General features: G+C 40.8%; 1 protein-coding gene across 2 annotated transcripts; it reads right to left on the bottom strand.

Moving 5' to 3' along the window:
• Nucleotides 1-44,124: 44,124 nt before the first annotated feature.
• Nucleotides 44,125-113,733, bottom strand: LOC126272579 (luciferin sulfotransferase-like). Of its 2 annotated transcripts, XM_049975504.1 has the most exons (7): nucleotides 113,617-113,733; nucleotides 109,971-110,173; nucleotides 109,785-109,884; nucleotides 78,847-78,985; nucleotides 70,753-70,873; nucleotides 46,395-46,489; nucleotides 44,125-44,846 (listed from the first exon to the last, which is right to left on the bottom strand). In XM_049975504.1, the coding sequence occupies exons 1-7, from the start codon at nucleotides 113,619-113,621 to the stop codon at nucleotides 44,583-44,585; spliced, it is 927 nt and encodes a 308-aa protein (XP_049831461.1). In that variant the 5' UTR covers nucleotides 113,622-113,733; the 3' UTR covers nucleotides 44,125-44,582. The 2 variants fall into 2 exon arrangements, with proteins under 2 accessions (XP_049831461.1, XP_049831462.1); XM_049975505.1 differs by lacking the exon at nucleotides 113,617-113,733 and having other exon boundaries at nucleotides 109,785-109,828; nucleotides 109,971-110,022.
• Between the last annotated feature and the right edge of the window lie 30,446 nt (nucleotides 113,734-144,179).

Here is a 144,179-nt window from a genome sequence, read left to right as displayed (position 1 = left end):
GAAAAAGCTTGCACAGGATAGAGCAGCATGGAGAGTCGCATTATACCAGTCTCTGGACTGAAGACCACAGCACAACAACAACAACAACAACACAAGGTTTCGAACCCAGAACTGCTTCTTTCAATGCAGATGTGCTGACCACTATGCCATATCGGCCCAGTCGTCACCACAAGCCCATGAGCTACCCTAGCATACCTCCTGTCAGACAAAGATTCTCAATTTGTCGTTACATTAGTGATGTGGAGTCCCTGCTCATTAGCTCATTACTCATAGCATCTCAATGAATCCCGTATGAGCCCGAGTTTGCTGCGCATCTGCACTGGTGCGATCATCAATATGACTTTATATGTATATATACATTTATATTCTTTCAGGCATGTCTGAAGAAGAGACAGCATTTGATTTTGCATCCAGTATGTATCAAGGCACGAAGGAATTAAAAGACATGCACCTGTGTGTGTGTGTGTGTGTGTGTGTGTGTGTGTGTGTGTGTTGTGTTTCATCGAGCTCAGATTAGGTGCATATGGTGGCCAAGATAACAACATGATTTCACTATCACGCTTCTCAAATCACTGTAGCACGGCTGTCACCGGGAAAGTTGCCGGGCGAGACACCAAACACGACGGGACGTCGGAGGGTACACAATAAATTTCACGTAATGGGCAGGTGTCTTCGTTTTTGTCGCAGTTTCCATGGAATCCCTGACGATGTCCATGGTGCAGCACATGTTTCGAGCAGCCTTTCGATTAGATGAAATTATATGCCCACAGACAACCAATTTGATATAACATCATTCATCCGAACAGATGAGTCGTTTCCACTTGTCCACGGTGCAGTCACCCACTGCGGTGGTGAAGTCAGCGGCGCTGCGCAGTACCTGTGTCAGCACCAGCATTGGACTCCGTCATATCTGATACAGACCGTATCCTATGATACTTTACGAAATCGGCAAGCATTCAACATGGATCATGACGTCAAACACTTTGCCGCCAAATCGTGGATTAACCGTACTTCAACCACTTTCCGCAAACGAGTTTCGACTGTATCGGGCCAACAGCCGAAAAGCTTTGCCTTTTCCTGGATGATTGTTTCCAGGTGGCATGTTTACAGTCATTTGTGTAAATCCTTTATGTCAGTGAAATACCGGATTATACTCGCTATTATATTTTTCCCAATGTCTATGTTCTACTCGTAGTCTAGTCAAGGAAAGAAAAGTATCGGAAAAATTCTTGTAGTCGCAAATTATATTCACAATGCTAGGACTGAGTGTCGTGAATAACTTACTAAGGTTCCACAGCGCTGGAATGAGCGCGGGGTTGAGATTGGGTTTAAAATTCCCTTTTTAATGTTTATATCCAATAAAACGGAAACCATGGCTCCAGGCTGAAATGTTTCTCAGTCGAAAATTAAACTACATTTAATTTTCCAGCTAGAAGGTGCTATTGATTTTCTCTCTAGGACACTTAGTTCCCGCGTTCACTAGAGGGAAAAATTATAATTACTAAATACATTGTTCTATGGTATAATATTAATGTTTATGTTTAGAAGAAGTGGATTAGAAATAAATATCAAATATGTGTATAACATCTAATAGCAGTATTTGCCGTACCAAGGGACAAATTTTGTCCAGTGGTGTAACTGGGTGGAGGGATAAACGAGTTTGGGAGAAGTTTGAGTCAAGGTAGGTCACCGAAATATCTTCATGCATTTCTTTATGTAAGTTATGGACTAGGACGTTACAACACAGTAGGTGTGAACATTCCGTAATTATTCTATAATGTTCCACTGGTTAATCATATTCTGAAGGCGCTTTACTGTTTGTACACAAGCGCGCTCGTGGAATGCTCTTTTTAGGCTCACTCTTGTTTGTTTGAGGCATATTACTTTCAGTAATTCATAGTTCCCACCATGTATATCCCTTCTTTCAGTGCATTAATCTTCCTGACAACATTATAAAATTTCTGCACGTTACAGGCATTAAACCGCACAGTGCGTGATGGAGTGTTCATTATTCCAATATTATCGATTGTTTAGCTTATTTGATATAATTATTTTGAGAGGGCAAAATGACTTTCTATAGGCGTCTGCGTGCTTTCACATGTCCACCTATTTTTCTTGATTCCTAAACTAAATATAATCGTTTCACAGTCTTCTTCGAATACAGACTTTCCAACAGCGTTTCGCGACAACTACTTTTTATTTCTTCCAAGGACTGTCATTTCTTTTCCACGAGAATTATGTTACACTTTCGTAATGTTTAGTACAGGCCATTTCGACACCAGCTGCGTTCCATGTATACTATTCTGTCTGATAACACCGAAAATACAGGAAAATAAACAGATTTTGCCTTCTTTGATACTATTTCCTTTATCGCAGCCCTTTCACTAGCCTAACTCTATCACTCACTTTCCCTAATACTCAATTTACTTGATAGCACCATTTAATACATCTGAAATAGAACCATTAACAACATGTACGATGTGTCGTGCGCAAAATGTTCACCATTGATTTTCTAAACGGATGTTTTCGGGTTCTTTCTGTTTATTATACGCCTTATTTTACAATTAATCACATTAAAGACAAATCTTGTTTGAGTATTTCTGCATTTCCATACGATTGTCCAACCATGACGGCAACATCGTGAGCTGATGGTATTGCTGATCCTACCTGGTAACTCTTGAGCCCATTGGAAGCTCGATTACGCTCCAGTGGCGCAAGCCTTATGTTACTTTAGTTTCTGTGGCTTACTCTCAGTCTAGTGGAATGTAATGGGTTATATTTGTCATATCAACTACTCACATACTTCTGATGACTGTATGATTCTCTCTTTGCTATCGGCGGAAGATTTAGTACACAAAACAGGTTAGAACACTTTTGCGGATACAACGAAACAAACATGCCAAATTTAAACAGACGCAAAATCCCCAAGGTTGGTGATCTTTTACAGAAGCTCGAAATTTTGGGCGGACTTCAATGCTAGATGCTTATAACAGTTTCCACGACGAAACTTTGTCTCGAAACTTGGCAGAAAATCATTGCTTAAATTCAGTGCAAAAATTAAGTTCGAAGGGTGGTGATATGTAAGGTGTCAGGCAAATCCAACACCTTATATGAAAACACTGACATGATAAGCAAATCCAGTAGTATGTCACATAGCTCCGAATAAATTGTGACATTAAATTAACCAAAGTAACACGAGTAACGAGTGAGCAAATGGAATACCACAGACTAACACAAGAATGCTTAAATGCATGTCGTACCTTCCCACCGTGAGGCAGACGTAGTTCCGAGGGGAGAAACGAGGACAGAAGCCGAGAGCAGAACCGTGGGGAGGGGCTGGGCACCCACGCCACGAGCCTACCTGTACAACTATACAACCCCCACGTTTTAGCGTCAGGCTTTTTCGCGTCTCAGGTATGTCAAGGACACTCCCCAGCCCATGTTAAAAGATAGAGCCCTCCAGAAGAGCAGTATAGATCTCACGATAACGCTAATAGGACCACACTAGCTGCAGGTTTTAGCGTGAGACCTTTTAGCGTCTCTGTTACGTTGCAAACTTTAAAAAACATCGCCCCACCACGAAAAGTATAACGTTTCCCATTGGATAGACAGAATTTTTGTAGGCGGAGCGTAAGGTTAACATTGAGACGCCGATTGGTCAGATGAAAACACAGCCAGATAGCTTTTTTAAACTAACTTCGGTAAATTGTAGTAAGGAGAAGTTCAAGAGTTGGTTCCGAGACGGCGAGCTGGACGGCTGCTGCGCCGGCCGCTGTCGCCCTGACGCTGCTTAAACACCGACAAGGTAATGAACGCACGCGATGCCGCATTTTTGATCGCATAAGGCTTCACTCAGAACTGCAGAAGTCTCATCTGCTACACCCCCTTTTTGCGTAATACTAGTGTCGATCGTTAATTAAAACTCATGGTGTTCACATTTGCCACTTGAAAAACAGATCTGAAACGCGATGATTTTCTATTTTATAGTTATTGAGAAGCCACATCAGCCACTGTAATTTACGACATGTTAGATAAGTAATTAAAGATAATTGAGGGTCACTGTAGACCATTTTGATAGTTTTCTCTTTTGTGAAACTCAATTTAAACCTAGATTATAGATGTGATAAGGCATAGGTCATCGTTCGATCGATTGTAGAACTTGGAAACCCATTTAGGGAATATTCGTTCACATTTTTGTTGAACGCTGTTGGTTTTTACCATCCTGTATTAAAACATTTCTTTTATCAATAGTGCAATATATAAACGATTTTTTTGTGTGATTAGAATAAATTTCCAATGGTAAACTTAACTGCTTTTTCGACGTTATTTTACCAGCTAACTAAAAATAGGAAAGTCTTGAACCCTTTCCACTATATTTAGTTAGAATTAAGATTCTTTTACAGGGAGTGCAGTGGAGCTGACGCTGAGATCATTTAGTATTTGGTTATATCATCGCTAGTCTCACTGAACTCTTCTGAATTCTACATGTCATGTGTGGTCTGGCGTCTCCTTACCAGCAACAGGTCCCAGGTTCAAACTAGTTCCCTAAAAAACACGCTCAGAGCGTCGTTGCGCGAAAGTGGTTGGGAGACACGATATAGTACAATCAGACACCACCATGAATGTTTAGAGATGTCCTTAGGTTAGTTGGGTTTAAGTAGTTCTAGGTTCTAGGGTACTAATGACCTAAGATGTTGAGTCCCATAGTGCTGAGAGCCATTTGAACCATTTGTGATTTCCTGTCAGATAGGTCACAGTTCGTAATAATTGACAGAAAGTCATCGAGTACAACAGAAGTGATTTCTGGCGTTCCCCAAGGTAGTGATGTAGGCCCTTTGCTGTTTCTTACCTTTATAAACGATTTGGGAGACAATCTGAGCAGCCATCTTCGGTTGTTTGCAGAAGACGCTGTCGTTTATCGACTTATAAAGTCATCAGGAGATCAAAACAAACAGCAAAACGACTTATAAAACATATCTGAATGAAGCGAAAAGTGGCAGTTGACCCTAAATGACGAAAAGTGTGACATCATCCACATGAGTACTAAAAGGAACTCGTTAAAAATCGGGTACACGATAAATCAGTCAAATCTAAAAATCGTAAATTTAACTAAATATCTAACTATTACAATTACGAAAAAAATTAAATTGGAAGGAACATAAAGACAATGTTGTGTGGAAGGCTAACCAAAGACTGAATTTTATTATCAGGACACTTATAAAATGTTACAGACCTACTAAGGAGACTGCCTACACTACGCTTGTCCGTCCTCTTTTGGAATACTGCTGCGCGATGTGGGATCCTTACCAGATAGGACTGACGGAGTACATCGAAAAAGAAAGGCAGCTCGTTTTGTATTATCGCGAAATATGGGAGAGAGTGTCACAGAAACGATACAATCATAGGGCTGGACATAATTAAAATAAAGGCGGTTTTCGTTGAGCCGGAATCTTCTCACGAAATTCAAATCAATAAAATTTCTCCTCTGAATGCAAAATTTTCTGTTGACACCGACATACCTAGGGAGAAATGATCACCACGACAAAATAAGGGTAATCAGAGCTCGTACGGGATGCTATAGGTGTTCATTCTTTCCACGCGCTATACGAGATTACGAAAATAGAAAATTGTGAAGGTGGTTCGATGATCCCTCTGCCAGGCACTTAAATGTGATTTACTCAGGATCCATGTAGATGTAGACGTATCGAAGGCCTCTTCGAAATCTGGAAAAACGGGCTCTACCAGTCCAGCTGCACCTATTGTTAGTAAGACGTCGCGCACGATTACAGCAAGTCATGTTTCGCACGAATAGATTTCGAATAGTTTTTCCTCAATGGGTACCTATTCTTTGGGAGAAACTCGATTACTGCCAGGAACTCGATAATATTTGAGCTCACAACCTACTCTTCTACCCTGGAAGGGACGGACTATATTTATATTGACCAATATCTCTGCATCCGATGTTTTAACCTTTTGGTTCACACGACTGACTAAGCTTTTTTCCAGACACGCTATGGCATTTCGCTGCGCTAGAGATTCTGGGTATCATGAGTTCGGATAAGAGCTTATTGTGCAGCGTTTCCACTGTAATGTGCAAACTGAACTCTGGCTGGGCGTGGAGATCTCTTCGCTTTGTCTTGTTTTCAATACCAGGATGCTAAAACCGTACATTTCTGAGTTTGTTCGGCAGTGTGGCAGTCACGCGGTATTGTCCGCATGAGGAAATTCAATATCTAAAGCGATGTCTAATATTTCTGCTCTGTGTCTGCGGTCTTCAGCCACAGTACCTGGCTGACCCATGACATTCTGAACGCAATGTTTGAAAACATTCACTGAAGTTACATGTTACCATAAATTTTGAGGATTTTTGTGATAATGCTAGGACCCAGGCTTGAAAATTACTTTAGGTTTCAAGCATGGTTGTTCTTGCGGACACACGAATTTCGCTGAATTTTTTGTAATGAATGTGCAGTGGTAATATTTTCCTCGGGATTTTCCAAATAGTATTACTAAATTAAGGTAAATCTTTTCCGTCCTTTATTACCTTACTTCGTGTCAACCACTCGTGATAGAAGTTTACATCTTTCATCTTTAACCACAATTGTTGTTATTTTCCAAAATATGAACAGAATTTCCTCATTGAGCTGACAGTGACGTCTACCTGTCCAAGAAAACGCAAGTATTTTGCTAACGCACTTGATGACTTTTAACCTTTGGTAATCGTCGCTCCACTATGGTATATCAGACGTAATTAATTTTCGGGATATCAGATATTCTAAACATGTAATTGTCTTCAGTACTACCCAGAGTGTCGCAGGATACGTAATAACACATGATACTTTTAACGCTGTATCCGTAATAACTCAAATGACACAAACTCCAATGGATCAGCGTACTTACGTAGTGGTATTAGCAATGATAATCCGGTCCCACATACTTAACATACATAGTGTGTTTCAAAAATTCGAAGCAGATTTCGTTGTCGTTCCTTCCCATTAACCCTACCGGACAATCAAAATTTCCTATCTTCAACTCTTTCAAACATCTGTTACTACAGTGCAGTTCATGTTGTGTGTCTGTATGAGAGAGACAGTGAGTGAGTGTGTGTGTCTGGGTATGTGTCCGCGTGTCTGTCTGTTTGTGTGTCTGTCACAAAGGATGAACGAGAACGGAAATCAGTGAAAAGCATTTGTACGTTGCACATCGTATGTAGTAATGACAAACAAGGTATAAGGAAAGTTGCCAGACTTGGATAGCTCAACTAAAAATCCCCTAACACAAAAGAACTACAATTTCTGAAATCAAAGGTGAAGATGCCCTAGGTCAGGTTATTCGATAACAGGCCAGTTTCGGACAGATATCGTTCTTCTAGGTGGGTAAGTGAGTGTCACTGACCCTACATATGTTTTGGCTCTCCAGTACCTACCTGAAAAACGAGTCTCACAGTTGCGTAATCTACTATGTCTACTGAATAAATCACGTACAGAATGAGATTTTCACTCTGCAGCGGAGTGCGCGCTGATATGAAATTTCCTGGCAGATTAAAACTGTGTGCCCTACCGAGACTCGAAATAGGGACTTTTGCCTTTCGCGGGAAAGTGCTCTACCACCTGAGCTTTATTTCTGCCACTACCTCGTCTTCTACTTTCCAATCTTTACAGAAGCTCTCCTGCGAACCTTGCTGAACTCGCGCTCCTGAAAGAAGTGCAAAGTGAAAATTCCAATCCCAAGAAACAACATTCGTTTACTCCATTCAGTGCCTCATTTTCCAATATGCTTCCGTCATCATCGCCTTTTTTAATCTACCACTACCGTTGTTTTAGTTTTAATGATGTTTAAGACACTACTCATTCTGTTGAATAACACTTCCAAGCCGTCACCGTCTCTGAAAGGTTTAAATATCATAAGTAAACCTTGCTGTTATAGTTTCTTGTCTCTCATCTTCGTCTTCTAGCCAGCCTCTCGCATATTTCCTTTAATGATCTCTCAATTAACAGATTGATTAACATCGGGGGATAGCCTGCAACTCTGTTTCACTCCCTTTTCAAGTAGTGCATTCCATTCATGACCTACGACTTTTATAGCTGCTTACTTCATTCTGTACGAGATTTAAATAATCTTTTCCTCTGTTACATTTACGGCTGATACCTCTAGAATGCCAGAGAGAGTATTCTAGACAACGATTTCTCTGGTTCCACAAATGCTTTACGATGCTCAAATTTTTATTGTAAGACTAATCGTAGCGTCTGTATTGCCTCATGTGCTCCTATACTTTTCAAGAAACTGTCTTCATTGTAATTGGGATTTTAGCACAGTCCTCAAAGTATGAAAGTATTTACCATGTCTGACATTTCTTGCACTCCAGAAGGGGCACCTTCTCCATTCGTAGCTCATCCGCCCCACAGAATTCGGAGGGGATTTGTTTCCAAGTAAGATCTTTCAGCTTCTTCGCACGGTGTCAAATGTCCCATCTCACCTAATTCCTCTTCCCACTGTATAGTGTTGTCGTGAAGTTCATATAACTTAAATTTACCTTTTTACAGCGCTTCTACAAACACCTTTTCAGTTTTGCCACCTTTGTTTACTACTGACTTGCAATTCGATCTATTGGTATTCATATAGGTGCTTCAATTATCTCTAAACATCTCTTAAAATTTCCTAGGATTTCTACTAAGTCTCGTCTTTTCGCATAGCTTTATCCTGGGTTGTCTTTTTTGTTTCCTCTCTCAAACATGTCATTCCCCTTTCTTTACCTGCTTCAATGAACTATTCGTAAATCAACAGCAGTGAACCGTCGCTCTCTTTGTTGACGCGGTGTGTGTGTGTGTGTGTGTGTGTGTGTGTGTGTGTGTGTGTGTGTGTGTGTGTGTGATGGGGGGGGGGGGGGGGTCGGAGGAATAGATTAGATTACAGATTACGTGCATATATTTTTGAGTATATTTAGACTGAAATTTTAAATTGACCAATTCTCTCCAGTATCTGCTGTGTACAGATATACGTGTTGAGAAAAAGAAATCCTTTATTTCAAGTACCTCCCCTTGTAAAGCTGATTTAAGTTAAAAATAATTTAAACTTCTATTACTTCCTTTTGTAAAGACACAGTGAACCGTCATATACTTTTATCGGTATTTTTGTTCATTTAATTTTGTTACACATTTAAATTATCAAACTCTTCTGATCTAATGACACTACTATGAAACTAACGACTGTCGCGTACATCTATAGTCTAAATCTCTAGCGTCAAGAATCGTTCTGATTATGGAAGTGATGATGGATATGTTACCGATGATGGTGCCACTACAAGGGAGTTACTAAATACAGTTTACCGTAAATTCTTCACGAAAGAAGACAAGGTAAAATTCCTGAATTCGAAACCAGAACATATGTTAGCATGAGTGACGTAAATGTAGATATCTTAGGTTTTGCAAAACAACTCAAATCACTTAAGAAAGGCAATTCTTCCGGTCCAGGTGGTATACCAGTCAGGTTCCTTTCAGAGAATGCAGACACAATAGCGCCTTTCTTAGCAATCATATACAACCGCTCAGTTGACGAAAGGTCTGTTCCTAAGGACTGGGAAGTAGAACAGGTCACACCAATATTCAGGAAAGGAAATAGGAGTAACTCATTGAATTACAGACCCATATCACTGACCTCAACTTACTGTACGATTTTGGAGAATATAATTTACTCGAACATTATGAATAAAAAAAGTGGCTCTGAACACTATGGGACTTAACATCTGTGGACATCAGTCCCCTAGAACTTAGAACTACTTAAACCTAACTAACCTAAGGACATCACACACATCCATGCCCGAGGCAGGATTCGAACCTGCGATCGTAGCGTCTACAACCGCTCGGCCACCACGGCCAGCTGTCCTTCAGTTAGATAGTGTCATAGGCCCTCTGCTGTTCCTGATTTACATAAAAGATCTAGGTTATAACCTGAGCAGCCTCCTTAGATTGTTTGCTGATGGCGCTGTAATTTCCCATCTAGTAAAATCATCAGACCATCAGTTCCAATTACAAAATGATCTAGAGAGAATATCTGTATTGTGCTAAAAGTGGCGATTGGTACTAAACAAAGAAATGTGCGAGATCATCCACGTGTGTACTAAAAGAAATCCAATACATTTTGGGTATACGATAATCCGCACAAATATAAGTGCTGTCAATTCAATTAAATACGCAGGAATTACAATTACGAGCAACTTAAATTGGGAAGAGCACATAGATAATATTGTGGGGAAGGCGAAACAAAGACTGCGCTATGTTGGCAGAACACTTAGAAGATGCGACAAACCCACTAACTAGACAACTTGTCCATCCTCTGCTGGAATATTGCTGCGCGGTGTGGGATCCTTACCAGGTGGGTTGACGGAGACATCGAAAAAATGAAAAAAGGGCACCTCGTTTCATGTTATCGCGAAATAGCGGTGAGAGTGTCACTGATATGATACGCGAGTTGGGGTGGGAGTCACTGAAACAAAGGCGGTTTCCTTAGCACCGAGATCTGTTTACGAAATTTCAATCAACAACTTTCTCTTCCAAGCGCGAAAATATTTTTGTTGACACCCACCTACGTAGGGAGAAATAATCATCAAAATGAAATAAGAGAAATCAGAGCTCGAGCGGAAAGATTTAGGTGATTCTTGTTTCACACGCTCCATTCGAAAGTGGAATGGTAGAGAAGTAGTATGAAAAATGTTCGATGAGCCTTGTGCCAGGAACATAAGTGTGAATTGCAGAGTAGCCATGAAGCTGTAGAAGTAGATGGTAGTATTCCTACTCTGAGACGTAACATGCTTTATATTTTCGGTATTGGTAGGTTACTGACATTCCTGCCAGTGATTGCAGTTCATGTAAAAAGCTTCAGTTGACTCGTAATGACTACGCATTAACATTGCAGCTGTATCACTTCAGCGGTCCACATATATATCGGACATTACTACTATAACATGCTTTATCCTGCTGTTCGTTAGCAGTCGTTTTAGGCTTAATTTCGTCGATGGTTATTTGCAAATGTTTTTAATGTTTCAGCACTACGAATGACAGAATTTTAAAATTTCGGTAATTATCGTATGCTACCACCAATAGTTGATGACTGTTTTATGAAAATCTCTGCCATCGTACTGGTGAACTAAAAGAAGATCATATGAGAAATGGCTCTACTGGTGCGTCTCGGACGTCCATTCCAACGACCAACAGAAAATTTAATACTCACGAAAGAGTTGACATTTCACTTTTTTTTCCTCTTCAGACAGTATAATTAGAACTTTCAAGAGTCAACTTAAAAAAGCAATACAGTTTGTCATTGTGCTGCGTCATATCGGTATTAGCTATTTCTCCTCAACAGGCGCAGCCAAGAAACAGTCTTTAAATAAATGCTTTATAATTACGAAAATGCAATCTCTTATATGGCACAGTCATCAAAATGCCTAATTTGACGCGCTCCAGCTTCTCTTGCTCCAAAATATCGTGTTGAAACACCTTTTTCAATTCCTCGTAAGTGAAGCATTCAATGAGATGCCTCTTTCCGAAGATTTGGGCAAATGAAACTGACTTTATGACCTGCTGATCAGGACGGAAATCTATCCGGGAACTTTCAGAGCAACACTTTTGGATGCAGACTGTTCAATATGTCTGTGAACAGTGCATACTTCTGTACCGAAATTTTTTTTTCTAGTGTTGACCTCTTCGACGGTCTGATTAACTGTACCTACTAGCACAACTAGCAGTACATTGACAGTTGGCAGTAGATTACTGCTCATGCTGCAGAGTCTCTCTCATGACTGACATAATTTCTCCTCTTCCATCCACGTTACTTTCTTACTGCCTACGTTGTTTATCCTTAAAGAATTCTGCACTTGATGTCTGCCTTTATTTATTTAAACGGGACCACACAAGTGCTTCCACCTAATCATTCAAGTATACAGGAATGGTCCATTCTTAAATCACATCACAACTAAGCAACACCTGCTATACCTTCTTCATGAACTGTGATACGTAGTTTCCTTCCTCTTTCCAATCTTTAATTACATCAACATCTCCGAAGACAAGTGCCATGCTCCACTTCCATGAACCCCTCTCCCCTACCTCCCCTAAATCCCCAGAAGTCAGCTCTGAGATACATTGTTTCCGTCCCCACACTGGCCCACCCATAACCCCCAGTGTCAACGAGCGGCTTCCATGCATGCTTCATTTCCAAATGGACTAAGCTACGTATTGCACGTACAAATATCCAATCCCTGCCAGTTCATCTCGACGAATTCCGTCATGTATTTCAAGAAATAGAGAATCATGTAATTCCATTGCTGGACACCTCACTCAGACCAAGAATTCCGAAATTATCGTAAAATCTAGACGGTTACCTCTTTCTAAATAAAAACGTAATTGCGGAGGGGGTGCAGCAGAGGCGTGCATATACTCTAATTTATCACCTATGGTTTTACAAATCCTTTAATAATGAAGATGAACAAGTGGAATATATGTTCATAGAGATCAAAACGCTTAACAGAAAGCGGCTGATAAGTGTCTTCCTACGAACTTCGTAATGTAGGCGGGATTGCCAGCTTCAAAACTGTTCTTTTAACTCTCGTATCGACATTTGAGCATATAAATATGCCTGGTAACGTCTTCTTCGTCTTCTACGTGATCAGGCCCAGTGGACTGCACACTGCTACAAGTTTCCTCCTCCATTGTATTCTGTCAGTAGCTGCTATCCTCCATCTGTCCACATCTGTTAATGCTAGGTTTAACTCTTCATTGAGGCCATCCCTCCAACGCTTCTTGGGTCTCCCTGGGGTTCTCTCTGCTGTAGGTGTGAAATACAGGAAAATCCGAGGCCATTTCTGATCTTCCATCCGGGCCACATGACCGCCCCACTGCATTCGTTTGGCCTTGACAGTTCCTTCAATGCTGGGGTGCTGGTAAAATTCCTCATGCTCTTGGTTATTTCCCTGTGTCTGCATCCCAAATCGGCTCGAAGATCTCCCGAAGCACTTTTCTCTCAAAAACGAGGAGCTTATAGAAGACCTGTCTCCGGATATTCCATGTCCCACAGCCATATAGAACAACATGCTGGGTCAGGGTTTTCTACAGTCGGTTCTTGAACTGTCTGGAGAGATATCTGGACCGAGGCAGTTGTGCTAGGCTGTGGTAAGATCGGTTTCATGCCTGGTGACAGAGGTATAAATTTTCTATGCAATTGGATGTACAACTCAGCTTGCTCCGACCCTTCATACGAACAGTAGATATATTTGCAAAGAAATCATCAAACGGAGTATTTCGTAAATCTCGAATATCTGCACCGGGAATGTCCTTCCATTACATAATTTTCATGACGCACTACCTAGAATGTGCCAGAAAGGAACCGCAACGGACTACATACCGAGACATCTGAACTAGCAACTGGAGGCGCAGGAAATACCTTAGGCCTCTAGTCCGTTCTCGGACATAAACGAAGAACTTCATGGGTTAACTAATAAATTAATCAACTGTATGGCAAATATGCCTCCTTAAAGAACGGAAAAGCAAGAAGGAAACCAGCAGCTTGGGTAAAATACTAAAACAGCTCACTAATGTTAGAGACGCTGCATATCTGGTCTAAAAATAGCGCTCCGGCCCTGCAAATCATATTACACACAATCAGAAGCGGAACCTAACCGGTTAAGTTGTGATAAATGCAAAACGCAGATCTGCCCATACATTCAACGACAACAGAAATAGGCCACCTGTCCTACGGGAAAACCAGCGTGCAATTGCTACCGACGTAAAAACTGCAGTTGATCGCTTTGTCGCAGCTTTTGAACGGAACTAGTACTTCTGAATACTTGCAAATACAATTGAATCGTAAACGAACAGAGACTCGTTCATAACTTCATGGAGGAAAAAACTCAATTCTATCTAAATCATATCAGATGAGTGTCTTCAGCACGCCATGGCTGATTACCGAAAGATTACTGCATACCATAACAGATATTTTTAACCACTCATTAACCAAAACTGTTACCCTAAGGCGTGGAGAAAAGGGAATGGTTAACCATTACCTGCTACAACACCCTCTGATTACCGACCTATCTACATTCATCCTGCATTGTCCAAGGCCTGCACTGTCCACAGCCACCTAGCAGAATATCTAACTACAAATGACCTACTAGATGAATACCAGTTAGAATTCCGTAAACACTGCAGCATAACATCTGCCGGAAACTTACCCTTATCAAGTAAAGGTCTGGTGAGTGACAGCTGCCACCCATCACTATTTCTAATGTTATTCTAACAACGATGAAACAAAGTAAGCTATATACATCTACATCTACATCTACATCCATACTCCGCAAGACACCTGACGGTGTGTGGCGGTGGGTACCCTGAGTACCTCTATCGGTTCTCCCTTGTGTTACAGTCTCGTATTGTTCGTGGAAAGAAGGATTGTCGATATGCTTCTGTGTGGGCTCTAATCTCTCTGATTTTATCCTCATGGTCTCTTCGTGAGATATACGTAGGAGGGAGCACTATACTGCTTGACTCTTCGGTGAAGGTATGTTCTCGAAACTTTGACAAAAGCCCGTACCGAGCTACTGAGCGTCTCTCCTGCAGAGTCTTCCACTGGAGTTTAACTCTGAATCTCAGGCTGGCATCTGCTTTACCGACGATCAACTTTATATGATCATTCCATTTAAATCACTCCTAATGCGTACTCCCAGATAATTTACGGAATTAACTGCTTCCAGTTGCTGACCTGCTAGTTTGTAGGTAAATGATAAGGGATCTACCTTTCTATGTATTCGCAGCACATTACACTTGTCTACACTGAGATTCATTTGCCATTCCCTGCACCATGCGTCAATTCGCTGCAGATCATCCTGCATTTCAGTACAATTTTTCATTGTTACAACCTCTCGATACACCATAACATAATCTGCAAAAAGCCTAAGTGGCCTTCCGATGTCATCCATGACGTCATTTATGTATATTGTGAATAGAAACGGTCCTATGACACTCCCCTGCGGCACACCTGAAATCACTCTTACTTCGTAAGACTTCTCTCAATTGAGAATGACATGCTGCGTTCTGTTATCTAGGAACTCTTCAATCCAATCACACAATTGGTCTGATAGTCCATATACTCTTACTTTGTTCATTAAACGACTGTGGGGAACTGTAACGAACGCCTTGCGGAAGTCAAGAAACACGGCATCTACCTGTGAACCCGTGTCTATGGCTCTCTGAGTCTCGTGGACGAACAGCGCGAGCTGGGTTTCACACGACCGTCTTTTTCGAAACCCATGCTGATTCCTACAGAGTAGATTTCTAGTCTCCAGAAAAGTCATAATACTCGAACAAAATACGTGTTTCAAAATTCTACAGCTGATCGTAGTTAGAGATGTAGGCTATAGCTCTGCACATCTGTTCGACATCCCTTCTTGAAAGCGAAGATGACCTGTGCCCTTTTCCAATCCTTTGGAACGCTACGCTCTTCTAGAGACCTACGGTAACCCGCTGCAAGAAGGGGGGGCAAGTTTTAGTTGTTTCTCTATCCCTCTGTCGTCTGTTTCGATATCTAACATTTTTTCATCCGTGCGACAATCTAGAGATGGAACAACAGTTCAGTCTTCCTCTGTGAAACAGCTTTGGAAAAAGACATTTAGTATTTCGGCCTTTAGTCTGTCATCCTCTGTTTCAGTACCATTTTGGTCACAGTGTGTCTGGACATTTTGTTTTGATCTACCTACCGCTTTGACATAAGACCAAAATTCCTTACGATTTTCTGCGAAGTCAGTACATAGAACTTTACTTTCGAATTCACTGAACGCCTGTAGCATAGCCCTCCTCACACTATATTTCGCTTCGCGTAATTATTTTTTTTTTTGTGTGCAAGGCTTTGGCTATGTTTATGTTTGCTGTGAAGTTCCCTTTGATTCCGCAGCAGTTTTATAACGCAGTTGTTGTACCACGGTGGCTCTTTTCCATCTCTCACGATCTTGCTTGGCACATACTCATCTAACGCATATTGAGCGATGGTTCTGAACTTTGTCCACTGATCCTCAACACTATCTGTACTTGAGAAAAAACTTTTGTGTTGAGCCGTCAGGTACTCTGAAATCTGCTTTTTGTCACTTTTGCTAAACAGAAAAATCTTCCTTCCGTTTTTAATATTTCTATTTATGGCTGAAATCATCGATGCAGTAACCGCTTTATGACCCCTGATTCCCTGTGCTGCGTTAACTGTTTCAAACATTTCGGGTCTGTTTGTCACCAGAGGGTCTAATATGTTATCGCCACGAGTCGGTTCTCTATTTAACTGTCACTTATTAGTTTATGTGGTATATAGCTCTCTATACATGCTGCGGGAATTAGATTAGGAAATGAGACACTTAAAGTAGTAAATGAGTTTTTCTATTTGGGGAGAAAAATAACTAATGATGGTCGAAGTAGAAAGGATATGAAATGTAGAGTGGCATTGGGAAGGAAAGCGTTTCCGAAGAAGAGAAATTTGTTAACATCGAGTATAGATTTAAGTGTCAGGAAGTATTTGTATGGAGTGTGGCCGTTTATGGAAGCGAAACGTGAACGATAAATAGTTTAAACAAGAAGAGAATAGAGGCTTTCGAAATGTGGTGCTACAGAAGAATACGGAAAATCAGATGGGTAGATCACGTAACTAATGAGGTGCTATTGAATAGAATCGGAGGGAAGAGAAATTTGTGGCACATCTTGACTAGAAGCAGGTATCGGTTGGTATGGCATATTCTGAGGCATCAAGGGATCACCGATTTAGTATTGGAGGGGAGTGTGGAGGGTAATAATCGTAGAGGGAGACCAAGAGATGAATAAACTAAACAGATTCAGAAAGATGTAGGTTGCAGTAAGTACTGGGAGATGAAGAAGTTTGCACAGGATAGAGTAGTATGGAGAGCTGCATGAAACCAGTCTCAGGGCTGAAGACCACAACAACATAGCTCTCAATTGCAATCAATACTGTCTCTTCGAAAGCATTCCACAACTTTTCTACACTTACATGATATGAAGGAGTGAAGACTGTCTCTTAAAAGGCGTTATTAGCATTTTTATCAGCTTTTTTAAATAGATATACTTTGCGTTTATTTTTTATGGTTGTAGGTTTTACGGTATTCAGCCTAGCAGAAACTGCCTTGTGATCGCTAATCCCTGTATTCGTCACAATACTCACTATTTGGCCAGGATAATTTGTTGGTAAAAGGTTAAGTATGCTCTCGCAACAATTTACGCTTCAAGTGAGTTAATGAACTAATTGTTCAAAATAATTTTCTGGGAAAAAACACGTCTACGTGCCAATTATCTCTGTAGATGATGAAGGCTTTGAAGAAATGTATGATAAGATGGAAGAAATTATTTTCATAGTTAAAGAGAAGAAAATTTAATTATGAGTGGACAGGAATCCCATAGTAGGAAAAGATGGAGAAGGAAAAATATAACATAAACATGGGATGGGGCAAAGGAAGGAAACAGGAAGCCGAGTGATAGAATTTTGCAACGATCGTTGTTTAATCGTCGTTAACATTGGGCTTAAGAACCATGAAAGAAGGAAGTGTCAGTGGAAGAGACCTGGAGACGCTAGAAACTTTCAAACTGATTTTATAATGGTTTAGACAGAGAGTTAGGAAAATGATTTTAAATTGTGAGACATTTCCAGTGTCAGATGTGGCCTCTGACCAAAATGTATTGGTGAAGAACCCCAGATGAAAACTGAAGGAACTGGGAAAAGGTGGGGAAACTAAGAAAATGGTACCTGATTAAACTGAAAGAACAAGATGTTGTTGCAAATTTCGGAGGTAGCCTTGGCGAACGGTTGACTAGAACAGGGGAAAGGAATACGGTGGAAGACAAGTGGGTAGCTTTAAGAGTTGAAATAGTGAAGACAGCAAAGGTTCAAGTAGGTAATTGATAAAGCTCAGTAGAAATTCTTAGATAAGACTAAATTTAATTGACGAAAGGATAGAATTTAAAAGTGCAGCAAATAAAGCAAGTGAAATGGTATAATATCGTTTAACTCAGGAAACGGACAGAAAGTGTTAAACTACTAAGCAGGAATGGTTAGAAGACAAATGTGAGGATTTAGGAGCATATTTTACTGGGGGAATCATAGACAACTCCTATCGGATAATTAATAACACCTTTGGGGAAAATAAAAAACAATATTAGAAAAAGGTAAGTGGACGTAGAGGCAGATGAGAGGGACGAGTCTGGGAGAAGAGTCTGACTAAGCTCTGAAAGATCTAGGTAGAAACAAGGCCCAAGGAATAGATATACGTCTACATCTACGTCATTACTTTACTTTCACAGTAAAGTGCCTGGAAGAGGGTTCAATGAACCTCCTTCAAGCTGTCTCTCTACCGTTCCACTCGCGATCGGCGCGCGGGATAAACGACCACTTACATTTTTTTGTGCTAGCCCTGATTTGTCTTATTTTTATCGTAATGATCTTTCTCCCTATGTAGGTGGGTGTCAACTGAATATTTTTGCAGTCGGAGGAGAAAACTGGTGATTGAAATTTCATGAGAAGATCCGCAGCAACGAAAAACACCTTTGTTTTAATGACTGCCACTCCAATCCACGTATCATGTCCTTAGGGCTATTTCCACCATTTCGAAATAATACAAAACGAGCTGCCCTTCTTTGAAATTTTTCGATGCCATCCGTGAGTCACACCTGAGCTGATCCCACACCGCACATCAGTATTCCAGTATAGGGCGGATAAGCGTGGTGTAAGTAGTCTCTTTAGTAGACATGTTGCACTATTGAAGTGTTCCGCCGATGTGAGTATTTTTTCTTCCCACAACACTCAGTTTAGGTTATTTGTAATTGTAATCCCTAAGTATTTAGTTGATTTTACATCCCTGATATTTACAGCCCTGGTACTTGTGTGACTTATCGCGTAATCGAAATTTAGCGTATTTCTTTTAGTACTCATATGAATAACTTCACACTTCTCTTTATTCAGGGTCAATTGCAACTTTTGCCGCCATATAGATATCGTATTTAAATCAGTTTGCAATTAGTTTTGTCTTTACAAGACGGTAAATGACAACATAATGTGCAAGCAATCTAAGAGGGCTACTCCAATTGTCTTCTATGTCGTTAATATAGATCGGGAACAATGGAGGTCCTATAACAGTTCCCAAGGGAATGCCGGATATTACTTCTGTTTTACTCGATTACTTTCTGTCTGTTTCTACGAACCATTCTGACAGGAAATCACGAATCCAGTCTTACAACTGAGGCGATATTTCATAGGGAAGCAGTTTGTTTAGAAGACACTTGTGAGGAACGGTGTCGAAAGTCTTCTGGAAATCTAAAAAATATTCAATCAATTTGACATCCCCTAACGACAGCACTCAGTACTTCTTGAGTATAATGAGCTACTTGTGTTTCACAATAACGATATTTTCTAAATACGTGCTGAATGTGTGTCAATAAATCGTTTTCTTCGAAGTAATTCATAAGGTTCGAACGCAGTATATGTTCCAAAACCATACCGCAAATGGACGTTAGTGATAGGGGCCTGTAATTCAGCAAATTACTCCTGTTACTCTTTCTGGGTATTGGTGTGACTTCAGCAATTTTCCAGTTTTTAGATGCGGGTTTTCATGTGCACTTGTTCTTCACAGGAATTCAGGAATATTCCCTTCGTCTTCTTTGGTGAAGGTGAATCGGAAAACCATGTTTAATAAATCTGATTTAGTGGCTTCGTCATCAGTGCCTTCACAGTCATTATCGCCCCATGAAGGTATTGATTGCTTCATGCCAATTCTGTGCTTAATATATAACCATAACCATTTTGGACTTTCTGCCAGATTCTGAGTTTCATTGTAGAAATTATTATAAGCATCAGGCATTGAAGTACCCGCTATCTTTCAAACTTCTAAAAACTTTGCCAGTCGTCAAAATTTTACGTTCTTTTAAGTTTTGCATGCAACAGGTCAGGTGACCCGTTTTGTGTATCATGGCGATCCAGAACCATCACTCATTTATTTATGTGGTATATATCCCACAATTGAAACGTCCCCTTACATAAATTATACAGGAATGTGCTTAAACTGACAAACAATATTTTTTTAGCACAACGCAATCTGACTTTCAATAATCCCTACAAAAGAATGGCCCTGACTAAATTAACCTATACGTTTCACAAATCACTTACCTAACAAAAATCTTCGTTACTCGAACTACTGCAATAAAGCGAGCGCCACTACTGCCAGCTAAATAAAAAATTCAAACTACTGATAGCACTAACTACTGATAGGCATAGTTAGCAAATGAAAGATTTTGATAGAGAACAAACAATGTATTTACCTCAATAGTATTCAATAGTCATAATGTATATAGCAGTTCATGACATCCAGTCTTACTAATTTGAAAACTCTGCCATCTCTCTCCCCACATCCACCACTGCTGGCGGCTCACCTCCAACTGCGCAATGCTACATGGTGTTAACAGCCAGCTGCCCAATCCTACAATGGCGAGTATTACAACAAAGGCAACCAGCCACTGACTGCACACAGCACAGCCAGTGCTTTTCATCAGAGCGCTACGTGGCGTTACCAATATATAAATCCTAGCAGCCTATTTACATAGTCCCCATGCTCCCCCCAAAAAAATTTTACAAATTGTTTTGGACAGTGGCCAATACAGATTTGAATTTTTTTTTCATAATTACAATAACAAAGAAATCAAATGCACACACTTATTGATACAATGTTGGCCAAAAGCTAAAATTTTCTCACAGTCCATAAAGGCACTTCTGATCATTCATCACAGTGAAATTGCAGTGTTTTTCTCAAAGTCTGAGCAGTAAAAGAAAATGCACAGGGAAGTAGTGGATTTCCATGCACTCTTGAAGAAGTAGTGTGGTCCTTCCAACGCAAAGACAGTGCTGACTGTTGACATGCATTCAGGTAATGGGCCAGAGAGCAAACCCACAGCAGAGTCAGTCGAAGTATTGAAGAATATTGGTAGGTAGGTTATCACAGAGCAGACCAACTGAAGTCCAGGTAGAGATTACGGTATTGGTGGGCCACCAGAGAAGCAGACCCACTGCAGACACACTGTAATCCTTGTAGAGATGGCCAGCAGCCATCTGTTGCGACTGTGCAGGTGCACAATCAGCATCGAAGTGTCTTGCGGAGAATACAGCAAGTCCATAAACCACCACTTGTGCACTCACAATTTTATTTAAAATGTCCTTAGGACCAGCAATGCTGTTATCCAGTCCCATGCTGAATTATTAACACACATGCAAACACTATCAGTCCCTACTTCTCACATATTGTCCATATACTATGACCAACAGAAATGTGTGCTGTGTAATGTAACTTACAAGTTGCTTAATTTGATGAACTGGTGTCAATTACAATTTTATAACATAAGAATACAATAACAAAGGTACAAAATACATCATTAAAGAACATAACAATACAGATAACATTTGTAGTAATAGGGGCTTTAGAAAAGAATCAAACTAACATATACATAAGTGTTACAGGAATTATGACATAAGTAAATACATAAAAGATCAGAATAACTTTTGAAACATGAACATCACACATGAGCATTAAAACAGAATGAGTTATGTCTAAACATCTTTACAAAAGTAAATAACAAATTATCAGAAAAATTCTACAATGTAACTCCCATCACATAAACACATAAAGACAGGAAGAACACAAATATACGAGAGTACACAAACACATAGCGTAATAACAGAAAGAGAAAGGACAGGGTTTGTTTTACTGCAGTATCTTGCTAACAAAACTTTCTTTACTTCTTGGAGATCTCCCTTCGTTCTTCATTATTAGAAAAAGTGCTAGCTATACCTGCATTCTGTACTTTTTCCATATTACTTCACCATGCATTTCTTCCAATTCAGCGCAACTAAATCTCTTATATAGTCTACCCCTCTTAAGCTAACTTAAATCTACTGAGCTCAGATGCTAAACTAAGGAGCGAGGCAATGTAGCAGCGCAAAACAATTAACAGAAACAGCTATGATAAAAAAATGAAAATAGGCAAAGCAAGCAGCAGTAAATGTAATAACTTATATCTAAACATGACAAAGCTCAAGCAGAAAAAATAATACAGTAAAATGGTCATGTTTAATACCTATGTCACATCTTAACACTAGAGTGATGCATCACCTTGACTTACTCTTGCAGATAAGTTTCCAAATTGTTAAAAAATTATTTTAGCAATGCCTGTGAAGGCAAATGTCTATTTGTGCTCTCTTTTCTACGAAAATACATCATAAAATTATTATTTACTCTGTCTGTAGACAGAAAATAGTGATATTAGTATATCTATAAAATTTTATTTTAAGCAATGCTGCAGTGCAGCTAGAAGCTCGGCATTAAACAAAATGAGTAAATAAATACATAAGGCAAGCCATATTGCATTTCTCTCAACTAGCAAGACAATAGATGTGAAATGTTTCTCATCGTTTCATTAGGCATTTTTGTAAATATCATAAATTAAGAGCTCCACAGTATAATCACATGTTTTCAAGTTTGAGCGTGTCGTATTTGCGATGTTTTCTACAAAGGAATCTCAATAGCGAGGATAATGGACTCTTTTCTTTTCTCTCCACCTGTGCCTCTAACAGGCACACACTAATGGCTTTTTTCAAGGAGTCTGTCACGCAGCTGGGTGCCCACGACGCATTACGTGCATGTGGTACTTAACTTTCTTACCGAAATATTTACTACACCAGTTTCTTCTACAGTGGCAGTCTCATATAAAAAATTTCACAGGTCAAGAATTTGCGTTACGAATCTGTAGAAACAAAATCCTATTGATATAACAGTGACCAAAAATGTTTCGTCGGCATTGTAATACATTCAAGCATTTACATACATTTCATAACTCTTAAAGTACGATTCTTGGTTTCCAACATCCTCTTACACAAATCAGACTCCCTAACCACTACTCATTATTCCTTGCTTTATTACACATATACATATTCTTCGACACTTCTTCAATATTTTATCTTAATAAATATGTAGCATAATCTAATTCCTCATATAGCAACAGTTTATTGATCATAAACATACCTCAACAGCAAAATACACATCATCGTCGTAATAATATCATAACACCTCAGTCAAATCTCAAAATCGACATAGCTTCCTCCAATAATTTCAAAACCTAAAAAAAATTCTCTGCTCATGTCAAAAGTTTCATCTGCCTCAAACGTACTTTAAATATCATGATCCCGTACCAAATACATCATTCAAAGCTCTTATAGTATCACAATGGTTCCGAAAAATATGAACATTTCACAAAGTACAGACAAAATGCAATTTCATAAGTGTGAAGTTATCCTACCATGTAATTACATAAACATCTGTCACTGATGTAGTAAAATAAATATTGGTCTCTCTCAGTTAAATGATCAGATAGCTGTGTAATTTATGTGTTAGAGAAATACGGTACTGATGTGTAAAGTTGTCTAAGCAAATACCACATTAGCTAGCGCTCCTTGTGCTTGCCATACACATGGTACACAAAGTAAGCGTGTAGCCCCCCCTGAGGATTAATGTAATTACACCATCAGGTGTTAGAGATTACAGCAATGGAATGAAATTTGTCAGGAAAAACTTTCTATAATTAAAAAATCTTGAAAAATAAATGGTTTAAGTACAAAATTAATCTCTCAAATGCGTGTCATGTAGCGTTAAATGTGGGTCGTGCTGTAAGATAATACTGTGGAAGTGTCGTACTTATCGTCCTCTGTAAGCAAAGTTCTGCTGAAGTCCGCTCATCACAAACGAAAGTGAAATGCTTTGCGTATAGATATCGTAGTTATTACGTACCTTATCATGATCAAGAAAGTACTATAATGTAACGTATTGTTGTGCTACAGAAAGGCTGTCTCATTGTAGCTATACTACAAAAATTACTACTAAAACATGTTTTCCTTTGCAGAGGTGTTCAGAAAAAGTGTGCACTTATAAAACAGATATTGTGCAGAAATGAAACAGAAACAGTGCAAAAGCAATAATATAAATTATATCACTCATTAGTAGCGTCGTGGTATAATCGTGTAGCTGTCAAATAAACTAATCACTGTGTCGTCTGGTGTCTCTCAGAAAGTACTTTAAATCCAGAATGTATTTTCAAGTAAACCAAAATGTTGCATTGAAATCTCAATAGCAGTACCTGTATATGTTCTAAGTATGTGAGCCTTATGCTCTTTACGTAATCGTGCAACTAACAACGAAGAATGTACAAATAACAACACTGTGTCGTCTGTTCACTATAACAATGCACGCGTAAATACTGTCTAAATATGTTCCCTATGTTCTAGACTGGATAGTTAACTTCAAAACATTGTTTCATGTTAACAGTTTCTCAGTGTGACAAATTGTTGTAGTATCGTGAAGTGAAAAATTTTATGCCAAAGACAAAGTTAAACAGCATATTACCTTTCAATAAACGGTTTTACATGTGAAGTGTGATGCAAGCTTTTACCCTTTCTAGTGCGCAGAGTTTCAGCTTCAAAGCAATTATTATGCTGCGTACGTCGGTAAGGAATGCTAAAATTTTTCTCAAGGTTTGCATCAAAGTTATTTTTCTCTGAGCCAGCCGGCGCACGTGGCTGCCTGCGGTGCGAGTCATTGTCTGTCTCTTTGTTGGCGCGGGCCCTTATTGGGATTAGGAGACTTAACTTCTACAAATTCACCTTGTCGAGAGAGCCCTGCTCTGTTTGAATCTCGCCAGTTCTGATGCAATTCAAGTCTGTCGTTACGATTATAACGACTGTCGTCATGTCGGAAGATTCCATAGTTTCTGTCTTGTCGGTCACATGGTGCAGAATTTCTCCCGGAATCGTAACTGCGCGCTGGACCGTTGCGTATGAAGTTATTCTGTCTACCCAGATAATATTTATTTTGGTTCCCATATTGTCTGTTTCTCTGATTGTCTCTGTGATAGTCATTAATGAGGATAGGTGATATTTCAGTGTAATTATTACTACTCTGCCAACAGTTGTCATATGGGTGGTGTCTGTTTCGGTCACGATTTACGTTGTAAGAATAGCTTTCTCATGTCCAGGTATTATTTCTGTCATAGCGGAATTCTGAGGGATGTGACTTGTAATTTCTGTGTTCCTGTTTTCGCGTTCCGCGATTGTCAGTGTCAATTTCTAATTCTTGTAAGAGCCCCTGAAGAGCTTCAAAGTCGTCTTTGCAACGTCCTGCCAAAATAATATGTCGTAAATGTTCAGGTAATTTGATTAAGCAAATGCGGATGAGTTCTGAGTGGCTGTATGTGTTTGACGGGTACTGATTCTTGTGCACCATGTCTTCGAAATATTTCGCAAGACTGGAAAATTCAGATTGTTCGAATTGTTTCATCATTATGATGGTATGTTTTACTCGGTCTTGTGTAGCTTGAGACCAATATGCTGAGAGGAAGGCATGATAAAATTCCCCTTCGCTGTGACAATCGTGAATGACCGATCGCATTCTTTCAGCTGGTTCATTCTCTAAGTAGCCACACATGAATTCTAATCTGTGCTCTAAAGACCAGTTGGGAGGAAAACAATGAGGAAATTGGTGAAGCCACGCTTGTGGATGAATGTCGTTGCCAGAATTGTTAAATGTTTTGTATTTACGTGTAGTAATGAACAGCTTATAGGCAAAATCATCGTGTCGGCGAGTAGCATATAGGTCAAAGTTACGTTTTGTCTGCCGTTCCATCTCAGAATTCGGTACACCTTGCCAATATCATTCATAACTTCCGAAATGCGCTGTGTTATTATTTTGTGGCTTTTCCGTATTTCCAAGTCCGTCTTCCTGTGTTGGAGCGCGAGTGTCCTCTGAAATATGTAATTTTTGTATGACTTGTGCCAAATGATCTTGTAGTTCCCGGATTTCTTTTTTGTATTGCGTATTAATTTGATTCTGATTTTGTTTGACTTTCTTAATTTGTTCATTCTCTTCTGTGTCAGTTATGGCTACAGGTCTTGTGTCATTCAGATCATCATCTACCTTTGCAGATAAGTTAATGAACTGGTCCGAAAGTTCGGCTAATTTCTCCGATAATGTACTTATTTGATCTGTGTGTTTTTCTGAACCAAATTTCAGAGTGTCCATTTGTATTGAAATCGTATGTACTGTGTCCTGTAAGTTTCTCTGAGTTTTTGCAAGTTCCGTAACCAAATCGGTACATGCAACTGAGTCAATTTTAGCTTGCAAGGTCTCATGATTTTCATGAACAATAGTTTGCAGTTCTTTTATGGCTGCTTCGTGATTCTGTAATGTATTTTCATGCCACGAAAAAATAGGTTGAAAATGCTCACAAATTTGTGTTTTTACGTCATTACAGACTTTTGGACATTTCGGTTCGATTTTATGTAACTGAGTAGTTAAATCTTCATGTGTTTGTTCAAGCATATGTTCCACTGACTGTAAATTTTGAAGCTTTTGTTCCATTGTGTCTAACTTTTGAAGCTTTTGTTCCATTGCGTCTAACTTTTGAAGATTTTGTCCCATTAGTTTCTGATTTTGTTCCATTTGTTGCATTAATTGCAATAATATTGTATTAGTGTCTGGAATCTGTTTCTCTATGCTTTTTGGCAGTGCATTTCCACCGGCAATATTCACATTTTGACAAGCAAAATGTGTCTTGACTCATTTGAGAAAACGATGAGGACCCAAAACCTTAGTCTACAGTATTTGCAATATTGTGTTCTGTCATTCCTGAGGCGAGCTGTTGTCGACCGATCGATCGATAATGGTTCCCTGTTCACTACTTGTTTCATTGTCTACACCATTATTTGCCGCCCGCTCCATTTCCCTATGCACAGTTACCAAATTACTACTTCGAATGTCTGTTAATTCACTACACAGTGGTGTTGATAAGCTACGCTCGTCGTCACTATTATTTCTCAGTTTACTATGGAGCCTAGTGTTACGTTTTTCACACTCCATTATTGTTACAATATTTCACAAGATAACACAGAAAAGCACAATTTGAAGAGCAAAAGTAAGAGAACACATTAACATAGCACTGAAAATAATAGCTAGTTATTTGCTAGCGCAGCTGCCAAATACTTGGTGCAAATCTACATGCATGCCACAACTGTTTTACTGTACAACAATGAAAGACTGTAACTACAAAGGAGATTCTCTCTACAATTACGCACTAGCAGTAAACAATATCTACACCAATTACACAAACTACAAGAAAAAATCCGAACATTCCAGTGAGTATCCTCGGCTAAGTGTCGACATATGAAATGTGCCCTTAGAACAGTTATACAAGACTGTGCATAAACTGACACACAATATTTTTTTAGCACAATGCATCCGACTTTCAATAATCCTTACAAAAGAATGGCCCTGACTAGATTAACCTATACCTTTCACAAATCACTTACTTCACAAAAATCTTCGTTACTCGAACTACTGCAATACAGCGAGCGCCACTACTGCCAGCTAAATAAAAGATTTAAACTACTGAAGGCACTAACTACTGATAGGCATAGTTAGCAAATGAAAGATTTTGATAGAGAACAAACTGTATTTACCTCAATAGTGTTCAATAGTCATAATGTACATAGCAGTTCATGACATCCAGTCTTACTAATTTCAAAACTCTGCCATCTCTCTCCCCACATCTACCACTGCTGGCAGCTCACCTCCAACTGCGCAGTGCTACGCGGTGTTAGCAGCCAGCTGCCCAACACTACAATGGCGAGTATTACAACAAAGCCAACATGCCACTGACTGCACACAGCACAGCCAGTGCTTTTCATCAGAGCGCTACGTGGCGTTACCAATATAAAAATCCTAAACAGCCTACTTATACAATTGCCATCGATTCTATCTCCTTGAAATCATTCAACATCTTTTCTACTCATACTTGATCAGAACGGAAGGAGTGTAGACTGTCTCTTAAAACGGCGTTAAGAGCATTTTATCAGCTTTTTTAAATAAATGTACTTTACTTTTTTATGGTTGTTGGTGTCACGGTATTCAGCCTACCAGAAACTGCCTTGAGATCTCTAATCCATGTAACAGTAATGATACTCCCTATTTATCCAGGATTATTTGTGTCTAAGAGGTCAAGTATGCTTTCGCAACCATTTACGCTTTGAGTGGGCTTATGTACCAATTGTTCAAAATTATTTTCTGAGATAGTATTCATTACAGTTTCGGATGACGTTTTATGCCTGCCGCCGGCCTTAAAGGTATAATTTTTCCAGCAAATCGAGGGAGGATTGGAGTCCCCATCTACTATAATTGTATGAATTACGTCCAATTTGAAACTAGACTCAAGTTTTCTTTGAATTTTACAACTACCTTACTGCGTTTCACCCGGCTCCTCTTAGACGGACGCTATTTCTGCGGTTTCCGGAGACCCTCTAACCTTAAAAACCATCCAGTCCGTTCCACACAGCCCCCGCTGCCCATATACACGCATCCTGTGTGTAGTGGACTCCTGACGTATTAACCTATTAAGCTTAACCCGGAAACCCGCCACCCGATGGCGCAAGTCAAGGAATCTGCAGCCTGCATGGTCGCAGAACCGCCTGAGCCTCTGATTCAGACCCTCCTCTCGGCTCACACCAAAGGAATAAAGTCGGTTCTATCGATGACGCGGCAGATGGTGAGCTGCGCCTTAATCTCGCAAGGAAGACTGGCAGTCATTACCATTTCCACTAGCCGCACGAAACCAGAGAGAATCTCCTCCACTCCAAAACGACTCACTTCATTGGTACCGACATATGCCACCACCTGCAGTTGGTAGCACCCTGTGCTCTTCATGGCATCCGGAACCACCCTTTCCACATCCGAAATGTCTCCCCCTCGCTATTAAAACGGATTGCATATTGCCTTCCTTCCTCTCCGTGGCCACCATGTTCCTAAGAGGCCCCATTATGCTTCCAACATTGGTGCCCCCAACTACCAGCAAACCCACCCTCTGTGAATGCCCAGATCTTGCTGGCGGAGTAGCTTCCTCTGGAACAGTGTGGACTACTGAATCCGGCTCAGAGACTTCCTCAGACATAGATAACGCCAGAAACGTGATCGTCAAACAAACCGGGGAGGCTCTAGAGTCGGCCTTTGGAAAGTCTTTCACTGCCTGCCAGACTCTGGAATGATCTCCCACTCGATCACATGTGAAGGGTTAATCTCAATGCAGGCAGGACCCGGAACAGCCACAGCAGTGGACCGATCGAGGGACACGTGAGACCTGCTCGACGTCCCTTGCATCCCCGCGTCCAACCCCCCACAGTGGTGCCCCATGGCAGCAGGTTCAAGCTGTGTGACGGAAGTCAACACCGCTGGGAGTTGGTGATATTCCGTCAGAACTACTCATAGCCTTGGAAGAACCAGCCATGACAGAACTCTTCTGTTTGGTATGCAAGATGTATGAGACACAATAAATAATCTCTGACTTCAACAACAATCTAGTAATTCCAATTTCAAAGAAAGCATTTGCTGACAGGTGTGAAAATGACTGAACCATCAGTTTACTAAGCCGTAAGTGCAAAATACATAACACTACTCCATTACAGAAGATTGGAAAAACTGGTAGAAGCAGACCTTAGGGAAGATCAGTTTGGGTTCCTGTGGAATGGAGGATCACGCGAAGCATTACTGATGGTGCGACAAATATTGGAAGGTAGATTAAGGAAACGAAAAACAACATTTGTAACATTCATAGACTTGGAGAAAGCTTTTGACAATATTGACTGCAATACTCATTTGAGATTCTGAAGGTAGCAGGGTAGAATTTAGGGAGCGAAATGTTATTTACAACTTGTACGGAAACCAGATGACAGTTATAAGAGTCGAGTGACCTGAAAGGGAGTGAGACAGGTTTTTAGACTACCCCGACGCTATACAATATGAACATTAAACAAGCAGTAAAGGAAACCAAAGAAAATATTACGTTTAGGAATTAAAGTTCAGGAAGAAAAATATTTGCGAAAAGTAGGAGGTTAGCCGACGACTCTGTAATTCTGTCAGTATATTACTTGTAAGAGCAGTTGATTGGAAATGACAATGTCTATAAAAGTTTATATTATATGAACATCAGCAAGAGCAAAACAAGGATAGCGGATTGTACCTCAATTTAATGAAGTCTTGATAAGGAACTCCGATTAGGAAACGTTTGTGGTGGATGAAGTTTGCTTCTTGAGGCAGCAAAATAATAGATTTCGGCCGAAGTAGAGATGAAATACAATGTAGACTGGCAACGGCAAGGAAACTTTTTCCGAAGAAGATAAATTTGTTAACACCGAATATAGATTTAAGTGTTAGGAAGTCTTTTCTGAAGAAATTTGTGTCGAGTGAAGTCATGAAGACAGTGAAACTTGGACGGTAAAGAGTTTAGATAAAAGAGAGTAGAAGCTTTCGAAATGTGGTGCTACAGAAGAATGCTGAAGATTGCTCGAGTGTTAGTGGTCCGTACCAGGTCGGATTGAAGGAAGGCGTCGTATCAGTTCAGAGGAGGGATGCTAGATTTGTTACCGGTAGCTTCTCACAACACAAGTGCTGCGGAGATGCTTTGGGAACTCAAATGGGAATCACTGGAGGAAAGGTGAAGTTCTTTTCATAAATCTGTTTCGAACATTTAGAGAACCGGCATTGGAAGCTGATTGTGGAATGATTCTACTGCCGCCAACGTACACTGCGTCTAAGGGCCCCGAAGATAAGATAAGAGGAATTAGGGCTCATTCGGAAGCACACAAACTGTCGTTTTTCCCTCGCTCTATTTGCAAGTATAAGAGGAAAAGCCGGCCGGAGTGGCCGAGCGGTTCTAGGCACAACAGTCGGAACAGCGTGACCGCTGTGGTCGCACGTTCGAATCCTGCCTCGGACAGGGAAGTGTGTGATGTCCTTAGGTTGGTTAGGTTTAAGTAGTTCTAAGTTCTAGGGGACTGATGACTTCAGAAGTTAAGTCCCATAGTACTCGGAGACATTTGAACCATTTTTTCAACAGGAAAGGAAATGACAAGTTGTGGTACAGGGTACCTTCCTCTAGGCACGGTACGGTGGCTTGCGGAGTGCATACGTAGATGTATATATAGATGTATATTAGATGGGCTGTTTAAGTAACTAACGAGGAAATACTAAATTCAATAGGGGAGAAGAGACACCTGTTTCATAACCTGGCCAAAAGAAGGAATCGGTTGATAGGACACATTCTGAGACGTCAAAGGATCACCAATTAATATTGGAGGTAAGTGTGGGGGGTAAATTTGTAATGGGAGACCAAGAGATGAATAAAGTGAGCTGATTAAGAGAGATGTAGCTTGCAGTAGTTACTCGAAGATGAAAAAGCTCGCACAGGCAGATTACCATGGAGAGGCGCATCAAACCAGTCTTCCGACTGAAGATCACAACAAGTACCCCAGCCCCATGAGGCACTGGACAGTGCACACGACGTCACATAAAGATTCTTGAGACTGATGAATGGATGGTAGCCTATTCGTTTGTATATTTTGTGAATACTGATTAGAGGAGTGCTAATGTTATCTGGAAGAAGTCTGATATTGAAGCATAATATGTATTACAGAAAGGTGAGTACTGCCTGTGACTGTAATGCTTTGGTGAAGAGTTTTCTAATTAGAAAGTTGAGATAATGGGATACCATGATATAGTGTTTTGTGTTTTGTTTGTTGTCAGCCATCTCTTATGCTTGTCAGCCTTACGAGCGTTCCGTAACAGAAAAAAATGAAATGTGTGTGAAATCTTATTGGACTTAACTGCTAAGGTCATCAGTCCCTAAGCTTACACACTACTTAACCTAAATTATCCTAAGGACAAATACTCAAACCCATGCCCGAGGGAGGACATGAACCTCCGCCGGACCATGCGCACAGTTCATGACTGCAGCGCCTAAGACCGCTCGGCTAATCCCGCGCGGCTCCGTAACAGACATGCGAGATGTAAACTTACCAATCGTTTGTAGGATTCAAGAACTTTAAAGATGAGGGAGTATTTGTTAGGGAGAGGAAAACCTGTCATGATAATAATGGAATACATCCGAAAAAAATGGTTCAAATGGCACTGAGTACTATGGGACTTAACCTCTGAGGTCATCAGTCTCCTAGAACTTAGACCTACTTAAACCTAACTAACCTAAGGACATCACAGACTTCCATGCCCGATGCAGGATTCGATCCTGCTACCGCAGCAGCAGCGCGGTTCCGGACTGAACGTCCAAGAACTGCTCGGCCACAGCGGCCGGCTGACATATATCCGCAAATGCTGCCAGCGCAGTTGTTAGCAGTAGGGTGTGCCAATAATTAAAGCATGCTCCGCTATGTAGAGAGGATTGCAGGAAGCATTAACGAATTCACCAGAAACTCATCATAAATCACACATGATGTATATTAATTATATGTCCACGAAGGACTAACGATTTCTGTTTTATTACATTGTCGTTGTGTTCCAATAGCCGTCAGAAATAAGGCAACTCCAAAATTTGTTTCAAATTCCATGAACACTAATAAGGTCAAGTTTACTCACTAATTACTTTATTTCAGACTGAAACTCCTGGTACACGTAGGCTCCCATGACAAATATAACAAAAAAAATTACATGTATTGTTACTGTAATTACTGATCTGTTTGTTCATTTGTTAAAAGTCCCAGGAGAGTGAGCTTGCAAAGAAACCATTGAGTGCGAGATCATAAAAAGCCAATGATGTATACGGCATTAGACGCCCTACGTAATGTCTATTGCGTAATCACAATACTGGCTGGGAGGAGAACAAGGAGGTATCCAATGGTGCAATGGTGAGCCCAGCATGAGGCTACGGAGGGTAGTGAAACTGTTTAGTCGAGTAGTAACACACAACAGCGTTACTGTGTTGGTGATGTTGATACAAAGCAGAGCAACGGCAACGCTGAACATAGTAAACATTGCATTATATCTACAATAGTTGCCGCAGTTCACATATCATAAAGGAACCCATGGAAATTAGTGGAGGAACAAAGAAGTTAGAAATATTAGCGTTTCTACAAGATGAGTCAGCGAAATGTGTGGTGCCACATCCCGACTATGCGGACAGTGTACGTGTTTAACAAGTGAAAGTGATACTGAAACGTGTGTCGAGCCATGTAGTTAATCATTCTTGTCGGACAGGGAGCCATAAATAGCGTCTCCAGCGAAACGTAGCAAAGGACTATAATTGATATTGTTCGAGCGGATACCAAAGATAATTACATAAATGGAATATCATAAGCAGCACAGTAAAAGAAAAAACATGTTTCGATTACGTCCGCAGCAGTATAACCATTTAGCGATTTAGCGCATAACAATAGCTACGAATATTCAAGGCGTACGAGGTGCACTTATTTCAAAAACAGGTGTTGCGCGATCCAAGGACGCTCGGTACAATTTACAGGATGTGCTTCATAGTAACTTGCTAAGTTGCACACATCAGAATGTGCATAACTTCGATTATAGTAGTTTCACGGGAAGCAGTGAATGGTTGCATAATTTCAAAGGGTGCTGCACAATTTGAAGACGAAAGATCATGAAATTTCAAACAAATTATCTACTTAACGATGCACAGCAAACTGCCAATTCGACGGACAACTTGTAGATCAGATAGAAATACTTATTCCATCGCGCTTATCCCATCGTTCAGTAAGGAATTAGTTTTCAACCCCGACCAATCAAGATCTGAAGGATAACCCTGGAAATTAGAGGTACCAAAAATTTGTATCAAGATAAATTAACTTCAGCCTTAACGTATTCGTACACAAAAATTCCGACTGTTAATCTGGATAGAAAATTGACTATAAAGTTATTTATCGTCCTGCGGGTAATTGGAGGTGCTCTGCCCCTGACGAATCTTTCTCATGTGCGTTATCTAGCAAGACAGTAAGGAGTATTTGCGACACGGCAAGCAAGAGTGGGAAAATGGCAGTAGGAGAGTTACAACAAGATATGAACACAGCCTTTTGCCAGCTCCTGCTCAAATTAACTGCTTTTGCTTGATTCATTGTGTAAGTATAAAAATCATACTACTTAAGAGAGAACTATCGCTCAAACACATGGAACAAATACACAAATTCAGTCTCTGGATGTTTGTTTTTTCCGTTCAAATAGCACATATTATCACACTACCTGCCAGTTTCACGATAAGCTCCACGACTGATTGTTTCACACCTGGCCATCATATTCCATCAGTTCTCATCACTCCGTTATACCAACAGGCTTATGATTCTATGTGCATTCTTGAACAGCGGATACCTAACTGCACGTCTTGCGGGTTTCGTAACTCCCAACGAGCTCACCTTGAAGCTTCATGGTGTGAACCTTTGTGTTCACTGTGGCTCGCTGTTTTCCATTCGGTGTTCGTGATGCAAGTTAATGGTTTGTTTTGAACATTTCTTGAATGTTGACAGCGTCCATTGTGGGAAGTGTCACACTAAAGTCCCATAGAAGGCTAATCTGTGCACGTCCCACACACTCATTTTCTGTCGCCCTCCTGATGCATATGGTGAGTCATTTGGCAAGTAATATTTTGTACTGCTGTAATTGTTAACACAACATTGTCAAATGAGCCTTACTAAAGACTGAACGTGTGTCCTCACATACATGGAGTTCCGTATTAGATGTATATCTTTTGGACTTTATGCAGCCCCGATATATTGGAAGTTACCTTAGCTTTTTAGCTTTTGAAGATCTAAGTGCCACCACATTATATTACTTGTTTACTTTTTGAGGCAAGAGAGCTGTAATTAGAGGTGACATTAATCAAGGATATTGAATTACATGGACACTATGTAAATTTGTTTCTGCATGTCTTATATTCCTATATAACATTGAGGGCAACGTGATCGACACTATATGAAATGGCGAGGTGGACAGATGATCACAGGGGCAGCTCTCTGGAGAGAGCGATTCCAGCTTGACTCAGTGGCAAGACGAGGAGCAACTTCCTTGAACGACTGCTGTCGAAGGACCACCACCTGCACCACCGCTGCTGGGCCGGGTTCCGAAGACCGCCTGCCTGTCGGTGCGTGCGTACAGAATCTCTATACCAGCACAGTACTCCGACTTGATTGGTTCCTAGTCCTGGGCGTTCCTACACCACTCGCCCAGGGCTGCCTCCACAAGAGATTAGGGCATGATGGGGCTTAAGGTAAATGTAACGTCAGCCGACAAGCTTCTAACAGATCACGCTACAGAGGTCACCAAATTCACGTCCAAAACATTGCTTGGCAGGGACGCTACAGGTCGACCTTATCCATAAGTGGACATGTGTAGGAGAACTGCACAACTCATTGTTGTGTTGCCCAGCAATCCATGCTAAATGTACGAGTAGTATTCATTTGAATTTGCTGTCGGCTCTTACTTGGTTATTCAGTTAAGTCTTGAATCATGTAATTCAGGTGCATTCAGGTTGAAGTTTCAGATCAAGTCATACTCTTTGTTGTAACTGTGTGAGAACATTATTAGACACTCCCCACGCATCAAACGATTTGTAATGGGACCCAAACTTTTAATATTCCCACCAACTGTTTGAAAACTGATCAGATATTAGAGTAGGATATTCATGAACTTTGTTGTGATAGTACGCGATTTCACAAAGAACGAGCAGGCTATACTCTCGAACTTTAGTGCTGTCCAGCAAATTATTTTGGATTGGTTAATTGGACGAGCTAATAACTTGAACTTATGAGTCGCATCAGTCTTCCGCTAGAAGAACTGATAAATCTACGAACATTAACTCTTTCGTTTCCATGTTGTCTCGTGTGACGAACGTTTTGTAAGAATAGTCTGTGTGTTGAATAGCGAAAGTTCCTCAAAAAAGTGAAATCTATTTAAGCAGCTGTGTTTGATTTTTGCTTTTATCTTTGATCTCTGAAGGAAAACATCGAAGACTGGTATCTAGTTACGACTAACTGTTATTTATTAATACAATAATTATGATACACACCGTCAATGGTGTAGAAAATTGTTTATTTTTTACTGATGTGTTGTCGATCAAAGACGATGCCTGAGCAATAATCCTATCACACACCATCAACAGAGTCACAATTTTATATATGTGTAAGATAATGATGAATATTTTGAAGACATGCTGTAGTTGTGTTTGCTATTGTGAACACATGATGTCACAATCACGACATTTATTTATCACTATGTGTCTCAATATGTTGTGTATGAGAGTTTCTCTATTCTTTGATATTTATGATTCTTTAATGGCATTTACACATTTTGTATGTAGTCACGATTATTGATTAGTAAGGTTGACAGAATACAAACTTGTACTTCCAAATAATCATATACAACAGAAGTGTTGTACAGTTTGCGTTTGTTACTTTTGCGTTGTCATGGACATATGATTCCGTAAGTGTTAATGTATTATTATTAGTCTTGTTTGGTGTTATAAACCATGTGGAATGAATTATTTTGTATTGTGACACAATAGGTGTGGATGTAGTACCTAACATTACTCTAATTTTAATGATGTGACATTTTAGTACACAAGCCATCCACGAGCTTATCAAGGGACTGCCTTCAATCATGAACACTGTAAAACTATTTAGTATATACGTGTAGTACTGTATTAGCTAGTGTTTCTCTTTTTCATTATAAACATTGCATAGATTGCACTCTTCATTGTCATAGTATCTGGGGAAATGTCAACAATGGCTCTTCTAGAATAGTGAGACAGCTTTATTATTGTTTCAGTCTTTCAAACTTCCATGTGGTCTCTCACCAAGAGTCACGTTTAGTGGCCGACATCCCTTTACCACATTTCTCAGTCCTGTTCCAAGTACTTTCGAAATGTGATTCGCATACTCTTCCTTCAAGATACTTTAGTAATTCAGTTGAACAATTATATCTTCATTTACGTTTCTTTTTCGAATTTTACAAAACATTTTAGTATTATATAATTGCATGTACGAATGAACATGTTCAAGCAAAAACATTTTTCACGAAGATTCCGTATTTTCTTACCAGCCTATCCCATTAAAAGGTGTTTACCTTACGAATCTTAACTCTCCTAATACCGTGGGGTCTATAATGACCACAGGCAGTAATTTTCTATAAAATACACCTTATTTCCTATTCCTAAAAATTATGAAAACTTCGTACTTTTCTTGATTTAAGTAATGGGTTCGTAATATATTATTATAAATTTTGGAAAATATTCAGTTTTGCTGAAATTCGAAAGAGAACCACTGAATACCATTGTGATTAAATGCGACCCCATTTCCCTCTTGCAGTATTATTACCCAGTAATGCTGCATTGAAACCATAACTGTTGTTGTAATTCCTTTGTTTTATTCTTGTAAATATCGTTGTAACGTCTGATTATTGCTAATACTTTACAAGCCGACAGTCATTTGTTCCATACAAGTGGAGACTACTATTGTGTATGTTACATTTAGTGAAAAATGTCTCGTCACCTTTCCGAAGACAAAGTGCTTAAAATATTACTGCAGTATTATCTGGAGAATCAAATCGTGGTATCAGCGATAAAGTTTCTGATGTCTCAGGCCTCGATGGACGTCTCAGAATAGAATATTCCTCAATCAGACGGAAGTTCAGAAGAAGATATGGACAGCGTAGCTGTCCAGCCTCAACAGGAAGTAACACATATTTCTGAGTGTTACATCTAAGTACACATTGTATTTTTGTAAATGTGCGTTAGGTTCTAGGGCCAAGATGTACCCTTTGTATTTTTCATTTTTTTATTTTGTGTAGGTCTAAAAACAAAGAAGAATTGTGGCGCAAACACGATCTGAGAAGAGCTTGTGGAAGAGAAGAGAGACGGAACATAATGCGAGTAAAGCCAGGTCCAACAAAATTCACAGTGTAAAATGTAGACTCCATAGAATCAGCTTTTCTGTAGTTTCTTAGGAGAAGTCAGAACTCTCTTCTGTGTTGTCTTTTCCTTAGTGCAACTGACCGTCATTTAATACAAAACTTGTAAGCAGGCTGTGCGATATGTCAATCTGAGTACACATAGAAGTGCCTACAGAAAACTGCCCTGATAAAAATGCCCAGTCCTATCTTTGAATATTAACCCATGAAGGTACCATTATAATGCGATCTGACAGGAACCACTTACTTCGCGCTACGTGTACGTAGCGCATAAATAATGTTTAATTCATAGTAAATATTAAGTCTGCTAGCTAAAAAATATTAATTGGTACTGTAACTTCAACATTTTACTATAAGAAACCTAGCGATATTCAATTACAGTAGAACGCTGTATTAAATACAGTATAATATCATATTCTACTCCAAAGATTTTGAAGGAAACTTTGCATCTGGAATCTGTAACAATATTACTAACAATTCTGCCAGCGATATTACTCTAAGTAAATAAATATGCCAAATGAAAAAGATTTCTCACTGAATAAAAAATCGTGCTGAAGGCACTGAATGATTTGCAAGACATAGCTTTATGGAAAGAAACGTCAAATAAATGGTCTCAGTCTAATGACGGGAAGGTAAGTAAGTAAATATTTGAATCTTTCATATCAGTTGTTGATTATAGTAATCGAAAGATACAGTAATTCTAGACGAAAGGACGTAGTTAATATTACTTGAACTACGCTGTATCTATACCACAGAAAAGCAAACAGTTCATTGGCCGAGTACTCACGAAACTAATGAAACAGAAGAATTTTTAGGTGAATCATAAACCGATCTACGCAGATCGATTACCAATCAAACGTGACGCACAGAGAAAACGATTTCTGTCCCACATCAATCGATGCTTGTCACCCACTGTTACTCGTAACGGGTCACAACAGGCGAGAGTACACATCAGTATGGCTCGCCAAGCAAAGGATTTTTGGAGCAAATATCACATCTTCAAAATACTGAGCAGAGATATACAGGTCGAAGTTCTTATTATAAGTTTTCACATACAAACCAAGATTGTTATAACCAACCACTATCTTTCACTCTCAATATACCTCACGAGAGCCACCCTTTTCTCCTTACAAATCACGCCAGAGATTAGATGAGAACACACAGGTCCGCATTGACCATATTGGAAGAGCATCGTCAACACAAACCAGCACAGGTGAGCCAGACTGACTACCCCACAGATTTTGGTAAGTGGTCATAGATCATCATAGCAAAACTGCTTGCAAGATAAGAGACGTGCAAACATAAGTAATTTTCCGTTGACATTTATGACAGCAGTTTTCAAGTTTCATTCCCAATCATCTGTGTGTTATTGGCATCAGCAATTTACACGCATGTACAATTTGTGCAGCCACTCGACGTTTATCTACCACTGCAATTTTCACGAGTGTGTGGATAAAGTTCTTCTAGAAGTCCGTAGGAATGTCTCCACCCTCATCGATTCTACACGCGTGATTGAAAGACTAGGTGATTATAAATGAAGTTAAACTTTCAAAACGCTGTAGAAATAACAACACTGGTAACAATGACGTCAAATTACAACGGGGTATTATGGGAGAAGGGGAGAACGTATGATAGAAGAAAAAAAAATTGTGTGAAAATTGATGAAGAGATTGCGCTGCATTTGTCAGAACACGTAAATGAAAAATCTGTGATGCGCATGGATAGACTGCTTTTCCTCCTTTCGTGTCTGCGACGTTCGCCATGACTGTCACAATGCAGAATCGCGCGCTCCTTTTAAAGCTGTATTACATGAATGATGACTGTGCACACGTCGTTCTGCGGAAGTTCCAGACACTGAAAGGTTTGAAAAAAGGCATTGGTCCGAAGACAGAAAATTATTCGAAAAGACGGGTTCTTTTGGTGTGCAACCTGGTAGAGGGAGGAATCGAACTGATTCGACGTCAGTGGAAGCAGTGGCCACGGCAATGCAGGAGAATACGTGTTGTGATATGTAAAAGCGTAGCGCACGGAGAATTGCCCGACCATCGGACATAACCGTAAGCACGCTGCGTAAAATCCTACAAAACATCCTTCTTGGCTATCCATTCAAAGCTATCCATGTGCGCGAGTGGCTTCCGGTTGACCTACCAGCAAGAGAGACCTTTGCTCTCATGTAACTGGTCAATGATTGGCCCTTGAAGATTTAGTGGATAGACGAAGCCCACTTCCAGCTGACAGGATATGTCAATATACAGAATTGTCGATATGTGCAACGGAAAATCCATACGCAAATCAACCAGCACATCCTGAAATGATCACTGCGTGGTGCGAGTTTACGGCATCTTCAATCAAAGGGCCATATCTTTTAGGAGAGACAGGTGCTTCCGGTCCTGTTACCTGTACCGTCACTGGTGACCGCTGCGTGTCTTTTGCACAACCACGTCATTCCAGCTCTCCAACAGAGTGGATGTGTCTATGGGATTATTTTTATGCAAGATGGTGCCCCTCGCACATTGCAAATCCCGTTAAGCGGCTGCTGGAGCGACAACACCGTTTCCCTACGGCCTATCCGTCCCGATCACCTGATCTTAATTCTTATGACTTCTGGCTGCGGGGCTATCTGAATGATGATGTGTCCAGTCTTGCGATTGCAAACTTTGCTGCATTTAGGGCAGAAATGGTGCAACACATTTGAACGTGACCCCGGAAACACATCGGATTCGGTTTTGATTGATGCGATTTTTGGCCTCAGGACAGTTAAAAAGAGATGTGAATGATGGTTTTTATGCGGTTTTTGGCTTCAGGACCATTAGAAACCGTTTTCCCCAACCGATCTGACCTGATCTTCCGGTGGTGGGTGTGCTTACGTAACAATCAGTATCGTACCTGTACACCCATGCACACTGAGTAGTACAGTTTGTTTAACGTCAAATGTACACTTTAGGCATTGTTGTACGATTCATTTGTCATTTGTAGTCGACCAATATTAAAATATGATTCTTACAGCGCCATCTATTGCTACATTATGTGACTATTTATTTTTCTTCTGCCACATATTTTCCCCCTTCTCCGATAATATTCCGTTGCAATTTGACGTCATTCTGACCAGTAGTGCTATTTCTACAGCGTTTCGAAAGATTAACTTTACTTATAACCGCCCTGTACCTTTTTTCACGGGGGGATGGGGAAGCCTCAACTGATTTGGGGAACCACGCTGCACTTCTGACTTGTCTGATTAGACGCTTTACGCACCACTGCTCATTTCATCTTGAATCACTTAGTCTGAAACGTTCTCAACCTTCCCACAGTTTCCACTACGCTTACCATTGGATTTACCTCAGCACTACTGTTGTTGACGCCCTTGGTTTTCTCCGACAGTTATTTTGCCTTCTCTAAATGCTTAATCAGTCCATCCGCGAACTGTTTGCTTTTCGATATTTCAATTTTTTATCCTGAAAGAATTTCTTTGAAGATTCCCTACACAACCTATTCACTTACATCCTTGTATTTCTTTGCTATCCCGAAGTTTTTTCTGTTTCCTTCTTTTGTTAGTCAACGGAACTTTTTGCTCTTTTACCTACAGTATCCTCAGTTATATGTCATCTTCCAAGTTCGTCCAACTGCTGTGATTAACCTTTTCTTGGGTGTACGTTCTCCTTCAGCTGAACTATGTACTATCGTAATCACTATCGCAGTACCCATTGTCTGAGGTAATTTCAAATGAACATCATTCCACATAGCTTCAGTATCCTGCTTCTCTCCGCATCAATTTTTCCTGAAAATTCTCTTAAACTTTAGTTTGTTCCAATTCAGCTGATATAGTCGATAAGCCCCAAACCTTTCCCAACTATATCTGCTACTCTTGTGGTTTTCACACGGTGTATTTGCTACTAGTTACTGAAAAATAATTTATTCTCTGGATTATCTTTTCTCACTCTACGTTACTGCCTTCACGCGTCGTATTCTCCTACATTCCTTCTTTCCCTTTCGTTGATTGGTCGTTATAGTTCTCCATGTTTGTTAGATTTTTTCCCGGCAATTACATCACTGAATTACAAATAACAACCTAATATATTTTAGTAAAAGCTCTCATTAATGAGAATATACACAAAATTTGAAGCGTGGTTGAATTATCACATGTCTGGGACTTTCGTGAAGGTAGGTCATTAGGATAACTCTAACTTCAAACGTGGTCATTGCCGCATTCTAATATGTCTCAAAAATATAAGTTTAAACACAGCCTAATAGTAATTTATAAGTCTATGAAACATTCTGTTCAGCACTAACTGCTCACAAAACTGTCCCTGAGCATTTACTTCTTATACGTTCTGGCTGAATGTAAATTTCCTCCATCGTCACATGTATATGAATGTTTCCGGTACGCTCAACTGCGACGTAATGTAGCTGGACGACTGACACACCAATGTTCTTGCGTTCTTCAGCGAACGCCTCTGCGATGCCTGCTACATCACGGTTAGGTCAAAGTTCCTGCGAACTTCCGGGTAATTAGCCCTCTAAATGCCAAGAGCACTTCTTGCTGTTAAGGATCCTTAGCAGAAGTGGAAGTAAAGTCAAATTACGCATTGGGGTATCTTTCATGTGTCGTTATAGGCATGAAAATCTAGCTTTTGAAACAGTTATGAAGCGTCAAATACTTGCGTCGTAAGTGCTGTGTCGCTTTAGCGATTGGAAAGAAGCCAGAAATGTACGTAATCTTTCTCTACAGGATACTACAACTTTGCTTCTAGTAAAGGAAATGTGACACTTTCAGGATGGAAGTTGAAAGATAAATTAAATAGCTCTTATGTCATTGAATTATCCGTTTTGTTGAGGCACTCTTATTACCGGTAGGAAAAATCTCCGTAGGCCAGTACATATGAAACCAATCTCCTTCATATAACTGAGGGTTCAGTTAACGAGGGGCAGGGATGGTAGAAGATCATGACGAAAATATTAAGAATAAATATGACCTTTCAATTACCACGAATAATTGCAAGTAAAAATTTTACTATCTGATCAGTAGCAAAATAATGGTCGCCGAGTTTACCAAATAATTATTTTCTAATAACTGAAAGAAAAATATTTAAGGTAAGGAAAATAAATTTTTGGTGGCATAAAAACTACTGTTCGAATATCTTCAATCACTAACCTTCGTTGTCAATTTCTCTTCCAATTTCTGAGTTCTTGATGGTTTGTTACTGTATACTGGCCGTCAGTCTCTCAATTGTCAGACTAGGAATTCTAACCACTTGTTTCATGTACTGCATGGAATCTAGCTCACTAAACTTAAAAACCTAGATGGGGTATTAAAAAGGATGCAACACGAAAATGATGGTTCCATCATATCCTGTTTAAACTGCACTCCGAAAAAGTAAAAGAAAGAGAAGTGGGAATGAAGTTCAGTGTGCATCGAAACCAATGACAGTATTTAATGTACATAAATTGCAAGCTTTCACGAGATATATATAAAAGAATGAATGTATCATCGTCGCAGCAACCATTCCTGGCCAAAGAAGCATGCTGATATCAGAATATAGGCCTTAATTTGACAGCGTATCTGTAGAGCAACGTTACATGGAACAGGAGTATCGACTGTGGAAATGTCAGGACAGTGAGACATTCGTATCGTTTGATATGTAGTGTTACAGATGGATACTGATTATTCAGAGCAAATGTAATTAATGAAGTCGTTGACCGTACAACTGTTTGGAAATGACTTCATGGTTCACATAAACTAGAATTGGGGTACCTAGTGAATTATGATATCTGGGAATAAATTGCATATGCCAGCGGAGAACGTAGAGTGAAGTGTATACTGGAAAGAGTGGAAGATGTTGGCTGTAAGTGCTTCTCTAAAATGGCGAGGTTGACAGGCCACATCAAACAAGTTAAAAGTTCGAAAGGCCATGGGTATGGAGGGAGCGAGTGAAAACCGTATTAGCGAAGAATCCGTCCAGTGAATGTCGATGTAACGTCTCATTTGGCCGTTAAATGAACTAAAAGGTGCTTTCATGAGTAGTGCAGTTGGCAGTACTTTCAGCCATGTGCTCTACAAAGGTCTTCAGTGCAGCTTTACGTACTGATGTAGATATCATAGCATGAAAATCGATACCATAGACGAGCATCGCTCTCTTTACTTACACTTTAATTTGCAGCAGTCTAGAGAAATTATCAGATTCAGTGGGTTCGCTTTGTACTTCTGGAGAATCTTGAGCAAGGATATGTAGTTCTTCGTGGGAAGACGGAGTAGGAAAAGAAATAACTCTAAGCTGTTTATTTTGAGAAATGTTTGGCATTCGCAAATCTTTAATTGTTGAGCTTCATATCAAAGTATTTCAAATACGTTTACACAACGTAAGATGTTCATTGTGGAGGAAAATATAAAACATCTCATGTTAACAGATTACTCACGAAGATGAATCATTGAGGCAGTGCTTTAAATCTACGAATAATTAAGTACCGAAAATGAAGTATGTACATCTCTGGCACAGCGAGGTTACTACACACGAACTGCACAGATTTTATTTCACATTTTACCTTCATATTTCTTATACATGCCGTAGTTAACGCTAAATAAAATACTGGCAAATGCTTTACGTACTTGTGAAAACTATCCTGAAAATTTAATAACAAAAAAAAGGAAATGGCAAAGCGTCATGGCTACCCGTAGTCTTTTCTCGTAAGGACAACAGAAGCGGCGTTTGACGATCCGTAATTCTACTGTCAAACATCACACAGGCCCGGTGTACCCTGTACCCTGGAGGGACTCCTCATTCCATCTGTCGAAACGCGCTAACATTTCCGGGGTCAGTCGACCGTCAGCGTCGTCGTTTGCTGTCCCCGAAGGGTCCTCTCCGCTGGCAGCTATCTGGAGTCCTGTGAACCGCCTCAGCGACTGAAACGTCTCCAAATGTTCCATCAGCATGTTGACTTCTTGGTCAGTCACCCTCTTCCCTAGGAAGTCAGCAGTTCTTTTGATGATATCCTGAAGACACTGAAACGAGCGAAGAGAACATTTACGTGCATGTAACTAAAATGAAGTTTACACATCCTAATACTGAATTAATTATTTTTCATTTAATATTTGACTATGAATAAGAACGCCCCGATTTAGATCCCTGGCACAAGTGAATGTGGAATAAAAATTGTAACAACGATCGAATACTTTCGGTAAAAGCCGTCTCCCTCTTTCTAGAAACGGATTTGTCAAAGATGGATGAGGTGAGGGACAGAAGCGCGAGAAATATCAAAACCGTATTGTTCTTCCACCACGAGCTGTGAAGAGATAGTGACCAATTATCAGACAGTTTCTTTAATTGCTGTGATTACATAATTGCACTGTTTCTAAGAAATAAAACTCAGTTGTCACCTGCCCGTTCCCTATTGTTAAAAGAAGAGGTAGCACGATAACAGGCGCTTACACATGTTTTTAACCAACATCGAAATCTACATCTAATACCGAATTACTACTGAAGCGGGGACACCGCTGCGTAAAACTGTTATCGAGTTTAAGTTGTTTGTAGAGCACACTTAATTAACACCATAAGAGCGAAACTGTGACAGACGTTACCATACACCAATTTAACAAATTTCATTTGGTTCCGTAAAGTTATCTTCTAACAATATGTAATGTTTCTACCTTATGATGTACCTACGAAATAGTGATAAAAATATTTGAAGACTTGTATCGATAGTAGATTTATAGTGGCGAGTAATAGTTGTAATAGCTTTGTCTTAACTACCGTCAAGATATGTAATGATGAGGAATATCGCACTTACTCTACATTGATCATAAAAGACTACGTGTCATCTTACGAAGTCCATCTGCTCTTCCCTTCTCATAAATTACTATCACAGGTTTTCAAACCTATTGAGGTGCGAAATTCTCTTTCAGCATATGAAATAAAATGAGCAGTACTCAGTTAACATAAATACACAACAATGAATTGCTCCAGTCCCTACTGCTAATGACGTTGACGAGAACCAGACATGGAAGTTATACTTTTCTCTAGTTTTAAGTCACTCTTCTGTGACCTACCTATAAAGCGCCAGTCATTTTACAGCCCAACAATTTAATTGCGCAAAACAAGTTAGGTAACTGGAGATATAAACGAAGCATAAGCAAAAATCCTGCAATGAAGGTGAAAGGGCGATATTATTCGACAAAGTTTGGTGCCGGAAACGGAAGTAGATGGTGGATAGGTGTCAAGAAGCAGTAAACAGTTCAATAAAAATATCTCTAAAATTCTCATATTCATTACGGAAGAGATATGTGCAAGTGATAATAAGTGTCAACAGACAGTTTAAACAAACAAATGTTTTATCTGTTACGTTGCTAAATGTTAGAACTCTCTCCCATTCTTCTTAATGCTACGGTCTTAGTTGTGAAGCACATCTACCATCGTATGCTATGCTCTATTCCGTACAAGTGGTTTTGCATATACGTTGTGTATTGTTCGGACGTGCTATGAAAGGTTGTGCTCATTTTGTTACACACAATGAAATGTGATGAACGCTCTAGTTTTAAGTGAAATTCTATTACCTGCTTCATTTCTTCTACTGTGTTGAAAAGTAGGTGCGACTCTCCCCTCTTTCTCCAGAATCCCAACACATGGTTCCAGTATGGAGTGTAGAAAACTGAAAAATTTAAACAAATAGTTATGTACATGAAATCAGCACAATTAATATGCATTCTGTGCCGTATAATGCAGCACAAAAGATGATGTTGTCTTGGCATGTTGGGATCCTTTGTACATACTCTACTGGCTCTTAAAATCGCTACTTCAAAACTATATCAATTAACGAAATTTATCGTAATTACTGTGCATGTGCAGTAACGGTAGGGATAATATGTAATTATATCTATAGGTGATTTCTGTGTATACATCTCGCGATATTTAGTAGGCAGAGCTACCATCCGTGCCGCGGCGTAAAGGAGCACCGAGCACCAAGAACCAAGAGTCGTTCTAAGTGACGCGGTGCTAGTCTTGTTTCCAGTATTGTTGTGCAGACTGGGGTTACCCACTTCTCTTTTTTTTTTCCCGCGACAAGGGGAGACGCAAAGCAAAAATTGTCGCCGTTCTGAGAACCCATAACGCTCCACTCGTTATGTGTGTGGATACCTGCTGTGCTGTAAACGAGTCACTTCCTGAAACAAGGCACTTGACGTGGATGTAAGATGCTGTACGGACGATACAAAAATTGTCACCAGCAATGCTGCTACGGTGGGGTCTTTTAGATTCCACCTGGCATTGAATATGGCCCTCTTGAACCTACCGATTCCGTGTTCACATGACAGTAATAAGGTCCCAAAGTACGTGAGCAGCAACAGCAGACTTAATAGACCGCAATCCTGGCGCTATCAAACAACAACCCTAAAAACAAACCAAAACAGGTTGTTGGATGGCAGGGCGGGGAATGGTTAGAATAATGTCAATATTTCAGTTTCGAGCTGCAGGTAACATTTTTCATTTAAGCAATTTCGTTCTACAGACCATCATCACGTTCTCTAGAAGAATTTACAGCGCTGTATTAGGTGAAATCACTGACTTCGAGATAACAAAACCATTCATCCGTCTCTGCTGTCACGTCGTTACACAATACAAATGCTATGCAGTGCACTGCCTGACACTGTTTATATACTGACGTGTAATTTGTATTGCGATGTGAGAATAATGAGGGTTACTTGGGGTTTATTATTTAGCGGAAATGATATTTTCGCCTACTATGATGCCGTAAATCAATTTATTTATGAACTTGATCCCTTGATCCTGGTCTCTACACCGAAAATGGTTGCTAAAAAAAAAAAGAAAACAAATATATTAGCAGCTAAAGGCGGTAATCATGACATATTTCGAACAGTTACAAGCTGTAGAAAATCACTTATCGAAAATATATTGTACAACAAAACTTCCTGGCAGATTAAAACTGTGTGTCGAATCGAGATTCGAACTCTGAACTTCAACTTCGGCGGGCTAGTGCTCTAGCATCTGAGCTGCGCAATACGACAGACGACCGTGTGATTATGCAGGTATCTTGTCTGCAACCTTCCAAACTTCACGAAGCTGTCCTGCCAGCCTTGCAGAACTAGAGCTCCTGGAAGAAAGGATATTTCTAAGTCATGGTTTAACCACAGCCTGGCAAAAGTCAAGAGTTCGAGTGTAGGTCCAGTAGACAGTTTAAATCTGCCAGGGTGTTTTATATGAACGCACACTACGCTGCATAGTAAAAACTGGAAACATCCCCCAGGCTATGGCTAAGCCTTGTCTGCGCAATATCCTTTCTTCCAGGAGTGCTGTATCTGTGAGGTTTGCTGGAGAGCTTCTGTGAAGTTTGGACGATAGGAGACGAAGTACTGGCGGAATTAAAGCTGCGAGGACGAGTCGTTAGTCGTCGTTGGGTAGTTCAGATGGTAGAGCACTTACCCGCTAAAGGCAGAGGTCCCGAGTTCGAGTTTCGGTTCGGCACACAGTTACAATATGCCAGGAAGTTTCATATCAGCGCACACTCCACTGCAGAGTGCAAGTTTCATTCTGGATATTAGTCAATGGTTACTAACTTCAACTTAGGACTGCATTTTACGCAATGAAGCTTACTAAGTAATGGAGTACTAAACCAAAATGTTGATGAAGTTGAACACATATATTTGAAAATTTGAATGATACATGAAAGTTCTTGATTGTCAATGTAATTCGAAAATAATATACAACAATGGCATCAAATAATATTGACAGGACGCCTAAAAGCAATGGTAGGAAATAAACACGTGAGTTTATAGAAAAGAAGTGAGAATACATCATAAACAGTATTGAAAGATTGCTTACAGATTTTGTTTAGTTTAACAAACTAAATATAACCAATGCTTTCTTACGGTAAAAACGACATCCACAGTCATCTCGAGGATCTAAGCTCTTATTGACTACATTATCGTGAACGAAAATTTTTAAAAAGTAAGAGATGAAGAGGATATAGAGGATATGCCAGATTCTGATCATTTCTTGATAATCTCTCAAACAGATGTAAGCACCATATGGAGATACAACTAACTATTGACAGAAGAGAAGGTTTAGAAGGAAATCTATTAACTATATTCACTAACTGCGGACATCATCTGGCATATGTACCAAAAGACACTTGATCAATAACTAGAACAGAAAGAAGAAGCGCAACATGTAGAGAACGAATGAAAAATATATACAAACTTCAATTAAGCAAGAAGTTGTGGACGTTTTAGGAAGAAAGAAAAATGTAAGAAGGAAGAAACTGTTAAAACTTTGGACATCAGAACTATTAGTTGTAAAGTTATAAAGAAAACATAAGTGTAGCAGTGATGAATGAAAAACAGTTAAGAAAGCCCATTACAAATAGTGCAGTTCAGGAAATAACGCAAAATGCCAAAAACTACAGATGTGAAATGAAGCATGTCGACATCAACCACTGTTAGGAAGAGGGGAAAGTGCACACTATGTAAAGAAACAAAAATACCACAGAAGATGCTTTGTAAATAAAAGCGAAATGCATCTGGTGTAGTTCTTTTTGATTACACTCAGCTCAAGACATAGGGTACATGATAGCAGCTGCTCCCGAAGATGGCCCCACAAACAAGGGTATTAAAAAAAAGAAGAATCATATCTTAAGTGTTTCAAAGAACTGCTAGAGGAGAACCATGAAACTTACAAAGAAGAGAAGAATGCAGTAGATCGAGCAGTGAAGCCAGCTCATGAAGAATCATGGGATACGTTTATTAGTGTAATTCACGGAAGAAGAATGACAGCTTATGAAACAGTGAAGATGCTTAATCAAACAGAAAAATAAATTCCTTAAATAAATAGCATCCAACAAGCAAAATGGATAGAATATGCATGAACTTGCGGTATGAGCAAACATGTTCCAAAGAGAACAAAAAAGATGAATTTGAAGTAGGACGCGTGGACGATTTATGTAAAGATGAACTACTAGAAGCCCTCGACTCCTCAAAGTATAGGAGAGCTAAAGGTGTTAATGGCATGAACGCTGAACTGCTGAAATATGGGGTCAACACTCTACAATAGTGTATTCAGTATGCTGAACACGAGATATCAAGTTAATGCAAGAACAGTGAACCAGGGGTTAAAATTATAGCTGAGACTGTACTAGAATAACAAATGCGATCTCGGATGGGCAGGTCGACAACCGGTGCAATATTTATAATTATACAAACAGTCGGAAAACAGAGAGAATATAATAGAAAAGACCCATTTAGAGTGCAGTCATTTTATTAAGGCATTCGATATTGTTCACAGAAATATACTGCATATAATTATGAAAAAAGTCTCCACAACACCAAATAACCGTTTTAAAATATCTGTACGAAAAAACGATTGTAAATTTAGCTATAAATGGTACTGTCCAGTCACAAAGTAGCTAGGGAGACAAGCATGCAGCACTTCACCTATGATTTTTAATCTTTATTTACACAACGCAGTTCGGAAACGGAAGGAGATTTTTAACACTGCTTGAATTGCTTTTTTTTTTCTCCAGACAAGGCAACCCTGCTGTCAGAGAATGAAGATGACCTCCAAATCGGGATTAATTTATTAGGTAAGATTTGTGAAGGACATGTTGAGACAATTTTAGAAAAGAAGACCAAGTCAGATGCTCTTAAGGAAAAATATCCTGTACTGACAACAATTGTAATTAAAGAACAGTAGAACAGGTAATAGATCTTAACTATTTAGGATGTGACATAACGCATGAGTATAACAAAGACATAGATTTGAAATAACGATGTCTAAAATATTAAACGAAGAAAGAAAAAAGTTCGAAATTTTACAAGACGATGGCAAATCCAGTGCTTACATACGGAATTGAATCGCGTGTCATAAGTAAACATCAAATACGTCGCTTATAAACTACTGAGACGCGGTTTCTAAGAGCAGTAAAGGGAAGCACTACTGCAGACAGATTTGGAAATTCTGAAACTATGGAAGAATCATATGTTTTTACCATTCTCAGAACAATACAAGAAAACAGGAGGAGGTGAAACGATTATCTCGATCAAATGAGTCGACAAAGAGTACCTCTGCATATACGAATATTGAAGCCACTTGGAATAAGACGTCAAGAAAGATCGAGGAAGCTGTGGGCACCATGGGCCAGGTAAAACATGAAACGCCTATTCCTTAAAGCAAAGATGACGACGATGATGAAGATTATTTATTTTTATTTCAGATCGGAACTCATTTTGGTCAGAGATTGATAGCTGTTTGTAGTTTGAGAGAATAATGGGGCTCGTTTATGAAATTATTGACTTGAAATATGATTACGTTAAGGCAGACGTGTTGCAAACATGATGATAGATACGGAATATTTGTTCAAATTCTGAGAAAATAGCATAAGGCAGTTACATATATCGATATAACGGGGTACGAATAATGTTTAATTGGTTTCCTACTTACATGAAGATGAGGAGACTCAGTTGACTTGGAGATGTGCCTGGCGCACACTTTAGTCCCGGTATATTCGAAGTAGGAAAAAACAGCTGATGGAAATCGTGAGAACGGCTCTCGACTTATATCGCTGTACACCTCATTACAATGTGTGGTCACAATAGAAGTGGTGAGCTGCAAGAGGGCTTACAAGGGAAGTACACTGGAAACGTTTACCAGTATTCAATATCTGATTCGACCGTTTGATTATTGCCGTGGTTTGTTTGGAAATAAACTCTTCGTCTTCAAAAAGGCGTCAGTTGTAATTAACTGAAATTACAAATTTATTGGACCCAAATTATCCTCCCCTCTTAGACAGTTAAACTGCAGCCTTGGTCATGCTTCCATCGAGTGATGGACAAAATTTTAGGGAGTTGGGTTTCCGAACTCACTGTAACGAAGCATCAGTTCAATGTCCACCCCTTATTACGATGTTTTTATGTAATATTCTGCTAGTAGCAGGTCTGTGTTTTCGTACGGAGAATTTCTGATGCCAATATTCCCAGTCTTCAGCTTCATCCTTCAGTCTGCTGTACCTCTTTCCTTCTTTGAAATCATCCAGAAGTTGAATTCGTCTGCTTCCTCGTCCTGCCGTTCCTTTAATTTTCCCTTCATTGACTTTGTGTATGAGCCCTTTGTATCTAAGTATGTCCTCGATCCAGTTGGACTTCCTGTGATAAATTGTATTCAGAATGTCTCGCTTCTCTCCCACTCTTATCAGTACATCGTTATTCGTCCCCCGATCGGTCCGCTTGATCTTCTCCATTCTCCTCCACCACCACATTTCAAAACTTTCAAGGTATCCTTTTTCCTTACCTTTAATGGTCTACGTCTCTGCTCCATACATTGAAATGCTCCAGATGTATCGCTTCACCAGTTTCTTCCTTAATTCCAAGCTTACTTTGCCGGTCAGCAGATTCCTCTTTTTAATGAATGCAGTTTTGGCAATAGTGATTCTCGCTAGAATTTCACTGGGCATTGGGCATCTTTCGTCACTAAATTTCCCAAGTACTTGAACTGTTTCACATCCTCCAACTCTCAACTGTCGATCGCTTTCGCCACACGTTCTCCCTTTTTCATATCCGCATCACTTTTCCTTCCAGTTTCCACCATCTGGTTCGTCATGTGTTGCAGCTCTCTTTTGATTTTTAGCAAGAACTACAAAGTCATCTGCATACTTGATGGTACTCATGAGGCGTCCTCCTATCCTGAAGTTTCTGCATCCTTTCAAAGGTTTTATCGCTACCCATTCCCCATACAGACTGAGGAGACTCGGCTATAGGCAATACCCTTGTGTCATTTCTCTTCCTATTTGCACACTGCCAGTTTCTCCATAGTCCAGCCGCATCTTTATTCTTTGTTCCAAGTACAAGTTGAGATTAGTCACCACTCTCTCTAGTTTATTCCTATCTTTTGAAGATGTTCATCAATTTTATCCAGTTGATTCTATCAAAGGCCATTTTCAAGTCTATAAAATAAAGACAAACTTCTTTTTTAACACACAAAACTCTCTCCAACAATATCCTCACCATGAGGACGGTGTCTCTGATTCTTTTTCCCTTCCTGAATGCAAAATGGTCCTATCCTATTACTTCTTCAATTTTGGGTTCCAGCCGTCTGTTGAGTATTCTTGCAATATTCTTCGTAACGTGTAAGACTCAACTGATTGTTCTAATATCACTACATTTCTTGAGTTGCTGTTTCTTCTCAATGGCAGCCACTGTGACATCCAAAATGCCCTTAGACCACTCCACATATTTGTAGATTTTGTTTATGAGATGAGTCAACGTCCTCAAACGCTCTTTACCGGAATCTTTCAGCAAATCCACCGGTATGTCGTCAGATCCTGTGGCTTTCGTCGTCTTGATGTCATTAACTGCCTTCTCTGCATCAGTTGTCAGAATGCTAGACCCTTCTTCGTCTTCGTCAATGTCTTCCTCTGTCTCTATTTCAGTGCCTTGTGGGCGATGTTCCTTATAAAATGGTTCAAATGGGACTTATCTGTGGTCATCAGTCCCCTAGAACTTAGAACTATTTAAAACTAACTAAGCTAAGGAGACCCAGTTCTAAGCAAAGAAGGGAAAGCAGAAAGGTGGGAGGAGTATATAGAGGATGTATGCAAGGGCGATGTACTTGAGGACAATATTATGGAAATGGAAGAGGATGTAGATAAAGATGATATGGGAGATACGATACTGAGTGAAGAGTTTGACAGAGCACTGAAAGGCCTGAGTCTAAACAATGCCCCCGGAGTAGACAACATTCAATTGGAACTACTGACGGCCTTGGGAGAGCCAGTCCTGACAAAACTGTACCATCTGGTGAGCAAGATGTATGAGACAGGCGTAATACCCTCAGACTTCAAGAAGAATATAATAATTCCAATCCCAAAGAAAGAAGGTGTTGACAGATGTGAAAATTACCGAACAACCAGTTCAATAAGTCACAGCTGCAAAATACTAACACGACTTCTACACAGACGAATGGAAAAACTAGTATAAGCCAATCTTGGGGAAGATTAGCTTGGATTCCGTAGAAATACTGGAACACGTGAGCCAATACTGACCTTAAGACTTATTTTAGAAGAAAGATTAAGGAAACGCAAACCTACATTTCTAACATCTGTAGACTTAGAGAAAGCTTTTTACAATGTTTACTGGAACACTCTCTTTCTAAAGGTGGCAGGGGTAAAATACAGGGAGCGGACGGGTATTTACAATTTGTACAGAAACCAGATGCAAGTTATAAGAGTCGAGGGACATGAAAGGGAAGCAATGGTTAGGATGGGAGTAAGACAGGGTTGTATCATCTCCCCGATGTTATTCAATCTGTATATAGAGAAAGCAGTAAAGGAAACAAAAGAAAAATTCGGAGTAGGTATTAAAATCCATGGAGAAAAATAAAAACTTTGAAGTTCACTGATGACGTTGTAATTCTGTCAGAGACAGCAAAGGACTAGGAAGAGCAGTTGAATGGAATGGACAGTGTCTTGAGAGGCGTATGTAAGATGAACATCAACAAAAGCAAAACGAGGATAAAGGAATGTTGTCGAATTAAGTCGGGTGATACTGAGGGAATTAGATTAGGAAATGAGACACTTAAAGTAGTAAATGAGTTTTGCTGTTTGGGGAGCAAAATAACTGATGATGGTCGAAGTAGAGAGGATATAAAATGTAGACGGGCAATGGCAAGGAAAGCGATTCTAAAGAAGAGAAACTTGTTAACATCGAGTATAGATTTGTCAGGATGTCTTTTCTGAAAGTATTTTATAGAGTGTAGCCATGTATGGAAGTGATACGTGGGCAATAAATAGTTTGGACAAGAAGAGAATAGAAGGTTTCGAAATGTGGTGCTACAGAAGAATGCTGAAGATTAGGTGGGTGGATCATATAACTAATGAGGAAGTGTTGAATACGATTGGGGAGAAGTTTGTGGCACAACTTGACCAGAAGAAGAGATCGGTTGGTAGCACATGTTCTGAGGCATCAAGGGATCACCAATTCAGTATTGAAGGGCAGCGTGGAGGGTAAAACTCGTAGAGGGAGACCAAGAGATGAATATACTAAGCAGATTCAGAAGGATGTAGGTTGCAGTCTGCACTGGGAGATGAAGAAGTTTGCACAAGATAAAGTAGCATGGAGATCTGCATCAAACCAGTCTCAGGACTGAGGACCACAACAACAACAACAACCTAAGGACATCACACACATCCATGCCCACGGCAGGATTCGAATCTGCAACCGTAGCGGTCATGCGGTTCCAGACTGAAGCACCTAGAACCGCATGGCCACACCGGCCGGCGATGTTCCTTATCGTAAAGTCCATTTACTTATTCTTCTTACATTTTTACCACCTCGGTTTATTCAGTAAACATTTGTTCTCTAATACCTTCTATCCGGAAAGTTCTTTTCTCTATATCTCAGCTCCTTTGTTTTCTATTAAATAAGGTCGTAACTTCTTCTTCTTTCTAGGCCCTATATTTCGTCCCACATTTCTTCTATATGCTTTTTTCTTTCACTTCGTCGGTTTCTGTTCTGAGTGCGTTGTTAAGTCTTCTATATTCACCTCTGGAGAAATATTTCAGACGTTTCTAGCATTACAATGCTATGAAATTCATACAAAGTTGCAGTTCACCTTACCTTTAATATTCTAAGTCGAAAAAGTGTCTTTGGTTGATATCTTTATATCAGATTGTTGCTTGTAAATTAGTGAATATTTATCCCCTGAGCATGAGGCAAAGTATTTGTTATAAAAGTCCGTATGTGAGAACAGCGATAGTTCTGACAACAGCAATGATCTGTTTGATATCATTGACCATACTGTGCAACAACTCAGACAACTGTAGCATAGTCATCAGAAATTTCCTGAAAAAATTAAATCTGTAACAATCTCCTAAGTAATATATTTACGAAGATCAGTTACTCCTTTTCGATCATCTGTGAAATTAGGTATATGCACTCTATGTTGGTTGAGGAGAAAATTTTAAGCTCTACTAACGGTAAATCTGTAAAGGAACAGAACCACTGTGTGTTGAGTTCATCAGAAATATTCCGTCCTCAGCTTGCTCTGAAATTCGAAGACGAGTCTGCGTTATCTATTCCAGTCGGGTGGGCGACGTGCCTCTGAAACGTGGACTCCTTCGCTACCGTCTCTTTCACATCCCTCCCTGATGAGGTCATTTGGAAACCCTGACGGTATTTCAATAAATCAGCCAGACTCCAAGGTGGGGGTGAACCGGCTGCTTGAGTGTGCTAGAACACGACGTAATTCTCTTGACATTTTTCGCATCGAAATGGGGACGAATTGTCTGTAGATTATCAGCGGATTCCATTTCTGATTGCCAGATGGCAGAACGGTTACAAAATTGAAGTCTTCGTCGTCGACCGACATTGGACCATTTAAATCTCGGATAAATTCATCTGTTGTTTCTTACGCACATTGCCCACACGGCATAAGATATAACATTTTGTGGTAAATATCCTGTCCCAGCCGCGGAGTTTCATTTTAATGTGTATGGACTGGCAGACTTTTCTCAGATATTCCTTCATTTAAGTCTCTTTCTCGCGTTAAACGTTTTCTTGTGAAAAGTGCAATAAAAGTAGAAGCTGTGATTGCAGAAGTGTGTTGGAGGTTCTCCTACAGCATACCTAGGCATTAAAATCATTTGGCATCCAATTTTGGACAAAAGCTTCCTGAAGAAGGCTTTTCCTGGCACGAGAATCTTCAGTTCCACTCACGTATGTTGTTCGTCTCATCTCATAGCGTGACATCTGGGCGTCGTTTCGTATTGTGTATTTCATGGAACGCAGAAAAAAATTTTTTTTTTGGTCTTTCTATCAGCCAGTCTGCAGCTCGCGGTCTCACGGTCGCGTTCTCGCTTCCCGAGCACGGGGTACCGAGTTCGATTACCAGCGGAGTCAGGGATTTTCACTTGCCTCGAGATGACTGGGTGTTTGTGTTGTCCTCACCATTTCATCATCATTCATGATAGTGGCGAGTTCGGACTGAACAAAGGTTGGTAATTTGTATGAGCTCTTATAATAGCGCAGTTGACCGACCCACAAAAAAATGGCTCTGAGCACTTTGGGACTTAACGTCTATGGTCATCAGTCCCCTAGAACTTAGAACTACTTAAACCTAACTAACCTAAGGACAGCACACAACACCCAGTCATCAAGAGACAGAGAAAGCGCCCCACAAACCATATATCATCATCATCATCATCTACCGCCCATACGTCTTAGTACATGTCCCGCCGGATTACATTTCAATATCAGATTCATTTGCACTTCTGTCTTTTATTTAATCCTTTTGTTTGTTTCGCCGTCTGTGCTACTGTTTCCCAATATGCAAGCCTACATTGTTTGCTCATGATTACTCAGTTATTGAATGATTTTCCCTTTAACAGACTTTGCCTTTCTGAAATCAGTCAGATCTGGTAATACAAAGTAGATTAAGTAGTAGAGCCAAGTCGTCGACGAGATCATTACCGACTATGCTCAGTTCCGTACTGGGGAGAGGATTGGTTAGAATATCAGCCCAAAGCATCACGAGCAAAAAGCCCTGACATTTATCTTAATGCTTCAGGCAAATCACGTTTCCTTGATTTTGTATGGCAGGACGGGTATTTAAACTCCGGCCTTTGGAAAAGTAGCACACTGCTTCACCTCTCTCGTTGCTGATATAACTCTAAATTTTCATTTTGATATCGCAGCTTATTTCTAGTAACACTATTATTTTTTCCTAGAGTAAACTTCAGTTTCTTTCCTATTTAGTCCACCGTTTCGTTGTCTTTCACTACGACAAACTGAATAACACAACAACTCTACAAAAACTTTGTATATTTGTAACACTTAGTTTTCTTTGACCTAGCCCCAGGAGAAGCCGTCCCAATTTTACAAAATGATCTTTTTAGTTACATTAATGAGACCACCTGTTAAAAGCCTGAACAACCATCTTTTGCAGAGGTGACCCATACGACATAAGCAAGAAGATTGTCGGTGAGTTTCTGGCAGGTATGTGGAGCAATGCTGACTCCAGTATTGTGGCCAGCTGCGCTAAGTTTCTCGGTTAAGGGTTCATGGCCCGAACAGCCCGATCGAGTTAGTGTTTCACATATACTCGATTGGGGTCACATCCGGTGACTTTGATGGCCAGAGCAGAAGAAAGGTAATCTCATCCTGGTAATCTTCGAACCATGCACATTGCAAGATCCCCTTGCTTCTAAACTGATACTGTTATTACTCAGCTTAGCTGCTAGTCCGTAGAGGGTGGTATATTTGACGTACAGTATGACTGGTCAGCATTTCCACCCGGAATTTGCGATGTAAGTTGGACCTTCATTGATCCGCCTTGGAGGGTCGTGTCGTCGGATTACCTCCTACCTATGAGCGGTAACATGACCCAACCATCTAAGCCTGTTCGCCCTGATTGCTACATCTGTAGAGTTCATTTCCAGTTTTTCTTTAATTCCCTCATTGTGGACACCCTCCTGCCATTGTTCCCATCTACTAGTACCTGCAATCACCCTAGCTACTTTCATATCCGTAACCTCAACCTTGTTGATAAGGTAACCTGAGTCCACCCAGCAACAAAATTGCTCGAAAGATTGAACGGTGAACAGATAATTTAGTCTTGGTACTGACTTCCTTCTTGCAGAAGAGACTGTAATGGACTACATTCTACTAACTGGTACCCTTCTGAGATCACTGTTATGTACTTGTGCCTGATTTCCTTATCCTGAAGTTTCTCCACTCTTATCCTCTTACATATGGATCTGACCTGCACTTTCCCAATTTCACTGCAGATTAAATAGTGATCAGTGTCATCAAAGATTCCCTGAATACACGTGTGTCCCTCACAGCCTTCCTGAATTCCTGATCTGTTATTATATAGTCAATGATAGATCTGGTTCCCCTGCCTTCCCAAGTATACCAGTGAATGTTCTTATGTTTAAAAAAGGAGTTTGTGATCAATAAGCCCATATTGGCACAGAAATCCAAGAGTTGTTTCCCGTTCCTGTTGGCCTCCATATCCTCTCCAAATTTACCCATAACCTTATCATACCCTTCTGTTCGATTTCCAATCCTGGCGTTAAAATCACCCATGAGCAGGACACTGCCCTTGTCTTTTAACAGCTACATCACTGAGTGCCTCATAAAAGCTATGCATCTTATCTTGATCTGTCCCTTCATAATGCGAATATACTGACACAATCCTAATTTTCTTGCTAGACACTCTCAAATTTATCCACATCAGTCGTTCGTTTACATACATTATTGCAACTACGCTGGGTTCCATTTCTTTCCTGATGTAAAGCCCTACACCCCGTTGTGCTATTCCTGCTTTGACTCCTGACAGGTAGACCTTGTATTCTCCCACTTCCTCTTCTTTCTCACCCCTTACCCGAATGTCACTAACAGCTAAAACGTCCAGCCCCATCTTACTTCCAGCCTCTGCCAGCTCTAACTTCTTCCCAGAGTAGCTCCCATTAATATTAAGAGCTCCCCACCTCATTACCATTTGTTTCCCAAGTCATATCTTAGCTTTTTATAATTTTAATATTTAGGTTTAATTATTAAATAAAAATAAACAAAATCGCTGACTTTAGAGCCAAGATGGCGGTACTTCTCGTCATGTATATTTGCCAGGCCAACGCTTGTTGTTACGGTCCAGCGGCGAGACCCACCCCACTACGCGCGACATATGGTCGCTTCGTCTCCTAGCCAGCCAGCGTGGGAAGTGCTCTCCGATTCATGGCCGGCTACGGACTACAGCACTTCCTAACTATCGTTAATACTTCAATGAGAGACAATAATTTATTACAACTGGCAAAAATGTCTTCCTCACGTAAGAGGCCACTTACGACATACACTGCGAGTTGTGTGATATGTGCTGCTGGTAAATGACATCGTGCCAAGGAAAAACAATCTGCATGTAAGGGTGGACATGGTCCCCAAGAATAGATGAGTACTTGTGTTGATCCATTGTGCATTCGAGAATGACGAAATCACCCAGGAAAAGGGAAGAAACTATTGTTCAGACTATAGTTCTCCCTGCTCCAGTGTGAACCCTTTTCTTTCAGATGTTTCACTCCGTACACGCCAACGCCCGTCTGTCCGATTGACCTTAAACGTGATTCATCTTAAAAGGCCATCGGTCACCACTCATTCGACATCCATTTCCGATACTGGTGAAATTCCCTGCTTTCGCCACCGATTAACAGCAGTCAGCAGCAGTATGAACCAGATGACTGCTGCAGAGGTACAATGCAGCAACGTTCGCCAAACGGATGCTGCTGGAAGCCCCTTGGCTTATGGCGGTGGTCATTTCTTCAACAACTGCACGTATGTTCGTCGGTACACAACTCCGCAGTTGCCGTTAACTTTTGTTATCTACGACAACTGGTGCAACACAGTTACCCCAGCAAACGTTTCCTACAGTACCATTTTGCCATGCGCGGCATACTTCAACCAAGGCGGCACGAAAATTGTTAACAAACTTAGCCGTTTGGGAAATGCTCCACGCTTTATCCTAAAGCCAATGACGATGTCCTTTTGGAAGTAAGATAAATCGCTGCATTTCCGCATTAGGACAACGACAGCAATCTTATCGCACCCACCTGACACGCTTTGTATACCGTTCACTGATATGCTGCCACCTCCCGTCTGTCACTGATTATTGCACGTAAACGTGCTCGCATTTAAGCAAACGGACTGTGTTTAAATAAGCAAGTAAGTTGACTCAGAGACGGTTTGTGAATATGTTAAGCCGACGGTCACATCAAGGGCAGAAAATATTAACCTTTAGGTGTGATTTATATACCATAAGGTATTCCGGCAGATGATACTGAACATTGAAGGTCATATGGACCCATGGCATAAAAAAATGGCTCTAACCACTATGGGACTTAACATCTGAGCTCATCAGTCCCCTAGCCGTAGAACAACTTGCACCTACCTAACCTAAGGACATCACACACATCCATGCCCGAGGCAGGATTCGAACCTGCGACCGTGGCAGTAGCGCGGTTCCGGACTGAGGAGCCTAGAACCTCTTACACTTCTGTGAATTACATAATTATTTGTCTTCGGCAATCCTCAATGTTTTCCACGCACATAAAAGTACAGATATGATAAGTCTTTTAGTTCTGCAGGCTATTTTGTATTGTCAAGTTCGTCCGATCCAATGATCCACGAAAATCCGGTTTATGTTTCTGATTAAATGTGCGGAACTGGCACGAAGTTACTAGCGTTGTTACGACAAAGACTGCCGTATGTTCAGTTGGATGCCTTCCATAACGCCGGCAGCATAAGTGTACAGAACTGCAGTTATCTGTTGCCGTTTCAATGTCCTAACAATAAAAAACCTACCATTGACGCTATTCTGGTAATACGCCACCTCCACACGCACACACACACACACACACACACACACACACACACACACACACACACACACACACACACAAGTTGACAGACCAAGGTCGTTGTTTACCCTCATTCTCTCACTAAGCATGAATTTGTATCTTGTAGGCAGTGGATATTGTGAACGTTTAGGTGCCCCTGGTTCACAACTGATAGTTCATCCTTAAACAAAATCTTAGCTTTGCGGTCATTGTGATCATAATTCGGAGAAATGAAACCTACTTTAAAAGTCATTTACATGCTCAGATTGACGTAAAATTGCAACGGAAGATAATCAGAGAAGGGCGATAACGTGTGGCAGGAAAGAATATAGTTACAAAATCTAGCAATGGCACTGCTGGCATCATAATTGAATAGTCGTCGACTAAAAATGACAAATGAATCACACAATAACGAATAAGGTATACGTTTAACGTTAAACGGTACTACTCAGTGTGTATGTGTGGAGCTGTCATACTGTTAGTTATGTAAGCCCATCCACCACGGCAAGGTAGTATCACATCGGCTGAAAAAAGGTCGGTTTGAATTTATCCTGAGGCCAGAAATCGCATAAGAAGATTCCACAAAAATCAAATCGCATTATTAATTTCCGTGTGACTGGCGCAAAACATGCTCAATATGCTCTCCACCGTTTTCTGCAATAAGATGAAACCGAGAAAGAGTGTTCCACAACTAATCTATGTGTTCCCGGGGTCGGGTTCAGAATGTTTTGCACAGTGCGTGCCTTCAATGCATCTAGGTTTGTAATCGGAGCCGGCCGGAGTGGCCGAGCGGTTCTAGGCGCTACAGATTGAACCGCACTACCGCTACGGTCGAGGGTTCGAATCCTGCCTCGGTTATTGGTGTCTGTGATGTCCTTAGGTTGGTTATGTTTAATTGGTTCTAAGTCCTAGGGGACTGATGACCTCAGTATTTAAGTCACATAGTGTTCAGAGTCAATTGAACCATTTTGCAATCGGAATACTGAACACAACATCTTTCAGACAGCTCCACAGCCTGAAATTACGTTGAAAATATGTGGTAAGGTCTTATGTGAGGAAACTGCTGAGGACATCGGTCCCTATGCTCACACACAACTTAGCCTAACTGAAACTAAATTACGCTAAGGACGACACACACACCCATGCCCGAGGGAGAATTCAAACCTCCGACGGAGGAAGCTACACAAACCGTGACAAGAAGCCCAGACCGCTCGGCTACCCCGCGCGCCCACAGCCAGAAGCCACACGGATTATACGAGGTGCATTCAAGTTCTAAGGCCTCCGATTTTTTTCTCCGGACTGGAAAGAATTAGAAAAATGTCCAATTTTTTAAAATGAGGCCGCGTTCATTGTCAATACGTCCCAGAGATGGCAGCACCATAGGGCAGATGGAATTTTACCGCCAGCGGCGAGAATGAGAACTGTTTTAAATACTTATAATGACGACGTTTTCCTTACTTGAACAGCGTGCAATCATTCGTTTTCTGAATTTGCGTGGTGTGAAACCAATTTAAATTCATCGACAGTTGAAGGAGACATGTGGTGATGGAGTTATGGATGTGTCGGAAGTGCGTTTATTGGTGCGACAGTTTCATGAAGGCAGAACATCGCGTGACAACAAACCGAAACAACCTCGAGCCCGCACCAGCCCGTCTAACGATATGATCGAGAAAGTGGAGGGAATTGTTTTGGGGGATCGCCGAATGACTGCTGAACAGATCGCCTCCCGAGTTGGCACTTCTGTGCACACAATCCTGCATGACGACCTGAAAATGCGAAAAGTGTCATCCAGGTGGGTGCTGTGGACGACCACATGGCTGACCGTGTGGCATGTTGCCAAGCAATGTTGACGCGCAACGATAACATGAATAGGACTTTCTTTTCGCCGGTTGTGACAATGGATGAGACGTGGATGCAATTTTTCAATCCAGAAACAAAGCACCAGTCAGCTCAATGGAAGCACACAGATTCACCGCCGCCAAAAAAATTTCGGGTAACCGCCAGTGCTGAAAAAATGATAGTGTCCATGTTCTGGGACAGCGAGGGCGTAATCCTTACCCATTGCGTTCCAAAGGGCACTACGGTAACAGGTGCATCCTACGAAAATGTTTTGAAGAACAAATTCCTTCCTGCACAGCAACAAAAACGTCCGGGAAGGACTGCGCGTGTGCTGTTTCACCAAGACAACGCACCCGTACATCGAGCTAACGTTACGCAACAGTTTCTTCGTGATAACAGGTTTCAAGTGATTCATGCTCCCTACTCACCTGACATGGCTCCTAGTGACTTTTGGCTTCTTCCAACAATGAAAGACACTCTCCTTGGCCGCACATTCACCAGCCTCAGCGATTTTCCAGTGGTCAAAACAGACTCCTAAAGAAGCCATCGCCGCTGCCATGGAATCATGGCGTCAGCGTTGTGAAAAATGTGTATGTCTGCAGGGCGATTACTTCGAGAAGTAACGCCAGTTTCATCGATTTGAGGTGAGTAGTTAATTAGAGAGAAATTCTGAGGCCTTAGAACTTGAATGCACCTCGTATCAGGTGATGGGGGTGGAAACGCTGTAGGGAAACGGTGGCTGATAATTGTAGGATTTTTGGAATGGCGTTGCTTATATGGATTTGCAATGTGCGGAGGAGCGCCATCTTGCATAAAAACGATCCCATCCATACATCCACGCTGTTGGAGATCTAAAATGACGTGGCTGAGCAAAAGACACTCATAGAGCTTAGCAGTGACGGTACAGGTAACAGGATCAGATGCACCTGTCTCTTCGAAAAAATATGGCCCTATGATAAATGATGCCGTAAACCGGCACACACGGAAATCTTTCCAAGATGAAGTGATACTGGTTGATTTGCGTGTGGATTTTCCGTTCCCGTAATCTATAATACTGTGTAATGACACATCCTGATACTTTGAAGAGTGCTTCGTCCATCCATTAAAACTCCCACGGCCGGTCATTCTCCATTTCAATGCGAGCAAGATATACCAAAAGAAAGCTCTGTTTCTGCCTGGTCAACAGGAAGCAACTCGTGCACATGGGTAATTTAGCATGGATACAGAAGGATGTATGGTAGGATTTTTCGCACCATGTTCAACAGTATGTCCAATGTTCGGGCAGTTCTCCTTGCACTACACGTTTGCCCACCATAACTAGTCTGCTCCTGCACTGCAGTGACCACTGCTCCCACTAACTTCGAATCTATTCGTTTCCTCCCTCTACCAGGCTGCACACCAAAAGAACCCGTCTTTTGGAATTTCCGAATCATTTCCTCCAGACGCAAGGCAGTCATCGGATCAAAGACTTTTATCAAACCCTTCAGTGCCCGGTGCTTCAGCAGAGCGGGGTGAGCACAGTTATTCTTGTAATACAGCTTTGCAAGCAGAGCGCGAACCAGCTTTGAGACAGTCATGGTGAACGTCACAGACGCGAATGGAAGTGGTGGTGGTTGTTGGGATGTTTAAGGGGGACTAAACAGCTAAGGTCATCAGTCCCCCAGTGAAAGGAGGAAAAGCCTTTTTTTCCTTTATTATTATTTTAATACCTATAGAAACAGGTAGGCTGTCATCGGCATGCTACACCGTTCTTCAGCCATAGTGTTGACAATGACAGAACACAGGTTGGAGAAATAGAATGAACATAGTGACGGGTTAAAAAATAGTGGTCACAGATACACAAAAAAAAAAACACGGAGCCGTTCACACTCGACTATAACGACACTGAAAACACGTTGACGCGGCGCACAGAACACTGATGAATCCGATGGCCCAAGTGAACGTAGAAGCGTGACAGCGAGCACTAAAAACACCAAACGATGTCACACACACACGAGACACAGATATCGATGATATCCGGCGCGCCAAAGTCCACGTAACGTGTGCGAGTCCGGGGACCTCCCAATAGGGGAAGAAAGGTGAGGGAGGGAGAGGGTGGGGAGGAGAGAACAAAGATGCCAATGGCTGAGGAGATGGGAGGAGGGGGAGAGAGACTGCGGAGAGGAAGCCCGGGGGAGGGGTGGGGAGAAAGGGAGAAGGGAGCGAGGGTGCCCAAAGGAACAGACAGAGGAAGAGGGAGGGAGGATCAAAGTTGATAGGCGGGGTAGATGGAGGGGAGGAGGACATCATCAGGGAGGGGGAGCTGCCAGAAGCCACCTTGGGAGAGGGTAAGGAGGGTGGAGAGATGGAGACCGGGTGGGACGTGGGAATACAAGCGTGGCGGTGGGCGGGATTGGGAGAGGATGGGCGAGACAAGTGGGTGAGGATGGTCGAGTTTGCTGGAGATGTACAGGATCTGTATCCTTTCAAGGAAAAGGAGGAGGTGGGGGAAAGGAATGAGATCGTACAGGATCAGCGTGGGGGATGGGAGAAGGATGCGATAAGTGAGGCGGAGAGCATGGCGTTCAAGGATTTGAAGGGATTTATAAAAGGAAGGGGGGTGGAGATCCAGGCAGGATGGGCGTAGCAGAGGATAGGGTGGATGAGGGATTTATAGGTGTGGAGGGGGGTGGAGGGGTCCAGACCCCATGTAAGGCCCGAAAGGAGCTTGAGGAGGCGGAGTCGGGAGTGTGCCTTGGCTTGGATTGTCCGGAGATGGGGGGTCCAGGAGAGGCGACGGTCGAGGGTGACGCCACGCACTTGAGGGTGGGAGTGAGGGCGATAGGATGGCCATAGATGGTGAGATAGAAATCAAGGAGGCGAAAGGAAGGGGTGGTTTTGCCTAAATTGATCGCCTGGGTTTTGGAGGGATTGACCTTGAGCTACATTGGTTGCACCAAGTGGTGAAGTGGTCAAGATGGGATTGGAGAAGGTGTTCGGAGCGCTGCAGGGTGGAGGCAAGGGCAAGGAAGGCGGTGTCATCGGCGGACTGGAGACGGTTGACGGGTGGCGGCATGTCTGCCTTATATAAAAGGTACAGAAAGGGAGAGCCTTGGGACACACCGGCGGAGGGAAAAAAGGTGTAGGAATCCGTGGTGTGGATGTAGACTTAGGAAGGACAGTGGGAGAGAAAGGAGCCGATCAGACGGACGTAATTAATGGGAATGGTGAAGGTATGGAGCTTGAAGAGGAGACCGGAATGCCATACGAAGTCATAAGCACGTTCGAGGTCCAGGGAGAGAAAGATTGCAGAGCGACAGGAATTAAGCTGTTCGGAAAGGAGATGAGTGAGGGGAAGGAAAAGATCATCTGACGAGAAGGATGGCCGAAAGCCACACTGGGTGATGGGAAGGAGGCGGTGCTGGTGGAGATGCTGGTGGATGCGGTGGGTGAGGATTGATTCCAGGACCTTGCTGAAGACCGAGGTAAGGCTGATGGGACGGTAGGAGGAGATGGCGGATGGCGGTTTACCAAGTTTAATAAACATCAGGATACGTGAGGTTTTCCACAGGTCAAGGTAATAACCGGTGGACAGGACTACATTCTAGAGCCTGGCCAGGGTGGAGAGGAAAGAGACAGGAGCTTCACGAAGGTGACGGTAGGTGACACGATCGTGACCAGGAGCGGTGTTGCGTTTTGTGCGGAGTGTAGCAATGAGATCCTGTGTAGTGATAGGGGCATTGAGTTCTGTGTGCAATGTTGTCCAAGTACTGGAAACCAGGCGCTAGGGGATGGACAGAGGTATGAGATCAATCGCGGACATCAGGGAAGAGGGAGTAATCGAACTGGGTATCGTCGGGGATGGAAAATACATCGGAGAGGTAGGAGGCAAAGTGATTAGCCTTACTAAGGGTGTCAGGGAATGGAGTAAAAGCCGTGTTACCGGCATATTTATACCAACTTCAGTGGGTCGTGCGCAAGACAGTTATTTTCGTCTACATATTGTGACACATAAAGCGCCATCTATTCATCGATTTTTATAGTATTTTTTTTCTTCTGCCTTATGTTTTCCCCCTACTCCGATCATATTTCGTTCCAAGTTGACAACATTCTGACCAGTGGTGTTATTTCTAAACTGTTCCGAAAGTTTAACTTTAATCACAATAACCTTGTACGCATTGGAATTTAGAATACTGGGAGCATTGCTTTGGCTGATCCAATTCACGCATCCAAGCTGCCTCGTCAATGCTTCCACTTCCTTATTTTCCTGCCGGCCGCTGTGGCCGAGTATTTCTAGGCGCTTCAGTCCGGAATCGCGCTGCTGCTACCTTCGCAGGTTCGAATCCTGCCTCGGGCATGGATGGATGTGTGAGGTGTCCTTAGGTTAGTTGGGTTTAAGTAGTTCTAGAGGCCTGATGACCTCAGATGTTAAGTTCCATAGCGCTCAGAGGCATTTGAAGCAGTGGAACCCATTTTACTTTGTTCTACTCTTTGTACAAAATTTTTTAAATTTTATTAACTTAGTCAAATAGAGTCTAGAACACAGATGTTATTTTACTTAAGATGACCTATTTCGGTCTAGTCTTAAGCCATCTGCAGCATACCACCATCAGCTAAAGCTAACGATGTCCAGGACAGTCAGTAGACCTGAGTCGCTGGAACACCATCTGATGGTGCCGTTCTGTAGGTGGCCTAATACTAGGCAGAAACCGGTAACTGGAATAAAATAACCTTTGCTATCTAGACTGATTTTTCACTAATTTTATATAGATTACAAGATCGATGTTCTCCGAAAATGTTACCAATTTTGAAATTTCATTATGCTACTTCCGAAGACAAATCACGGGGTCTTTGAAAGACTAGAATGCCTAATAGAAGAGAGCCACACATTTTCGATGAACGAAAAGGATGTCCACTTTTTCGACTGTTACATAAATTAAAAATTTCTGTCTATTCAAAGTATCCTGACCACTACAACGGCAGAGAACAGGCTCATAGCTTCAACTGCATATATGAAAACGATTACAATGCGGGCACAGGCCTTTAACGAGATCTAATATCATCTCGAAAGAAAAAGAAATCGCATCCTCAGAAAACTACTTCAAAATAATTTTAGTCGCCAATATTTTGTGAAGTTGTGCCTGGTAGTCTGCCACACTATGCAACGGTTGAGAGTCTTTTCTGAGTGTAAACAAAATTTCATTTTCTACACATACTTGAATTTCACCAAGCGATTGTAAAAATGCGGGGTTTTTTGATGTTGGTGCAAACTGCCAAGAAAATTACTGCTACACCTGTTTTGGCGTCGAATTACATCCCAGATCGTACAAATCAACTGTGAAGTAACGAAAGTATCTAATGTAACGTATGAATTTTGTGCGTAAGTCTTACAATCCTTTCGTGGTAATTTCATAGCAGTCCCAAATTTTCATTGACCTTTCATGGTTTCCTTCAATATATTAAAGAATTTCTGTATATTGGGTATCATTTAGTATTTTTTGCGTGGAAAGTAGCAAACAAATTTAGGACAAAGAAAAAGTAAGTCGGATTACGATGCAGCGTACTTTGCGCTGCACCAACCTCTACCTGGATACTACGCCATTAGGCTCATGGGTCGCGCAACCTGCGACAAAAATGCTATTTATTCTAAACACTTGGTTATCTGTCGCTCCCAATTCTGTCTGTTTCATTTCTCAACGAGCTCTGCATATACGACAAATTTAGACTAAATAGGTGTTGATGATAGGCGTGGTGCCCTTGTCAGTAATGTTTCTGTTGCAGTGGATACTATAGAATAGTTCGTCTGTCGTACTTCTTGTCGTTGGTAGAGTCGACTGCAGAAGATTATCACCCGAATGTTTATGTTTGGGTATCCACCACTGTTAGTCATCAACTTCTAAAGATATCTACAAATAAATGGTTCGCGTATTTATTGCAGCACCAAATTTGAATCTGTCTTAAGTTTTCGACTACTTATCTCGTCGTCATTGTCAGAAGATATCAGAGTGTCGTTAGGGTATTTACGTAGCTGGCCGAACGTACTAGCGTCCTACTCAAATATCCTGACGGTGTTCTTAATACACACAAATGATCTGACAGATAGAGTGAGCAGCAATCTGCTGCTATTTGCCGATGAACCAGTTGTGTACATCTGCATGATTATCCTGAAATTAAAAATTAAGTGTTTGGCATATGGGGAGTATCGCCGTTGAGTGACTATAGAAAAATACAGGAAGACATAGAATTTCAGTTTGCTGTGATAGTTAGGGGCTTATTCTATACACAGGAAAATCTAATTTAATGAAGATGAGTTGCAAAAACAACCTTCTAACATTCGAACAAAGTGTTAGTAGTGTGTTGCAGCACACAGTCACGTCGATTACCGACGTGGAACTCTGCAGAACGATATGAAATGGAACAAGCACGTAATGCCGGTAGAAGGAAAGGCGTATGGTCGATATCAGTTAATTGGGAGAGACTGAGGAAGGACCAGCTAATTTACAAAGGGAGACGGCGAACGGCACATTCATGCGAACCATTATTGAGTACTGCTAGAGTGTTTGGGGTCACCACAAGATCGGATGAAAGGAGGGTCACGTCGATTACCGACGTGGAACTCTGCAGAACGATATGAAATGGAACAAGCACGTAATGCCGGTAGAAGGAAAGGCGTATGGTCGATATCAGATAATTGGGAGAGACTGAGGAAGGACCAGCTAATTTACAAAGGGAGACGGCGAACGGCACACTCATGCGAACCATTATTGAGTACTGCTAGAGTGTTTGGGGTCACCACAAGATCGGATGAAATGAGGGTATTGAAGCAACTGGGAAACATGCTGTCATATATGTTACCAATAGGATCGATCACTACTTGAGTGTTGTAGAGATGCTCCGTGAACAAAAATGGGAATCCCTTGAGGGAAGATAACATTCTTTACGAGAAACACTATTGAGAAAATTTAAAGAACAGGCATTTGCATCCGCCTTCACAAACGCTATACTCCTGCCAAAACTGCTCGATAACGAGGCAACCCAAATTTAGGATCGTACACAAGGCCAGTTTAAGACCCTAGCGGCACAAGATGCCGCTTGCAGCGCCAAGCTGGGAAGAGAACCAGAGACTCTACAACTGTCAGGTTGCTACACAGGACGTCTCACAATAACAGCGGGCACTTGTGGAGCTGGGCAGAGAAGATATGCAGTGGCTATCACAATTAGCATACATGGAAAATGGGGGTGGGCACTCAAAGTTAATCCCTTGTGCGGAAAAGTGTTCCAAATCGCTCCTGCTTTTATTTGGGTAAACAGACAAATCTTTTTCGCTCGCTCCGTCTGTGAGTGGTTCTGGAAAGGACGTGAGCAGTAGTGTTAGAAAGGAACCTTCCACCATACGTCTTACAGTGGCTTGCAAACTATGTAGACGTAGACATATAAGTTGCCGAAATCTTCAGATTGGTTACAAATGTTGCGTGGAAGTAACTCCTTGAAGCATTTATTCAAGAATCTCGTCCCCAGAAACTGCGTTGTCATATCTGAGATTCCTATTGAAATTCGCTAGGAAGCTTCGTTACATTCATGCAGGGGCAACATTTTGTCTCTTAATCCTGTCCTGTCACTGTCGTCTTGTCACCACTTAAGAGCCGTCTATAAACTATTTTAGTAGACTTCTCTATTATAAACACAAATATTCAGGTACTCATACTTACTTACGTTTCCTAAAAATGCATTCATAAATCCTTCCATAGTACCGCTGTAATGTGACGTTAGTTTGTAATGATTGTACAAAGATACTGCAGTATCTTTAGGATTTCTACTAACGTAGATAATCTGAAAAAAATAAAAACAAAATTGCATGTAAGTCGCTTGAAATGAAAATTTATGAAACTTACGAAATTCTGAAAGCTGCAACATAATTTTACTAGAATGTTTGGAATGGGTCTCGGCCAGGACCTCGAATATAGTATCAATAAACGCCAGGTTAGCTAAATTCTTTATAAAAGTGAAAGTGCGACACTGAATATCCACTTGTGTGTGTGAGTGAGACAGAGAGCTGAGACGTATTACGTGCATTTAAAGAGGAGCTACTCGTAGGAGGATTGACGTGTCATTAAGTTTTTGTATGTTCATCGTTCAGGAGGTGTTGGAGACGACGGCCGTTTACTATTGGGAGAAAATGAAACGCCTACAGCTGTCTTAACGATTTTATTTACTTTGTTGCGACCAGTTTCTGCGCTTCAATGTACCATCTTCAGGCTGTAGTAGACATGTCACTGTCTGCGATAGGTAGTGCATTCCCTGCCGGGGCGCTGAGGTCCCAACCTCGAACAAGACGGATATGGGCGCAAAGCCACTAGTATGTGCACAAGTGGATTGTCCACTGAACTCGCATGGGACATTCCAGAGGGTCAGTAAACGATGATAGTTGGTCCAACACGTTTCTCTTTTTTTTTCCGTGACAATTTTACTTTGAAGTGGTGCAACACACCATGAAAAGTAATTTGGCATTTTAGGTATAGAGGGAATATCTTTGAAACGATGATCGATGATACATAAAAAATATTTTTCATATAAAAATCGGCACTTAATTAATGTTGTTGAAAATTGTACAGTCAACATTTTCAATAATCAGAAATTTTGCAAAACACCCCATCAACCAAATAATTTCGGAAAGTGAAAATTAATTTTTATTATTTAAATGTACATATGGACACAAAACAAACTTAAGTTTGTTCTTACACAGAATATCCAGTACTTCAATCCAGTGCACAGCATCTGGAGTTGCTAGCATGAAGTCCTCTTCGCCACCGTGATAGGCTCGAATCCTGCATTCACTGACAATGTGCTGTGCAGTCTGGTATGGAGCCCCGCAGTCACAGGCAGGATTAGACAGCTTCTTCCACTTAAAGAGAACATCTGTGCATCGACCATGGCCGGTAAGGATTCTGTTGAGAATAGTCCAGATTTTGCGTAGTAGGTCGAATCCAGTTGGAAGTTTAGCACATGAGAAGATGTTATGCAGGGGCACATGTGTCACTGATTCCCATCGACTTTTCCATTCTTCAAGAGGTTTGAAATCCTTAGCAACCATCCCAGCTGCATCGCACAGAGTTGGATGGCGTGATTTCAGTCTCTTCCGATATAAAAGCGGCAGGTCGCTATGCACGGGTAGGTTAGAATTCCATGAAATCTTCTTGAATTCTCTCATAACGGTGGTACATGTGCGTAGATGATGAGGCATTATACCGGTTAACAGTGGATGCCAATAAACTGGAGTAGATCTGATTGCGCCAGATATTATGCGCATTGTCGTATTCAGCTGGGTGTCAACAAGCCTTGTATGATGACTGTTCATTCAAACAGGTGCACGATACTCAGTACCTGAGTACACCAAGTCCAGAGCTGAAGATCGCAGGGTGGTTGCTGAAGATCCCCAGGAAGTTCCGCATAGCTTATGGAGAATGTCGTTTCGAGTCCTCAACTTTTGAGCTAAGTGAAGAAGATATTGTTTGAAGCATAGTGTATGGCGCAGGAAGACAAGAATATATTTTGGGTTATATTTATGAAGAAGAATTGTGCCTCCGAAACTTACTTCCAGTTACGTTCGCCAACCGATTATTTAAATGGAGGCAACACACTTCTGTTTTACTCCCACTGGGTTAGAGTCTCCAGATTTTGAAGTAATTATCTGATGCAGACAGGTCATTGGTTAGAATCTCTCCTGTTGTCTTCATTTCTTGACGTCGTTCGCCTAGAGCCAGGTCATCAAGTCGTAGTTTGTGTTCCCGAAATGAACAGCAAAGAGACAGAAGTGATGACACTTTCTGCAGAACATGACCATCATTTTGCAGGACACTGCCGAAACACGTACAGTGCAAGTTGTTACTAATTTGTTTTTCTGGTGGGGCTGCTAAGTACTATACCACCTACTGCACTCCCCTGACTTAAGCCCTCGTGAGTTCAACTCGATTTCTGAACTGAAGGAAACTTTTCACGGCATTCGCATCAAAACTGCTACAAATTCCTCGGTCAATTGTCACAGCCGCTCGAACTGTCAAAGCTACTGGCACTGCTAAGAGTATCCAACGACTTCCACATCGCTGGCAACGGGTTACACACAATAACGGTAAATACTTTGAAGATCAGTAAAACTTTGAAACATGCATTTATTTTCTACGAGTTGTCCATAAATATTTTCCAATATTAATGATCCAACCCTCGTACGTCCCACGACCGCACCTGGGCCGTCGAGCTGTCTGGGAACACCAGATGAACAACTTCCTTGTCCTTTGGTACGTTGCTATAAAAGATTCTTTCACAATAACCACCTCATGAATACAACATTAATACAGCTATGTCTCCGTCACTGGAAAAGGAAACGTCTTTGAAATATATTTTGATTTGTCAGTCTTTGCTTACCAGTTTTCGTTCCTGTAAGAAGGATATTTCGGGGTTCAAAAAGAGATTCTCGAATTCTCGGTTTGATTGTAAAACGTGAATAACAATTTTAAAGATAAACCTATACTTCAGCTAACTTAATTTTATGTGTTGAAAACACTCCGACAGCTGAATGATATTTTCACTCTGCAGCCGAGTGTGCCCTGATATGAAACTTCCTGGCCAATTAAAACTGTGTGCTGGGCCGAGACTCGATCTCGGTACCTTTGCCTTTTGAGAGCAAGTGCTCTACCATTTTTTTGGACTAGTCTTTTGTTCGGTATTGTTCATTGTGTTTGGTGTGGGCGGGCGTTACAGGGCAACCGTTGAAGTTGATCCTTTTACTCAGCTTTTTTACCACAGAGGGCAGCCAGCCCTCTGATCGGACACGCTGAGCTACCGTACCATATGAGCTACCTCGTCTACTCATGTCTCCGCCATATCTATTCTTCGAGGAGTGCTAGCTCTGCAAGGTTCGCAGGCGAGCTTCTGTGAATTATTGAAGATAGGAGACGAGGCACTGGCGGAATTGAAGCTGTGAGGACTGGTCGTGAGTCGTGCTTGGGTAACTCAGTTGCCGGCACGGTAGATCAGCGTGTTCGATGTGAGGGTTAGCTACCATCTAAAACGAAAACTGAGTGAAGGGATCAACGAAGAACCTGAACTGGTACGTGGGACGTCCGCCCTGAACAAATACAACGAACAATCTGGAACAAAATGAGATCAACCAAAAATAAAAAAAAAAGGAGAGCACTTGTCCTCTAATGACAAAGGTCCCGAGTTCGTGTCTCGATCCGGCAAACAGTATTCATCTGCCATTAAGTTTCACTCCGCCATTGTGTATGGCTTATTTTCCAGAAATAGTATTTCAGAAAGCAACTTTATTACATAGGAATGTGTGTGGCTTGAAAGTTTGTTTAATTTATGTTCCTACAAAAGATTTAATTTCTCAAAATTAATTAATCGTGATGGAGTGTTTCGCAAAATTTCTGATTATTACGGAAGTTCATTACGTCAGTTTCCAAGAACATTAATTACCTGTCAACTTATATATGAAAAACTTTTTTATATATCATAGTTTCGAAAATATTTCCTCTAAACCTAAAATACCATGTTACCTTTCGTGGTGTGTTTTACTCATTAAAAGAAAACTGGGCACAAGTTAAAAAATTATATGTTGCACAAATTTCTCCCCCTGGCACACGCGCATCCTTTCATCAAGATCATTGATACGTGGGAGTTTTCTCGTTTATCTACTTCTGCCATAATTGCTGGTAGACTATGTTTCAAAGGGATGTTTTCATTTCCATTAGTTCTTCCACAACTTCGTATATGTACAAACCAGTAACAATTAGGGACTGTGCTGTCTAACTGTGCTACATGAGTTATCGAATAGCATTGAAAGAATTATGTCCATTTATTATTGTTGGGCCCTATTCATTGGCTTGCAATGTATTCACGTGTAGACGCAGTATTCCGTAATTATTGGCTCCCTGATACATAGGAGAAGTTAGCTTCACTGCAGTGAATGCTGCCTCCTGATTTCTTATACCTGGTGCTGGCGAGCACTACAGTTCCAATTTTGAACTTCAGATAGAGTGAGCAGTCCACTTGCATACGTTATAGGTTCACGACCCCTCACGCCGGCATTTCAACGTTGGGTTGTTTTTTTATATAAGGCTGATGGGTGTGTATGCACCACTCGTGACTCCCATATTTGACTCATAGTTTCATATTGTGTTTTCACACAAGGCAGAAATCTTTGTAACCCTATTTTTGGACCATTCACTGTGCGAAAGATTGCGTATCCATCTGTGGCACGATCTTAAGCTAGGACCGATGTAAGTAGGTATTTAAGATGTCGCTCCGTTAATACTTTATATTTTTCAACAGTGGTTTCCCCTCCTTTAACTGGGGACCTTCGTCCCTTTATGTAGGTCGTCTTCTGCAAAAAGCTTTCTGGTAGGACTGTGATTAAAGAGGATATAACGTTTCATGCCATGTACCAGGGGTGCATTGTTTTAACATTTTTTAACCTATTTGAACCATAGTTATACATGCTCTATGGACTCACTTTTTAATATCAAAAGGCGTTCAAAATCTTTTAGCAGTCATCTCTAATTTCTTTATTTTTTGCAGTAGGAGAATGAAATATTTTGTGTACATACTTGGAACATTTAGCTGTAAGTTGGTATGTAAAAGTATTTTCTTTTATTTACAGGTGAGCCATAACAGACCGGGAAGCAGATTTCAGGCTGCGACAACGGTAGTGATGAAATTCCTCTGCCGCATCGATTCAATGGAAGTTTCCCCCTGTTTATGGGGGGGAGACAGTGGAAGACAGCAGTATCCAGCGATGGTTGCAAAGGTTTAAAGCAAGTGATTCCTCTCTACAGGACAATCCACGATGCGGCAGACCATCGATGGCAGTCAGTGATGTGAATAAGGAGACCAATGGTCAAATCACCCAAAACCACAGATATATGAGGTCACGACGGCTTGCTGAAATGACTCGTCCGTCATTGGGTAGTGTGGTATCACTGGTATAGTCACCAGGGTACAGAAACATCTGTGCACGTTGGATGCCTAGATTATTGACAAGAGAAAAGAAATAGGAGGATGAATGTGTGCCAGGTTCTCATTAAGACCTTTACTGAAGGGTGGAAACAGTGTTTTGACGGAGTGATTATCCAGCATGAAACATGGTTGCTTCTGTCAGAACCTGAGAGCAAAACCCAATCCATGGAGTGGCGTCGTCCGGGTTTCCCTCGGAAGAAGAAACCAAGACTTTCACGAACAGCAGGCCGAATAGTGATAGCCTTCTTCTTCTGAAATCAGTGTGGTGTCATTTTCATTGACTTTTTGGAATCTGGCTCCACAATTAACCGATACCGTTTCTGATTGTTATTCGACATGCTGCGACGTGACGTCAAGACCCATAGACCAGAGCTTCAGGGTCATCTCATGAGACTACACCATGACAATGCCAAAACCCAAACAGGCCTTATGCAGCAGGAGAAAATTCAGGGAAATGCGTTGGAAGATTGTTCCGGACTTGGCTGCGTCTGATTTTTACCTCTTTCGTCATCTGGAGGCCCACCTGCGCGGCAAAACATTTGATAGTGAGAAAGACCTTACTTCCTGTGTCACGTGATGGCGTAAAAAGCAATCCCCAGAATTTAGCAAAGGGCATTTAGATAATGGAAAGAACTTTGGGCCAGATGCGTCACAGCTGGTGGAGGCTACATTGAGAGGGCTCAATATGTAGTTCAATGTTCCAAGTATGTTCACAAAAAACTTCATTCTCCTGATGAAAACAATAAAAAGATTATAGACTATTGTGCAGAATGTTCTGGACGTCTTTTGAAGATATGGGTTAGTTTTCAAAGAATTTCTGTTGGCTCTGTTTAGATTTTTCTTGTGTTAACAATGTTTACAGCTACTAGTTTCAAGATGCACCTGAAGATGGGATACAGGTCGTGAAACGGGGTAGTGCGTTCCTTTTTAGAAGTAAGTAATTTTTTCAACTATAGCGGATTTTATCATTAATGTCTGAGAATACATTATGGCAGACACTTTCAAATACGCTGATTTCAGTGCCGTTCCTACGTATTGCTGTACTTTAGTTCGAAGTAGCATACAGGGTGTCCCAGCTATCTAGTCCACCCAAAATATCTCTGGAACAATAACAGCTATTGGAAAACGGCTTTCACCGGTATCAATGTAGGGCTGGGGCCCATGAATGTACATTTTTGGAAACATTCTAAAACGAAAGTATATGTGTTTTTTAACACAAACTTATGTTTTTTAAATGGACCTCCTATATTTTTTCTTCAGCAGTCCATAGCATGACAAAGCACATACACAACGACGTTGATTCCATCGCAATATTCCCATTACATCGCGAGATATTGAGACGCGAAGCTGACGCTTGAAACACCCGACATGCGCTGCTAGCGCACGTCCTGAAGCTCAGGGATGTGATTGACATGTGTAATCACACCTCCATACTTATCAAGAGGTCCGAAGCGAATAATACGGTCTGCTGCGATTACGGGCAGCATGGGGTTCACGCCTGAGCCTCAGGACGTGCGCTAGCAGCGCACATCGGGTGTTTCAAGTGTCAACTTCGCGTCTTAATATCTCGGGATGTAATGGGAATATTGCGATGCTATCAACGCCATTGTGTATGTGCTTTGTCATGCTATGGATTGCTGAAGAAAGAATATAGGAGGTCCATTTAAAAAAAACCTAAGTTTGTGTTAAAAAACACATATGCTTTCGTTTTAGGATGTTTCCAAATATGTACATTCATGTGCCCGAGCCCTACATTGATACCGGTGAAAGCCGTTTTCCAATAGCTGTTATTGTTCCAGAGATATTTTGGGTGGACAAGATAGCTGGGACACCCTGTATATACAGGGTGTTACAAAAAGGTACGGCCAAACGTTCAGGAAACATTCGCCACACACAAATAAAGAAAGGACGTTATGTGGACATATGACCGGAAACGCTTAATTTCCATGTTAGAGGTCATTTTTGTTTCGTTGTCCACCTACACTCAATGGAGCACGTTATCATGATTTCATACGGGATACTCTACCTGTGCTGCTAGAACATGTGCCTTTACAAGTGCGACACAACATGTGGTTCAGGCACGATGGAGCTCCTGCACATTTCAGTGCAAGTGTTCGTACGCTTCTCAACAACAGATTCGGTGACCGATGGATTGGTAGAGGCGGACCAGTTCCATGGCCTCCACGCTCTCCTGACCTCAACCCTCTTGACTTTCATTTATGGGGGAATTTGAAAGGTCTTGTCTACGCAACCCCGGTACCAAATGTAGAGACCCTTCGTGCTCGTATTGTGGACGGCTGTGATACAATACGCCATTCTCCAGGGCTGCATCAGCGCATCAGTGATTCCATGCGACGGAGGGTGGATGCATGTATCTTCGCTAACGGAGGACAATTTGAACATTTCCTGAAGTCACTCTGGTACGTTCTGTTGCTGTGTGTTTCTATTCCATGATTAATGTGATTTGAAGAGAAGTAATAAAATGAGCTCTAACGTGGAAAGTAAGCTTTTCCGGACACATGTCCACAAAACTTATTTTCTTTCTTTGTGTGTGATGAATGTTTCCTGAAAGTGTGGCCGTACCTTTTTGTAACACTCTGTATATAACGGCAACGTACAAATATACTGTGGAGGTTCAATTGAAAAGTTTTCGTTTCGAAGAAAAATGACAGGAACTGAAAGTGAAATATTCCTTTCGATATTATATAGTATGAATCATATTTACTACAGCGAAAGAACGGTAGAGACTCCCAAAGTGAGACGTGAATGCTTTGTTACGGTTTGCTGACCTTTGGCTTCACGGTCCACAGGCCGTCTGGCAACAGTTCCACTGGTAGGTGACTCATGATGAAACGCGGGCGCTCCATTCTATCGCAGAGGTCCACTGCATAACTCACTTCCGGGATTCTCAGAAGGATACTGTTGAATCTGGAAAAGAGAACTACCAACTAACAAATACTAGAAAAAAACGGTACATGTGACGATGGTAGAGTTTGCAGGTTAACAAGCGACCCATTCTGTAATTAAATGCATTTGTGCCCACACTTTGAACTTAAAGCACAATGTTTCTATAAATGTACTAGGGAGAACAACACTTCTCTTTTCGTATCAGTAGGTGACGTATAATAACGATGGTCATGTGTTAAAGCTTTCAGAACCACTGTATAAACTATAGCTGTAACAGATTTCTTGAACTGGACTCACAATTGAAATCTTACAGTCGGCTTATATTTGTTATCGGTGATATTGTACGTATCTGATGGCTCTGAGCACTATGGGACTCAACTGCTGTGGTCATCAGTCCCCTAGAACTTAGAACTACTTAAACCTAACTAACCTAAGGACATCACACACATCCAAGCTCAAGGCAGGATTTCCTGCGACCGTAGCAGTCGCACTGTTCCGGACTGCGCGCCTAGAACCGCGAGACCACCGCGGCCGGCAGTACGTATCTGAGTAAATCAGGAACAGTTGAGTTGCGACTATTCGCAGTTGACACTAAAATGAACTACAAAAGGTTAGAGGTGCGAAACTTATCGATTCCTCTTTTGAAACGAGGCAGGAGTTAGATTTCGGCACACATTAGCTATGAAACTTACTGTGATTACAATTAATGGTACCTCTCGCTGTTGGCCTGAAGTGGTTTAGAGAACACCCAACTTTGATCAAGATGGCAGGAAGAGGATTTGGAACTCGTTTCTCCAAGAATACAACCCCAGCCCATTGTTTATGTAGTACCTTACAGAGTGTTGTACAAAAGGAGGAATCTGATGTGGACGTTATAAGTGAACCATGATTGCGCTCAGAGTTCAACAGAGCCGTAAATGATCTGTGTTCAAATAAGGAAACAGCGGACTCTGATGTACCTTCGTAGTTCCTGAAACATGTGTCAGATGTAAAGAGACATCACTTTGACGGCGAGTCGGTGACGTGCGCCAGTTCGGTTTGCAGGTTTCGGTGTTATAAAGCAGGTAGGCCTCTATAATCAAGATTCGTGTGACAAGTGCCCTGTGTTACAGTAGAAATTCACTTTCAGTATATCTTCCGTCAATTTGCACCTAAAATCAAAAACCGTCAAACAATGTGCAGCACCTCCAACGACATAGAGACATACGTTATTAGACTGGCAGTAACGTACACAGTATCACTGGTGTCACTGAAGCCAGCAGTTTGGAATAGCAATATGGCAGTGATACAAAGGACATGTAAACAGCTTTTCATTTCCTGATAAAACACTCTTGAGAGATTATTTTTAGAGTTTTAACGTAAAGGCCAGTACATGTATAGTGTTTAGTTGTTATCTTTCGTACACCAACGAAGAAAAGGAACATGCGTCAGTGTAATAATAAAAAAAAATTCTCACGCAATTTTGAATTGTATGTAAGCCTAAAAAATTACATTACAGTATGTGCTAACGGAAGTACTTAAATAGTTAATGTATATTTTACGGAGTTTAATAATCTAGTATTTAACAGACGTAACTTAGTGACGTGCTCTTAACCAGTTCAGCTTAGGAATTTCTTTGAATACTATGCTCGTTATGAAAGTCCATGAGCAGAACGTGCTATTTGTCGTAGACAGCAAGTGTCTTCATTCCTTCATTCATCTGAGTGTTCTTATAAAAATTACAGTCTGCTTTAAACGTGTATATATGTAACGGGATATTCTTCTCGTAACACGATACTTCACTCTATGTGTTCAACTCAGCTAGTTCGCAAATATTATCTCAGCTGCTGAAATTTTGTGCACAGTAAAGCTTACAACACCATTTCTTTTCATAGAATCCGATACTGAGGGTTGTGGCCGCATCGCCCGGCATCGTTCACATCACCATTAGCGTCAAGGCTGGGCTGAGGTTAGTGCCATGCTAGAAGCATAGGATGCACTTAGGCTTGTTGTCCAAATCATTTCTGCTGCTGTCGTACAGCAGTGACTGACAAAATACAGTAACTTCCAGAGGTGAATGAAAGTGAACTCTTGCTCTGAACAAATCATTAAAACAAACTGAGAATAGAGCGCTATAGTGACGAATCATGTGGGCGAGAATCTAGGCCTACAGTGGACGATGATAGCGTTGACAGAAGTCTTAGATTGGGGGATAAGGCGCGAGGGTCTACTAAACCTAGACTAATAATAGTGAAATTCATATCGTACAGAAAAGGATTTGAGATCTTCAGACAGGTCTGACATTGTGGTAGGATCTCATCTCTGAAAGGTTAAACATTTTGAGCACCGGGATTTCGAGATTTGGGCTACAAAACATATGGAGAAATGATGGCAAGATTATGCTGAAGACCAAACATGGAAAGAGATCGGTCTGCAATTCAAGAAAACTTGGAAGCCTTACTGAGGGACCTAAAAACATGTCAGCCCTTGCTGCAGTAAGTTTCTGTGTTTACACTGTTATTTGTAGGCTACAGTTAGCCCTAACTTAAATACTGCGTTAACTGTTTCGTTTTACTGTATTACTAATTTCTTTTTTATTGCTTCTTCTGTGTCTTGTCAATTTCGGTAACAAAATAGACTTACTTCCATATTTATTTCTCACTTTATTACAATGTTATTGTTTAGTTTTTTATCCATCGTCAGCAACTGTATTTTCATATTGCCGTGGTCTTGTGGTTCACAGTGCTTGTACGAAACTGGTACTATTATTTTATTGTAACCTTCTGAAGAAGGGCGCTAAGTGCCTGGAACCGGTAAAAGGAAAAAAAAATCCCTTTAGCACCTGACTGCTCATTATTTCCAACTATATATTATTGTTGTTATTCATCATTAGAGCCACTAATAGTATACACTGCAGTACTCCGTTTACTTTGCTTTCAACACTGTTGTGTGTAGATTATTGTAGCTATGTTTTCCTGTCAGGAGTCAGCAGTTTAACTACTGATGTACACCACTGGCCATCGCCGCGAAAACATCATTCTCCCTGAATATACTTACTGCTCTCACTTCCGGGAAACCTCGATGCCCCTACCTCAGAGCTTTTTCATTGTCAGTGTTATTTACTCACATTGCCGCTGCAGACACTCAATTCATTTAATACTATTTGTGATATTAAAATAGGTATTTCTTAGGTGACTATGATGTAGGAAAAGTACTGTATGTGTGAAACCATGGTCCGACGTAGGAGAGGGCCCTATCACGCAGGTAAAATAAATAAACGAAATGTAGCATGTAGACTGTTGTTTGAGTAGGAGTTAAAATGTTTGAAAACAATGAGTTACGATCACATTTCCGTCATAGAATTTTCGTTACTAGGGAACTAAAGATTAGTGCCGAACATAGAATGCACTGTTAAACGCTAAAAAAGGGTAGGAGGGAAAAGTACATTGCGAGCTTCTACAAAGAGGAGGAACTATCTGTGGGAGAAAAGAGGAGATTAATGTTTTGGAGAGCATATGGGATACAGCAAGGGTCACAATTTAACAGAGATTTAATGACAAAAAGACAGAAAGCATAGATAACAATCCTTCCAAGTTTATCAAATCTTTAGGAACCGGCATCCGAAGAAAAATTAAAGCCAGTGTGTAAGATTTATGAAACTCGAGATATATCTTCCGCCTCACAAAACAATTTCAGCTTGTTACTTTCTCCCTTTTAGTACCGTAGAGACCTGCTTTTGTTTCTGCTGCACATATGTGCTCTGAATTAATGATAGGTTTCTATTTGATAATCTTCTATTCTATGTTGAATCCATTTTCTAGTGGAGATTAAAATTGTGCTATGGGAGTTGCTTCAGCACAGCACAGTATTCAGAACCTGTAGGATATGGGTTCAGTATTAATGCAGAAATCTATCATCTATTAAAACAAATAAAACTTGGCAGCTCTGGAGAGTATTCGTTAATAAAAGTTATGGCAGTGGAGAGGCACTTCTCGCGAATGATATGGTGTAGATAGGAAAAGTATGATGATGAAAGTTGTTTGAAATTCGAATAAATATTGTTATAAAACGTAGCGATAGACGGGAGGTATACAGTATCTATAAGAACTAAGAAGCAAGCCATGGTAATGAAAGAGAATAAGAGAAGTTATTAGATTAAGAAGGGCGTACGGGATAATGCAATTTTTCATTCTAATTGTCCATTCTGTACATCGAAGAATCAATTTTGTAATGGCATTCCATATGTTCACTACTAGAGAGGACTAATTACAGATTGTGATTTAAACGTCTTTTGACTAGGGCCTCCCGTCGGGCAGACCGTTCTCCGGGTGCAAGTCTTTCGATTCGACACCACTTCGGCGACTTGCGCCTCGATGGGAAGGAAATGATTATGATTAGGACAACACAACACCCAGTACCTGAGCGGAGAAAATCTCCGACCCGGGCCCTGATGATTGACATTTCTGTCGCGCTGACCACTCAGCTACCGGGGGCGGACGCAGGGCATGATGAAAGTAATGAATAGTCACATTGGGACAGAATATGATTCAGAGTAAACCAAAGAAAGATGAAAGCAATGAGGTGTAGCTGAAATGACGTAAGCGATGAAGTTAACGTCTAAATTGTGCACCCCGAAGCAGAGGAAGTTAAGGATTTCTGCAATCTTAGAGGCACAATAACACTTGATGATCGAAACAAATATGATATAAGAAGCAAGGAAGCACAGAGAAAGAGGTCAATCCTTGCTACAAGAGCCTATTTGTAGGTCTTAATGTTCGGCAAACATTTCTAAAATTAGAAAACTAGAACACCAGCAATGTAAGGAAATGAATGATTCACCTCTGTGGGCTGCTACCGGAAAGGCGATATTTGAAAAAGATTAGCACAAGCCAAGAAGGTTTCTTCCGTGAAACAGGTGTCCGATAGTGAAAAGGAAATGTCAAAGAAACTTCTGAAAGAGTATGTCTTGATCTCAGTGTTGTATGGGAACGTTCCATAGAGCATCGAAAATTCGGAGAAGAAAGAATCTGGGAGATTTTGGAATGTGGTGCTACCAGAGAACTAACGAAAAGAAACGGCAGAAAAAGAATTACTGAAAATAAGAAATGAGGTATGAGGGAAAGGGAGGGTACATGTTACTAGACCATATACTGCGGCATCCATAAATAATTAACCTGACGTTCGGCATCCAGAAATAGTTAACCTGGCGTTCGGAAAAATGTAGGAGAAGATAAAAACTGAAACATATTATAAAGGATGAGGCATATGGTAGTTACGCAGAGATGGAGTGAGGAAAGCATCAAAACAATTAAAATGCTGATGACATATAAAAAAATATTAATCTACTAACCGGTGCCTTATTTTCGACCTACTATTGACACGTGTGACATATATATTCCTATTCCTCTGTGTTACGCGGCTTGGTACTGACTTTCAGCAAACATTTGGAACACAGAAAAGAGTGTAAAATCTAGTGTTTTACAGTATCACGCTTGTCAACAAATATGAAGCAAAGTAAAACCGAGGGATGCATGTTAGGCTGCACTTATTAGAAATCATTACTTTCTCAATGAAGAGCAGTTTGTTTAATGTGTTGTGTATGTATTGAAGTGTGCAGAAAATAAAAAACTTCGAATGCTACATAATGGGAAAAAATACACTAACTGCTATCTTTATCAATTAGTCTGTCCCTAATCTCAAGTAAAGCCTATCATAACTAAGGCAGGAAAAAATGACTAAAGCACCTTAAGGACGAAGACAATTTGTGGTAGTAAATTCTGGGAAGAGAAAGAGAACCCCTTCAGTCACACCTATATTAATAATATGAGGAAATTATTTTCACAATATCAGGTTTCATTGAGGCACAATTCGAGAAAGAGTTCGTCATAAATGTTTCTGACAACAAAGTGTACGGCGAGGTAGAGTGAAAGATCCAATGATTGATGGATATGTTCTTTTCAGCTTTTCGAGGCGTAAAAAATGATACGCCAATTTTCTGGAAGGGTGATTGCAATTTCCATCGTTTCAACTCTATTATAGACGTTTAACTTCCTTCTGAGTGAGTCAAGAGGATTTTGGCTCACTCGAGGGATGACTGAAATTTCCTGGGCGAAATAACAGTCAAAGAGATGGAATCTGCTCGTTTCCATGTCTGAAATTTTATTAATTACTTTCGAGGTGTATTTCTTACATTCATATTTGTTCGTTGTACGGTACTCTTTAATTTGAGTCTCAACTACCAAACTGAGCCAGCAAAGGTCGTTACGAGGCACTGATATAATTTGAATTAAAATGACGCATTCTATCCCAACGGTTCAAGCTGTCTATGGTAGAACCAATGAAAGAGGTAAATCAGAGTTTGAGAAGTGGCAAAAGTGTCAGAGCATCACTTATTAATTATAAGATTTGTTGATGACATTTCTTCAGATTTCGAAAGCGAGGAAGAATCGCAGAATTAGAAGAATTAAATGTAATGTCTGATGAGTACAGAGTATGATGCCAAACAATCAAAGGAAACACGAAAATAATGAAAAACAGTGGGATGATCTACAAATTGGGTACCACCTATCAGACAAGTGAAGTAATACAGCTATCTTGGAAGTAAAGGAAAGTACGTCGAAGCAAGGAGGTCATAAGGAACACGGAAGGAAAGCCTTTCTCGCTAAAATAAGTTCATAAGTGACTCATAATCCAGCATTTAAGAATTACATTTCCGAGAATATAGGATTGAACATAGAATAACACGGAAGGGCAATATCGAATTTAGGAAAAGCGGAAGAGAATCTGAGAGAAAGGATGCTGAATATCAAAACAAGATAAAATGAGTTTTCCACAGATTCGCCAAGGAAATGAACACACTAACCAGAATTAGAGAGAATGTGTTGGTGGTGGAATCCGAGGAACAGGGGTGGTGTGCGCCTGGATGGTAGAAGGTCCGAAATTACTGGAGACTACAGAAACTGGAATACTGGGTACAGTTACGGTCCTGAGGGGAAGAGATTGACAAGGGAGGGAAAGTCGTAGGGGGGGGTGGAGGGGAGGGGGGGAGAACGCTTGAGGCTTTCAGAAGAGTAATGACGGTTTACTGTAATAGTGGAACTGTCTGTCTCTAATTAGTCTTATTTAATCCCCGTCTTTTCATGTTTTTCAAACAAATGTTTATTTTGTTACTAAGATTTTCTTCCATTTTAGCACAATAAATTGAAATTAGGGACTAAGAAATGTCATCATCACAGCTATCTCTAATGACATATTACGACGCAGGGATATACAATACTCTAAGGTATGCGCCAAAGATTATATTGAGAGGAATGTAGAATATAATCTCTCTAATGGTCATATTTAATTCTCTTTTGTTTAATAGCCCGAGAAGGAGTTAAGATACACTCTCCCTTGTTGTCTTGTCGGGGATGGACGTAATTTGTGGTGCGTGCTGAAAGGCAGTCATCTTATTAGTATTTATGATTTGTGCGCCAACATAGCAAGTCTTATTGTCTTGTGAATAAAAAATAGTAAAAAGTATCTAAGTTTTACGAGAATTATTTAAAGCGACGTAGAATTGTATTCCTTCGTTTCCACCGTCTTCGTGAAGCAAACCGATGCTGACTTAGGAAGATACTCACGGTCAACAAAGAGAAGAACATTGTTGGCGACTAATGAATTAAATTGTGGCAGGAGGACTAGCTCTACGTTTGAGGTGAGAACTCTGAATAAATCAACAATTCAGAAATGTTGTTAATCGCAACTGTAAAGTATTTTACAGGCAAATTTCACGCATTCATGCCGGCCAATACAGTCTCTAAAAAAGCATTTCAAATATTTCTGAAGTTAAAGATCCACATCCCTAATTTTTTTCTTCTAAAAAAATCAATAATTTTTGCGAGGTGGTGCAGTGGTAGCACACTGGACTCGCACGAGAGACTCGGGAGTACGACGGTTCAATCCCGTCCCCAGCCATACTGATTTAGGTTTTCCGTGATTTCCCTAAATCGTTTCAGGCAAATGCCGGGATGGTTCTTTTGAAAGGGCACGGCGGATTTCCTTCCCAATCCTTCCCTAACCCGAGCTTGCGCTCCGTCTCTAATGACCTCGTTGTCGACGGGACGTTGAACACTAACCTAACCTAACCTAACGCTAAATGCAAGAAGCAATCCACGTGTGGAATGTAAATAAACATAAGATTGCAGGAATAAATAAATGATGAATTTCTGTAACGAATATTTAAATAATTTCTCAGGAACTAACATATCATGATAATGTTCAGTGGCCTTTTACCCCTGCCGACTGGAGGACTGAAATCTGTGTCTTCGTTGGAAGAGAAGGGAATGCAGCGACTACCAAAGTGAGGATGAAAATCTGGGAGAATTTGATGGAGCAAATTTGATGACACGGGCTTTTTTAGAAGACTATTGTGATGGAGTGCTACGGGGACAGAGATTTAAGAGGGACGTTCAGCGCCAGTCGTGGTTTAAGTATTACTGCTACGGTGGCGGTAGGATGAGGTGAAAACCGAACGGGAACGGGCAGAGAGTTGCGTTCATGTCACGACCTGCAAGGTAGGAGGGAAGAAGTGGCTTTGTACTTTGTACGCCGGCAAAAATATCCCGGCTTACCTCGGTGTGTATGTCTAGATACGAACTCGGCAGTTGGGTAAAAGCTGCAGTCAACCTTTTTCGAGAACTCGCTCTAGGCGCTTGCAGTCCTCTGTTGTGAGGCAAAGTTGCCCTGAGAGACAACTGGAGAAAAAGATAACACGACCCACAAACTACTGCTACTGTTGAAGTGTCCAGACCAGCAGCAGTAAGTAGCTGCCGGCCATGTCTGGAGCACACCGTAAAGAGGCGAAGAGAGAGGAACATTTCCACGTTCGCAAATAAATTAATTTCGACTTCTCGTTAAGCGCTGTTGCGGTGTCTAGGATGCACATCAGTGAAGTGAACGGCATTTCACGGGTAAAATAAAAACTACTTCCCTCGAAAAATTTTAGGCACCAAATGTACGTAGACCTACATCCATCAAACCTCATTAGGACAGTGACAATAAACCGTTTTTCGGAAGAAAAAAAAGTTAAGATTCTGTTAGTTTACGCTCTCTTGTCAAAGCATATGTTACTACCACTTACGAACTTATCGTGGAAACGGAATCTTAGAGACTTTCACACCATGGATTCTAATGTTTTTCTCTACTCAATATTTATCGCGCCATATCTCCTAAATTACTTGTCGTAAACTAACATAATTTTATATATGGCTTCAGTAGCACATCTGGATAACGCACGCAAATTTCTGGCCACTAAGGACAGTAACAACGAAGTAATAAATTAAAATGTAACACATATAACGCAAAATTTTTAGCAAACCAACGTCTGAAATGCTGCTAGCAACAAACGTTTTCCCTTTACACTCTCTGTTTTCTTTTTTTTTCGGGGGGGGGGGACGGGGGAGGGAGGAACGACAGGGTGAGGAAAAGTTTGGTAAAGCTTTGAATTTATTTTTTCGGTGTGTTGAAAGTCGATTGGTTCAAAATGGTTGAAATGGCTCTGAGCACTATGTCACTTAACATCTGAGGTCATCAGTCCCCTAGAACGTAGAACTACTTAAACCTAACTAACGTAAGGACATCACACACATCCATGCCCGAGGCAGGATTCGAACCTGCGACCGCAGCAGTCCCGCGGTTCATGATACAGCGCCTAGAACTGCATGGCCATCGCGGCCGGCAAAGTCGATTGGTGCTACAGTTTCCGTTAGACGAGAACAGTATTGTGTGGTTTATCGGCGAGGAGCGAACTATAGCTCGCTGCGATGAACATTTTGCAACGAGGAACATTTTGCTACTATCTACGAAAAGAAACTTACAAAACCACGAGGAGTATAATCGTAACAGAAGAAAGGAATAAAAGCGTCTTAATAACAGAAATCAGTAGTTGTTACGAATAACCAAGTATAGGAAAAAATTTCATTTAATCTGAACCCTATTGTCTGGAAATACGAGGGTTGTCCATAAAGTAGGTTCCGATCGGTACTGAAATGGAAACCACACTGAAAAGCTGAAACGTTTTATTTGTAACAGTTATGTACACCTTCCTCCTATATCTCTACGTAGTCGCCGCTCCAACTTCAAGTGTTGCCGTAGTGTTGTGTCAATTTTCCAATATCCTCGTCATAGAAAGCAGCCGCCTGTGCTTTCTGCCAGTTATCTGCACTGGTCTGCAAGTCGTTGCCGGTGGAAAAACTTTATCTTCATGGCGAGCGGTTCTTGTGAGCAGAGGTGCGACTCAAGGGGATCCAATTAGGGACTGTATTGTGGGTGCTCAAACATTTCTCGTCGGTAGCGCTGTAGAAGCGTCTTCATTGCCCCTGCAGTCTGCAGCCCAGGTGTTATGTGGACTTCATGGCACAGGGTGAAATCTCTAACGAGGCCCTCATACTTGGCGGGACACGATATTCCCAACGCATTTTTACGTGCTCACTGTGCACTCAAAACTGAAAAGAGCGACGCGACACGAACGACAGGCACACTGGAGACACTACCTAACACATTTGTGTAAAGATTTACCGGATTTTCTCAGTGGTTTCCATTTCACGACCGATCGGAACTTGCTATCTGCACAACCCTCGTGAAGGTAAGATGTGGAGAAACCCGAGAAACAATTGAAAATATGCAGTTCTTTCGCGTCTCGCAGAGTTTGTTAATGGGAAATATTACGAACTCCCGTATGGAGGAGGAGGAGAGGAGATTAGTGTATAACATCCAGTCGATAACGAGGTAACTAGAGACGAAGCAAAAGGTCAGATCAGGGAATGATGAGGAAGGAAATTGGCCGTGCCCTTTCAAGGGAACCATCGCGGCATTTGCCTGAAGCGATTTCGGGAAATCACGGGAAACCTTAATCAGGATGACCAAACGCGTATTTGAGCCGTCGTCCTTCCGCCTGCGGCCGGCCGCTGTGTTCGAACGGTTCTAGGCGCTTCAGTCTGGAACCGCGCGACCGCTGCCGTCGTAGTTTCGAATCCTGCCTCGGGGAGTGTGTATGTGAGGTCTTTAGGTTAGTTAGGTTTAAGTAGTTCTAAGTTGTAGAGGACTGAGGCCCTCAGATGTTAAGTCCTATAGGGCTCAGAGCCGTTTCAACCTTTTTTTTTCCGCCTGCTGGTACAGTGTGCTAATCAATGCGTCACCTCGCTCGGTGAACTCCAGTATGTTTCGCCATTAAAAGTTAGACTGTAGCTCTGCTTGTAGCTGGCTGTACAAGACAAATCAAAGGTCGAAGGAAGGCAACTGTTTCACCTCTAATAGAACCCCGTCTCATAAATCACTATTGGAGTAAAATCAGCGTTACGGGTGATGAGAATTTATCTCTGCTTTACATATTTTTTACGGTACTAAGCGGAGGCAAGTTGTTACCAAAGGTGCTAAGTAACACAAATGAGGCTAACTTGACAATGGTGAGACCAGTCCACTTGAAGAATGTTGCAGATGTTATGGAGTCGAATATATAACGAAATATTGATGCTAATGGAACGCATAGGAACAAAGGAATGAAAATACTTGCGTCTATGCAACGGTAGCTTCAGTGATGAAGAGACTTCGGTACAGCGGCTGTTGAGGTTTGGAGCACAACGCATTCACTTATAATGGTTTGCAGCAGAGAGCGTTACAATAACTTTATTAGTGTTCACATATTATTTTACAAATTTATACATGCAGCTAGAAGGTTAGTAAACCAAATACAACATAGCTAGGATAAACAAGAGTTAAAAATTAAATAAACTCACTTAATTTAAAGACAGTTTTTAAATAAAATCTTGATTTTTATTTCCTTTTCTTTTTATGAATAGTAATTTAAATTGTTGTTTATCTTACTGGAAATGCATAGCTCACCAAATAAAAAGCACCGAGAGTAAATATTAGGTTACTTCACATAATTACTTGAATAAAAGGGAAGCGATTGATGTCGATTAGAAATAGTTGATTCACAATTTTTCATCACGAAATATGAGATTATTCCTGAAATGAATGATATTATAGTTAGATTAAATTCTGAAGCTATATCATCACAAATTTTAAATTATTCTTCAATAAGAATGAAATTATAGCTACCTTACATTACGTATTTAGTGTGAATTACTTTTTTATGCTCACTAATGTCCTCAAATTAAGAGAACTTTGAGGCTAACGAAGTGACATGAGTCACAGAGTTCGTGTGTGCGTCAAACATTTCCGTTGCAGTATTTTGACACGACGCATGTGTCACGTATACAAAATATACAGAAAAACCGGCAACGGCAATCGGTGACACATATTCTATCCGTTGTCTCTTAGCCAAAAACTAGTAAGCAGTATGAAGACCCTGCATGGCATACCTGATCTGCAACAGCTCCATGTATAGTGGGTGATTTAGGCCATCTATCACCTCGGAGCCCGCTGACAATCAGGAATAGTTCAGATGGGACTTTTTGGGCTGTAATCCATCTATCAGTGAGTAAAATGGCCGCTATTGGAAGAACTCTTGTTGCTGATACTCATCTACCTGGCCAGCTCAGCTGAGAAGGAATGTTCATACGCATATAGTGTCATACATGTGACAATTAGTCACCCCTGCAGACACCATAGTAATCTACATGCAACGCGGAACTTTCTTCCAATGTGATCGAATACTGGCACCACATTTGGGCCCCTTTCCACGATATAGACAGTATAACTGTGAGATCAACATTCTGTAGCACACGTGGTGACCAAATTTAGCGAATGTGAAAAACGGAATATATTCAGCTTGGTAATTTATATCTTTAATTCGTCCTTCTAAGCCGGTGTACCTGCCACTCATATTAGACGCATCGTCATAGCTTTTCCCACGACAATCTCTGATATTAATGCCATTCTCTCTTAAAAAAGTGGGTAAGCTTTGGGACAGTTGTTTAGCAATATGACCCTCCATATCCAAAAACTTCACAAATCTTTCCACTGGGCCAGATCGTAGGACAGAGCGCACTATCAGAGTCAGCTGATCTACGTGAGGAGAAGCATCCAGTGAGAGGGAATAGTATTTGAACCTAAATTCCGCAAATACTATAATCAATTACATCATTATCTCGAAATGCTAGCCCTCGCCCAGCCAAAAACTTATAACTGCAACAATTAGTTCTAAGTGTTTTCGCCAGTACTTTTGTTCGCAGTCAATTTGGCCTGCAAGTTGAGAATCGACACGTGCATCCTTGTTTTTTAGTTCTAACAGGGAAATTATCGCTTTTCTATGGGAACTACTTTGTTCATATCTCTTCAAGAAAATATTTACATTTTTCCAGTAATCTAATTCGTCAGAATCTGCCAGTTTGCAAACAAAACAGAACAGTCGCCCTTTGCATTCTGAATAGCACAACCAATCTCTCATGTAAATTTCATTCGTTAATTTATATTTACACGGAAAAAAAACTTTCTACAGCATCTTAGCTTATTTTCGTTCCCATATATTTTCACTGAAGGTAAAAAACTAGTGTTTATATGTTGAACTTCGCTATTTCCTCTCATAGTCCTATAATCTCTCTCAAAGTTGTTTGGTCACTCACCAATATCTTTAGAATGTGTTCCACTTGTACAAGATCCCACAACATTAGAAGCCTGTAACATTTTTTCTACTTCTCTTTGTATTGAAGACGAGGTCTCTAAGCCGTTAGGACTTCCTATGCTTTTCAATTCGGAGTGGCTTGGAGACGATATGGCTGAGCAGGGAAGACTTGCCACTTATTCAGTTGCTGATCACTTGTGGAAAACGTAACTGAATCGAAAAAAGTTGCATATTCTGATGAATCGTCTGTTGCATAACTAGGAGGGTAATCCCAAAAGTAAGGCCTCTTATTATTTTTATAAGTATATAGACCTGTTTATTTCTACAATGGTTTGCATTAGTTTACAGCTTGAACATTTAACTATTTTTTGACATCATGACCATTATTGTCGATACATTTTTGTAGACGCTGTGGCAGTTTTTGTATGCGCATGTCACACCAGCTCGCAGCCATGCTGTTCGGAGAGTTCTGAAACTCTTCTTTCACCTTGTCCTCGAAGCTGAATGGCTAGGACCACAATTATCGCTGACAGATATTATGAGACACTAAAAAACTCAAGCGGACGATTAAGAACCGGAGAAGAGGAATGTTAAGGAAGGGCGTACACATTCTCCATGACAACGCTCGTCCACATATCGCTTGGCTTACCTTTGCTCTCCTGCAACATTTCCAGTGGAAAATAATGACCCATCCACCCTATAGTCCTGACATGGCACCCAGTGACTGTCACCTGTTCCCTAGGTTGAAAGAAAATTTGACCGGAAAGCGATTCAGCTCCGACGGCGAGGTGAAAGAAGAGGTTCATAACTTTCTTAACAGCGTGGCGGCGACCTGATATGACATGGACATACAAAAACTGTCACAGAGTCTACAAAAATGCATCGACAGAAATGGTGATTATGTCGAAAAATAGCTAAATGTTCAAGCTGTAAACTGATGTAAGCCATTGTAGAAATAAACAGGTCTATGTAGGCCTCCTTATAAAAAAATAGGAGACCTTGCTTTTGGGATTACCCTCGTATCATTGTCACAATCAACTACAGCGTTTGTATTTTGTACGTCAGTTTCTGTATTTCGACAAAATCATTCTGTAGGTAAAAAATCTCAGACAGTTTATGTGTTTTAGATATAGCAGCATGTTTATTTCTCTACTTTTTAATCTCTTACTTTACGCGTTGCACTTCCAGAAACGTAGTGGTACTCAGTATCTCTCTGTCTGCTCCCCATGGTGGTTAGATCGATCTGTGTAGAAGGGAAAATAAATTATAAACTAAAATGGAACACTATTATTTAATTGGATTGCGTAACGTGTAAGTATCGTGAATAATATACGTCTCTTTTCTATTCAAGCTAGTGCCAGTTGACTGCGCAAATGCTAAGCTATAGAGATTTTCACTCATAGAGCTTTTGCTAATAATGCGTGCCGTTTAAGCAGAGGCGAGAGTCTGCTAACTAGCACTATACAAGAGTGGGGCGAAACCAACTGTTGCCTTCCAAGAGTTGAGACCATCACAACTTCCCGCCTATCGAGATCTGTTGAATCTCTGCCGGTAAAAATTGTGCAGGAAGAGGAAGGAAACGAGTCGACAGTGAGAACTCAGTTATTATTTGCCAGTCAATAATCAATACAAACTCAGCCACATCTTTAAATTATTCGTAATTAGTGCTCTCAACAAAACATCATCAATTTCGCTTCATGTTTTATTTTTAATAGGGGAAGCACTCTCGTAAAATGTCGGCTCCCACAAACGACCTAGCTTGAGAATGTGGGCCATATAGTGAGAGTATGTACTTAAGACCTGACTACACTCCTGGAAATTGAAATAAGAACACCGTGAATTCATTGTCCCAGAAAGGGAAAACTTTATTGACACATTCCTGGTGTCAGATACATCACATGATCACACTGACAGAACCACAGGCACATAGACACAGGCAACAGAGCTTGCACAATGTCGGCACTAGTACAGTGTATATCCACCTTTCGCAGCAATACAGGCTGCTATTCTCCCATGGAGACGATCGTAGAGATGCTGGATGTAGTTCTTGTGGAACGGCTTGCCATGCCATTTCCACCTGGCGCCTCAGTTGGACCAGCGTTCGTGCTGGACGTGCAGACCGCGTGAGACGACGCTTCATCCAGTCCCAAACATGCTCAATGGGGGACTGATCCGGAGATCTTGCTGGCCAGGGTAGTTGACTTACACCTTCTAGAGCACGTTGGGTGGCACGGGATACATGCGGATGTGCATTGTCCTGTTGGAAGAACAAGTTCCCTTGCCGGTCTAGGACTGGTAGAACGATGGGTTCGATGACGGTTTGGATGTACCGTGCACTATTCAGTGTCCCCTCGACGATCACCAGAGGTGTACGGCCAGTGTAGGAGATCGCTCCCCACACCATGATGCCGGGTGTTGGCCCTGTGTGCCTCGGTCGTATGCAGTCCTGATTGTGGCGCTCACCTGCACGGCGCCAAACACGCATACGACCATCATTGGCACCAAGGCAGAAGCTACTCTCATCGCTGAAGACGACACGTCTCCATTCGTCCCTCCATTGAGGCCTGTCGCGACACCACTGGAGGCGGGCTCCACGATGTTGGGGCGTGAGCGGAAGACGGCCTAACGGTGTGCGGGACCGTAGCCCAGCTTCATGGAGAAGGTTGCCAATGGTCCTCGCCGATACCCCAGGAGCAACAGTGTCCCTAATTTGCTGGGAAGTGGCGGTGCGGTCCCCTACTGCACTGCGTAGGATCCTACGGTCTTGGAGTGCATCCGTGCGTGGCTGCGGTCCGGTCCCAGGTCGACGGGCACGTGCACCTTCCGCCGACCACTGGCGACAACATCGATGTACTGTGGAGACCTCACGCCCCACGTGTTGAGCATTTCGACGGTACGTTCACCCGGCCTCCCGCATGCCCACTATACGCCCTCGCTCAAAGTCCGTCAACTGCACATACGGTTCACGTCCACGCTGTCGCGGCATGCTACCAGTGTTAAAGACTGCGATGGAGCTCCGTATGCCACGGCAAACTGGCTGACACTGACGGCGGCGGTGCACAAATGCTGCGCAGCTAGCGCCATTCGACGGCCAACACCGCGGTTCCTGGTGTGTCCGCTGTGCCGTGCGTGTGATCATTGCTTGTACAGCCCTCTCGCAGTGCCCGGAGCAAGTATGGTGGGTCTGACACACCGGTGTCAATGTGTTCTTTTTTCCATTTCCAGGAGTGTATATTCGTGAGCACTGGTTGTTCGTCGCTCGCTGTGCCACATTACAGTCATTTAAAGCCTTTTCGCGAAGTTCATACTTAATCTCCACTTGCAGGCTACCCACGAAATTCAGTGCGGCAGTTCCTGGATTTAAGTGGAAAGACAGACAAATTGAAACCGTTGAATGTAAAGTAGCGAGAGCAAGTAAACACGTAACTGACTAAAAGCATTACTTTCCGGATATTACACATTCAAATAGAAGTTTATGGGCTTTTCTTTACGCTCTTATTCATACGTTTCAGTATCGTTGCAGATACTGTGCACCACTTTCCAAATGAAGATGCAAATAATGAACTGACTGGTGGTATGGACAATGGACGCTAAAATGAGGAAGTAAGTGATATTAAAGACTGTTCTGAAGATTTAAAATCCTCGGTAAGAGCTCTAGATGATAGCGTAGGTGTACACAAAACTGTCTGTCACTTTCTGGAAGACTACAATGAAGATAATGTTTCACAACTGGCAAGAAGATTTTTAATTATTATAAGAAAAACGATCCGTAAATGAATAGTAGATAGGGTAGAAAGCAATGTACGCATGTGTAAATGTTTTCAAAGGTCAAAATAATCGATCTACATTAATTTAATATCGTATGCTACAACAACGTGACGGTACGCGACGTTAACATACTGAGCATGAGACGTTATAGCCACAATACAAGTGGGTCCAATTTTTTAAAAAAAAATAATATGTTACTTGGTTGTACGTATTCAACAGGACTTCTACTGTCGTACGGAAGGTAACCCTTCTTATACAACAAGACAACTACGTATATTTAGGAAACAGTCATATTTACTGTGTGTGTGAAGAATTTTTCAACGAGACCCCAGCTACTATGCCAATGTGAGTTTTCGTTAGGCCGACATTTCAGAAATCACTTATGATCGTCCTCCTATCAAAAAGGGACGAAAGACGACACACTCGAGCAGCGTGTGCGTTAGTAATACTGTACATGACATGCCAGTGGCATCTGCAGATCGACACTAGCTGCGACCTCTGTTTCTACTTTTAACAGAAGCGAAGTGCGTACTAGGGGGACGAGATGAGCAAAGTTCGTTTTATAGGAATCATATGCTTGCACACACGTCATTTTATAGAGAAGGAATACTGGCAGATGTCGCGAGAAGACATGTTTTCTAAAATTACACAAGATTACAGTAGATTACTTTTCATTCCGTAATAGTTTTCTGGTCACAAAACCTTGTCACTGAATGACGAAAATGGATCTAAAGATCCTGCTGTTTCCGGAATGACGATAAAACCAGGTGGAATAAGAGTGCCTTTTGGTTTGGAGTTGTCACAAGTCTGGATTGGTCTTCACATTGACCGCATCGATGGCTGTCCATTGCGGGAAGGGACTGTCTCAGATAACACCGGACTTGTTTCTGCTGCAAAAGAAATTAGAAGGACTGAAAACAATATATTAAAAAACACTCTTTGCTAAAAAAATTACTAAATTGTTTCATTAAACGGATATTAGGGAAAGCGATTGGCACGCACACTTTACCGCTCTCCTGTACAAGTATTTTTTTCGCCACTTTCCGCGAAACATTGGTTTGAAACTGTTCACGCGCTTTGTTAGTCTGTAACTTCTACCAGAGACTTCTTTGCTTTGTACATTTTTGTATTGCCTCCAGTTTCTACCCGTGACATCGTCCGCTCATAAATGACGCCGGCTAGGGTGGCGGCTCACAGAGCTTTGCCGTCCTGCCGGCACATTTGATCTTTTGCAGCAAGCGACAGTGTCCTGTGGCGTGTGACAGCACATGCTTTTATGGCAAGACTACGATAACTTTGATTCTACCCGGCGTGTCAAAATGAAATCTTGATCACATTTTAAGTTAGACCTGCAAAAATATAATTGGGAATGTCATCGTATTCCGTACTTTAGTTTTTGCGCGTACAGACATACACACAAAAATTCTAAAATTAATATTTTTCGCTTCGGTAGCTGTTGCATTAAACACCTTCACATTCAGTTTACTTAAATACCTCCTACCTACAGCCATCGTTTATTATATGTGTAAATATATACTGCAGTGGATACCACTGAATGCATCGCTCAAAGAGTACCGGCTTATATGCAGCAAAGCTGTGTACAATATTGAATGATTTTCTTTGCCAATGTCTTGAGTAGCCGGGTGGACGTCACTCCAGATCACCATCCTTTGAAAAATTGTTAGAGGTACCGTTAAGTTACATGAACTAAATGTCACTAAGAAGCTAATGCTGGCCATCTAGGTTAGCTCCGACACACCGATTATCCCGTTATCCATAGTGACGCCATAAAACTCAGTTGTACATAGCGTTAACAATAATGAACGTATTTTTTAGTTCCACTCATACAACGATACTTATAACCAAGGACTTCGCTTATTTGATTTCTTTTTCAGGCTGCCGGTTGTTAAACAATCACTCGTTTATGTTATAGAAGTGGTTTCTCGGAGATATCATTGTAGGTTATGTAACGACCAACTCATGAGGGGATTGCCAGCAGGAAACGTAATAAGTCATCTTCGTAAGAATTTTAACGAGCCTGTTAATATAGGTGGAGACGTACAGAGCTTGACGCTTTTTCCAGGCCAATATGAGGTCGCGAACATAAAGAAATCCTGATTTCGAGCTGGTTGATTGCAAATCGCGGGTAACAATGCAACGCGGTTACGTACCTTCTATAAGCAAACAGCCCCAGCACAATATTCAGAAGTCACCAGTTCAGGGGCAGGGAAGAGTCCAACAGTTCGGGAGTTCCTGCCAGTAGATGAACCTCGGGTGCCCGTCAGCCGTCAGAGACAGTTATGTGTGTAGAGAATTCTATTCAGTTAAGCTTGTACACTAAGAGGACTTAGGAACTTCTGGACTGTGGGTTGTTAGCCTCTTACGGCTTATTTGTACCTATGGTCACTTACAGTGTGACGTGTAACGGACCCTGAGTTTTCGAGCTGAGCAATAAGTAACCTGTTTCTTATCATGATTTGAGCCAGCCAGGCTATTTGTTGTAGAAATGTGAGTATCTCGTCAGCACCATGTCTATTCCAGGATCACTGAATCTTCGACCCATTGTCTTTGCTCTTCGATACGTTCACTGAAATTCGGTAAGAAGCAAGAAAATCAAAACCAAGGTACTACCCTAGAGCTCTTTTCTTCATTTCCACCTCACTAGCCTGGTACCCGAGTCTTTCTTTCTGTCTCCAACCGTGGAGACCCCATAAACCTGAGATATACCCTGCTGCCGACTTATTCCCTTACACCAAGCCGTTCGCATACCAAAGAGTCGGGAGATCTGACAAATATCACGTCGCTTCGTATTTGACTGACGGATTCACCCAAAGCATGCTGCGACCACCCTAGGATCAGGACAGCTAGATTTAAAGCTGCCTTTGGTGCTTATCTAGGCGTTTCAGTCTGGAACCGCACGACCACCACGGTCGCAGGTTCAAATCCTGCCTCGGGCATGGATGTGTGTGATATCCTTAGGTTAGTTATGTTTACGTAGTTGCAAGTCCTAGTTGACTGATGCCCTCAGATGTTAAGTCCCATGGTGTTCAGAGCTATTTGAACCATCTTTTAAGTGCGTAATAACTGGTTTTAAGGAGTTTGATAAAGTGGCTACGTGAAGTACTTGATAATTGCTATGCTTAAGGTTTCTATAAAGGCCTGACAAATTAAGTTTTTTATTGTTTTCTCTTAAGGGACTGTTTATTTGAGTACTGAGTACGTTGGATTTCTAATTGTATTTACAAAGCTTTGTCTAGTGGCTCGTCCACAATTAGTAACTGTCGAATTCCTTAAAAGGCGTAATGTCAATAAACTATCTTGATTATAAATTGTGACTACCAAGCATGATTCCACCGCGCTTTCTCATTTATGGTATCTATGATATGATGGGTAAGTGTGATACAAATAGGGAACCACGTACCAGTCACGTTTGTTGCTTTTAATCTTGTGGGAATCATTATGACACTAGTATCGACTGCAAAAAGCACAAATTCTGCTTAATGAATGTTAAGCGAATTGATATTCACATATTTGAAGAATATTGGTGTAGGTGTAGCGACTTTCACTAGCTATGGTAACGTCCTGGGTCAATAATTTGACCCCCGTCATTGTTTAAATTTCCAATAAAAACTGTAATCAATGACAGTCGATGACGTTTGGCATAAGAAGTCACCTCCGTTCTGCCCGCTGCTCTGACAAGGAAGACGAGCAGCAGAGGTCCAGGGCACTCTCACGCATTTGGGGTGGGAATCTGCCCCAAAAGGTTGAAAAATCAGCAATGATCAGCGCAGTGAGGATTCAGAGAGCACGAAACCCTCTGCCTTGGAGACTTATCCTAAGGACATATGACCTGTAATGAAAAAATGTCTCAATGATCCCTCCACAGGCAAAAATTGCGGACTAGTCCACCATTCGGATTTCTTTTGGAGACTGTAAAAGGGAGGTGGCTACGAGATAAAGTCTGAATAACCAACAAAAGGGTAACGTTTTGCGGATAGAGTAGTGAAATGGTGGTGGTCAGTGAAGTGAAATGAGGAGATGACAAGTACATCTGGTTAGATTGGGTCAAGGGTAATACCAAGAGAAGTAGAAAATAGTGTATCGGAAATAGGATTCGTTACGAGAAGGAAGACATGGCAGAGAGTGTTTTATTGTTAACAGTTCATTGCATAAGAATCGACAACAAACCAACACCGACAACAATAATGACTAAAAGAAAACCGATTTGGTTGTAATGTTAAAATTTCTGTTTATTTAGTCATCAGTGACACACTTCTGGCCTAGTTCAAGGCATCTTCAGGTTGGCTTCTTCAGGTTTGAATGTTGCTAAGCAATTTATGGACATCGGCGATATAACATCTTCAAAAATAAATTGCCTTCGCCGTGTGTCAGAAAAGTAGTTGAGGAAAATATATGCTGCCATTATGTATTAAAAGCAAATCGTCCTATAACCTTACCAGACGCGTAATGTGGTCAGTAAATGCATAGCAGGATAAGACCTGTACGATCTCTCAAATGATAAACCTGCTGGAAGCGACGTTCTACATCCTGCGAAGACATACAGAGTCAACAATAGTTCAATTGTGGGCGCCAGTGTTGTATGCCGAAGATGAGAAGATAGAGAAAATGTATGACGAAACTTAACAGGTAATTCACTACGTAAAGTGAAATCCAAATCTAATAGTCAAGAATCACACATACTTGGAAAAAGCATTGATATACGGGATGATTTTGGTTTGATTACTAATAAGATGAATAGCGGGTTGAAGTGTAAAAGGCTAGGGAGGAAGAAGCAATGCCTAGTGAAGTTGGGTACGGAGGTACCAAGGAACGAAGAGATGCGTTTGACGTTCTCTGAGGCTATAGATACTGCAATAATTGATACCTCTGTGCGCAGTTCAGTTGAAGAACGATGGACAAATTTTAGAAAGACTATCACAAAGGTTGGAAAAAATAACATACACACAAAGAAGGATGTAGTATTTCGCTCCTAATGTTGAATCTGTATATCGAAGAAGCAATGACGGAAATAAAAGAAAGGTTCGAAAAAGGGATTAAAATCGAAGGTGAAAGGATACATTGATAACATTCGCTGGTAGTACTGCTATACAAGTGAAAGTGAAGAAACCTTACAGGGCTTGTTGAATGGAATGAACATTCCCATGAGTACAGAATATGTATAGAGAGTAAATCGAAGGAAGACGAAAGTGACGAGAAGTAGCAGAAATAAGAACAGAGATATACTTAACATCGGAAATGGGAATCATGATTAGACGAAGTTAACGAATTTTGCTACGCAGGTCGCAAAAAACCCACGATGGACGGAGCAAGGGGGCATTACAAAGCAGACTATCACAGCAAAGAGGGCATTCTTGGCTGAGAGAAGTCAGCTGGTATCAAACATTCAGATTAGTCTTAGGAATAAATTGCTGCTAACGTACGTCTGAATTACAAAATTGTGTGGTAGTGAAACGATTTTAAATGTGGGGTTACAAAAGAACGTTGAAAGCTAGGTGGATTGAGAAGGTGCGGAATGAGGAGGTTCATCGCTAAATCGACGTGGAGTGGAGCTAACGGAAAACACTGACAATAAAAGTCAATAGGGTAATGGGAAATCTTTTTAAGATATCACTGAATAATTTACATGGTGCTAGAGGGAGGTATAGAGAGCTACAACTATAGAGGAAGACAGAGAATGGAATACATAGCGTATATAATTGAGGTCGCAATTTGCAAGTGCAGCTCTGAGACGAAAAGTATGGCACAGGGGAGGAATTTGACTCAACCCGCATCAATCTAGTAAAAAGAAAGAAAATAACTACGAATCATCCAAGGGGTTGCAGCGTCCACTATGTAACGTGGGATATTTAGGCTTTACATATATAACGTGTAACCAGATTCAGCAAAAACAGGGTGCCCTATGGCTATTACTTGAATAAAATTAATATTAAAAATAGCTCCATAGCATATTGGACCGCCTGGTAGGCTAAGATAGTAATATACGGGAATTATAAGGTGATGTTTCCTTGCTCAGTGCTACACAGTTATTTTTATTAATTTATTGTGTCAAATGTGAAATGAGTAGTATACACAGTCAACATTAAAGGAATTTTTCTGTAGAACGTTTGTCTCTGGAACCACTGTTATTCTTTGAAAGTTTTCTATGTAAGAGCGTGCACTTAAGCAAAGGAAGATGGATGTTAAACTAAACTGTAAGAATGTATTTTTTACGGTAAATTCTCTGCTATTGACGGTCTGGGTCACGGTATTTAAATTAAAGCTACTCGTACTGTGCTAAAACCAACAGCTCCAAATTCATAATTTTCTTACGCACTGGTACGTTCGACACTTATTTCTTTCCATTCCCGAGAACATGGCGGAGGTCGGTTCAGTTCACTTCACTGTGGTCGCGGTGTTGTCTCTCTAAGTTACTCAGCCCCTTTGACAGGTACTAGTTACGTAATTTTTTACTCTTGTCGGGACACAAGCAAAATTAAAAAGCATCGGAGTGGCTTCATTTGATGAAACGCCTGAGAAGATCCATAGAAGCAACAATGTACTGAAGAAGGGAAATGCAGGCCAAATATCCGAACCAGAAGTTCAATCAGCAGTTACAGGTACTGCAGTGGAGGCCGGTCCATCAGGGGAAATGAATACCAATTTTGAATTTAATCGTCTATCCATAGTGACATAACGGGAAACTTAATGTCAGCTACCATCCTGACAACCTTTTACAACAGTCGACAGAAGTCTCTGGGCTTTGGAAACCTGACGCACAAGTGCCCAAGTGGATTTGAAACGATTTTGATAGCCGCGATGAGCAGCATAAGAACGTCGTTTCGGTGAGAGCTGTAGCTGTATTTTTTTGGGTTTTTCTAATTATGCAGATCTTTAATTCAAACACATTGGTTGCAGACGATGATTTGAAGGTGTGTAATGTACATTTAGGATTCCATGTATGCTAGATTGCATTTCGTTGGCAAGGGCGATGGTGTGAGTAAAGGAAGTGTGAACCGAGGAGCATGGCTCAAACACCGCATGAAGTTTATTACGCAATGTGTGAAGTGCTAATATTGAGCACCCACATAGTTAGAGATATTGAGCTATAACAAGAACTGTTACGATATTATTATATTTAAGTGTTCTACTTATATCATTTGGTTTATTCTCTTGTTGTTTCGTGTATTAGAAAAAAATTGAGTAATAGCAGGAATGCTTTGGAAGTGACTAAATCCATAACAGAACAGGTAGGTCAGATAATAGTGAATAATTCAGATATGCATAAGCGGTTAGATACTTTCGAGCAGAATAATGCAGAACTGCATAAGCAGCTGGATGCAATAAAAGAGGACAGGGTCTCGTCCAGTTTGACTATCCCCACCCTAAATTCAGCTACCGATGAATTAGTGAACGTTTTTGGGCATGTATGGGTGGATATAATACCATTTATAGGTAACCTATTGGCAATTGTAAAGTTGGGATATTGTACTGACGACCAGTTCTTATAGAGGACAGAAGAAGTGAAAATGTTACTTATCATAATCACCTAGGGTTTAATTAAACATTGGGAACACAGGGAAGGGCTGGTAGAAAGTTATAAAAGGTGAAATTGCTACGGCCGGCCGGTGTGGCCGTGCGGTTCTAGGCACTTCAGTCTGGAAACGCGTGACCGCTACAATCGCAGGTTCGAATCCTGCCTGGGGCATGGATGTGTGTGATGTCCTTAGGTTAGTTAGGTTTAAGTAGTTCTACTTTCTAGGGGACTGATGACCTCAGATGTTAAGTACCATAGTGCTCAGAGCCATTTGAACCATTTGAACCAAATTGCTACTGATTCTTTCGTGAACAATTACATGGGGTGTCGCCCAAGCAAAATGTGGTTGAGAGATTTCTAGGTAGAAGGCAGGGAATATAGGTGAATGCGTATTAGTTGGCGGGTAATGACGAAATGAGTAGAACATTCTTCAGGAAGCAGAACCTAGAGCAATAGATGCGTTCTTGAGGGGAGTGCCACCTGATACGTCAAGAAAGGTGTGTGCAGAATTGGCAAAATTCCTGGCCAGTGCTGTTAGCGAAGGAAAGGCACTGCTGGAAATGAATGCTGTCTTCCAATAGTTCTGGTTTCATTGCCATTTAATGCTGTGTTCCAAACGTACGTTCTAAAAAATTTCTTCCTCTGATGAAGGCCTATGTGTGATACCAGCAGACTTCTTGTGGCCAGGTATGCCCTATTTGCTGTGGCAGTCTGCTTTTTATGTCCTACTTGCTCCGTCCATTATGGGTGGGTCATTTGGCAGCCTAGCTAGAAGAATTGCTTAACTTGGTCTGCTTCAACATCCCCCATTTCTGATCTTAACTTTCTCGCAATTCTCATTTCTGCTACTTATCATTATTTTCGTCTTTCTTCAATTTATTCTCAGTTCATATTCTGTCCTCATTAGACTGCCCATTCCATTCAACTTATCCTGCAATCCTTATTCACGTTCACTCTGGATGGAAGTGTTATCAGCGAATCTTATCATTGTTATCCATTCACCGTGAATTTCAATCCCACTCACGAATCTTCTTTTTGTTTCCGCCATTGCTTCTTCGTTGTACAGATTGGGCCATAGAGCCGAAAGACTACATCCCTGGTTGACAATCCTTTTTTATCCGAGCACTTCGTTCTTGGTACCTGTACTTTTTGCATATTGCATCGCCTTCCTAATAGCTTACAACTATTTGTCTCAAGATTTCGAATATCTTACAACAATTTACGTGGTCGATCGCTTTCTCCAGGTCGATAAATCCTTTTTTTCAGCCTTCCTTCCGTTATCAACTGCTTCTGGTTCCTTCACTTTTTCGAAACCCAAACTGATCGTTATCTAACACATCCTCAAATGTTTCAGATGGCTCTAAGCACTATTGGATTTAACAGATGAGGTAATAAGTCCCGAGGCAGGATTCGAACCTGCGACCATAGCAAAGGCGGTTCCAGACTGAAGCGCCTAGAACCGCTCGGCCACAGCGGCCGGCTAAAACATCATCAGTTTTATTTCCCATTCTTATGTACGTTATCCTTTTCAGCAATTTGAATGAGTGGGTTGTTAAGCTGATGTGCGACAATTCTTGCTCTTGTCGGCTGTTGCTATCAACGTTATTATTTCGATGATGTTTTTCAGGATGTCTAATGGTATACCGCTAGTGTCATACAATATACACACTGTAGTTACTATCTGCCTTCCGCATGGAATACGCCTATCTCACCACTGACTACTAGTGTTAGACACATACGGTTGCTGCCAACAAGTATGGACCTGAAGATGATGCTGTAACAACATCGAAACTAGTTGCCAATAAAACCAACACCTTAATACAGCTGGAGGAATTTTTGTAATTTTTTAACCTACAGAAGGGCCTGTTTGTTACTTTATGCAGAGGGACGGGAAGTTAAAAATTTGTGTTCCCTGCCATGTGGTCCCAGCCGTTTCGAAGTACTACAATGAGACTGTTATAGACGACACATAATCCGTACATAATATTAAGGAGATTCTTAGGTGGTTGTCCTTCCATAAGGATTTCCAGAGATTGGTGGGCAAGTGTCAAACTTTCAAATTTGCAACATCGGCAAACCTAATACTAACGTCATAGGGGCCTTATTGAGGTCACCTGTGCCGTACATCCCATGTACCAATTGTTCACTGATTATGCTGGAGCGCTTCTTCGTATCTAGTATGACCAAAAGTACATTTATGCACCTGTGGAAGCCCTTTCGTTTTATTTAATTAATGTCTAGAGATAGGATAACTGCAGCAGAGATCATTCAACATTTGGCAGGAATATTTTTCCTGTTTGGACCACCCAAGGAACCAGTTGTGATAACGTTTCGGCGTTTGTGGCAAGGGAGTCTCGCAAATTTTGTTTCCAGTATGATTTAACTCATACCAGCAGCACACTATATTATCCTCAGTCTTCCTTCACCAGGAGAATTAAACATAACTCAAAGGCCATAGTGATTATCTTAGCTGCCAACGACCAGACCAAATTGGATTGCTCTTTGCCATAGTTTAACTTGGACATGTATCTGCATTCGTTACATGTGTGTTAAGGTATTTTGAACAGGTGTTATAGGATTGCACATAGCCCGCGTTACCTGACAAGTAAGTTCTGTGGTGCTTCCACACCTGTGGGCCCAACCAGGCTTGAATCCTGTCCCCTTGTGTGTCATTGGGGAGTAGACCTACTGTTCTGAAAAAGCACCCAGTCTTTATTTTCTCGTTTCGTATTGTTATTAATCTGTCTATTTATCACACCACTGTGTTACTGCTAAGAAATACGTTCAAATCCCATTGTGTGATCTCCACTCCCCAAGCAACCATTAACATCTGCCCACATACGAACACTGATAAAGTACCAGCATATCGTGTAGATCAGTGGGTGTTACTAACAAGCTGACGCATCCCAAAGGTTAAAAATAAGAGGTTTGTTACCTGCTACCCAGGTCTGTGACAGATTATTGGGATGACCTCGTCAGTGAATGCTAAGCTACAATTGTCAACATCTATGAGCAACTTACACGCTGGACCTGTCAGTTTTTTGAAGAGGCACTAGATTCATAGCCACCTCTAATGGCAGCGCTCTATGGAAGGAGTTATGGGGTCGGACGGAAAAGAGGAAGCCTCCTGCACTCACACGAAACACTTGCAGACACCCTACGCAATGAGACCACGAAAGGAGAAGCGGTAAACTGAGATGTTTTTATTTATGTGTATTTATGATGCCACAACAGAAAGGAATATCAGATAATAGGAGTAAAGTTTTCACAATTTTGTTGAGAATAAACAGGATGAACAATAAAAAAGCGACAAACTGCAGCGACGGACTCGCGGTTCGAAATGGAGGAGAAAGGTCTTATGAACATGGGTCCGGAAATGCATCGTTGCAGTAATAGATGGTGGTGACGAGTGGAAGTTCCTCTGATCACGTGCCGTATCTTCCCTATGTTTCAGGCTGTGTGAATAATGCACCGTGCTGTAAGAATGGTCAGGTACTCATGTCGGAAAGTAGTCGAGATGGTTTTTATGCATGGTCAAGCCAATGGACACGGCCTAGAGACACAACCCCAACATCCAAGTCTTGTTTAGGCACTGTCTGCTGCTTCCCTGAACGTTCGTCTGTCTGAAAGGACTCATATGACATAAATGCCCAAAAAACGCTTCAAATGTTGAGTGGTGTGATAGATGTCTGTGAGGGTACTTATTCTGGTCCAGCTGTGCTGCCTCTCAGCCGTTTCCAACAGCTTGGCCGTACATAAATACCATCTCGGCTTCATCCCGACAGCCTGCAACACTCAAGGAACACAGGGCACGTGGTCAGAGAAACTTCCACTTGTCAGCGCCATCAACCGTGGCAGTGATACAGATCCGGACATATGTTCATAGACCTTTTTTCTCTATTTCCGGTCTGGAATCCGACCCTGCAGTTTGCCGGTTTTGTTAATGTCTACCCAGCAGTTAGGTGTGTTGCTTGCATACAATGGACTGAGATAGAGGAGATATATTAAGGGCATTCCATGTGAAGAGCATCTGAAAAGAATGAATAGTGTCTCGAAATGAAAATATAAGATGAACATCAGCAAGAGAAAAATAACGATAATGGAATGTAGTCTAATTAAACCAGGTTATGCTGAGGGAATTACATTAGGAAATAAGACACTTAAGGTAGTAAATGAGTTTTGATACTTTGGGAGGAAAACAACTGATGATGTTCGAAATAGAGAGGATGTAAAATGTAGAACGGAAATGGCAAGAAAAGCGTTTCTGAAGAAGAGAAATTTATTAACATCGAGTATAGATTTAAGTGTTTTCTAAAAGTATTTGTATGGAGTGAGTACGGATGTGACACATGGACGATAAATAGTTTACACAAGAAGAGAATAGAAGCTTTCGAAATGTGGTGCTACAAAAGAATGCTGAAGATCACGTAACTGATGTGGAGCTACTGCATAGAATTGGGAAGAAGAGCAATTTGTGGCAGAACTTGACTAGAATAAGGTATCTGTTGGCGGGACATGTTTTGAGGCATCAAGGGATCACCAATTTAGTACTGCAGGGCAGCGTCGAGGGTAAAAATCGTAGAGAGAGACCAAGAGACGAATACAGTAAGCAAATTCAGAAGGATGTAGTTTGCAGTAGTTACTTGGAGATGAAGAAGCTTCTACAACATAGAGTTGCATGGCGAGCAGCACCGTACCAGTCTCTGGACTGAAGATCACAACAACAAGATTAATGAACTTTGCTCGAGACATTAATTTAGTGTGATCACTTTCTGTGTTTATGAGCATGGGAGATTGTCGATCATGGCAGTGATTATTAACTATTATATTTTGTTTTCTGCAGTTTTGTTGCAATATTGGTTATGCGTCTTTTTAGTGCAGGGAGCTGGAGACTTTCTTAGTTTCGTTTGGGAGTATAGCTCAAATGATATTTTTTGCACACTAAATAATCATTTGAATGATAAGTGATCCATACCGCTGAAAGAGCATGCGATGTATGGTTATTCTGAGGTGGGAGAAAAGCGCAAAGTGAAGTGCAGATAGCCTTGGAATGGCCTCCCTGTTTCCAGAGATCAAGGAGGCATTGGATATATTTCACGGATCAACCAACAGTGCCCATTGAAAGCTGTTATGGAAAAGGTCGAAATACGGGTGTAGGACGGTTGGAGCTGCGTAAAGCAGAAACTTTGATTTCTTCAGGAACAGTTACTTAACTTTTGACGTGAAACTTACTCAGGTAACATGCAAGTCAACATTAAGTTGAACCATAACCTATATTGGTGTACTTATCCTCACCCACCCTGCTGACACCTCACTACAAACTCTACAAAATGATTGATAAAAATCTATAGGCGATCTAAGTATTGAATATTTTCTTTTAACCTGCAGTAATATAACGAAGGAGAGCCACAGTCTCAGGAACCAAATGATTGAAAAGAATTTTGCGGAAGCTCATAAACAAATCAGAATTATTTCATAAATTAGTGACTTTTTTCAACTTTTAAAGTTCATTAGGATTCTTTGTTGTGTGGCAGTCGTTTGGTTCCTGTATAACTTCATATATACCACAAAAAGCTTGGATGAATGCTAGAAGTCCAATGGATTTGTAATCACAACCCAAGATAAACATCCGTATTTGTAAATATTAATCTTGTGTGTCTAGATATTTTCAAATTTTGTGTTTGGAAGAAATGTTTCTTATGTAACTGTATGAATAGTACTATTTTAGTTAATCTAAATTATGCATATAACATTTTTAGTTAATCTTCGCACATGTAATATTGAAATGTAATGGGAAATGCTGAATAGAAATATACATAAAACGAAATAAAAAAATCTCGAATAGCTTGCAGTAGCGGTGTGCGTATGCGTGAAAAATCTGTGATCTATTTACTATTAGGTCCTGTGACAGGGAAGCATGTAACATTCATAAATACCAGTGAATGACAGCAGTTAGCGATGGTTTAGAAACTTACTCCAGACACGGAAACCTATCAACCAGGTCCACGTTCCTCGCTGTCTGAAAATCCAAGTCCTTCATTAGCAACCACACCATCTCTCGTGTCAATGAAGAGCCTATATAAGATTATATTGTTTTCAAACAACAAAAATAATACTATAGCGTATTTTCAGAAAATACAGATTGTCCTTATGATACTCACCACACTTTGGGAACGACACAACCCAAATATCGTCTTCATAGACTTTGAAATTCTTTATCTTTAGGGCGATTTCCATGTAGGCTGCAGGTAGAACGCATTCAGAGGGTGACACACGGATGACACCTTGACTAAACACGTCGCTCCCATTTTCAGCTACGTAATCGAAATTTTCGTCCTTGAAGGGTTCGTATTTGAAAGTTGTCCTGTTTGAAAAGAAAATAGTTCAGTAAAGTGTGTAAGGGCAATTTCAAATGATAGGAAGTGATCCGCGTTGCTGAGATTCTATTGCGACTTGGGATGAGCACTACAAAACGTGCAACTAAAACTTTTACTAGTTATTGGGCTACGTCACGTGAGTGGTTTTTTCGACAATCCATGATCTTCAATGATTATTTGTGAGATAATATGATTTGTCCTATACGACATGTAATCGCTCTTACACATGACATGTAGATCACGGTATTGCAAATACTTCAGACGAGAGAGCTTTACGTTCTGGCAACCAAAAGTAAAAATTCAATTGGACGTTTCACTGCTCTGTGGTGAAACGTAATTTGTGATACAGGTCTAGTTACTGAGCACGTTATGAGAAATTGTGTGAAAAGTATACAGTAGCTTGCAAATGAAGCCAAAAGTATTCGAAGTCGTAATACACCATTTGGTTTAGTTACGTAATGACAAGTCGTATAGACGACTGTGAAAGTAGCCATTGGAAAGAAGAGAGGAGGATGGAAAGCTGTTTAATGTCCCGTCGTCTTGAAGCCATTAAAAGTAAAGCGTTTGCTCCGATTACACAAGGATGAGGAATGAAGTCGGTTGTGATCTTTTTAAGGAAGGTTCTTGATACTGAATTGAAATGATTTAGAGAATGTAGTAAATTTAACTGTACGATTTTATAGATGGTTTCCACATGGTGAGACAGATACGGATGTATGGTTTGTAGTATGTGGACACTAGAAGAGTAATTAATTGACATGTTCCTTCTAACTTAAACACAAACATTACATCAGTTTTTGGTGCAGGAAGGTTTAATACGTACCAATCAATGGCAAAAACTTTCGAATATTTACAGAGACAGAGACTGTCAACTTAAGCAGATATAATGGTTTGCCCGTGAAGATGGGAAAAGACATACTGTTGTTAGATTATATTATTACCGAACTGCCATTAGACAGATAAAATCGAAGAGAACTTGAAGGATATAAATCCGGAAGGAAAGTGATTGTAAGAAATGCAGGTACCATACATCTCTCAGTGGAAGATTTCTAAGATAATGAGGTTCTTCTGTGATAGTAAGAAGCGGACAGAATCGCTATTCAAACGGTTCTTAAATTTTGCTCGTTGTTATAGAACTTTCGGGTTAATGGAAGACACCGGGAGTATTGAAGGACGAACTGTACGTTTGGTCATGACTTAGTTTTGTTAGCACAAGAGTGTCCAGAGAATATCAAATGTCTCGAGTGTCAGGCGTAAGAGGAGAATGGTTGTGCACGAAGGGAATGCGTATTGTAAGTAAATTCTGCGGGGAGGTTTTTCAAACAGGTGTTTCGTAACTTACTGCCTCATCTCAAGTGTCTTCCGATATGAAAATGAAGATAATTTTATGGTTAATGAGTCTTCTCTCTTTTCACGTGCGATTCTACAGGTAACAAGTATCAGGATGTGTCGATGGACTTCCTTAGGGAACGGGAATGATGTAACTGGGAGGATATATCCAATGATGTACTTTGTTAAGTTGGATGGTTTACTGTAAATTATGCTTTGAGCAGGGGAAGGTACATGGGTTCATAACATCCTCAACTATGCACTGTGCAACAGATTGCAGAGACTATTGTCTTAAAAAGAGAAAGAAAACGTTGCAACATTTAAAAATGTAATATGAGCTACAATCCAAAAACTGTATATCAAGATCAATAATACATGAAAGACTCGTAGAAGTTAATTTCAGGGAATAAATCCCCTGTAACTTGTATTACTTTGAAATAAACCTGCTATTATATCTTATATTCTAAGACTGTATGCGCAAGATATCTTTCTTCTCTAAATAGTTCCTTAATTTTACAAGAAGAAAAAATGAAGTACAGAAATACGTGTCTTGTAATATAGAAATTATTTCAAGATCTGCTAAAAGATCGAAAAATGTTCTAGGCAGTTTACTTCTTTCATTTACAAACGTGATGAATGACCTGCTGATGGAGCCAGCCACAAGGTAGCTTACAGTGGTAAGGAAAGTCCATCAGAGACTCACGGGACAGTCAAAGGCCAAAGCATGACAAGTTATCCGGATAATAACCAGCAACTGCTGTTACCAGTTGCGTCCAGTACGGCAGCGGCCCATTTTTCTCTTTCAAAAGAACTTCCATATTCATGGCCAGTATTCCTGTATATATAAGGTGAAGCAATATGGAAAGAACCACCCTCTGGGTAAGGGCTGTCCAGGATACGTACAGTATTGTCTGGTAGCTTTCCATCTCCACCTAATTATATATGGCTTTCACCACATGAAGGCTTTCGTTTGGATAGTACAGAAACTTTTTTTTTGTTACGTGAAATCGCTATTTCGTAAACCCTAAGATACTAACTGAATCAGGATATTTCAAATGCAATTATTGGCACATTTTCCTCTGGAGCAATGAATGAATGAGCATGTAATATCGCTGAACTACACCAAGAATTCGTGAAAGATGATCTATGTTTTCGCGTCGTTTGCTCTCGCTGTCTAATAACAACATATATTTCCACAATCATATAAATGATCAAAGTGTCGCAACCCGAATTGGTTCCTTATCTGCACTACAGGTAAGGACTAAGGACGAATCATTCGCAAGCCCGTCGTCAAATATTCACTTCGCAGCTACAGAGACACAACAGCAAAAAAAGCTCGAGACAGCGACGTGGTAGTATTTTACTAAGGAAACTGCGGATTGTGGAGACCAAGAAATAAATTTTTATAAGTATCCTTCAGCCAACAACGCACATTTTTCTATATTTAGGTAATCTTTCTTTATTTAGGTTTTTCATGTTAACATTGAAACTGAGTTTTTGCTGCTCAAATCTGCCTTCCATTAGAAACGAAATGAAGATATCTTCTGACACTGAAAACAAACTACATCTACTATGATAGGCTTAGCAATAATCTTCCATCAGATTAAGTTGCGTTCATAAAAGGGAATAATCCACATTGCCCTTAAGAAAGTTTGGCCAGTTGAAACTTCTAAATATATGTGGCCTTTTCACGTCAAAAGAGACACTTTTTTGGTAAATATCTCTTTTCATTAGTACATGAACTGTAACTATGGAAAAACTGAGTACCTATAAATTCCAGAAAAAAGTCATATATTTGCATTATAAAGAGAACAATCCTCGAGAGATTCATTAAATTTAGCGAGTCATTAGGCTCTTCCTAAGTGATTCTCGCCAACAACAATTGCTCAAAGTCAATGGCACAAAAAAAAAAGTTATTAGTATGTAATGTATGTAGCGAATCTTCTAGGGTAGACAACGGTCATATTTTTATGAGAACTGTATACGGACGTGTAATATCTCCTAGTTACAAACACGGAACATTGCTTTATGAAATACTTTTTCCACTCTACCTGAATTAGAGCAGCGGTATCCACACGTAAAACTTCGTCGCAGTACGTACCACATTTTGAAGATGAATTTCCCCTTTCTAAATAACAGTCACAAATATCAGTGGGATGAGAGAAAGCATCAGAGCAGAGAGCTACGGCAACCAGTCTGAATGTCACTGAACTGCCCTGCTTCTGTTGTAGCTGTATCTGGAATCTAGCTTCTGATAAGAACTTCTAGATAAGAGCAGTTATCTGAAACACACGAGGCTTCTGTTCGCGACACACCGTCACAGACCCAATTTCTGATACCTACTGTTGAGATCACTTTCTACAGTGAACACTTTTTAATATCACATCTTGTTTGTTGTAACTAAAGTTGCAGCATGCAGTTTAAACAGCTTTTCTCAGGTCTACTTTAGTAAGTAGTATGTTGTTTCTCTCTAGTATCCTTACTTTTGTTTCATTTCTCGTTCCATATATCGTAAATCAATCTCCAGTAGGCTGAAAGTGGAATTAAGGCGTTCCCGTTAGGGTATATAAGAGAAGGTGTTTCCAGTCAGTGCTACCCAAGAGTATGCTGTTAACGTTATTAGGAATCGAGTCAGTACAACTGTTCGTAATTTATATATATATATATATATATATATATATATATATATATATATATATATATATATATAAAGCAGCTGATATATCATTGCAGGGTCCTTACATAGGGAATCTAACGTCCTCACACGAGTTACGAGAGATGATGTAAATGTTTGATGTATTTCATTAATATAATATTAAAATAGTATTCAGGAATTTGATATGGTGCTAAAATGCGTTACTGCAAGACTATATTGACCGATTAAAAGTCTGACAAGTTATTATAGACTATGTAAGACAATGTAACAATAATATTTTGCAATATATCGTGACAATTGTATCACAACTTCTTTTTCATCGATGTATGTGCAAAGTTACGATGCTGGTTTGAATGCTGCACATGTTCCACATAGTCTCAATCAGCCCCACTTCCCACTTAAGTACAACTAACAGAAACTTGGTACATCCATGTAAAGTTGTCAGAAAAGCGATTTTTTAGAATGTCGTTCACGTTGAGCATGATATGTTTTCAGAAGGAAATATTCGCTCTGCAGAGGAGAGTGCGCTGGTATGAAACTTCCTGGCAGATTAAAACTGTGTAGTGGACCGGGACTCGAACTCGGAACGTTTGCCTTTCGGGGGCAAGTGCACACAGTGCAGCCAGGACGTTTAATACCAGTTAACACTCCGCTGCAGAGTGAAAATTTCATTCTGGAAACATCCCCCAGGCTGCGGGTACCAGGAAGTTTCATACCAGCGCACACTCCGCTGCAGAGTGACATTTTCATTCTGGAAACATCCCCCATGCTGTGGCTAAGCCATATCTCCGCAATATACTTTCTTTCACGAATGCTAGTTCTGTAATGTATGCAGAAGAGCTTCCGTGATGTTTGTAAGGTAGGAGACGAGATACTTGCGGTATTAAAGCTGTGAGGTCGGGTCGTGAGTGTGATATTTTTTGTTTGAATGTCGGTCATGTCATCAAAACGTTGATTCTGCATGTGAGTCTCTCTTCGTTGTTCTGCAGTAGAATGTCGCATAATCGATTATAATATTTTCTAGAAGTCCACGCGTTTTGAATTTTAAACAATTCGTGCCAGGCGTTCTCATATCGTTGTCTTTGCACGCACTTTTTGTAATTAAAAATGCTGGAGAATTTATGGAGTACCTGATTTATAGGCGTTTCTCCTTTGCAGTCCGCGAGTCAACAACGTCTACACACTACGGCCGCATGTCCAATATCTTAGGCTAACAGTTGACAGGTCGGATGTACATATTTTGTTTACCGTAGTTCGTCCAAGTTAACCACCGAAGGTACTGCGGCAACGTCACTTATGCGTCAGGAATAACATCAGTATCGGATCTTTCTAGACATACGCCGTATATAACGGATAGTAAAATGAAAATCGAACAAATGCCACGACGTGACCATGGATCGGTTCCCTTCAAAAACAATCAACAAAAGCGTTAAAACATTTATACCATTCAGAGATGACACGATCAATTCTTGTTTCGTAAAATCCAGTCAACCACTGACAAATCCACAGCTGCACCCATTCCCACATTCTCGTTCGACTAAACCCGACGTGCAAGTGTGTCCTCCTACAGTAACGCCAGTGATGTGAAGATCATACTGTGAAGAATTCGGGCTAAGCGGAGGATACTACAATATTTACCATCCTAATCGCTGGAGCGTAACCTTCGTCCCATTGGTAGTGCTGTTGAGGGAGTTGTCGTGTAACGCAATGATTCTATCCGACAGCATTCCTGGGCTTTTCGACCTTCCGCCGTGTCGCAGTTTCTGCAAAGTGTCTTCACAGCGCTGCGGACTGATTGCTCGAGGAACTCGTCGAGCACTGGGTCCTGCAGTTGAAAAAGGTCACTTGTGTGATGAGCTTTGTATTTCTTCGGCGAGGCAGTTGTTGGATGTTTCCACTGTTGGCTTGTCCCTTTATCTTCGGGCTGTCGCACGCAATCACCTTATTGCACAACGTCGGACACCACACTGCCAATAGGAAGAAGGATACACTTCAGCGTTTTGATTGGAAAACAATGCAACATTCTTCGTGTACCCCGGATCTTTCACGTTGGATTTTCACATCGTTATTGACCTACAGAAAGCCATTTAAGGTCGCTGATCTCAGTTGGACGGGGAAGAGCAAGAGTGAGTGCGGATGTGGATCCGTCAGTGACGGGTGCGTTCTACGGAACAACTGATCGTCTCGCCCTACCGTGAGATCAATGTCTTAACGTGTATTTGATTACTTTCGAATGGAAATATTCCGTCGTCTCATTTTGGCGGATGGTCCGTTTTCATTGGACTTCCCTCATAGTTAGTCATTGTGCACTGCATATTCTAGTGTAGATTCAGAAACTAGTAGTTATGCTTCATATTGTAAACAATGCATCCGCCGGATAATCTCAACAACCACATTCATTGTGTGCAAAGGTATCTAAGGAAAATAATAGAAAGATAACAATGGATACCACAATGCTTAACATTTTAGAGTAATGTGAAAATAGCTTGCATGATGTTTAGTTACAGCAGTCACGGATTCCAGTAAGACGTGTGGTGTGGTTTTAATTATTCTCTTCTCAACTAATACATCTAGGAACCATAATCATTCTGCATCAGATTGTGTTATAGGAATAACAGGGAACTTTCCTCCACCCCCCCCCCCCCCTCCTACCGTTGTCTCACTGGTTTGATGTGGCCCGCCACGAATTGATCTCCTGTGTTAATATTTTAATCTATCGCTTTAAACCAGCGTCCTCAATTATTTGTTCGCTGTATTACAGTCTTTGCCCTCCCATAAAGTTTCTACTTTCGCCAGGTCTCTCTTATACCATGGAAGTTATTCCTCAATGTCTTGACACATATTATCATTGTGTCCCTTCTTCTTGTTAGTGTTTTCCCATATGTTGCTTTCTTCGTCCATTTTGAGAAGGCTTGCTCATTCTTTTATTTTATGAGAATGCCAAATTTTCAATATCCATTTACAACATCGCATCTCTAGCGCGTCTATTCATTTCGTTTCTTGTCTTCCACAGTCCATCATTCACTACCTTACAATGCTGTGCTCCACACGTTTATTCTCAGGAAGTTGTTCCTCAGAATAAAACCAATGTATGGTACTAATACACTTTCTTTCGTTGTAAGAGCTATCTTTGCCCGTACTAATCTGCTACTTCATACTTCGCGCGCGGTGTGCTATTTTGTATGCAAGGCAGCATAATTCCTTTCCCACCCTGTGTTTTGTGGTTGACAAAAATTGTGATGTTAAGTGTCCCACCGACGTCTTTCCTGTTAGTTCTCTTCTGTTTACGCTCAATCTGTATTCCGTAATTATTAGACAGTTTGTCCCATCCAGTACTACCTATAATTCTTCTCAAATTTCACTGAGGATAGCAATGTCATTAGGACATTTCATCATTGATACTCTAACATCCTGAAGTTTAATTACACTCTTGGACCTTTCTTGTAATTCAGTCATTGCTTATTCGATAAAATACAAAATAAGCAGTATGGGTAATGTACTACATCCTTGTCTCATTTTCTTTAAAATCCAAGCACTTGGTTTCCTTATTAATTGTCTCTTCTTAGTTCTTGTAAATATTGTATAAATCCGCCTTTCCCTATAGCTTGTTCCATTACTGGAACACTATACACCATTATAAACTGTCGATCATATTTTCTGAGTCGAAAAACTAGTCTTCTCGTGCCTTTAACTATCCTAAAGCCAATGCGACCGTCATCTAACACATCCCCAATTTTCTTCTACGCTCTGTTGTCAGCAGCTTGGAAGCGTAGGTTTTTAAGATGATGATTCTACGCCCGTTCCCTTCCTTATCTGCTCTTGAAATCTTCGAATCTTTATGGATGATGTTTTCTCGAACGTCGGACGGTATACCACCAGTCTCACAGATTCTACAAACAAACTTGAAAAGTCGTTTGATTATCACTCCCCAATGATTAGAATTTCCGTATGATGTAGGTATATGTTCTATTGCTTCTGCTTTATTTCATCTCAAGTTGTAAGATCGTCATTTGTTTAATGCTGTGGTAAATAATGAATCTTTACTGTACTGGGGCATAGATTAATGAGACCTGAGCGTCAGTAGTTAATAAGGTTCCTGACTCTGTGTCGAGTTTCACTTGTGGTCGACTTGCTAGCCAGTCAGTTCTCCAGCACTGGGGAGTTCCTATCTGGGACACAGAAGCGAGCAGCTGAGTATTCCAGAGAAAGAGAACTGCAGTTCGTCAGATTGGTAGAATCGATCAGAAATACTTTATTATGGAGATGGAAACTCATTTACAATTCTTCCTTTTGCTTTATATTGACGGAAAAAGTTTGGTGAAATTTTAAAGCTATATTTGTAATTTTTATAATGAGTGAATCTTGTAATTGTTGGAGTCTGCCTATGTTGTGCCATCTTCTTCTCAATAATCAGAGTTTGATTTCTCAAGAACGTTTTTCTTTAGAGTGAAAACCACCCCCGCGATTCGTATTAAACTTGTGAAAATGTTAGCGTATGTGCATTGCAGCTTACGCCACATGAAGTGACAGATTGTTTCTCACAAACTATTTTAGAGTAGTTTATTCTCCTTCAGCTGCTGCATCTACTGATTTCTATTAGCTTTCGAGGAAGTCAGTACTCCAGACACGAAAATGACATGCTGAGCAAGAGGTAAGTCGCTTTTGTTTCAGAGCGGATCTCACCTTGCAAAAAATGGTTCAAATCGCTCTGTGCACCATGGGACTTAGCAGCTGAGGTCATCAGTCATATAGAACTTAGAACTACTTAAAAATAACCAACCTAAGGACGACACACATCCATGCCCCAGGCAGGATTCGAACCTGCGACCGTAGCGGTCGCGCGGTTCCAGACTGAAGCGCCTAGAACCGCTCGGCCACTCCGGCCGGCCTCACCTTGCATTCTTGTGCAAATAGTGTGTAGTCGGGACTGTCAGGTGTCGATCTAGTAAGCAGATTACTTTTCAGTGAACAATATTGGTTTTCTTAAACAGGTATCTTCTTCCGTGTGGAGCAGTAATTTATTTTTGTTCAAATGGTTCAAATGACTCTGAGCACTATTGGACTTAACATGTGAGGTCATCAGTCCCCTAGAACATTGAATTACTTAAAACGAACTAACCTAAGGACATCACACGCATCCATGCCTGCTCAAGATTCGAACCTGCAACCGTAGCGGTCGCGCGGTTCCAGACTGAAGCGCCTAGAACCGCTCTGCCGCACCGGCCGCCTATTTTTATGTATTTTCAAACACTACACTGCATAATACGCCATGGTCATAATGCACTTCAGCATTAAGTTTTAGTTATATTGTTTTCATATTAGCTCACTGTCGGTTCCTTTTGGCATTTAATTACTTTCATTTAGCGGTTCGTTACGTTTGAAGTTTGTATCCCCACACTGCTTTCATGCGCAACATAGGGCTAACCAACAGCCAGTTATGGCACAGAAATTCAATGGTGTTATGTACACCTGAGGTATGGGGAGGTATTGAAATCAAGAAATTCGGTTTTCCACATACAGGCAATTATTAGAGAAAACTTTGAAAGTCTTCTAAAGAATAAATGCTAATTATAATTCTGGGTTATCCTTGTCTTCCATTTCGTCTCTTTTCCTTCTCTTACTTTTTCTTCAGTTTTAACCCCTCACCAAAGAGGTCTTAAATATACTCTTCCTTCATACCCGCTCTATTCCCTACATATAACACAAGAGTTCGCACTGAACACTCAGTGTGGTGGCACTTGCTTTTAACTTCACCGAAGTCTTTCTTGACTTTTCTGTAAGTTGAATCAGTCCTTGCGACGATCATTTCGTTTCCTATATCTCCGGGGTTTCCTGGAATCGTATCGCTTTGACGTCCCTTGACTTCCTATATATTTCATTGGTAAATGACTTATAGTGCTGTATTCTTGCTGTACAGTTTAGCTACTCCAATCGTATTTGCATCGCGGTCTGCCACATAGAGCACAGATTTCTAGGGAATAGATGTGCAGGACTAAATCTCCGTGTAGTATACTGACAGGAGATCAGTATTGCATCTAAATGAGATTTTAAATAATGCTACGCAACGAACTGGTAGTGAATTTTTGCGACGCGTTCGTTGATTTTTCCTGGGTTGGGTCCCTCATCTGAAATAGCTGCGAACATCAGCGTTGTCCATCCGACCCTGTAAAGTCTTGAAGAATCGGACCTTAACACATTATTTATCAAAAGTCTCTGATGCTCTCTATTATGTTATACCAGAACTAACTTTTATTTCCTGAAAATTTAGGCTATGTGTAACGAAAGCTTCCCTTCTGAAGCACTAAATTCGGAGTGGATGTAGTTCTCGCGAACTACTTTTTACTTAGGGAAGAATGTACCTTTCGAGAATCGTGTTAGGATGCTCATATAATTTCACGTGAACAGAATTAGAAATCGAAGGGAGGGATACGGCTTACGTTTGAAAATTGTAACACTGTTTCAGAGTACAGTGTTTATGAAAAAAAGAGTACTGGCAATAGGCTGAAAGAGAAAACTTAAAACTGTGTTTCCTTCTGTACAAAACCTCTTAAGTTGCTTTTAAAGTGTATCACTTGTTAATTGTTAACAAAATCTTTGCGTCATACTTCGTTGCCAGTGTTTCTCCTTCCTCCAATACTACTGTATCCATTGTCAAACAGTGCACTAAGTTAACTATCAGTTGCGGGTGTTAAACGACCCATTTTTTCTGTGTAGTGACCTCAGTAATTAAACTTGGGTGGCACCAGTGCCGAGGTGCTAGACAAACTTCGGCCATTTCGGCTCTCAGGCACCGGCGTGGCAACAGCCACTGAGCATCGCGTTATGTGCCCTGAAATGCTTTCTCGCTCCAACGCTCTAACCCTCCAGACGGGCATCTGATTGCTGGAGTAGAGGGCTCAGAGATCTGCTCAGAATGTGTACGCCGCGACTGGAATCTGCCGGAGCCAATATTCGGCTACCTTTATCGGAAAACTTGCTTTATGCAAAAGGCCCAGATCTCCCCCACTCAGCTCGAGCGTTACAGATATGTCTCCTTTAAGGGAACTCTTATTTGAAACGAGATAAGGCTCGTCGTGAATTTGTATCGTCGCATTTCAGAAATGAAATGTTGACCCATATGCAGTATTCCAAGAGAGTTTTCTGCGAAGTTGGACATTGACTTTTCCAGCTAACTTAAGCTCTCGTAAAATTATTTCGTGAGTAATTTGGGAAGATTTTAACTGGAAAAAGACGCCAGGAACTTAGATGGATATCAGATTGGAGTTTTCCTCATTGGCAATAAAACCGAATGCACTTCGTTCTTAAAGTGTACGATCTACTTTTACTATCATAACAGACAAACTCGGAATCATATTTGCTTACAAACTCGTACTTGAAAGTAGACGGAACTCGTGCATGAAATAAAAGGCAACGAGATATGTGAAAGAGTCTGTTTGACATTTCACATGTAACTGAATCCAGCCTCATCGTTTACAGTTATTTACAGAAAATTTGATAAAAAAATTATCAACTAGAGGTGGCAAGATCTATTTGATCAAATTTTGAAACGAATGCATTGGCAGCCAATTCACTGCTTACGATACTATTAGGAAACCTTCGGATTGTTTTTAATATTGCCTCAGGTTGTGCTTACGTCTATACATGTTTCGACGATAATTTATGTTTGCCTATTGAAGAGTCCCCAGTTCATCAATAAATGAGATGATCTCACGATGGGCGTCTTCTCATAGTCACTTTCCCCTTTCGTATTGTTGGCACTCCTCTATTGTCATCATAGACATTTTATTAAGCTTTCTTTTGTGCTGAGCATGTAGATTCCGTAATAGTCTTTGACTTATATCCTGTTCATTTCCTATATTGTTTTTGGGAATTTCCAAAAATATATCAGAAAATATTACCATTGTGTCGAACGACACATTAAGTTCTTTTGATATGTTAATTACACCTCTACGATGCAATAAGAGAGTTAAGGACACGCAACAACGTAACTGCAGTACACCAGAATGGCATATATTTGGTACAATGAAACGTACATGACGTACACAACTAAAAGATAAAATTTACGTAGTCAGTATGATCAGGGAGTTCTTGACTAAAAGTACAAAAACATTAAAGAATATTATGTACAAAAGAAATCGTTAGTTTAAAAATTTACGAAAACAGTTCATACTCAAAAGATTTAGATGTTGAAATCAGAAAATATTTCTTTCCTGCAGATAAAAAAGAAAGTTGGGTTCGACCCACTATTCATCCCACAGTATATCGACGTGTTCACTTCCAAAGATTACTGCATACCTGCCTCTCTGACAGAAGAAGGGACGAATATGATTTTCAGTGACGTCCCAGATCTATCACATTGAATGTGCTTCTTGTGCTCAACGAAAATTTATCCAACTAAGTATCAGTGCATGAATAATTCTGTAAAACGCCTGAGACAAAAGTTAAATTCAGGTTTTAAACCCTCGGACATTACTCCCCACATACACATTTAAAGAATTTACTAATGAGTACATTAAAGTGTGTACACTTTTTTGCAGTTACTTTACAAGTTCGTTTCATTTAATATTGACACCAAACACACACACACACACACACACACACACACACACACACCGCGCTGAGCCTTCGCTTTCTTTTATGTTGAGATATTTCAATGAAAAATCTCTCAATAAACGACGATACAAAATACTGCGAATAGTACAAGACTTTGCATATGTCAATTATGGCGGCAAGAACAAGAATCACGTTCCAATGATAATGAGAAATTTCCTTCTCATGTAAGAGCCGTGAACGGCAAGCAAATTGCTGATTCCTATCAATTAAAGTTATTAATAGTTAAGTTTACTGATGTCAGTAAAAAATATAGGACAGCAGCAGCCAGTGAGTATGCTGGGTGACATTAAAGTTCTATGATGTGTGGTCGGACGAGAACAAATATTAGTATAAATTGAATATAAAATTGCGTAAGACGAAGAACATGTTTGGCAGGTTATTTTCAGGGGTTTTCTGTCTTTAGTTAATGAAGAGATAATAATATAACTCGAGTAGTGTTCGACCGTTTCATCATCGAATTGCAATTTCATGACGTCGCCCACTACAAATCGTAAGAAGTCAACATAAATTATGTTTACGGCAAAAGAAATAAGGACGGTAGTTGATTTTAAAATAATTACCCACGACTGAGTGTACCACATAGGTCAACTATTGCCAGCAAACAGGATTACTTTACACTTACATCTGATCTCTTCGATCTCAAACAAGGAAAGGGCACAGAATAATTTACAAAATAACTGGAGTTGCCCATCTATTTGTTATAAACAATATAGCGTTGAAATACTACAAAATTGGAGCGACTTGTTTTCTCTGACCAATATTTATTTTGATTACGAAGATAAAATTTAACTCAGTATATACTATACTGGTTTTTCCAGAAACTGAAAAACCATAGAAAGAATGAACACGTAGGACGGGCAGTATCGATAAGGACTTGTAGCTACAGTAGCTATAAAAAATTAATTTTGACCAGGCCTGTTAGGTCATGTATATTAACGTTGGCCCTAGCTCGAAAACCTCTTAATGTAGGATGACGATTTAGAAGTGAATAGACCTATATGGCTCATGTAAGTATCGCATTTAAGATTCTCCTCCCATTTGAGAGCAGCTCATGCAGGTCGGGACGAACACCTGTGTAGAAGTCGCAGGAAACAGCCGACTGCTGCACGCCAAGTCGGTCTGACACGTTATCTTGCTACATCTTCAGACATCTCGTCACAGAGAAGCATTAAGCAGTCCGAAGGGTAGAATAAATTATATTTAGAAATTTGACAATTGCTATTATGCACTGGAATAAAGTCTGGCTAATACACATATTTTATGAGGAAATTTAATTTACCTACACACACATTAGCATGACCCGCAGTCGTCGAATACTTACATTTTCTTTCGTTTGTTACTTGGTAACCCTGTTTTCTATCTCTAAGTTATTACAGCATTTCAGAGACAACCGTCTCTCATTTAGGTTGTAGGATAATTTACACGTTGCTAACATTGTTTGTCTACTCGAGTGTTGTACTACTTTCCCTATTGTAAGATGTTATCGTCAATTTTCGTTTAGCAGAAGAAATAATTGAGAGGACTGATTATCAGAATCATTGGTAAATGCAGTTGTAAAATGCAGAGTACTGAATTCGACTAACGCGGAATGATGTTCTCTGATATCAAACGTTGCAAATTAGAAAGTGCAGCACCATTAAAACCACCTTAATGGAGCTTTGGTATTTTCAATAAAATGTAATGCACTCTTCGTAGGTGCCTTGGCCCCACACAGTGTAGTTTTCTGAGGGCCTATCCTTATTAGAGTATTATGTTTCACGTACCTTTCTTCGTCTGCAGACGCGTAGTGTCGCTGTGCAACATGAAGCTGAAATGCTATGTGCACCAAAATCTTGACGGTTACGTGAAAGGCTTTGACTGTTGTGCGAGTAATGTTAATTTCTTTTCAACTGCGAGTTCAAGCAGTTTATCATGTTTATGTTTAACGCATTAGACATGAAATGTAGCAGAGCTAAATGTCGCGCACATTACATGCCGATCAGCTACATTGTTCTGTTAATCAGAAAAAACTCTGGGCTTTCTGTGAGGTTCGTATTGAAACCTTGTTACAGCACTGATTAAAATTCTTTGAGACCTATTTTCTATTTACATCTGAATTAAGATTATTTTTTATGTTGTGAATCGCGTGAGACCTGATCCGTGCTGACTGGTCCAGGCTAACACAAAAACAGTTTCTGCAATGAAATATTAATTCACATTCAAGTGAAACACTTAAGCAGATAATTGTCAGCGAGTGAGTTCCTATTTTCAAGCCCGTAATAGCGTCTCTGAAACAAAATCAGCTCAGTATATTAAAACTGCAAATTATTCAGTAATAATTATGGGAAAGGAAAACACAAGTCTACACATTTATAGAATTAATTATTATTATCATAAGAATGTTTTTGTTGTAGTATTAGTAACAAACACATACCATTCTCATCACTAATCGTGAATGACGTCCTTCTACAATGAAGAACAAAACGAGGAGTAGTTAGCTTTTCTCCTTCTTCCTCCTTATAGAACTGTCTATTCGTTTTTATCTTTGTCCACAGATTATCCTCGAAATACATAGGTTTCGTATTAATAGTAATTTTCATTGTTCTTTTATACGTTATTTTACAATATTTCACTGCAACAATCACAACATATCGTATTTATGGCTTTTATCAATATTTTTGTTATTACGGTTGTTTTTATATCGTCTTACTAATTTCGTAAATTTTCACTATAACGTCATGATTATGGCACAGCGTCCACCACACGCTCCATATGAATGTCTCTGTAGTGCAGAAACTCGTGCTTCGCGTACTTTGAAATTCTTATCAATTAAGCAACAAGAGGGATCAGAGACGACAATTGGGGCTGTAGCAATTATTACAGCTGACCACCGACACGGTAGTCGTATAGTCTTTTGCTGGAGCAGTACTTTTCTTGCTGATTCTTAAAAGTGCTTGGTTTTAACGCCATCTGCAGTGCTCACACAAGGCAGAAAGTCTCCGTGGATTAACTATACGATTATACCCTACTTCTAGTTCGGCAAATGTAAGTACACATTCACATTTCGTCTTAAAATGTTTGTCCGTTTGTATCGACTCACAGCGTCAGTCATGCGGGTGTCCTACTCTCTCCACTTTACTAACATGATCTCTATCCAGTAGCAAGTAGTTCACATATTTCAGAATTCATGCTTACTTTCACGCAGGAAAGTGTGTAGGCTATCTTTATAGTACCCCGGCTTGTATTTCTTTTGTGAAAGTGAAAGTGAGAAAACATTTATAATAATTGCAAGCATACGTTACAAAAACTTCTTGTTCTGAAATATCCGACAGAATTTCTATGTATTAAACTCAGAGGCCAGACACAAATTATTTTCCTTTAGGAATAGGGTTATATCTTTTAATGGTCAGAACAGCACTGTTTTACACCTGCACGAGACGGATCTGACACAATTCAGTGCGAATCTGAAAGAAAAGTGGATAAATAAATGTCCGCCACGCACGTGGATGAGGACATGCATGCATAGGCAAGTGAGAAACTCATGGCGTTAATTATTATCAAACATTCAATAAATAGTTCGTGGCCCACATTCCAACAAGCACCATGACGTTTCTTTACTTACATGTAAAATATTGTACGATCACTTAGTTACCACAAACAAAAATTAATTATTCATCTCAGTCTGATTAGAAACATAGAAATCACTTACTAGGTAATTAGATGTCCAAAATTAGCTCTTTCATTCGTGTGCCAAAAAACTAAACTGATTTACCTTGCAGTGTTTGGGCATCACTCGTCACTTGAAGAAAGAGGAAACTGTTTTCAACAGTTCCATCTTTTGATTAGAGAATACCGATTATTGAGTTTTTTTTTCCACAAGATGTCCTGTCATGCTTCGGAAGCATCATACTACATTCGAGGTGACAATCAATTTTGATCTCACTCTCACTATAAATGTATATGTTTTGTAATACACAAAACTATTATTTCTTTTTTTATACAACTGTTCCATATGGCAAGATGACTAACGAGAAACTGTGTGTTATCATTTACTACATCGACAAATATTTATGGACGTTATTCTGCAAAGCAAACTAATTCTCTCTCTCTTCTGACAATGTTTCGTATGAAATATGCAAAGACTGTCCATACGTGTACAAAAATTGAGGTGTTTAGTTCACTGCGTATTTGTCTTACTGACTCCATAACCTTAACTTTGTAAACTACAACAGACGGATATATACAGCATACTTAAATGGATATGTAGTGCTTCAGTTTCATATTTGAGTATACAGATATTTAGTTTCCAAGTAATGTCTGTGCATTCTCATTTGAAGTATGAATTTATCACACCAAATTCAAAGAAATAATTGAATACACAAATTATGACAGACGAACGATAAGAATAAACATAAAAATGAAAAATTTTTCTTTGTTCTTATCTCTGAGATCCCTCTGACGATAGACGCTTTTAATTGTTTTGGAATCTGGATATACTACAAGACTGCGTCTATCGCATAGGATTCTAATTGGTTTTTATGGGCCAGTGTACAGTGACTGCCCCTTTTTGTTATCCGTTTTTAAATGTGAGGATTTAGGATGCATCCTGAGCATTCTTTTCTCACCCACTTGAAAGCTTTGAGCGTGGAAAGTTTTTGCCATAAGCTGACTTCTGCGAGCAATCAGTGCCTGCCAGTGAAATGAGTGTTTGTGGAATTCTTTGTTTCACCGCCCCCCTGTTTGGTCCGCGGAAAGGAATATGTTGTTTGGCACTATGTTTCGTGCCACTACCTAAAACAGCAGAAGAGTGTCTTAAATTCATCCGGTCAATAGGCCATATTGTACACGATTTTTCATAACAGTGGAATTTACAGATTAAATTCCTTGGAACTGAATCGGGTTATGAACCATTCAATGCAATGTCTGGAAAATTGTGACACGCCAATGCAAGCGACAGAACTGTTGTGTCCTTACGTTTACTAGTAATATACCGCTGCTTCCTTCAATAGCAAAATGTTTTGTATGAGCCCCAATGTAAAATATAATTGCGCTGTGACTTTATCGAAGCATTAATCTATACTTTTTCATCAAAGTTGATAAACTAACATGCAACATAAGAACAATACAACTAACGTTTAGATTTGAGTCAAATTTCACGTTTAGAGCAGCACACTGGGTGCTAGATAAAACGTGCCTTTCTTGTACATTAAAATAATGAAATGAAAAGGTTCTCAATAATTGATAGTACAAGATACAGCGAATGATACAGATGTTGAAGCAAATTAATTATTGCCGCAAGAAACCATAGTGATGTAAAAATTTCTTTTTCACAGAAACACCATGAAATTAATTAGTATTATTGATTATTCTGGAAAGTTAAAGTTATTAACTTTTAATATATGTGAGCATCAGTAAAAATATAAATATAAAAGTAACAAAAGAAATAAAATGATACTAAAAGGAGTACAACTGGCCGGTGAGTATATTAAGTGACATCATAGTTCCTTGATGTGTGAGCAATCGGCTGTGAAAAAATGTTGAGTAAAAAATTACGGAAGATATAGAAACCTTCAGGGGAAACTAATCTTATTGGGTCTCTGTCATCGATTAATGAAGAGTTAGCGATATAACACCTATATTTTCCGTCGTTTCATCATGAAACAATCAACAATCTACTTCCAGCTTCACGCTGCCAGTCGTCATGAACCAGTAAAATTCAATGAAAATTACGTTTATGACAAAAGAAATGGGACATCTAACTGATTTTAAACAATGACAAACTGCTAAATCTAACCGGTAGGCCACTTATTGTCAGCAAACTGGAATACATTTCCCTTGCACCCTAAATCTTCGAAATCATGCTGGAAAAAGGAAAGGAACCATTTACAAGACAAATTAACTTGCCTGTTCGTCTTTTATGAAAATTATAGAGTAATAATTCCACGAATTCCATGAACTTGGTTTCTTTGACAAATATTTACATTGACTACCAATAGCAAAATTGTCTCTTGGGCTTTATTTATAATTTTCTATACGAGGTTTACATAGTACTTAAAAGTGAACTGAGGCGGAAAACACACACACACACACACACACACACACACACACACACACACACACACACACACCCTTTATCGCTGTATCTCCGGGGTTATGACCCCCCCCCCCCCCCCCCCAGGAACCATGCACCTTGCCGTTCGTGGGGAGGCTTGCGCGCCTTAACGATAAGATGGCCGTACAGTAGGTGCAACCACAACGTAGAGGTATCTGTTGAGAGGCCAGACCAACGTGTGGTTCCTGAAGAGGGGCAGCAGCCTTTTCAGTAGTTGCAGGGGCAACAGTCAGGATGATTGACTGATACTTGTAACACTAACTGAAACTTGTAACACTAACCAAAATAGCCTTGCTGTGCTGGTACTGCGAACAGCAGAAAGCAAGGGGAAACTACGGCAGTAATTTTTCCCGAGGGAATGCAGCTTTGCTGTATGGTTAAATGATGATGGCTTCCTCTTGGATATAATGTTACAGAGGGAAAATAGTCCCCCATTCGGGTCTCCGGGCAGGGACTACTCATGAGGACGTCGTTATCAGGAGAAAGAAAACTGGCGTTCTACGGATCGGAGCGTGGAATGTCAGATCTATTAACCGGGCAGGTAGGTTAGAAAATTTAAAAAGCGAAATAGATAGGTTAAAGTTAGATATAGGGGTAATTAGTGAAATTCGGTGGCAGGAGGAACAAGACTTTTGGTCAGGCGAATATAGGGTTATAAATACAGAATCAAATAGAGGTAGTGCAGGAGTAGGTTTAATAATGAACAAAAAATTATAGTGCGGGTAAGGCACTAAAAGCAGCATAGTGAACGCATTATTGTCGCAAAGGTAGACACGAAGCCCATCCTTAATTCAGTAGTACTAATTTATATGCCAACTGGGTCTGCAGATTATGAAGACATTGATGAAATATATGATGAGATAAAAGAAATTATTCAGGTAGTAAAGAGAGACGAAAATTTAATAGTCATGGATGATTGAAGTCGGCAGTAGGAAAAAGGAGGGAAGGAAACATAGTGGGTGAATATGGATTAATGGGGAGAAATGAAAGAGAATTCCATCTGCTAGAATTTTGCACAGAGCATAACTTAATCATAGCCAACACTTGGTTCAAGAATCATAAGGGAAGGTTGCATACATGCAAGAACCCTGGAGATACTAGTAGGTATCAGATAAATTATATAATTGTAAGACAGCGATTTTGAACCAGGTTTTAAATTGTAAGACATTTCCGGGAGTGAATGTGGACTCTGACCACAATCTATTGGATATGAACTCTAGTTTCAGACTGAAGAGGCTGCAAAAAGGTGTTAATTTTAGAAGATGGGACCTGGATTGAACTGGCTAAACCAGAGGTTGTACAGAGTTTCAGGGAGAGCATAAGGGAACAGTTGACAGGGATGGGGGAAAGGAATAGAGTAAAAGAAGAATGGGTAGCTCTGAGGGATGAGGTAGTGAAGGCAGCAGAAGATCAAGTAGGTAAAAAGACGAGGGCTAGTAGAAATCTTTGGTTAACAGAAGAAACATTGAATTTAATTGATGAATGGAGAAAATATAAATACGCAGTAAATGAAGCATGCAAGAAGGAATACAAACGTCTCAAAACTGAGATCGACAGGAAGTGAAAAATGGCTAAGCACGGATGGCTAGAGCACAAATGTAAGGATGTAGAGGCTTACCTCTCTAGGGGTAAGATAAATTGTGCATACAGGAAAATTAAAGAGACCTTTGGATATAAGAGAGCCACTTCTATAAATATCGAGACCTTAGATGGAAACCCAGTTCCAAGCAAAGAAGGGAAAGTAGAAAGGTGGTATATAGTGGGTCTATACAATGGCGATGTACTTGAGGTCAATATTATGTAAATGGAAGAGGATGTAGATGAGGATGAGATAGAAGATACGATACTGGGTGAGGAGTTTGACCGAGCACTGAAAGACCTGAGTCGGAACAAGGCCCCAGGAGTAGACAACATTCCATTGGAACTACTGACTGCCTTGGAAGCCGGCCGCGGTGGTCTAGCGGTTCTAGGCGCTTAGTCTGGAACCGCGCGACTGCTACGGTTGCAGGTTCGAATCCTGCCTCGGGCATGGATGTGTGTGATGTCCTTAGGTTGGTTAGGTTTAAGTAGTTCTATGTTCTAGGGGACTGATGATTACAGATGTTAAGACCCATAGTGCTCAGAGCCATTTGAACCATTTTTGAGCCTTGGGAGAGTCAGTCCTGACAAAACACTACCATCTGGTGAGCAAAATGAATGAGAGAGGCGAAATACCCTCAGACTTAAGAAAGAATAAAGTAATTCCAATCCCAAAGAAAGCAGGTGTTGACAGATATGAAAATTACCGAACTATGAGTTTAATAAGTCACAGCTGCAAAATACTAACCCGAATTCTTTATAGACGAATGGAAAAACTGGTAGATGTCGACCTCGGGGAGGATCAGTTTGGATTCCGTAGAAATGTTGGAACACGTGAGGCAATACTGACACTACGACTTATCTTAGAAAATAGATTTAGGAAAGGCAAACCTACGTTTCTAGCATTTGTAGACTTAGAGAATGCTTTTGACAATGTTGAGTGGAATACTCTCTTTCAAATTCTAAAGGTGGCAGTGCTAAAAAACAAGGAGCGAAAGGCTATTTACAATACAGATACCAGATGGCACTTATAACAGTCGTGGGGCATGAAAGGGAAGCAGTGGTTAAGAGGGAGTGAGTCAGGGTTGTAGCCTCCCCACGATGTTAATCAATCTGTATCGGTATGTAGCTTGCAGTAAGTACTGGGAGAAGAAGAAGCTTGATCAGGATAGACTAGCATAGAGAGCTGCATCAAACCAGTCTCAGGACTGAAGACCACAACATGAACAATGAACCCGGTTCGTAAGGCTGACTATGGAACCGATAATTCTCCCATGTAAATGTCTGAGAAGAACCGAGACTCTTTAATGGCTTGGGTTTCAAGTAGCCCACGTTGCCCCTAGCAGTTCTAGAAACAAAATTCCGTCGAGATTCTCTCTGCCACACTACCAGCTTCCCGCTATGTGAACGAAACTAATCAAGTAGACAGGCACACTGCAGATGTCGAGTAAGTCATTACGTGGTTGACTTCAAATCTAACTTCGTACACGAACACACGATGAGCCTATATGTAAAAGATTTCAATTACAATTCTTTGTGACAGTTAGACCTGCTACACGAGTGCATTTGTGTTTCTCGTGATTAGTGTTGTTACTAGGACAGGCAGGGAAATTACGGGTCGAGAACTTATTTGTCTCTGTTTGTTTCATATCACTGAGCCACTGTAATGACTGGATTCTTGAAAAGTGCTACCATATTAGTAAGCACAATGAACAAGGATACTCAATTACTTCTCTCACAGACGGCAAATTAGGAACGAATGTGGATCCGTTGATGTTGAGATAAAGTGTAACACACAGTACAGTCCTCTCTCAGCACTAAAGACCATAATATTTATGTGCGTTACCGACGTCACTGAGCTATAGTAGTAGTAGCAGCTACCGCTTGTGGCTACGGGTATTCAGTGTGTCAGAACTGGCAGGCTACTGCGGTTCTGTGGCTCACCCTTCTAGGTTTGATGTGTTGGAATCACCTAGAACTGAAACAGGGGTTGCCGTGTTGGAATCAGTGGGAATTGAAACAGGGACTTAATATCTGCAAAGAATAAATTTTTCCACTTATGATACCAGCTCATCCACGTGTTTGCGCCTTGTATCACAATATATAGTGAAATACGCTCCTTTATTCATATCCACAGCTGTAGGAAGACCGTCCACAGAGAACATATCTTTCTGAGCGTGGAATGTTTAGGGTGTCACCGTACTGGTCCTACTGAAACCTTGTTGATACCCTGAGGTAGCGTACACAACAGTTAGCCAATTAGTCAGAAAAGAACCGACGTAACATAAGTGTGGCCAACTCCAGGGATGCACTGCCTTAGGCTCAGGAAAACTGGGGTTCGGTGATGCACCGCACTTGAATATGTTTTGCTGAATCCTAAATGATGAAACAATGCTGCTGTGTTTATGTCATCAGCAGTAGTGCTCGCACCTGTCTCATTCTATACCTGACATTCATAATGCAAACATCTTTCGATTCAGACTGGCTGATCAATTTTACTCGTTATCGTGCCATTTTATATACACAAAAGTGGAGAACCAGTAGCAACATAGTAGGATTTTTAATACTTGGTTTACAGGAAACTGAAATTGTATTTTAGTCCATTGAGCCCAACATACATTATAACTTCTTTATCTCGTCGAGAAATAATACTGTAAATACAAAGTCATCCTCCATTCGTTCTGCGTCATCTATGTAAGTGTAGGACCTGATCGTGCAACATTGCTTTATTGAATAAACCTTTGCTTTACACCCTTCCTCTGACTGTATAACCTTACTTTTCTTTCCCACGGCGTCATGTTCTGTTTGTGTAGCCACACGGCTGCCTCCAATGACTCACGAAACACCGAGTACGAGATATAGCTTTAAATTACGGGGTTAGAACATATCTGATTTCACTTCCTTTCCTGGGGTTTAACTGCCACAGTGTTTTGGGAAGTTTTATAAAACTGAAATATTTTCGTCGTTGTGAAAGTCTGTCTTAAAAATCTCTCCTAAAAACATTAGTCCCCCCATGATCGAGAGCTCTTTTTGTTCGCTTTGCTCGTTCAAAATCTTTTATGACCCATATACTTTCCTCCTAAGAGGGAGTATTTATGGGAAGAAGATTATTTCTGTGTATTGGCGTAAGAAAGTTTAGAGTCCCGATTTTCACACATCAATTTTCAACCCCAAATGAATCACTAAGAGACTATTTAGGCTTCACAATTGCTCTATAGATCTATGGCGTGCCGCCGTTACCAGACTTTTGCTTTTAAAAAGTAATTAGCTAATTTGGCCCTCACTTCCGTATAACCCAATAAACAGGGCTTTTTATTCAGAAATACCTGCTGCTCCAACCCATGCATATGAGAACCAACAATTTACAAGTAAGAAAACATTCAATAAATTCTTCTGGGTGTGTAGGCATTGCCAGTGACTAAAATTATCCACTGTTGCGTCCACTTCTGCAAATGGCCTTCCTCAGTGTGTTCTGTGTTGATTGAGACAACAGTTCTTATATACTGCCTTCAGAGTCTGCTGTCAGATGTTCGACTGTTCTAATAATCTATTTTTCTCCTTTTGTATACCACTATACTTACAGAACACCATTTCAGTAACATTTTATAAGTTACCTGTATAGTTGTGAGCTGGAACAGTGAGCGGCCGGACCTCTCGATAACGAACTAAAAACAAATATCATTCATAAACTTCCGAGTACAGATTCAAATCTACAATTGACGTAGCTAACCTATTTTTGAATATGAAACAATTTTCGCAATTTAATTTTCCTGAGTGTGATTTTGATCAATCAAAAATGCATGTCTGTAGATCAGAGTGCATAAAAGAACAGATTAGAAGATCACGCAGAATGACTAAGAGTTAGGAAATTTAGATCTGCTCAGTTACAAAAATGCAGCTGTTGAACTTGATGAAATTTCACTAACTGAAAACTATTCCTAATATTTTGTCAAAATGTTCATTTATTCCCTAAAACTGAACCGACAAGGCGCTACAACACCACGAACGCTAACTGCTACCGTCTACCTGCATGGTGTGAGATCTGAAGGAGATCTGGAGTAGATCGAAACCGGTAACATCATAAAAAGAGAATATTCTCGTGGTTGCGCTTTCTCGCGTTCATTTTTAAGTAATAAAGTAACCGCTTTTCTCTAACAAAATGTTCTCAAAAAATACAGTTATGTTCAGAGAAAAAAGAACACCTTGAAAGACTAGAGATAGGATGTTCATATTCACAGGGTATGTATATTAGTATGTTCTGTAGGAATGAATAGCATTTCAGTCACCTCGGTTCACTATGTGTCTTCTTGCGTACTAGGCACAGAGTTCACCATCGGCTTGATAACATGTCCTATGTGTGATGGAGTCAAAGGGTATAATGCGAGAATGGCGTAATATTTTAAGGAAAGTCATTAAGAAGTAGAGAAGCTTATGTGTTCTGACAGAAATTAATAATGCAGATAATCAGATTAAAACTGTATGGAATGTTGTCAACGGTAGATGGGGCAGCCTGACAGTGTACAACGTAGCCTAGCAATAAAGCTAAATGATGATGTTGTGAGTGATAATTCACAAGCTGCAAGTCTTTTTAACAATCACTTTCTAAATGTAGCAGCAGAAATAGGGTTAAAGGGTTCAGTTGAAGAAACAAAAAAATGTGTTAAATACATCATTCTCTAGCACTTTAGATCATTAGGAATAGCTCCAACATAGCCCACTGAAATTAAGGGAATTATAAATATACTGAAAACAGGAGCTCATATGGTGTTGTGGAGTCTCTAACCGAATTTAGAAGGGTTGTTCCAAATTAAGAAGTGGAGTCTGTAGTAATGTATGTAATGCTTCCCTGGCACGGGAAATGTTTCCAGACAGATTGAAATACACAATTGTCAAACCTCTTCGTAAGAAAGGGGATGTATTCAAGGGTAGTCTTACATTTAAGTGAAAATAATTTACTCAGCATGTCACAGTTAGGCTTCAGGATGGGTTACACGACTTAGAATGCTGTCTACACATTTGACCATGAAATAATACAAGCCCTAAATAACAAATTATGACCAGTTGGTATTTTTGTGATCTGTACAAGGCATTTGACTGAGTGTATCATGTCACACTCTTAGAAAAACTCAGGTTTTATGGAATTGAAGGTAATTCACACAGCTGGTTTGAATCATACTTAACGAACTGAAAGCAAAACGTTGTGCTAAGTAGCATATATAGAGTTGGGAGGGTTGTAAATTCTAGTGAAAGGCGAGTAATCACAAAGGGAGACCCACAGGGTTCAATTTTGGATCCTCTGCTGTTCCTTATTCATGTGAATGACCTCTCACTTAACGTTCAGCAGACAGAACTAGTGCTTTCTGCAGGTGACACGAGTGTTATAATAAATTCCATTCCATAAAAAGCAGCTGAAGATATTGCTAACGATGTCTTTCAAAGAATTATTAAGTGGTTCTCAGAAAATGGACTCTCCCTTAAAATTTAAAAAAAACTCACTATATCTAGTTCTGTACAACTAATAGAATCATTCCGACAATTCACGTAGCATATGAACAGGGCTCAATTAACAGGGTAGATTTCTCGAAATATTTGGGTGTTCACATTGATGACAACTTGAACTGGAAGAAACATATTACTGAGCTTCTCAAACAATCAAGTTCAGCTTCTTTCGCTCTTTGTACTTATTTTCATTCGATAATGTCTTATGGAATAGTTTCCTGGGGTAGTTCACCACTTAGATAAAAAGTACTGATTGCGCAAAAGAGAGCAGTGAGAATAATTAGTGGTGTTCACCCAAGGACGTCATGTAGGCACCTATTGAAGGAGTTAGGTCAGATTGTATAAATTCGTTAATGAAATTTGTTATAAATAATGCATCTCAATTCGGGAAGAACAGTGATTTTCATACGTACATAACTAGAGGGAAAAATGACCTTTCCTATGCATTATTGAACCTGTCAGTTGCTCAAAAAGGAGTACATTATTCAGCAACAAAAATCTTTGATCATTTGTCCAACAACATAACGTGCCTGCCAGGTATCGGATCTAGTTTTAAATCTAGCTTAATATTATTTCTTTTGTACAACTACTTCTATTCCATGGACGTGTTTCTGTTTCAGAACTGGCAAAAAAAAGAAAATTGTACCATTACATGTAGTTGCATATGTAGAACTAAAATTTTCAGTAATATTTATATTAGCGCTATTCATGTGTGTATAGGTATCTTGCAATCTGACTTGTTCCACATCATATTGATAAAGTAATCTTAAAAATTATCTACGGAATATGACATAAATAAACAAAACGAAACTAGTGTGGTCCAGCAATCCATGCTGCATTCACCTTGCATTCACCTTGGTTCTAAATTCGATCTGCAGTGGTTGGTACTGCCTAACAACACTCAGTCTGTCACTAAACCATATCCCACGTATTTTCGATTGGCGACAAGTCTGGAGGTGTGCGATGCCATCGGGAGAGGCTGACATCATTTGATACCAAAAAGACACATGTTTGTGTAGCAACATGTGGTAGTGTATTGACTTGCTGGAAAATGGCGTCTGGGTTGTTCTGTAGAAAGGATATGGCTACGGATGGCAGGATGTCATTCACATAGGTCACACTGGTCACAGTGCCTGGCCGCGCACCATATTTGATCTGTGGTTGTACCCAGAAGCACCCCACACCATTAGGACCTTGAGCTGGCTCTGTATGTCTTGTGCGAATGCTGTCACAGTGATGCCGCTCCCTCCCCCCCCCCCCTCTCTCTCTCTGTGGAGAACCACAATGCTGCCATCATTTTCAAACAAACAAACCTGGACTCGCACGATAACACTATCTGATGCCATTCCTGTCCACAGTAACGTCGTTCCACATACCATGGCAGTCTAGTATATTTCTGCACATTCGTTAAAGGTAAAGGGAGACGTGAGCGATGCGCACTTATCTCGTACCGTAATAACTGGAGACAGGCTGTCACGCCTGATATTGAGATGGGGCCCCTCGATGCCCGCACGAACGTGGTGACCAGAGTAATAGTTCTACTGTCACCTCCGTCAACATGTTAGTTATCTAATAAGTGGATCACAGGATGCTGGGCTTTGATGTTATCCGTGCGTCTGCGTAAGACTACTCATTAACACGGTCCATCAGGTGATGGATAGTGGACGAAACGCGAATGAGGGTAGCAATTTGAAGAGCAGAGAGAAAAAAGTGCCAAGGCTTGTGCCGTGAGGAAAAAACCTCTGCGACAGTGGGATGGGTAGTAAGAGCAGTAGTGGCTTACTAGCTGCGATAGTTCATTTATGGTTGGATTTGTTAGTATGGGTATCATGCATCATTACCGTGGCAAGGTATGGCGATGTATCCCAGTTGCTGAAGCTGCTGCATTCCTGGAACAATCCAGATCGTTATACAGTAGTGGGAGATCGGCCACAGATCATCTCACTGTGTGGGGGATGTGTGGAGCTTGTCTGCATGCAGTGTACGGTACGGCTTCCCTGCGTGGTGCCAGTTATTCGGCAAGTGTTTTCCAACTGGATATCCAGCAATGGTTTCACAGGGGCTCACCTGTACCGTTATGTATGCACGTACTTGGCCATAGATGTTAGGTCCTTACAAGTATGTCTTTTGGTCTTTTATGTTTCCATCTATGGTTGTGGTCGTAGTTCCAGAGATTTAGAAAAAAATTGGTTCTGCTAGTGTCTGGAGTTTCTGTATAGTCTTATGGTGAGTTTGTGGATTCCCTCCGTGAGAGTCTCAAGTCGGTATTTCCGGTGAAGGTCTGCGATGCGTGTGTATCGTGGAGCATTGCTTATGATTTTGAGTACTTCGTTTTGTATGAGCTGCAGACGGCGCAGGCATGTGGGCGCAACGTATCCCCAGACAGGAGCTGCGTACGTCATCAGGGGTCAAATACGTATCATGTACATGGACGTCGACACCGTTCTGTTCAGAGTGCTACGCCTGTTGAGCATTGGGTACAGCTTTCTCATAGTGTACCACGTGTTCCACTGTTCCACTGTTGCGCTAGAGCTGAGGAGGACACAGATCTGTCCAGCAATACCATTTCTATGACTTGTTGACCTTCTTGGGGTTGGTCTGGGTGGTGCGACCTGTTTTTGAACAACTAGAGTCAATACTGAACATAATGACACAATATTTTGAGCGTACGTAATCTAAAACTTAAACTTTTCTGTCTGAAAGATTTGTGTACATTGTGCTCATTCCCTATTAGGTAGAGTTACAGTTAAATAAGCCGTTTCCCTCATGGTTTTTATGCAGACGCGCAGCACCATACTAACGAACTTTCACCACCGCATTCAGCAATAAAGAGCGGAAAACTAATGTAAGCAACAACAGATGTTTATCGTAACGTGAAAAGCTAACAGCAATCTGTCAGTTCGAAACCGGTAAAGTCGCTATTTGTGTAAATTAACATTATTGATAATGCTTGGTGGTGGTTTTTTCTTTGCGAGAGTCACCCTGTGTCTTGCCCACAGTCACGGTCTCAAAACACAATTTAGATTGATTAAACAATACTGTATAGAAATTCAAGAAAACAAAATTCTGGAATGTAATTATTTTATGAAAGCTGGTATTACAGAGTACGACAACTCGGAGAGAGACAATGCTGACTTAGCAAACGTTCTCACAGCTGAATAAGAGACGAGGAGGAGATTATGTCCGTCGTCATCGAGGTCATTGGAGACGCAGTACAAGCTCGGATTAGGCAAGGATGGAGAACGAAAGCAGCCCTGGCCTTCCGAAGGAACGATCGCAGCTTTTGCCTCAAGTGATTTAGTGGAATCACGGAAATCCTAAATCATGATGGCCGGACGCGAGGTTAAACTGTCGTGCTCCCAAATGCGAGTGCAGTGTAATAACCATTGCACCACCCCACTCGACTTGAATGAGAGATAACTCTTGAGGCAGACAGATGGGGTGAACAAACACGTATGGGAGAGGGTCAGTTAAGGCATAGCTCCACTCACTACCGGTAACACCGCCAAATCGTTCGTTATATAAGGCTTGATACAGTTACAAACTGATGTCGATTTACTTTACGTGAAATTTCATATCTTCATCTTTGACAGTCATAAGAATCCTGGATGTAACAAAAGTCTAGAATGATATTATTATTCTGGGAGGCTATAAATATTCCTCGTGAATCTCTCCTCTTGACGCTCGTTCATAAAGGAGAATACTTCTTTTATTATTGATTCTGCCCTGCGTCCCGTGTGGAAGAGACATCTCGTGATGTCATCCGCTTCCAGCAGCTTCACACCATTAATCAAAGCCGTCCTGCGGCACGTCACGTCCCACGTATAACGCATTCCAAGCACCGGAGACGTATGCGAACAGCTCGTATAGGCCCACGCACCAACACTCGTACCGTGACGTGTGAAGGGGAAGAATCCGTCCTACCGCGCTGTCGCAACACGTCGGGAGAGGGTGCGAGCGCAGCAGAAACAAGCTTGCAGCTTCCCACCGCAGCCTCCGGTTTTGTGCGTGAAAAATACCCGCCGAGATGATGAATGGCGCCTGGGGACAGGAGAGGATCCGCAAAGCGGGCCCGCTGCCGGGCCACACCCATCGCTCTTATGGCGGTGCGCAGGCGGCAGCGGAACCAATCAGCGCCACGCACCAGGCTGTACCCCGCCAGGATGCTACTGGAGCAGCTGGCAGTGCGTGGTTTACACTCGCAATTGTCCGCTTTGAGAACGCATCGCTACCTGGACTAGAATCGTTTGCCGACCTAGATGTCATCACCTGCCGACCGGAGAGGCCAAGCGGTTCTAGGCGCTACAGGCTGGATCCGCGCGACCGCTACGGTCGCTGGTTCGAATCCTGCCTAGGGCATGGATGTTTGTGATGTTCTAGGGGACTGATGACCACAGCTGTTAAGTCCCATAGTGCTCAGAGCCAAGTGAACCATTTGCCATCACCTACAAGACCTGGCACTGTGGAATCGACCCGAAGACAAAAATTAGACCTAGTTTTGTTTATAGTAATATGCCTTTTACTCTGTATACCCGTTCGTGTAGAAAAGTTTCTAATGATGAGAAAAAACATGTTTGGATTAAAGGACTTGGTGTACTTGCTGAGTATGTAACTGTTACTGGTGATGTTACTTTGTATTTCAGTTATTAATAAAGTGTTATCCTTGACTCCTGTAACCGAGGGCGTTAGCCGAGAACCGCTAGATGTACATCTGGTATTGGGGGCTCAAGGATGCAAAAAATTGAAAAAAAATTAACAAAGCGAAGTGCCGTACTGCCCGCAGGGCGCCTAGCCAGCCGGTTACGCAACCCGCTTGGCTCGGTGCTAGAGCGTGCGTACGCTATATTGCTCCCGCCGCTGGTGCGTTCAGATTCTAAGTCCGTTATCAGCGCTCTTATGTAATCAAGGTCACGCGATCTCTATATAAGCGGTCAGTGCACGCCAGCGGAACGATTCCGCTGTGAGCATTATCTGCAACAGCCTTCGAGCTTTACACTGGCGTTGCATTTCGAGACATCATGTGTGCGCAATGGTACAGTAGACGAGCTGATGGTTTCAGGGCCAAGGGGAACGTGTGTTGCCAAAGAAATCTTCACTGAACGTCATACAAGTCTCACACACAAACCTTTAAATGTCAGACCCTCACATCGCTACTGTAATGGGACTTCGTCGTGTAGCATTATCTTTCCTCAAGAGTAGTTGTCGATACCAGCATTCTTTTTCAAATTTTGGACAACTTAATATTATTTCAGCTGCTTTCCTGACGACTTTCATACAATTTTATACACGGTGTGCTATATTTCAAGCTAAAATTTATGAAATGGAATCACTTTATAAAATATTTTACTTTCGATGTTATTATCGACAAGTACTATTTCTTAATACACAGTTAAAATTATTCTTTCTTGGAAAAGTTTGAAATTAGGATTTAGTTGCACACATAAAATTTGTATTTTTAATTACGTGATTCTGTACTGTCTACTATGTTTATCTTTGTTTCACTTATGAAATAATAATCGACATTAATAATGTAACGAAACCTAGTAGGAATTCATTTGTTAAGAAATATAGTAAACCTCTTCGAATATTGCTGTTTCCGCAGGTTGCCTCTGATGTGATCGGACGTATTTTTGTTTAATAGGTGTAAACAATGTAATTTCGGCTTTGTTAATGTGAAAAATTAAAATACTGCATGATACGCCAAAATGTGATAACATTTGTGAAAAATATATTTATGTAAAAAGTTTTGCAATAACAATCTTCCAGTTTATTTAGCTCAAACAAGCCGTGCTGACCTCATATTAGATTTTCAGCTTCAAGAATCAGACCCTAGACAAGAAGAACTGGAGACAACTCAACCTGACAAGCTAAGTAAATCTGAAATTATAATCTTCACTCCTCTCGCTTCATAAAAGACTTTGCTTAATAATTACTTCGACTGGGCATTGTTTAATGCGGACAGTAAATGTGGGGGAAGGGGGACTGAAACCTGGTAGTCAAGGGAAGGCAGGATTCGGTTACGATTGTGCCCGGGGCTGTAATCAGTTACTATTGTATGCCTTCTACAGTTACACAAAATTTAAATTAATACCGGTAATTCCAGCCACAACAATAAACAAAAATGCCACACTTTATTAATGAAGGAATAAACAACTGTGTAAATAACAGTGTTTTCAGTGAGTTGCAACTTAGCAAATCACCATTAAACACAGATACAGCAGTTAATGTTTTAAAACCAAGCCGCTGTGATCTTGGCAGAAGGCCTTACACGCCAGGAATGTTTAAAACTAGCTGCAACTTATAAATTAGGTATTGAAATATTAAAGACAAGTCGCCACATACACAGCGAATGCATCAGATGCCAGGAATGGCAGTACATAATGTTTTAAAGGCTTTCTGCCTAAATACAAATACCAAATTAGAATTTTATGGCAAGTGACCACAATCACGGCTGAAGGTCTTACACGCCTAATATGACAGTAACTTAAGAATTGTTTAAGAACTCGCTGCAATTTGCTACTTACAGGTATTGAAATATTAAGGATAAGTCGCCACAAACACAGCAGAAGTCATCAGATGCCAGGAATGGCAGTAAATAAGGTGTTAAGGCTTAGTGTTAAAGTACAAATATCAAATTAGAATTATAAGGCAAATGACCACAATCATGGTTGAAGGCTTTACAGACCAGGAACGGCAATAATATAAAAAGTGTAGAAACCTTCTGTAAAACAGCAAATACCATAGGTTAATTAAAAACAAGCAAGTGATCACCAAACAGGTGAAATAAGATGATGGTAAACTTTGAAACACAACCGTTAACATCCACTGAACACTACAGTGCTATATTTATTCCAGAACTATTAACTAGACACGTATAATCTTTAATTTAACCATAACAACGTACTGTAATAAACAATACAATAATAAAACACAAGGACCTTTACATACGTTCCTCAAAGGGTACTGAGTCACATTATACCGGCAGAGGGCCGTGGGCTGAAGGAGTGTTAAACTTAACTACTGGGCATCAGACCTCCTTTTAGAACACACGTGTCTTACAAGAACCAAGGGGCCACAGACGGTGATCCAGGAATCGACCTCTGCGAAGGGTCTTGCTGAAGCTACCTGACGTCAGATAAACTAAATGGAACCATGGAATAACACGCCAAAGCCGGAACCAGCGGTCTCCTAATATTAATGTTAATGTTAACGTGTGTGAAATCTGATGGGACTTAACGGCTAAGGTCATCAGTCCGTAAACGTACCCACTACTTAACCTAAATTATCCTAAGGACAAACACACACACCCATGCCCGAGGGAGAACTCGAACCTCTGCCAGAACCAGCCGCACAGTGCATGACTGCTGCGCCCTAGACCGCTTGGCTAATCCCGCGCGGCCCAGCTGTCTGCATCACGTCCCCAGAATACTGTGTTTAGAGCACCCGGAACGAGAAAGGAATCACTACCACCAGAGTAGAAGAATCACCACCGGCCTAAGATCGAGAAAGTTGTCAAAGGTACACGCCTTACCGGACAGCAGCGGCAAGGCGAGGAAATGTACGCTGCTGTTACATGAATTAATCCCCAGGGCAGGTAAATGGGGCGTTAACTACCACCAGGAAAGTAAAATTAACGCTGTTTGAACTTAACAAATTGTAACAAGTTGAACACAGTGAATAGTCGAGGAAAGCTCTTTAGATCCGCCATCCCCAAGCACTCCATTCGCTGCTCTTTGACTCGGCGACACTACGAGCAGCAACAGTAAGCCAAGTCACTGGAGAATCGTGAGAGATCACAATTGTGGAGGTTTCTCTACTTAAATTGAAATGCACTCGACTTATAAATTGCTGGCTCCGGTTAACGTCGGGGTCATGCGCCCTTGTGACCACAACCCTTCCATCCAGCAGTGCATATATGCCGCCAACGGTCCCGGCGTGTTATGGCGCTGCACTGTTGGCTCCTCCGGAGTCCCCAACCGAACTGGTCACTCACACGGCCCGGAAAAACAACCACGTCTTCCCAAAGATTGGGCCACAGTTACTACATACCGACAACGCCGCTGCTGCCACTAGCGGACTGGCAACACTTGCGAAACCGAGTGGTGCCAGTCAACAGGAGAAGACGACAAACAACAAAAACTATGTCAACTAAACGATACCGTCTGGCCTCCAAAAGAGGGCTTTAACCTACAAACAGCACCCACGCGAACCGCAGCACGGCTTAGGG

The sequence above is a fragment of the Schistocerca gregaria genome, chromosome 5 (assembly GCF_023897955.1).
Source record: "Schistocerca gregaria isolate iqSchGreg1 chromosome 5, iqSchGreg1.2, whole genome shotgun sequence".
Lineage (NCBI taxonomy): Eukaryota > Metazoa > Arthropoda > Insecta > Orthoptera > Acrididae > Schistocerca > Schistocerca gregaria.
The sequence above is the reverse complement of the archived record's forward strand: the minus strand, read 5'-3'. Positions and strand labels throughout refer to the sequence as shown.

What these genes read in the sequence shown, in the direction of transcription:
- LOC126272579 (XM_049975504.1), bottom strand. An exon ending in TGTGGACCGTGAAGCCAAAG is followed by an intron (nt 70,874 to 78,846) that starts GTCAGCAAACCG and finishes TATTTTTTTCAG; the next exon opens with ATTATCTACGTTAGTAGAAA. An exon ending in CAGTAGAAGAAATGAAGCAG is followed by an intron (nt 44,847 to 46,394) that starts GTAATAGAATTT and finishes CGCTCGTTTCAG; the next exon opens with TGTCTTCAGGATATCATCAA.